Here is a 143,644-nt window from a genome sequence, read left to right as displayed (position 1 = left end):
CGTATCACTCAATCCCCCACCTACCCACCATCTCCCCGTATCCCTCAATCCCCCACCTACCCACCATCTCCCCGTATCACTCAATCCCTCACCTACCCACCATCTCTCCGTATCCCTCAATCCCCCACCTACCCACCATCTCTCCGTATCTCTCAATCCCCCACCTACCCACCATCTCTCCGTATCTCTCAATCCCCCACCTACCCACCATCTCCCCGTATCACTCAATCCCCCACCTACCCACCATCTCTCCGTATCCATCAATCCCCCACCTACCCACCATATCTCCGTATCTCTCAATCCCCACCCATCCACCTTCTCAAACCCTCCACCTAGATTCAATGTTTCTGCAATTTTAACCCATGTCACCCTGGGGGACAGGTGAGCTCTGGGTCTGCGAATTTCCAGGAAACTGGGCCTGCCTTTGGGGAGTATCCCTGTCATCCTTTCCACTTTATAAGGATGTTCCTTTTTTTTCCCCTCCCCGTAGCTCTCTCTTGCCCAGTGAACAGCCACTATGAGCTCTGCGCTGATACCTGTGAAGCGACCTGTTCTGAAATAATTGCGCCAGGAGGCTGTGATGGAACGTGCTCCGAGGGTTGTCAGTGCGATGCTGGTTATGTCTTCAGTGGCAATGTGTGTGTTCCCATGGAAACCTGTGGCTGCATCAATGAAGGAAGATATTTCCAGGTAACCCACATTGCTGAGAATTCCACTATTTGTACCCCAGTCTGCCAGTGTGGAGGGAGCTTTACTCTGTATCTAACCCCGTGCTGTACCTGTCCTGGGAGTGTTTGATCGGGACAGTGTAGAGGGAGCTTTACTCTGTATCTAACACCGTGCTGTACCTGTCCTGGGAGTGTTTGATGGGGACAGTATAGAGGGAGCTTTACTCTGTATCTAACACCGTGCTGTACCTGTCCTGGGAGTGTTTGATGGAGACAGTGTAGAGGGAGCTTTACTCTGTATCTAACCCCAGGCTGTACCTGTCCTGGGAGTGTTTGATGGGGACAGTGTAGAGGGAGCTTTACTCTGTATCTAACCCCAGGCTGTACCTGTCCTGGGAGTGTTTGATGGGGACAGTGTAGAGGGAGCTTTACTCTGTATCTAACCCCGTGCTGTACCTGTCCTGGGAGTGTTTGATGGAGACAGTGTGGAGGGAGCTTTACTCTGTATCTAACCCCGTGCTGTACCTGTCCTGGGAGTGTTTGATGGGGACAGTGTAGAGGGAGCTTTACTCTGTATCTAACCCCGTGCTGTAGCTGTCCCAGGAGTGTTTGATGGGGACAGTGTAGAGGGAGCTTTACTCTGTATCTAACCCCGTGCTGTACCTGTCCTGGGAGTGTTTGATGGAGACAGTGTAGAGGGAGCTTTACTCTGTATCTAACCCCAGGCTGTACCTGTCCTGGGAGTGTTTGATGGGGACAGTGTAGAGGGAGCTTTACTCTGTATCTAACCCCGTGCTGTACCTGACCTGGGAGTGTTTGATTGGGACAGTGTAGAGGGAGCTTTACTCTGTATCTAACCCCGTGCTGTACCTGTCCTGGGAATGTTTGATGGGGACAGTGTAGAGGGAGCTTTACTCTGTATCTAACCCCGTGCTGTACCTGTCCTGGGAGTGTTTGATGGGGACAGTGTAGAAGGAGCTTTACTCTGTATCTAACCCTGTGCTGTACCTGTCCTGGGAGTGTTTGATGGGGACAGTGTAGAGGGAGCTTTACTCTGTATCTAACCCCGTGCTGTACCTGTCCTGGGAGTGTTTGAAGGGGACAGTGTAGAAGGAGCTTTACTCTGTATCTAACCCTGTGCTGTACCTGTCCTGGGAGTGTTTGATGGGGACAGTGTAGAGGGATATTTACTCTGTATCTAACCCTGTGCTGTACCTGTCCTGGGAGCGGTAATGGGACAGTGTAGAGGGAGCTTTGCAGAGGGGAACACGGGTTGAAGAGAATCGATAAAAGAACGGGGGGGGGAGATGAGGAGAATTTTTATTTCACACACACCGAGTTGTTGTGATCTGGAAGGTGCTGTCTGAAAGGGCGGAGGAAGCAGATTCAACGGGAACTTTCAAAAGGGGCAATTGGAGAAATACTGGAAATGGGAAATTTGCAGGAATGTGGGGGTGAAGAGCAGGGGGGTGAGCGGGGACAAATTGGATAGATCTTTCAAAGAGACTGCACAGACAGGCTGGACCGAATTGGGGAGAAAATGTGGGATCACTCTGACAGGGAGTGGGGGGGGAATGTGGGCCTTGCACCAACAGGCAGTGATTGTGGTGATCATGTTGATGTATTTAAGGGGGGGAAGCTGAATAAACACATGTGGGAGAGAGGAATAGAAGAATATGATGATGGGGGCAGGGGGGTGGGGTTGAAGAAGAAGGTGGGTGTTGGCTCATATGAAACGGCGATCTATTGGATGGAATGGGCTCTTCCAGAGCTCCGATTTGATGGTATGTTACAGGCCTGTTCTCCATTGCTTTCAGGCGGGGGAGACTATCTTCACACGGAACTGTGTGGAAAAGTGTACCTGCTACCTCACTGGCGCGGTGATTTGCGAGAAGGTGACCTGCCCGGCAAGTGAGATCTGCGATCTTAGGAATGGGGTGCGAGGCTGCTACAGCAAGAGAGGTGTCTGCTCAATCATGGGGGGCCAGAAGCTGGACACCTTCAATGGCAAGGCCGCAGAGGTCCAAGCACCAGGGATATATGAGGTGGCCGCGATCTGCGACCAACACTCAGCGGAGTGGTTCCGAGCACTGGTCGAGTTCAAGGTCTGCAGCAAGCATGGGAAGCTGGGCGCCGTGGCCATCTATGTGTATTTTGAGGGTGCCTTCATCGCTGTGACTGAGGAGAAGACCATTTGGGTAAGCACCAGGTCCGGAGACTCCATGGGCTCACTCCATGTGGTCCATTGTATTTTGCAAATGTCGTACCTAATTTGTGCAAAAGATAGCTCCAGTAAAGAACCTCTAGTGACCATCCCTCTGAGGAGTCCATCTCTCCTACGAAGTGACCACCTCCCCCACCATGGTGACCATCCATTTCCTTCACCCTGAATTGACCAATCCCTTATTCCCCATCAATGAGGTGACCATCACCCCTGCCATTGCATTCCCCTGCCCCCAAGAAGTGACCATGACCCCCCCCCCCACAAGTGACCGTTGCTCAACCCCCAAAAATGACCATTCTCCCACCAGGATTACATCCCCTGCATTGGGTTGTCCTTGAGGGGGTTCATCTGACCCTAGGGCGCTTCACCGCTCTGTTGGTGTGGGCTGGAGGAGCTACACTATGTGTGTCTGGGGGTGGGGTTGGGAGTGTGTGTGTGTGTGTGTGTGTGTGTGAATAGACAGAGCAACGGAATAATAATAATAATGACGGACGGACAGCAGAACGGACAGATGATTGGATGTATAGATGGGTGGTGAATGGAGGCACAAATTGGAGAGATAGCTGGTTAATGGGTTGGTGGACAGAGGAGCACCCTGAATAGATAGATGGGTGCTTGATGGATGGAGGGTCAAATTGGATAGATTGATAGATAGGCAATGAATGGAGGGACAGATTGGATGGACAGATGGGTGATGGATGGATGGCGGGAAGGGTGCTGGGTGGATGGAGAGAGAGATTAGATGGGTGCTGGGTGGATGGAGGGATAGATTGGATGGATAGATGGGTGATGGATGGATGGCGGGAAGGGTGCTGGGTGGATGGAGAGAGAGGTTAGATGGGTGCTGGGTGGATGGAGGGATAGATTGGATGGATAGATGGGTGATGGATGGATGGTGTTATGGGCCAGGGTTTAGAGAACCCCAAAGTATATCATGGAGTTCACCTAACCCACAGCTTTTAATAGATTGTGGTATGAGGAGCACACGGCCCACTCTACAGGTATGGTACAGCAGAAATGGAAAATAATTTTTTTAAAGCAAAACAATGTTTATTCTATGAACTCAAGTTAATCTTTTTAAAACATACAGTGAACATCTTAGCAACCATTAATTCAAACACAACCCCCAAAGAATACAACACCAAGTAATCCTTTAAGTTTTCCTTTTAACATCCATAAGACTTAAAAAAAGAACTTTTAACAGAAGCACATCAGGTTAAAGTCACTACTGAGAGCAGGTATTAGTTTTAATCACCAAAGGATCGATTTACAGTTTTTAGATCACAGAGAGATTCATGCCCCTTCTGACTGTGACTGCAGCTATCCAGCTCTGAAAACAAAATTAAAACACACCCTGCAGCAAACAGCCTAAAACAAAAGTAAAAAGCTGACAGACAGCCCAGCTCCACCCACCCTCTGACATCACTGCAATAATAAACACGCATTTCTTAAAGGTACTCTCACATGACAATGGAGAGACAGATTGGGTGGAGAGATGGGTGCTGGGTGGAGGGATAAGTTGGATGGATAGATGGGTGATAGGTGGATGAATGGAGGGATAGATTGGATGACTAGGTGGGTGATGGATGGATGGAGGGATAGATTGGATGAATAGATGGGTGATCGATGGAGGGATAGATTGGATGAATAGATGGTTGATGGATGGAGGGATAAGTTGGATGGATAGATGGGTGATAGGTGGATGAATGGAGGGATAGATTGGATGGATAGATGGGTGGTGGATGTATGGAGAGATAAATTGAATGAATAGATGGGTGCTGGATAGATGGAGGGATAGATTGGATGAATAGATGGGTGATGGATGGATGGAGGGACAGACTGGATGACTAGATGGGTGATGGATGGATGGATGGAGGGACAGACTGGATGAATAGATGGGTGATGGATGGATGGAGTGACAGATTGGATGGCTAGATGGGTGATGGATGGAGGGATGAATGGATAGAGGGACAGACTGGATGAATAGATGGGTGATGGATGGATGGAGTGACAGATTGGATGGCTAGATGGGTGATGGATGGAGGGATGAATGGATGCAGGGACAGACTGGATGAATAGATGGGTGATGGATGAATGAAGGAACAGATTATATGGATAGATGTGGGATTGTTGGATGCACAGCGGGACAGGTGATTGGATTGATCGATGAATGGAGGAGTGATAGACATGGCAGATTATCCAAGTTGTGTAATGCCACCTTTTCCTGCCTCAGGTGAATGGACACCAAGTCAAACAAGACCAACTGCCATTCAAAGCCACCTCCAAAGTGACCATCAGGGTTGAACAGGGAGCAGTGATCGTGCAGCACTCTGCCAAGGTTGAGCTGATATTCCGGGGATTTGGGGATTTCACTGTGACTCTGGCTGACACATTCAGGAACCAGCTGTGTGGCGCATGTGGAAAGTTTGATGGCAGCAGCAATGGCGAGTTGAGGATGCCCGATGGGAAGGTCACTACTGACATTCAGCAGTACTTCAGGGCATGGCTGGCAAAGGAGTTCTCGAGCTGGTAAGTCTCCATACCAGGGCATTTGCCACACCACACTTCTTCCCTATGTATATGTATCTCTCTCTCTCTCCCACCCTCTCTTTCTGTCTCTCTGTATCTCTCCACCCCCTCTCCCCTTCACGGGTATGTTCCTCTCTCCTCTCTATTCCCCCTATCGCTCTCTCCCCTCATATCATTACCTCCATCTCGCTCTTCCCCTCCTGTCATCCCTCCATCACTCTCTTCCCATCTTTCTCGCCCCTCTGTGTCTGCATATCTCCCTCTCCAACTATATCTCTCTCTCTTCCCCTTTTTGCATGTGTGTGTCTCTCTCTCTCCCCTCCCATCATTCGTCCATCTCTCACTGTCTCTCCCCTTCTGTCTCTCCCCATCTCTCTCTTCCCTTCTGTATCAATTTCCCTCCTCCGTCTCTCCCTTGTTGCACAGTTTCTCTCCCTTCCTTTGTACGTGTGCGTGTGTGTGTCTCTCCCTCCCTCTCTTCCTGTCCCTGCTCTCCACTCCCTCTCTCTGCCTGAGATTAGAATTTGTTTGAAGGGGTGACAGAGTAAGCTGATCGGGGAGTGTCTGAGCTCCAGAATGAATATGATGAAGACCCTCAATAAAAAAAATATTTCCTGCAGCAGAAACTGAAGCCAAATGATTGGTCAGGTTCGGAGACTGGTTGAACTATTTTGGTAGTTTCAACTAATTAAAATAAATTAAATGCAGTGGGGGGGGGGGAGGCCACCACAAACCTGCACATCCGTGAGACTAGCCCACCTCTCCGCGAACCATGAGAAACGGAGGTGCGGATGCGGAGACTGGTTGAGCAACAGGATACAGAGTTGGGATGAAGGGCAGCTCCACTAATTGACAAGATGTGAGTCGTGGAGCTCCACAAGGCCACGTGTTGGTCCTCAGATATTCGTTAACGGCTCAGATAATGAGATCGAAAGCCAAACAGCCAGATTTGCTGACGACATAAAGATAGAGTCAGAAAGTCATCATACAGCACAAATAGAGGCCCTTCAGCCCACCCTGCCTATGCTAACCATCTAATACCAATGTGTGCTAATCCCATTTGCCAGCACTTGGTCTGCAGCCCACTACATCTTGGCGATTCAAGTGCTCGTCTGGATGCTTCTTTAATGTCGTGATAGTACCTGCCTCCTCAACCCTCTCAGGCAGTGTGTTCCACCCCCCTCAGTGCCCCTCTAAACCACTAACTCCTCACTTTAAACCTATGCCCTCTGGTTTTAGACATCTCTGCCATGAGGACAAGATGTTTACGATGTACCCTACCTATGCCTCTCATAACTCTGTGAACTCTCTATCAGATCCCCCCCCCCCCCCCCCCCCACTCCAGGGAAAACCAACTCAGCCTATCCACTCCCTCAGATAGGTGGTAATGTAAGCAGTGTAGTGAAAATAACAGGCAGCGAATGATAGATCAGGTCACAGGTCGACGTTAACGAATCGATTTCAATGTCGGAAAATGTGAGGTCACCCGTCTTGAAATTAAGAAGGGTTCAAAATGGTGCAAAGCCGAGATAGTGTGGAGGTCCAGACAGACGTTTGTGTCAGGGGTTCAAATACACAGCTACACAACTGTGCAAACAGCTGCACAGAATAATCCAGTTGATGCCATAAGTAATTGTCTGACCTCTATTTCTGGGCCTGGCCATCGTGTTCTGTACCTTGACTCAATTGAGAACCCCTTTATTAATTTTAAAAACCTTGAACAGGGTCACCCGTCAATCTCCACTTACAATTGTTTTCAATTCCAATTGAATAATTTCTACCTTATATTTTTTATTTACAGTTCAATTTAAGAAGCGTCGCCAAGTCTCAGAATGAAGCTGCTCTGAAGACGTAACGCATTCTCTGCCACTTTAAAAGCCCTGCCAATTCTATTCTGACCAATGAATATGTTCGGAGTTGAACCAGGGAATCAAGTTGAAGGAATTCCATAAATTGAAGGAGGGTGTGGGTTAATCTTACTGTACAAACGGCATCAAATAAAATGAGATTTTTGCTCTGTTTAAAATCAGGTCTCTGAGTTTTTTAAATTCGCTGGGAGATATCTCACAACATTGGGACATGCACAGCGGACACATTAAAGTGATGGGATGTTAAAGGGTGCGGGGAGTGAGGGGAAAGAATGGGATTAGACTGGGTGGGATATTAAAAAGGGTGTGGGGAGTGAGGGGGAGAGTAGGATTAGACTGGGTGGGATATTAAAGGGTGTGGGGAGTGAGGGGAAAGAATGGGATTAGACTGGGTGGGATATTAAAGGGTGTGGAGAGTGTGGGGAAAGAATGGGATTAGTCCATGTCCATAGATCCCTGAAAGTTGCCACCCAGGTTGAGAGGGTTGTTAAGAAGGCGTACGGTGTGGTAGCTTTTATTGGTAGAGGAATTGAGTTTCGGAGCCATGAGGTCATGTTGCAGTTGTACAAAACTCTGGTGCGGCCGCATTTGGAGTATTGTGTGCAGTTCTGGTCGCCACATTATAGGAAGGATGTGGAAGCATTGGAAAGGGTACAGAGGAGATTTACAAGAATGTTGCCTGGTATGGAGGGAAGATCATATGAGGAAAGGCTGAAGGACTTGAGGCTGTTTTCGTTAGAGAGAAGAAGGTTAAGAGGGGACTTAATTGAGACATACAAGATGATCAGAGGATTAGATAGGGTGGACAGTGAGAGCCTTTTTCCTCGGATGGTGATGTCTAGCGCGAGGGGACATAGCTTTAAATTGAGGGGAGATAGATATAGGACAGATGTCAGAGGTAGGTTCTTTACTCAGAGAGTAGTAAGGGCGTAGAATGCCCTGCTTGCAACAGTAGTGGACTCGCCAACACTAAACGTATTCAAATGGTCATTGGATAGGCATATGGACGATAAGAGAATAGTGTAGAGGGACTTTAGAAGGGTTTCACAGGTGGGCGCGACATCGTGGGCCGAAGGGCCTGTACTGCGCTGTAATGTTCTATGTTCTATGTAGACTGGGTGGGATATTAAAGGGTGCTGGGAGTGATGGATTGGGATTAGACTGGATGGGATATTAAAGGGTGTGGGGAGTGAGGGGAAAGAATGGGATTAGACTGGGTGGGATATTAAAGGGTGAGGGGGAGAGTGGGATGAGACTGGGTGGGATATTAAAAGGTCTGGGAAGTGAGGGGGAGAGTGGGATTAGACTGGCTGGGATATTAAAAGGTGTGGGGAGTGAGAGGTAGAGTGCGATTAGACTGGCTGGGATATTAAAAGGTGTGGGGAATGAGGGGGAGAGTGGGATTAGACTGTGTAGGATATCAAAGGGTGAGGGGAAAGAATGGGATTAGACTGGGTGGGATATTAAATGGTGTGGGGAGTGAGGGGGAAAGTGGGATTAGACTGGCTAGGATATTAGGGGTGTGGTGAGTGAGGGGGAGAGTGAGATTTGATTGGGTGGGATATTAAAGGGTGCGGGAGTGAGGGGGATTAGACTGGGTGCGATATTAACGGGTGTGGGGAGTGAGGGGGATTAGACTGGGTGGGATATTAAAGGGTGTGGGGAGAGTGGGATTAGACTGGGTGGGATATTAAAGGGTGCGGGGAGAGTGGGATTAGATTGGGTGGGATATTAAAGGGTGTGGGGAGTGAGGGGGATTAGACTGGGTGGGATATTAAAGGGTGTGGGGAGTGAGGGGGATTAGACTGGGTGGGATATTAAAGGGTGCGGGGAGTGAGGGGGATTAGACTGGGTGGGATATTAAAGGGTGCGGGAGTGAGGGGGATTAGACTGGGTGGGATATTAACGGGTGTGGGGAGTGAGGGGGATTAGACTGGGTGGGATATTAAAGGGTGTGGGGAGAGTGGGATTAAACTGGGTGGGATATTAAAGGGTGCGGGGAGAGTGGGATTAGATTGGGTGGGATATAAATGGGTGTGGGGAGTGAGGGGGATTAGATTGGGTGGGATATTAAAGGGTGTGGTGAGTGAGGGGGATTAGACTGGGTGGGATATTAAAGGGTGCGGGGAGTGAGTGGGGATTAGACTGGGTGGGATATTAAAGGGTGCGGGGAGTGAGGGGGATTAGACTGGGTGGGATATTAAAGGGTGTGGGGAGTGAGGGGGATTAGACTGGGTGGGATATTAAAGGGTGCGGGAGTGAGGGGGATCAGACTGGGTGGGATATTAAAGGGTGTGGCGAGTGTGTGGGATTAGACTGGGTGGGATATTAAAGGGTGCGGGGAGTGAGGGGGATTAGACTGGGTGGGATATTAAAGGGTGCGGGGAGTGAGGGGGATTAGACTGGGTGGGATATTAAAGGGTGCGGGGAGTGAGGGGGATTAGACTGGGTGGGATATTAAAGGGTGTTGGTAGTGAGGGGGATTAGACTGGGTGGGATATTAAAGGGTGCTGGGAGTGAGGGGGATTAGACTGGGTGGGATATTAAAGGGTGTGGCGAGTGTGTGGGATTAGACTGGGTGGGATATTAAAGGGTGCGGGGAGTGAGGGGGATTAGACTGGGTGGGATATTAAAGGGTGCGGGGAGTGAGGGGGATTAGACTGGGTGGGATATTAAAGGGTGCGGGGAGTGAGGGGGATTAGACTGGGTGGGATATTGAAGGGTGCGGGGAGTGAGGGGGATTAGACTGGGTGGGATATTGAAGGGTGTGGGGAGTGATGGGGATTAGACTGGGTGGGATATTGAAGGGTGCGGGGAGAGTGGGATTAGACTGGGTGGGATATTAAAGGGTGTGGCGAGTGAGGGTGGATTAGACTGGGTGGGATATTAAAGGGTGCGGGGAGTGAGGGGATTAGACTGGGTGGGATATTAAAGGGTGCGGGGAGTGAGGGGGATTAGACTGGGTGGGATATTAAAGGGTGTTGGTAGTGAGGGGGATTAGACTGGGTGGGATATTAAAGGGTGCTGGGAGTGAGGGGGATTAGACTGGGTGGGATATTAAAGGGTGTGGCGAGTGTGTGGGATTAGACTGGGTGGGATATTAAAGGGTGCGGGGAGTGAGGGGGATTAGACTGGGTGGGATATTAAAGGGTGCGGGGAGTGAGGGGGATTAGACTGGGTGGGATATTGAAGGGTGCGGGGAGTGATGGGGATTAGACTGGGTGGGATATTGAAGGGTGCGGGGAGTGATGGGGATTAGACTGGGTGGGATATTGAAGGGTGTGGGGAGTGATGGGGATTAGACTGGGTGGGATATTGAAGGGTGCGGGGAGAGTGGGATTAGACTGGGTGGGATATTAAAGGGTGTGGCGAGTGAGGGTGGATTAGACTGGGTGGGATATTAAAGGGTGCGGGGAGTGAGGGGATTAGACTGGGTGGGATATTAAAGGGTGCGGGGAGTGAGGGGGATTAGACTGGGTGGGATATTAAAGGGTGCGGGGAGTGAGGGGGATTAGACTGGGTGGGATATTAAAGGGTGCGGGGAGAGTGGGATTAGATTGGGTGGTATATTAAAGGGTGCGGGGAGTGAGTGGGATTAGACTGGGTGGGATATTAAAGGGTGTGGCGAGTGTGTGGGATTAGACTGGGTGGGATATTAAAGGGTGCGGGGAGTGAGGGGGATTAGACTGGGTGGGATATTAAAGGGTGTGGCGAGTGTGTGGGATTAGACTGGGTGGGATATTAAAGGGTGCGGGGAGTGAGGGGGATTAGACTGGGTGGGATATTAAAGGGTGCGGGGAGTGAGGGGGATTAGACTGGGTGGGATATTAAAGGGTGCGGGGAGTGAGGGGGATTAGACTGGGTGGGATATTAAAGGGTGCGGGGAGTGAGGGGGATTAGACTGGGTGGGATATTAAAGGGTGCGGGGAGTGAGGGGGATTAGACTGGGTAGGATATTAAAGGCTGCGGGGAGTGAGGGGGATTAGACTGGGTGGGATATTAAAGGGTGCGGGGAGTGAGGGGGATTAGACTGGGTGGGATATTAAAGGGTGCGGGGAGTGAGGGGGGTTAGACTGGGTGGGATATTAAATGGTGTGTATTATTTCATTTTGCAATCTGTACTTTAATTGATTTCAGCCTTCCCAATTTTCCAGCTATTACCAGGTTAGATAGTGAATTGACTTATTTTCATTCCGGACTCAACCAATTAAGGTAAATGTTGGAATTTTCATTAAAGGGGAAATATGCACTTCAAAACTCTGGCTGTACCTTTTACACATTCAGCCCCGTGACCTGGCCGTTGGAGATGATGCTATTCGAGACTCCATCTATGCAATGACCCCACTTGTGGAGGTGAGCACGCGGTTCTTGCTCCGTCAGCTTTCAGCGCTCACCAAACACTGAAACCTCATGGAACCCCAGCCTTTAATCCCTGGGTGACAATTATACCTCCGTCAGAGTCCTTTCCCAGTCTGATCACAGGCTCTCGCTGCTGTTGAGTTTAATTAATTGGTTCTCAACCATGGCCGCTACCTAACCTCATTATCTTAGACAGGAATGGAATGGGTGGACACTTCCCAAGACCCTCGCCAGTCTGTTTGATTGCGGGAATGGGTGAGGTTGGGGTGTGGCTGTGAGGGGGAGTGGGGTGTAGAATATGGCAGGGGGAGGCCCAGACATCATTTTCCCACAGGTATGAATTTACGGTGGGATCTTGTGAAGTCGCCCCGCGGCTTGGAAAACCCGTAAGAGGCCGGTGTGAACATTATCTGCATCTCGTTAATCAGATGCAATGAAGGCCCACCCATCAACGCCAGTTTCTCTGCCATTCCAGCAAGAAAACTCGCCTGCGCAAAACATGTCTGGACAAACATGGCGTGCCAACGTCGGGAATCACCTGAAAATGGCTCGGGTCACCTGCGGAGTATGGTATGGAGGCAGCCCGCTACCCTGGACCTCAAAACGGCACAGCAGTGGGTGGGTGAGGTGGAGCAGAGTGGGGAGCAACAACAGGGGGACACGGTGGGGCAGCACGGTAGCACAGTGGTTAGCACAGCTGCCTCACAGCTCCAGGGGCCCAGGTTCAATTCCGGCCTCGGGTGACTGTGGAGTTTGCATTATTTCCCCGTGTCTGCGTGGGTTTCCTCCGGGTGGTCCGGTTTCCTCCCACAGTCCAAAAAATGTTCAGATTAGGTGGATTGGCCATAATGGATTTGAGCCTTAGTGTCCAAAAGGCAAGGTGGGGTTACGGAGATAGGGTGGAAGTGTGGGTTTAAGTAGGCGCTCTTTCCAAGGGCCATTGCAGACTCGATGGGCCAAATGTCCTCCTTCTGCACTGTAAATTCTATGAATCAATGACATCCCACATTCAGTGTCCTAGAGGGGGTCCTACTCCGAGCCTCGGGATGTTCCCGGAGATACATCTTCATTCTCAGGAGATCCATCTTGTCCCTGCAGTGGTGGGTCAGTGATGGTGGGTGACTGTTCAACACGGTGTCCGCACACGACAGTGCACCACCGCGGAATATGACGTAAAACACCCGAGCACAGGATTAATGAGGGGTCGGGGATCTGGAAGATTTGGCATGTTTTCCATGTCCAGCCTCTGTGGCGGGAAACACTCCACTTTCCCAACCCCGCCGTGACTCTAACTCTTAATTACACAAATCACCTAATTACTGGACCCCGAGTTAAACCTTTAAACATCTCGGACAGGTCGACAGAGATATAGGGCGCGATTCTCCGCTCCTCACGCTGCGTGGGAGAATCGCGGGAGGGCCCCCCGACAGTTTTCACGCCCCCTCGTGCCCCCCGCGATTCTTCCCCCCCCCCCCCCCCCCCCCCCCCCCCGGCTCGGAAGAAGAACCGGAGCTCGCCGTTTTTTTCACGGCGACTGCCAATTCTCTGACACGGATGGGCCGAGCGGCCTGCCGTTCCGCGACCAATTCACGACGGCGGCAACCGCACCTGATCGCTGGCGTCGTGAAACGGGTGTGGAGATGCCCATTTGGGGCTTGTAGGGGGCCTAGTCACGCCGGGAGGGGAGAATAGGGGGCTAGGAGCGGCCTCCGAAGTCGTCGTGAAACTCGGCCGAGTTCACGATGGCCCTCCCGATTTTTCCCGGGAGCGGAGAATTCCGCCCAAAGCCAACGAGCAAACGAGCGCGCTCCGTAAATCTCGGCCGCGGGGGCGTCGCGCCAAGAATGACGCGGCCGGTGTGCCCAATGACGTCAGCCGCACATGCAGAGGTTAGCCAGTTCCAACTCGCGCATGCGCGGCTGATGTCATGACGCTGACGGCACGAACCCGTGCATGCGCGGTGGCCGTCTTTCCCCTCAGCCGCCCCGCAAGACGTGGCAGCTTGATCTTACGGGGTGGCGGAGAGGAAATAGTGCGTCCGATTTGGACGCCGGCCCGACAATCAGTGGGCACCAATCGCGGGCCTGTCCCCTCCCGAGCACAGTCGTGGTGCTCTTTCCTTTCTGGGCCACCTACAAGCCCCAAACGGGCTTCTCACTCCCGTTTCACGACGGCAGCGACCAGGTGTGTTTGCCGCCGTCGTGAAACGGCCGTGAACGGCAGGCCGCTCGGCCCATCCGGGTCGGAGAATCACCAGTCGCTGTGAAAAACGGCAAGTGCCGCTTCTTCCGAGCGGGGTTGGGAGAATTGCGGGGAGCGCGAGGGGGGCGTGAATTTTGTTGGTGGGCCCGCCCGCGATTCTCCCACACGGCGTGGGGAGCGGATAGTCGCGCCCAAAGTCTCTCAATTAGCAAACAACATCAGAGTTTATTAAATACAGGATGAAGCAAAGCGGCTGACTAAGAATACATTCATAAACTACAGACCACCTGGCCGGCCTTTTCCAGCATTTCACACTGACAGAAGATTCCGGTCCCATTGGTGTGATCGGAGATTTTGATGGTGCGCAGATCCCGCAGGTGGGTGACGGCGTGTTTTCAAATGGCAAGCCTGCCTGGAAGAAATGCAAAGTGATCTCAACCTTGCTCGGCAACAGGAAATATGACTGTGTGTCAGTATAAAACTGTACCGGAGTCCTCACCAACAGGAAATCTGACTGTATGTCAGTATAAAACTGTACCGGAACCCTCACCAACAGGAAATCTGACTGTGTGTCAGTATAAAACTGTACCGGAACCCTCACCAACAGGAAATCTGACTGTGTGTCAGTATAAAACTGTACCGGAGCCCTCACCAACAGGAAATCTGACTGTCAGTATAAAACTGTACCGGAGTCCTCACCAACAGGAAACTGACTGTCAGTATAAAACTGTACCGGAGTCCTCACCAATAGGAAATCTGACTGTGTGTCAGTATATCCAGCAGAGGGCAGCAGAGCAGAGCTACTGATCAGCTGTTCTGGGGAAATTTGCATACGTGCAGTGCAGTCAGCCTAATTTGAAGGTGTACCTGCGAAAGAGACCCGAGGAGTTTGAGTGAAGGCAAGCATCCAGCCGAGGGCAGCAGAGCAGAGCTACTGATCAGCTGTTCTGGGGAAATTTGCATACGTGCAGTGCGGTCAGCCTAATTTGAAGGTGGTTTGTGGAGGGGCTGTTGTCAAGTGACAGCTGATTTCATCTGTGGGAAGTGCACCCAACTCCAGCTCCTCAAAAACCGTGTTAGGGACCTGGAGCTTGAGCTGGATGAACTTCGGATCATTCGGGAGGCAGAGGAGGTCATAGATAGGAGCTTCAGGGAAGTAGTTACACCAAAGACTGGAGATAGATGGGTAACTGTAAGAGGGACTGGGAAGAAGCAGTCAGTGCAGGGACCCCCTGCGGTCATTCCCCTGAATAACAAGTATACCGTTTTGGATACTTGTGGGGGGGGACGACTTACCAGGGGTAAGCCATGGGGTACGGGCCTCTGGCACGGAGTCTGTCCCTGTTGCTCAGAAGGGAAGGGGGGAAAGGAGTAGAACATTAGTAATTGGGGACTCAATAGTCAGGGGCACAGATAGGAGATTTTGTGGGAGCGAGAGAGACTCACGTTTGGTATGTTGCCTCCAGGTGCAAGGGTACGTGATGTCTCGGATCGTGTTTTCCGGGTCCTTAAGGGGGAGGGGGAGCAGCCCCAAGTCGTAGTCCACATTGGCACTAACGACATAGGTAGGAAAGGGGACAAGGATGTCAGGCAGGCCTTTAGGGAGCTAGGATGGAAGCTCAGAGCGAGAACAGAGTTGTTATCTCTGGGTTGTTGCCCGTGCCACATGATAGTAAGACGAGGAATAGGGAGAGAGAGCAATTAAACACATGGCTACAGGGATGGTGCAGGTGGGAGGGATTCAGATTTCTGGATAACTGGGGCTCTTTCTGGGGAAGGTGGGACCTCTATAGACAGGATGGTCTACATCTGAACCTGAGGGGCACCAATATCCTGGGGGGAGATTTGTTAGTGCTCTTTGGGGGGGTTTAAACTAATTCAGCAGGGGCATGGGAACCTGGATTGTAGTTTTGGGGTACGGGAGATTGAGAGTATAGAGGTCAGGAGCACAGATTTGACTTCGCAGGAGGGTGCGAAGGTAGGTGGTTTGAAGTGTGTCTACTTCAATGCCAGGAGTATACGAAATAAGGTAGGGGAACTGGCAGCATGGGTTGGTACCTGGGACTTCGATGGTGTGGCCATTTCAGAGACATGGATAGAGCAGGGACAGGAATGGTTGTTGCAGGTTCCGGGGTTTAGGTGTTTTAGTAAGCCCAGAGAAGGGGGCAAAAGAGGGGGAGGTGTGGTGCTGCTAGTCAAGGACAGTATTACGGTGGCGGAGAGGATGCTAGATGGGGACTCTTCTTCTGAGGTAGTATGGGCTGAGGTTAGAAACAGGAAAGGAGAGGTCACCCTGTTGGGAGTTTTCTATAGGCTACCTAATAGTTCTAGGGATGTAGAGGAAAGGATGGCGAAGATGATTCTGGAAAAGAGCGAAAGTAACAGGGTAGTTGTTATGGGAGACTTTAACTTTCCAAATATTGACTGGAAAAGATATAGTTCGAGTACATTAGATGGGTCGTTCTTTGTACAATGTGTGCAGGAGGGTTTCCTGACACAATATGTTGACAGGCCAACAAGAGGCGAGGCCACATTGGATTTGGTTTTGGGTAATGAACCAGGCCAGGTGTTAGATCTGGAGGTAGGTGAGCACTTTGGAGACAGTGACCACAATTCGGTGACCTTTACATTAGTGATGGAAAGGGATAAGTATACCCCGCAGGGCAAGAGTTATAGCTGGGGGAAGGGCAATTATGATGCCATTAGACATGACTTAGGATGTGTAGGTTGGAGAAGTAGGCTGCAAGGGTTGGGCACACTGGATATGTGGAGCTTGTTCAAGGAACAGCTATTGCGTGTTCTTGATAAGTACGTACCAGTCAGGCAGGGAGGAAGGGGTAGAGCGAGGGAACCGTGGTTTACCAAAGAAGTGGAATCTCTTGTTAAGAGGAAGAAGGAGGCCTATGTGAAGATGAGGCGTGAAGTTTCAGTTGGGGCGCTTGATAGTTACAAGGAAGCGAGGAAGGATCTAAAGAGAGAGCTAAGACGAGCAAGGAGGGGACATGAAAAGTCTTTGGCAGGTAGGATCAAGGAAAACCCAAAAGCTTTCTATAGGTATGTCAGGAATAAAAGAATGACTAGGGTAAGAGTAGGGCCAGTCAAGGACAGTGGTGGGAAGTTGTGTGTGGAGGCTGAGGAGATAAGCGAGATACTAAATGAATACTTTTCGTCAGTATTCACTCAGGAAAAAGATGATGTTGTGGAGGAGAATGCTGAGACCCAGGCTATTAGAATAGATGGCATTGAGGTGCGTAGGGAAGAAGTGTTGGCAATTCTGGACAAGGTGAAAATAGATAAGTCCCCGGGGCCTGATGGGATTTATCCTAGGATTCTCTGGGAAGCCAGGGAAGAGATTGCTGAGCCTTTGGCTTTGATTTTTATGTCATCATTGGCTACAGGAATAGTGCCAGAGGACTGGAGGGTAGCAAATGTGGTCCCTTTGTTCAAGAAGGGGAGTAGAGATAACCCCGGTAACTATAGGCCGGCGAGCCTCACGTCTGTTGTGGGTAAAGTCTTGGAGAGGATTATAAGAGATAGGATTTATAATCATCTAGATAGGAATAATATGATTAGGGATAGTCAGCATGGTTTTGTGAAGGGTAGGTCATGCCTCACAAACTTTATCGAGTTCTTTGAGAAGGTGACTGAACAGGTAGACGAGGGTAGAGCAGTTGATGTGGTGTATATGGATTTCAGTAAGGCGTTTGATAAGGTTCCCCATGGTCGGCTATTGCAGAAAATATGGAAGCTGGGGATTGAGGGTGATTTAGAGATGTGGATCAGAAATTGGCTAGTTGAAAGAAGACAGAGGGTGGTGGTTGATGGCAAATCTTCAGAATGGAGTTCAGTTACGAGTGGCGTACCACAAGGATCTGTTCTGGGGCCGTTGCTGTTTGTCATTTTTATAAATGACCTAGAGGAGGGCACAGAAGGTTGGGTGAGTAAATTTTCAGACGACACTAAAGTCGGTGGAGTTGTAGACAGTGTGGAAGGATGTTGCAGATTACAGAGGGACATAGATAAGCTGCAGAGCTGGGCTGAGAGGTGGTAAATGGAGTTTAATGTAGAGAAGTGTGAGGTGATTCACTTTGGAAAGAATAACAGGAATGTGGAATATTTGGCTAATGGTAAAATTCTTGGCAGTGTGGATGAGCAGAGGGATCTCGGTGTCCATGTACATAGATCCCTGAAAGTTGCCACCCAGGTTGATAGGGTTGTGAAGAAGGCCTATGGTGTGTTGGCCTTTATTGGTAGAGGGATTGAGTTCCGGAGCCATGAGGTCATGTTGCAGCTGTACAAAACTCTGGTACAGCCGCATTTGGAGTATTGCGTACAGTTCTGGTCGCCTCATTATAGGAAGAACGTGGAAGCTTTGGAATGGGTGCAGAGGAGATTTACCAGGATGTTGCCTGGTATGGAGGGAAAATCTTATGAGGAAAGGCTGATGGACTTGAGGTTGTTTTCGTTAGAGAGAAGGTTAAGAGGTGACTTAATAGAGGCATACAAAATGATCAGAGGGTTAGATAGGGTAAGGGTGGACAGTGAGAGCCTTCTCCCACGGATGGAGGTGGCTAGCACGAGGGGACATAGCCTTAAATTGAGGGGTAATAGATATAGGACAGACGTCAGAGGTAGGTTTTTTACGCAAAGAATGGTGAGGCCGTGGAATGTCCTACCTGCAACAGTAGTGAACTCGCCAACATTGAGGGCATTTAAAAGTTTATTGGATAAGCATATGGATGATAATGGCATAGTGTAGGTTAGATGGCCTTTAGTTTTTGACTTCCCATGTCGGTGCAACATCGTGGGCCGAAGGGCCTGTACTGCGCTGTATCGTTCTATGTTCTATGTTCTAAAACTGTACCGGAGTCCTCACCAACAGGAAATCTGACTGTGTGTCAGTATAAAACTGTACCGGAGTCCTCACCAACAGGAAATCTGACTGTATTAGAAAGAAACTGTACGAGGGTGCACACCAATAGGAATTCTGATTGTGTATGTGAACGAAACTGTCCAAGGGTGGACGCCGACAGGAATTCTGACTATAACAGAATGAAACTGCCCCAAGGGTGCACGCTGACAGGAATTCTGACTGTGTATTAGAATGAAACTGACCCAGGAACCTCACCAACAGGAATTCTGACTGCGTATCAGAACAAAACTGTATCGGGGTCCACACCAACAGGGATCCTGACTGTAACAGTGGGTGCAGTGCTACCCAGTCTCGCGTCAGCAGGAATTCTACCCCTGCCCATCCCAAGAAAACACCATACGAGGACAAGATGGGTCCCGAAACCCTCCTGTATACCTAATTCTGGCATCACCACACCTCGATCCAAAGTTTTTTTTCTTTTTTTTAATAAATTTAGAGTACCCAATTATTTTTTTTTCCAATTAAGGGGCAATTTAGCGTGGCCAATCCAACTAACCTGCATATCTTTGGGCTGTGGGGGTGAAACCCACGCAGACCTGTGGAGAACGTGCAAACTCCACATGGACAGTGACCCAGAGCCGGGATTTGAACCCAGGTCCTCAGCGCTGCAGTCCTAGTGCTACCCACTGCACCACACCGATCCAAAGTTGCTGCTCATAGCCAATTGGACAACAATGTTGCAAAGGTTGACTTCAATGGATTTGTCCAATTATATATATTTTTTTAACAAATTTAGCGTACCCAATTCATTTATTCCAATGAAAGGGCAATTTAGCGTGGCCAATCCACGTAGCCTGCACATCTTTGGATTGTGGGGACGAAACCCACGCAAAAACGGGGAGAATGTGCAAACTCCACACGGACGGTGACCCAGAGCCGGGATCGAACCTGGGACCTTGGCGCCGTGAGGCAGCAGGGCTCACCCACTGCGCCACCGTGCTGCCCGGATTTGCCCAGTGATCTGCAAACATAACCTTAGACACAAAACCAGTGGAGTATTTCAATCTGGTTTCCTTGTCTGAACCCACACGATGAGGGACACAGACTGGGTTTGGTCAGACTATGTGATCATGGGGACTCTAACTGATTGTGATTGATGAATCCATAATTAATAGGCAAGTAGATAATGGGGGCTGGAATTGAACGAATACTAGCATCCTATTCATATTTCAAAGATGCTGAAAAGGTCAGTGGGAAGAGAGTATTCAAGACATTTCCTTCAGTACAATCATCTGTTGCTGTCTCGTTGCTCCTTCAAAGTGCCAGTGGTCAGAGGACAATGGGCAGTGGACCAAAACATTGCAGAGATTGGCATCAGCTGTTATCATCACAAATGGCTTCTTTTAGATTAAGGTGTGAGCACAAAATGGTGGTTTGACTTTGCTGATCATTTTGTGTGCTAGTAATATGGTTCAATTATAAACAGGCAAGCTAAATCCCATCAAAATATATTGAAAAATCTAGGTCAGTGCACGCGACATGGGGACTTACAATAATTGACAACTTAATAAGCTTTTGGTGAAAGGTTCTAAATAAGAATCTATTCTTGCTAACATGATGATTTATTGATTTATTGTAACTCAGTGATCACCAATTGTAAAATGATATGCGGTGTGACTGGTCACTGTCTTAGTCCAGCAGCTGGACTCTGGTGACCACAAAATGGATTATTTAGCTATTAACAGCTTTTCTTTTTAATTTAGAGTACCCAAATCTTTTTTCCCAATTAAGGGGCAATTTAGCGTGGCCAATCCACCTACCCTGCACATCTTTGGGTTGTGGGGGTGAAACCCACGCAGACACGGGGAGAATGTGCGAACTCCACACGGACAGTGACCCAGGTCCGGGACTCTAACCCGGGTCCTCGGCGCCGTGAGGCAGCAGTGCTAACCACCGTGTCACGGTGTCGCCCTGCCACGTAATAGCTAATTGTCAAAATGGCTTACTAAACTTTGTCAGTGATGATAGTCCATAAAATATGAAAGGGTCTAAAACTGGTCAAGTTAAATTATTATCCAAGCAGAAAGGACTACCAAGAGAGGAATGAGGAGGATTAGATTGGTGGGATATTAAAGGGTGTGAAGAGTGAGGGGAAGAATGGGATTAGACTGTGATGTAACCATCAATTCAACCAGAGACACGAGTTGGAGTAAACTGTGGCTTTAATCGGCTTACAACTGAGCCTGCCTGCGACTATGCTGAACTGAAGGCGGACTTGCAGGACCGCAGCACTTATACTTCCTGAAGGGGGCAGAGCCAAGGGCGGAGCCCTGTACATGCTCCTCATCTCCCCCTGTGGGCAGAGCCATGCAACGGCTCACAGATGGAGCACACAGGGACATGGTAATGTACAGTGTGAATTATAGTGGTTACACATTCACCACATTCACCCCCTGTTAAAAAAAATCAAGTCCGACGGGGGTGACGGGTCTACAAGTTCAGTCGGTCCGACGCCCGAATTGTGCGTAGCGACCGATGAAGTACCGGTGTTGCAGCCGTTTCGGATGGCTGTGGAAGGATGTTCGGTGCGGGTCTGGGGGTGGACTCCTGGGATGGTTCTTCCTGAGCTTCGTTCCTGTGAACCGGTGTGTAGGGCGGAAGGGAGCGCAGGAAGCAAATAGGGTTTAGACTGGGTGGGATATTAAAGGGTGTGTGGAGTGAGGGGGATTAGACTGGGTGGGATATTAAAGGGTGTGTGGAGTGAGGGGGATTAGACTGGGTAGGATATTAAAGGGTGTGCGGAGTGGGGGGAAAGTGGGTTTAGACTGGATGGGATATTAAAGGGTGTGGGGAGTGAGGGAGAGAGTGGGATAAATTCAGTTGATATCAGAGGGAGTGGGCAAGTATGTTGGTTTAGACAATGGTGGTGGATCTCCCCTCTTGCGGGAGGGTCTGACCAAGGGGAAACAGTTGAACTATGAGGGGTCTTCCTTTCATGATGGAGATGAGGAGGAATTTCTTCACTCAGACGGTGGTCAGTCTGTAGGATATTCCCTCCCCGCAGCACCCCCCCCCCCCACCCCCCCCCCCCCCACCCCCCAATGGGGGATGGGGAGTGGTCTCAATGGAGCGGTGGCTGGGGGAGGGGTCTTGATGGAGTGAGGGTTGGTGGAGGTGAAAGAGAAAATGCTGGAAAATCTAAGCAAGTCTGGCAGCATCTGTAGGGAGAGAAAAGAGCTAACGTTTTGAGTCCGATTACTCTTTGTCAAAGCTTTGTTGATGGAGGTGCCTCGATTGAATGGGGTTTGGAGGTGGGTCTCGATGGAGTGGGGAATAGGGAGAGGTCTTGATGGAGTAGGGTTGGGAGAGGGGTCTCCATGGAGTGGAAATGGGGGGGGGTCTCGATGGAGTGGGGATTGGGAGAGGGGTCTCCATGGAGTGGAAATGGGGAAGATTCGCGATGGAGTGGGGATTGGGAGAGGGGTCTCCATGGAATGGAAATGGGGAAGGTTCGCGATGGAGTGGGGATTGGGAGAGGGGTCTCCATGGAGTGGAAATGGGGAGGGTTCGCGATGGAGTGGGGATTGGGAGAGGGGTCTCCATGGAGTGGAAATGGGGAGGGTTCGCGATGGGGGGGGGATTGGGAGAGGGGTCTCCATGGAGTGGAAATGGGGAGGGTTCGCGATGGAGTGGGGATTGGGAGAGGGGTCTCCATGGAGTGGAAATGGGGAGGGTTCGCGATGGAGTGGGGATTGGGAGAGGGGTCTCCATGGAGTGGAAATGGGGAGGGTTCGCGATGGAGTGGGGATTGGGAGAGGGGTCTCCATGGAGTGGAAATGGGGAGGGTTCGCGATGGAGTGGGGATTGGGAGAGGGGTCTCCATGGAGTGGAAATGGGGAGGGTTCACGATGGATTGCGGACTGGGAGAGGGGTCTCCATGGAGTGAAAATGGGGAGGGTTCGCGATGGAGTGGGGATGGGGAGGGGCTTTTGATGGATTGGGGATAGAGGAGGGGGTCAAGATGAAGTCTTTCCCTCCAATTTCTTCACTCCATTAGAACCCCTCCACCTTACCCCAACTCCATCGAGAGGTTTGCGAACTTTGCCCGCAGATTGAGAGCAAGGAAATGGTCGGATTTTGGCTGGGGCCACAGCCCTGCACACCCGATTCTACTTGGCCTCCAGGAGAACTCCTTCAAAGCACATGGCCCCGGTTCCACTCCAGGCTATCCCAGTGGCCAGTTCCACCCACACCTGGTCACCTTTGTCGAGGGAGAGTATTGTTGTCATGGACCCTGTCTGGGCTTGTTCCCCGCCCAGGATACTGTGAATATAACTCTGCCTTGAGCCGTTTCTCATCAGGTAAACCGATGTATTGTTGGATGTTGTGCCCCCGATCAGTGAGTATGTGAAGGAGTAGGTGCCAGTCACGGGGGTACTGAAAACCCCAGTAAGGGGACAGTAAGCGGAACCTTTGTTGAGAATGACCGAGTCGTAAATGACGTATCTTTGCGGAGCCCTGGGGTTCTTGCCGTCGGACACATTTGCGTGGAAAATGATGCTCGGCACATCTACAAAGCAAGGTGACAGTGAGAGAGGTGAATGCAGGATACAGGCCGGAGAAACTTGCATTTGTATAGCACCGTCAACATCACAAACATCCAGAGGTGGGACTGGACAGTTATGAAACACATTTACAGAACTTAGCCCCCCCACCCCCACCCCAATTCCCCCCTCCTCCCCCTCCGGCAGCAAAAGGCACGGCCTCCAATGGCGGAGCGATGGGAAACGGCGGGGATGCTCAAGAGGCCAGAATTGGGGGAGCGCAGAGATCTCGGAGATTTGTCAAAACTGGAGGAGGTTACTGAGATAAGGAGGGGTTGTAGGGGCTGGAGGAGGTTACTAAGATAAGGGGGGCTGGCAGGTCTGGAGGAGGTTACTAAGATAAGGGGGGGTTGTCAGTGCTGGAGGGGGTTGCAGAGATAAGGAGGGCTGGCAGGGCTGGAGGAGGTTACAGAGATAGGGAGGGCTGTAGGGGCTGGAGGAGGTTACTGAGATAAGGGGGGTTGTAGGGGCTGGAGGAGGTTACTGAGATAAGGGGGGTTGTAGGGGCTGGAGGAGGTTACTGAGATAGGGAGGGTTGGCAGGTCTGGAGGAGGTTACTGAGATAAGGGGGGTTGGCAGGGCTGGAGGAGGTTACTGAGATAAGGGGGGTTGGCAGGGCTGGAGGAGGTTACAGAGATGGGGAGAGTTGTAGGGGCTGGAGGCTGTTATAGAGATGGGGAGGGTTGTAGGGGTTGGAGGCTGTTATATAGATGGGGAGGGTTGTAGGGGTTGGAGGCTGTTACAGAGATGGGGAGGGTTGTCAGGGCTGGAGGCTGTTACAGAGATGGGGAGGGTTGTCAGGGCTGGAGGAGATTGCAGAGATGGGGAGGGTTGTCAGGGCTGGTGGCTGTTATAGAGATGGGGAGGGTTGTAGGGGCTGGAGGCTGTTATAGAGATGGGGAGGGTTGTCAGGGTTGGAGGCTGTTATAGAGATGGGGAGGGTTGTCAGGGCTGGAGGCTGTTATAGAGATAGGGAGGGTTGTAGGGGTTGGAGGAGGTTACAGCGATAGGGAGGGTTGTCAGGGTTGGAGGCTGTTATAGAGATGGGGAGGGTTGTCAGGGCTGGAGGCTGTTATAGAGATAGGGAGGGTTGTAGGGGTTGGAGGAGGTTACAGCGATAGGGAGGGTTGTAGGGGCTAAAGGAGGTTACAGAGAGAAGGAGAGTTGTAGGGGCTGGAGAAGTTATCATAGAGTTATCATAGAATTTACAGTTCCGCAATTTGGCGCATTAGAGTCTGCGCCGGCCCTTGGAAAGAGCACCCTACTTAAACCCACACCTCCACCCTATCCCCATAACCCAGTAACCCCACCTAACCTTTTTGGATACTAAGGGCAATTTATCATGGCCAATGCACCTAACCTGCACATCTTTGGACTGTGGGAGGAAACGGAAAAACCGGAGGAAACTCACACAGACACGAGGAGAACGTGCAGACTCCGCACAGACAATGACCCAGCCGGGACTCGAACCTGGGACCCTGGAGTTGTGAAGCAACAGTGCTAACCACTGTGCTACCATGCCGCCCTAGGTTAGAGATAGGGAGGGTTGTAGGAGTTGGACGAGGCTACAGAGATAGGAAGGGTTGTAGTAGCCGGAGGAGGTAAAGTGATCGGAGAGTTGTAGGAGCTGAAGGAGGTTACAACAATAGGGAGGGTTGTAGGGTCTGGAGGAGGTTACAGAGAGGGAGGTTTGTAGGAGCTGGAGGAGGTTACAACAATAGGGAGGGTTGTAGGGGCTGGACGAGGCTACAGAGACAGGGAGGGTTGTAGTAGCCGGAGGAGGTACAGTAATCAGAGAGTTGTAGGAACTGGAGGAGGTTTCAACAATAGGGAGTGTTGTAGGGGCTGGAGGAGGTAAAGGGATCGGAGAGTTGTAGGAACTGGAGGAGGTTACAACAATATGGAGGGTTGTAGGGGCTGGAGGATATTACTGCGATGGGGTGTTTTGTAGGGGCTGAGGAGGTTATAGCAATAGGGAGGGGTGTAGCAGCTGGCGGTGATTACCATGATAGGGAGGGATGTCGGGGCCGGAGGAGGTTAGAGAGATAGGGGGTTGTAGGGGCTGGAGGAGGTTACAGCGAAAGGGAAGGCTGTCGAGGCTGGCGGAGGTTACAGCGCTAAAGAGGGTTGGAGGGTTGTAGAGGTTGGAGGGCATTACAGTGATCAGGAGGGTTGCAGGGCTAGACGAAGTAACAGTGGGGACCTAATCTGAAATGTTAACATCCTACATTCGCCACCCGGACGCTCCAGAGAGGAACCGGAGGTGGTGGCTTCGTCCCCTACAGCAAGTCCAACATGGGAACGGGATAAGCTGGGAGAGTGTTCACATCCCGGGCACGGGGTAACCCAGGATAGTGTACACCAGGGGTGGGCAAACTTTTCCGTGCAAGAGCCACATTCAGAAATTCACAATTTTAAAGGGCCACATAGTATATTAAGTAAAATAATTAATATTTAAAATAGCCAAAATAAAAGGTCTTCAAAGAAAAAAAAGCACATTTATTTGAAAAACAAAGTAACTCAGTAAGTAACAGAACAATGTCAATGAGAATGATGCATCTGACTGCAGTCATTTACCAGATTGTTGAAATCAGGTGTCAAGTTGCGTGTGCTGATCCTTAACACTGACAGAAGCACAGCCTAGCCGAGTCAACGATAAAAACGCGCGTAGTGGGGTGGATGAGTGGGGCTGCCTTATTGGTCGGTTTAGTTGGGTGTGCGACCAATAGAAGTCCAGGTTACAAACAATAATAAGGCTTATTGTTTGTAACCTGGACTCCTATTGGTCGCACACCCAACTAAACCGACCAATGAGACAGCCCCACTCATCCACCCCACTACGCGCGTTTTTATGCGGCCCGCCAATGAGGTGTCCGGAATCATAACCGGCATTTTTGAAAAAGCCGCCGGGGAAAAGCCGCTGAAGTAAATGCACTTATTGAATAAGCGCATTTACTTCAGCGGCTTCCCCCGGCGGCTTTTCAAAAATGCCGGTTATGATTCCGGGCACCTCATTGGCGGGCCGCATAAAAACCTTTGTCGGGCCGCATGCGGCTTGCGGGCCGTAGTTTGCCCACCCCTGGTGTACACACTCCAGGCATGGGGTAACCCAGAATAGTGTTCACACTCCGGGCACGGGGTAACCCGGGACAGTGTTCACACTCCGGGCACAGGGTAACCAGGGACAGTGTTCACACTCCGGGCACAGGGTAACCCGGGACAGTGTTCACACTCCGGGCACTGGGTAACCCGGGACAGTGTTCACACTCCGGGCACAGGGTAACCCGGGAGAGTGTTCACACTCCGGGCACAGGGTAACCCGGGAGAGTGTTCAGACTCCGGGCGCTGGGTAACCCGGGACAGTGTTCACACTCCAGGCACTGGGTAACCCGGGACAGTGTTCACACTCCGGGCACAGGGTAACCCGGGAGAGTGTTCACACTCCGAGCACGGGGTAACCCGGGACAGTGTTCACACTCCGGGCACGGGGTAACCCGGGAGAGTGTTCACACTCCGGGCACGGGGTAACCCGGGACAGTGTTCACACTCCGGGCACGGGGGAACCCGGGACAGTGTTCACACTCAGGGCACGGGGAAACCCGGGACAGTGTTCACACTCCAGGCATGGGGTAACCCAGAATAGTGTTCACACTCCGGGCACGGGGTAACCCGGGACAGTGTTCACACTCCGGGCACAGGGTAACCCGGGAGAGTGTTCACACTCCGGGCACGGGGTAACCCAGGACAGTGTTCACACTCCGGGCACAGGGTAACCCGGGACAGTGTTCACACTGCAGGCACGGGGTAACCCGGGACAGTGTTCACACTCCGGGCACAGGGTAACCCGGGACAGTGTTCACACTCCGGGCACAGGGTAACCCGGGACAGTGTTCACACTCCGGGCACGGGTAAACCGGGACAGTGTTCACACTCCGGGCACGGGGTAACCCGGGACAGTGTTCACACTCCGGGCACAGGGTAACCCGGGACAGAGTTCACACTCCGGGCACAGGGTAATCCGGGAGAGTGTTCACACTCTGGGCACGGGGAAACCAGGACAGTGTTCACACTCCGGGCACAGGGTAACCCGGGACAGAGTTCACACTCTGAGCATGGGGTAACCCGGGACAGTGTTCACACTCGGGCACAGGGTAACCGGGGACAGTGTTCACACTCGGGGCACGGGGGAACCCGGACAGTGTTCACACTCCGGGCACAGGGTAACCCGGGAGAGTGTTCACACTCCGGGCACAGGGTAACCCGGCACAGTGTTCACACTCCGGGCACAGGGTAACCCGGGACAGTGTTCACACTCGGGGCACGGGGGAACCCGGACAGTGTTCACACTCCGGGCACTGGGTAACCCGGGACAGTGTTCACACTCCGGGCACGGGGGAACCCGGGAGAGTGTTCACACTCCGGGCACAGGGTAACCCGGGACAGTGTTCACACTTTGGGCACGGGGAAAGCAGGACAGGGTTCACACTTTCGGCACGGGAAAACCGGGACAGTGTTCACACTCGGGGCATGGGGAAACCGGGACAGTGTTCACACTCGGGGCACGGGGAAACCGGGACAGTGTTCACACTCGGGGCACGGGGAAAGAGGGACAGTGTTCACACTTTGGGCACGGGGAAAGCAGGACAGTGTTCACACTTTGGGCACGGGGAAAGCAGGACAGTGTTCACACTTTGGGCACGGGGAAACCAGGACAGTGTTCACACTTTGGGGATGGGGAAACCGGGACAGTGTTCACACTTTGGGCACGGGGAAACCGGGACAGTGTTCACACTTTGGGGACGGGGAAACCGGGACACTGTTCACACTTTGGGCACGGGGAAACCGGGATCGTGTTCACACTCGGGGCACGGGGAAACCGGGACAGTGTTCACACAGGGGCACGGGGAAACCGGGACAGTGTTCACACTTTGGGCACGGGGAAACCGGGACGGTGTTCACACTTTGAGCATGGGGAAACCGGGACAGTATTCACACTTTGGGCACGGGGAAACCGGGACAGTGTTCGCACTTTGGGTACGGGGAAACCGGGACAGTATTCACACTTTGGGCACGGGGAAACCGGGACAGTGTTCGCACTTTGGGTACGGGGAAACCGGGACACTGTTCACACTTTGGGCACGGGGAAACCGGGACAGTGTTCACACTTTGGACATGGGGAAACCGGGACAGTGTTCACACTTTGGGTACGGGGAAACCGGGACAGTGTTCACACTTTGGGCACAGGGAAACCGGGACAGCGTTCACACTTTGGACACGGGGAAACCGGGACAGTGTTCACACTCGGGGCACGGGGAAACCAGGACAGTATTCACACTTTGGGCACGGGGAAAGCAGGACAGTGTTCACACTTTGGGCACGGGGAAACCGGGACAGTGTTCACACTTTGGGCACGGGGAAACCGGGACAGTGTTCACACTTGGGGCACGGGGAAACCGGGACAGTGTTCACACTTTGGGCACGGGGAAACCGGGACACTGTTCACACTTTGGGCACGGGGAAACCGGGACAGTGTTCACACTCGGGGCAGGGGGAAACCGGGCCAGTGTTCACACTTTGAGCATGGGGAAACCGGGACAGTGTTCGCACTTTGGGTATGGGGAAACCGGGACAGTGTTCACACTATGGTCACTGGGAAACCGGGACAGTATTCGCACTTTGGGCACGGGGAAACCAGGACAGTGTTCACACTCGGTGCATGGGGAATCCATGACAGTGTTCACACTTTGGGCACGGGGAAACCAGGACAGTATTGACACTCGGTGCATGGGGAAACCGGGACAGTGTTCACACTTTGGGCATGGGGAAACCGGGACATGTTCACACTTTGGGCACAGGGAAACCGGGATAGTGTTCACACTCGGGGCACGGGGAAACCGGGACAGTATTCACACTTTGGGCATGGGGAAACCAGTCACAGTGTTCACACTTTGGGCACGGGGACACCCGGGACAGTGTTCACACTCGGGGAAACCGGGACAGTGTTCACACTCGCGGAAACCGGGACTGTGTACACACTCGGGGCACGGGGAAAGAGGGACAGTGTTCACACTTTGGGCACGGGGAAAGCAGGACAGTGTTCACACTCGGGGCACGGGGAAACCGGGACAGTGTTCACACTCGGGGCACGGGGAAAGAGGGACAGTGTTCACACTTTGGGCACGGGGAAAGCAGGACAGTGTTCACACTTTGGGCACGGTGAAACCGGGACAGTGTTCACACTTTGGGCACGGGGAAACCGGGACAGTGTTCACACTTTGGGCACGGGGAAACCGGGTCAGTGTTCACACTTTGGGCACGGGGAAACCGGGACAGTGTTCACACTTTGGGCACGGGGAAGGCGGGACAGTGTTCACACTTTGGGCACGGGGAAACCGGGACAGTGTTCACACTTTGGGCACGGGGAAACCGGGACAGTGTTCACACTCGGGGCACGGGGAAACCGGGACAGTGTTCAAACTTTGGGCATGGGGAAACCAGGACAGTGTTCACACTCGGGGCACGGGGAAATCAGAACAGTGTTCACACTTTGGGCATGGGGAAACCAGGACAGTGTTCACACTTTGGGCACGGGGAAACCAGGACAGTGTTCACACTTTGGGCATGGGGAAACCAGGACAGTGTTCACACTTTGGGCACGGGAAAACCGGACAGTGTTCACACTTTGGGCACGGGGAAACCGGGACAGTGTTCACACTCGGGGCACGGGGAAACCGGGACAGTGTTCACACTCGGGGCACGGGGAAACCGGGACAGTGTTCACACTCGGGGCACGGGGAAAGAGGGACAGTGTTCACACTTTGGCCATGGGGAAACCGGGACACTGTTCACACTTTGGGCACGAGTAAACCGGGTCAGTGTTCACACTTGGGGCACGGGGGAACCGAGACAGTGTTCACACTCGGGGCACGGGGAAACCGGGACAGTGTTCACACTTTGGGCATGGGGAAACCAGTCACAGTGTTCACACTTTGGGCACGGGGACACCCGGGACAGTGTTCACACTCGGAGAACCGGGACAGTGTTTCACACTCGCGGAAACCGGGACTGTGTACACACTCGGGGCACGGGGAAAGAGGGACAGTGTTCACACTTGGGCACGGGGGAAAGCAGGACAGTGTTCACACTCGGGGCACGGGGAAACCGGGACAGTGTTCACACTCGGGGCACGGGGAAAGAGGGAGAGTGTTCACACTTTGGGCACGGGGAAAGCAGGACAGTGTTCACACTTTGGGCACGGGGAAACCGGGACAGTGTTCACACTTTGGGCACGGGGAAACCGGGACAGTGTTCACACTTTGGGCATGGGGAAACCGGGTCAGTGTTCACACTTTGGGCACGGGGAAACCGGGACAGTGTTCACACTTTGGGCACGGGGAAAGGCGGGACAGTATTCACACTTTGGGCACGGGGAAACCGGGACAGTGTTCACACTTTGGGGCACGGGGAAACATGGACAGTGTTTCAAACTACTTTGGGCACGGGGAAACCGGGTCAGTGTTCACGCTCGGAGCACGGGGAAACGGGACAGTGTTCACACTTTGGGCACGGGGAAACCGGGAACAGTGCTCATACTCGGGGGCACGGTACACGGGAAACCCGGTACAGTGTTCAGCACTCGGGGCACAGGGAAACCGGGACCGTGTCACACTTTGGGCACGGGGGGAAACCGGGACAGTGTTCACTACTCGGGCACGGGGAAACCGGTACGTGTTCACACTTTGGACATGGGGAAACTGGGACAGTGTTCACACTTTGGGCACGGGGAAGCCGGGACAGTGTTCACACTTTTGGGCACGGGGAAACCGGGACAGTGTTCACACTTTGGGCACGGGGAAACCGGGACAGTGTTCACACTCGGGGCACTGGGGAAACCGGGACAGTGTTCAAACTTTGGGCATGGGGAAACCAGGACAGTGTTCACACTTTGGGCACGGGGAAAGCAGGGACAGTGTTCACACTTTGGGCACGGGGAAAACCGGGTCAGTGTTCAAACTTTGGGCATGGGGAAACCAGGAAAGTGTTCACACTCGGGGCAGGGGGAAACCGGGTCAGTGTTCACACTCGGGGCACGGGGAAAGAGGGACAGTGTTCACACTTTGGGCACAGGGAAACCGGGACAGTGTTCACACTTTGGGCACGGGGAAACCGGGTCAGTGTTCACACTCGGGGCACGGGGAAACCGGGACAGTGTTCACACTTTGGGCAGAGGGAAACCGGGACAGTGTTCACACTTTGGGCACGGGGAAACCAGGACAGTGTTCACACTTTGGGCATGGGGAAAACGGGACAGTGTTCACACTTTGGGCACGGGGAAACCATGACAGTGTTCACACTCGGGGCACGGGGAAACCGGGACAGTGTTCACACTCGGGGAAACCGGGACAGTGTTCGCACTTTGGGCATGGGGAAAACGGGACAGTGTTCACACTTTGGGCACAGGGAAACCGTGACAGTGTTCACACTCGGGGAAACCGGGACAGTGTTCACATTCGGGGCACGGGGAAACCGGGACAGTGTTCGCACTCGGGGAAACCGGGACTGTGTTCACACTTTGGGCACGGGGAAACCGGGACAGTGTTCACACTCGGGGCACGGGGAAACCGGGAAAGTGTTCACACTTTGGGCACGGGGAAACAGGACAGTGTTCACACTTTGGGCATGGGGAAACCGGGACAGTGTTCACACATTGGGCACGGGGAAACCGGGACAGTGTTCACACTTTGGGCACGGGGAAACCGGGACAGTGTTCACACTTTGGACATGGGGAAACCGGGACAGTGTTCACACTTTGGACATGGGGAAACCGGGACAGTGTTCACACTTTGGGCACGGGGAAACCGGGACAGTGTTCAAACTTTGGGCACGGGAAAACCGGGTCAGTGTTCAAACTTTGGGCATGGGGAAACCAGGACAGTGTTCACACTCGGGGCAGGGGGAAACCGGGTCAGTGTTCACACTCGGGGCACGGGGAAAGAGGGACAGTGTTCACACTTTGGGCACAGGGAAACCGGGACAGTGTTCACACTTTGGGCACGGGGAAACCGGGTCAGTGTTCACACTCGGGGCACGGGGAAACCGGGACAGTGTTCACACTTTGGGCAGAGGGAAACCGGGACAGTGTTCACACTTTGGGCACGGGGAAACCAGGACAGTGTTCACACTTTGGGTATGGGGAAAACGGGACAGTGTTCACACTTTGGGCACGGGGAAACCATGACAGTGTTCACACTCGGGGCACGGGGAAACCGGGACAGTGTTCACACTCGGGGAAACCGGGACAGTGTTCGCACTTTGGGCATGGGGAAAACGGGACAGTGTTCACACTTTGGGCACAGGGAAACCGTGACAGTGTTCACACTCGGGGAAACCGGGACAGTGTTCACATTCGGGGCACGGGGAAACCGGGACAGTGTTCGCACTCGGGGAAACCGGGACTGTGTTCACACTTTGGGCACGGGGAAACCGGGACAGTGTTCACACTCGGGGCACGGGGGAAACCGGGAAAGTGTTCACACTTTGGGCACGGGGAAACAGGACAGTGTTCACACTTTGGGCATGGGGAAACCGGGACAGTGTTCACACATTGGGCACGGGGAAACCGGGACAGTGTTCACACTTTGGGCACGGGGAAACCGGGACAGTGTTCACACTTTGGACATGGGGAAACCGGGACAGTGTTCACACTTTGGACATGGGGAAACCGGGACAGTGTTCACACTTTGGGCACGGGGAAACCGGGACAGTGTTCAAACTTTGGGCACGGGAAAACCGGGTCAGTGTTCAAACTTTGGGCATGGGGAAACCAGGACAGTGTTCACACTCGGGGCAGGGGGAAACCGGGTCAGTGTTCACACTCGGGGCACGGGGAAAGAGGGACAGTGTTCACACTTTGGGCACAGGGAAACCGGGACAGTGTTCACACTTTGGGCACGGGGAAACCGGGTCAGTGTTCACACTCGGGGCACGGGGAAACCGGGACAGTGTTCACACTTTGGGCAGAGGGAAACCGGGACAGTGTTCACACTTTGGGCACGGGGAAACCAGGACAGTGTTCACACTTTGGGCATGGGGAAAACGGGACAGTGTTCACACTTTGGGCACGGGGAAACCATGACAGTGTTCACACTCGGGGCACGGGGAAACCGGGACAGTGTTCACACTCGGGGAAACCGGGACAGTGTTCACACTCGTGGCACGGGGAAACCCGGGTCAGTGTTCACACTTTGGGCACAGGGAAACCGGGACAGTGTTCGCACTTTGGGCTCGGGGAAACCGGGACAGTGTTCGCACTTTGGGCACGGGGAAACCGGGACAGTGTTCACCCTATGGTCACTCGGAAGCCGGGACAGTGTTCACACTTTGGGCACGGGGAAACCGGGACAGTGTTTACACTTTGGGCACGGGGAAACCGGGACAGTGTTCGCACTTTGGGCACGGGGAAACCGGGACAGTGTTCACACTTTGGGCACGGGGAAACCGGGACAGTGTTCACACATTGGACACGGGGAAACCGGGACAGTGTTCACACTCGGGGCACGGGGAAACCGGAACAGTGTTCACACTTTGGGCACGGGGAAAGCAGGACAGTGTTCACACTTTGGGCACGGGAAAACCGGGACAGTGTTCACACTCGGGGCACGGGGAGACCGGGACAGTGTTCACACTCGGGGCACGGGGAAACCGGGACAGTGTTCACACTCGGGGCACGGGGAAAGAGGGACAGTGTTCACACTTTGGGCACGGGGAAAGCAGGACAGTGTTCACACTTTGGGCACGGGGAAAGCAGGACAGTGTTCACACTTTGGGCACGGTGAAACCGGGACAGTGTTCACACTCGGGGCACGGGGAAAGAGGGACAGTGTTCACACTTTTGGCACGGGGAAAGCAGGACAGTGTTCACTTTTTGGGCACGGGGAAAGCAGGACAGTGTTCACACTTTGGGTACGGGGAACCCAGGACAGTGTTCACACTTTGGGGATGGGGAAACCGGGACAGTGTTCACACTTTGGGCACGGGGAAACCGGGACAGTGTTCACACTTTGGGGACGGGGAAACCGGGACACTGTTCACACTTTGGGCACGGGGAAACCGCGATCGTGTTCACACTCGGGGCACGGGGAAACCGGGACAGTGTTCACACAGGGGCACGGGGAAACCGGGACAGTGTTCACACAGGGGCACGGGGAAACCGGGACGGTGTTCACACTTTGAGCATGGGGAAACCGGGACAGTATTCACACTTTGGGCACGGGGAAACCGGGACAGTGTTCGCACTTTGGGTACGGGGAAACCGGGACAGTGTTCACACTTTGGGCACGGGGAAACCGGGACAGTGTTCGCACTTTGGGTACGGGGAAACCGGGACACTGTTCACACTTTGGGCACGGGGAAACCGGGACAGTGTTCACACTTTGGACACGGGGAAACCGTAACAGTGTTCACACTTTGGGTACGGGGAAACCGGGACAGTGTTCACACTTTGGGCACAGGGAAACCGGGACAGTGTTCACACTTTGGACACGGGGAAACCGGGACAGTGTTCACACTCGGGGCACGGGGAAACCGGGACAGTGTTCACACTTTGGGCACGGGGAAAGCAGGACAGTGTTCACACTTTGGGCACGGGGAAACCGGGACAGTGTTCACACTTTGGGCACGGGGAAACCGGGTCAGTGTTCACACTCACGGAAACCGGGACTGTGTACACACTCGGGGAAACCGGTACTGTGTTCACACTTTGGGAACGTGGAAACCAGGACTTTGTTCACACTCGGGCCACTGGGAAACAGGTACAGTGTTCACACTTTGGGCACGGGGAAACCGGGACAGTGTTCACACTTTGGGCACGGGGAAACCGGGACAGTGTTCACACTTTGGGCACGGGGAAGCCGGGACAGTGTTCACACTCGGGGCACAGGGAAACCGGGACAGTGTTCACACTTTGGGCACGGGGAAACCGGGACAGTGTTCACACTTTGGGCACGGGGAAACCGGGACAGTGTTCACACTCGGGGCACAGGGAAACCGAGACAGTGTTCACACTTTGGGCACGGGGAAACCGGGACAGTGTTCACACTCAGGGCACGGGGAATCCCGGGACAGTGTTCACACTCAGGTCACGGGGAAACCGGGACAGTGTTCACACTTTGGGCATGGGGAAACCGGGACAGTGTTCACACTCAGGGCACAGGGAAACCGGGACAGTGTTCACACTTTGGGCACGGGGAAACCGGGACAGTGTTCACACTTTGGGCACGGGGAAAGCAGGACAGTGTTCACACTTTGGGCACGGGGAAACCGGGACAGTGTTCACACTTTGGGCACGGTGAAACCGGGACAGTGTTCACACTTGGGGCACGGGGAAACCGGGACAGTGTTCACACTTTGGGCACGGGGAAACCGGGACACTGTTCACACTTTGGGCACGGGGAAAGCAGGACAGTGTTCACACTTTGGGCACGGGAAAACCGGGACAGTGTTCACACTCGGGGCACGGGGAGACCGGGACAGTGTTCACACTCGGGGCACGGGGAAACCGGGACAGTGTTCACGCTTTGGGCACGGGGAAACCGGGACAGTGTTCACACTTTGGTCACGGGGAAACCGGGACAGTGTTCACACTTTGGTCATGGGGAAACCGGGACAGTGTTCACACTTTGCACATGGGGAAACCGGGACAGTGTTCACACACGGGGCACGCGGAAACTGGGACAGTGTTCACACTCGGGGCACGGGGAAAGCAGGACAGTGTTCACACTTTGGGCAGGGGAAACCGGGACAGTGTTCACACTTTGGGCACGGGGAAACAGGGACAGTGTTCACACTTGGGGCACTGGGAAACTGGGACAGTGTTCACACTTTGGGCACGGGCAAACCGGGACACTGTTCACACTTTGGGCACGGGGAAACCGGGATAGTGTTCACACTCGGGGCACGGGGAAACCGGGACAGTGTTCACACTTTGGGCACGGGGAAACCGGGATAGTGTTCACACTCGGGGCACGGGGAAACCGGGACAGTGTTCACACTTTGGGCACGGGGAAACCAGTCACAGTGTCACACTTTGGGCACGGGGACACCCGGGACAGTGTTCACACTCGGGGAATCCGGGACAGTGTTCACACTTTGGACAGGGGGAAACCGGGACAGTGTTCACACTCGCGGAAACCGGGACTGTGTACACACTCGGGGAAACCGGTACTGTGTTCACACTTTGGGAACGTGGAAACCAGGACTTTGTTCACACTCGGGCCACTGGGAAACAGGTACAGTGTTCACACTTTGGGCACGGGGAAACCGGGACAGTGTTCACACTTTGGGCACGGGGAAACCGGGACAGTGTTCACATTTTGGGCATGGGGAAACCGGGACAGTGTTCACACTTTGGGCACGGGGAAACCGGGACAGTGTTCACACTTTGGGCACGGGGAAACCGGGACAGTGTTCACACTCGGGGCACGGGGAAACCCGGGACAGTATTCACACTTTGGGCACGGGGAAACCGGGACAGTGCTCACACTCGGGGCACAGGGAAACCGGGGCAGTGTTCACACTTTGGGCACGGGGAAACCGGGACAGTGTTCACACTCGGGGCACAGGGAAACCTGGACAGTGTTCACACTTTGGGCACGGGGAAACCAGGACAGTGTACACACTTTGGGCACGGGGAAACCGGGACAGTGTTCACACTCGGGGCAGGGGGAATTCCGGGACAGTGTTCACATTCAGGTCATGGGGAAACCGGGACAGTATTCACACTTTGGGCACGGGGAAACCGGGACAGTGTTCACACTCGGGGCAGGGGGAATCCCGGGACAGTGTTCACACTTTGGGCACGGGGAAACCGGGACAGTGTTCACACTCGGGGCACAGGGAAACCGGGACAGTGTTCACACTTTGGGCACGGGGAAACCGGGACAGTGTTCACACTTTGGGTACGTGGAAACCGGGACAGTGTTCACACTCGGGGCAGTGGGAATCCCGGGACAGTGTTCACACTCAGGTCACGGGGAAACCGGGACAGTGTTCACACTTTGGGCATGGGGAAACCGGGGCAGTGTTCACACTTTGGGCACAGGGAAACTGGGACAGTGTTCACACTTTGGGAATGTGGAAACCAGGACAGTGTTCACACTTTGGGCACGGGGAAAGCGGAACAGTGTCCACACTTTGGACACGGGGAAATCAGGACAGTGTTCACACATGTCCCTGGCCTGCGCCTTGGCCCAAACCCCATCACATTTCCCCTTCCCCCTCCCAACCCACCAAGCGTAAAGCCCGGAGATGTTGTATTTTTCCATTTACATTTCTTTAGAGCAGCCACCTCTTCCTCCAAAACAGCGATCCGTTTTGTCAAGACATCGATTCCTTTGATTTTATCCAAGGCATCCTTTATCTCCTGGAAGTTTATCTGAAACAATTAGACAAGCCGGTATTCAATCCTTCTCTTGTTGAGTGTGTTGTGATCGAAGGAAACTTCTCTCTTAGAATACAGGAATCCCTCAATACTGATCCTCCAACAATGCAGTACTTCCGCAGTACTGACCCTCTGGGAGTGCAGCACTCCCTCAGCACTGACCCTCTGACAGTTCAGCACTCCCTCAGTACTGACCCTCCGACAGTGCAGCACTCACTCAGTACTGACCCTCCGACAGTTCAGCACTCCCTCAGTACTGACCCTCCGACAGTGCAGCACTCACTCAGTACTGACCCTCCGACAGTTCAGCACTCCCTCAGTACTGACCCTCCGACAGTGCAGCACTCCCTCAGTACTGACCCTCTGGGAGTGCAGCACTCCCTCAGTACTGACCCTCTGACAGTTCAGCACTCCCTCAGTACTGACCCTCCGACAGTGCAGCACTCACTCAGTACTGACCCTCCGACAGTGCAGCGCTCCCTCAGTACTGACCCTCTGACAGTGCAGCACTCCCTCAGTACTGACCCTCTGGGAGTGCAGCACTCCCTCAGTACTGACCCTCTGACAGTTCAGCACTCCCTCAGTACTGACCCTCTGACAGTGCAGCACTCCCTCAGTACTGACCCTCTGACAGTACAGCACTCCCTCAGTACTGACCCTCTGACAGTTCAGCACTCCCTCAGTACTGACCCTCCGACAGTGCAGCACTCACTCAGTACTGACCCTCCGACAGTGCAGCGCTCCCTCAGTACTGACCCTCTGACAGTGCAGCACTCCCTCAGTACTGACCCTCTGGGAGTGCAGCACTCCCTCAGTACTGACCCTCTGACAGTTCAGCACTCCCTCAGTACTGACCCTCTGACAGTGCAGCACTCCCTCAGTACTGACCCTCTGACAGTACAGCACTCCCTCAGTACTGACCCTCTGACAGTGCAGCACTCCCTCAGTACTGACCCTCTGACAGTGCAGCACTCCCTCACTACTGACCCCTTGGCAGTGTGTGGTAGTCACCACTATTGTATATATTGCACATATGAAATTTAATACGGTTCGGCTCCTGTACTACTGGTACGGGGTAGATCCCTGCCTGCTGGCTCCGCCCAGTAGTCGGAGTATAAATGTGTCTGCGCACCGAGCTGCAGCCATTTCTGCAGCAGCTGTCGGAGGCAACACATCTCTGCGTAATAAAGCCTCGATTACTCTCTACTCTCGTCTCGTTGTAATTGATAGTGCAGCAATTTATTACGCAGAGATTTTACCGCGACGGACCTACGCATCAAGCCAGATTGCCTGCAGCTGCACCCTCAAGCAGACAACGCCACGTCGGCCTTCGACCACTGGCTAGCTTGCTTTGAAGCCTACATCGGATCAGCGACAGAACCACCCTCAGAAGCACAGAAACTCCAGATCCTGTATACACGGTTGAGCTGCGATATTTTTCCCCTTATCCGGGACGCGCCCAACTACACTGAGGCCTTGGCGCTTCTGAAAGAGAACTACACCCAGCAGACCAACAAACTCTACGCCAGGCACCTCCTGTCCACACGGCAACAACTCCCTGATGAGTCATTGGACGATTTCTGGCGTTCCCTGCTCGCCCTGGTGAGGAACTGCGATTGCCAGGCACTTTCGGCCGTTGAACATTCCGAACTCCTAATTAGGGACGCTTTTGTTACGGGCATAGGGTCGGCGTACATCCACCAGCGCCTCGTAGAAGGGGGTGCGCTCAACCTCGCGGCAATCAAGAAACTCGCGACCTCGCTAATGATAGCCTCCCATAACGTACAAGCCAACGCCCTCGACCCCACGGCGACCCCCTCCTGGACATCGTGGCGCCCACCAGCGACCGCCTCCAGCCACCCCCAAGCCAGCGCCACGCAGCAGCCAGCCAACTCCAGGGGACCCAAATGCTATTTCTGCTGGCAGACAAACCACCCCCGGCAGCGCTGCCCGGTGCGGAGCGCACTCTGCAAGGCCTGCGGGAATAAAACGACATTTCGCTGCGGTGTGCCAGGCCCGGTCGATCACTGTTGTAACCAGCCCCTTTGTTCCTGCACCCCCACGTGCGACCTGTGGGCGCAGCCATTTTCGTCCCCACAACCCACGTGCGGTCCGTGGGTGCCGCCATCTTCCCCTCATCAGACCTCATGCCGCCCGTAGGCGCCGCATTTTTTAACACCGCCCGCCACGTGCAATTTTGGACGGAGCCTCAGGACCCCTGCTCGTCAGGTACCTCATCGGCCGCTCATTGCCCGCAACCGCCGCCGACCAGCCCGGGGCCCACCAACACCAGCCGCAGCTCACCTCCATCACACTCGACCAGTCCTGGCCGCACACCTCGCAACCGCGACAACGACGGTGAAAGTCGATGGGCCTTCTTGACTCCGGGAGCACAGAGAGCTACATCCACCCCGCTACGGTAAGGCGCTGCTCCCTCGCGGTACACCCCGTTGCCCAAAGAATCTCCCTGGCCTCCGGATCCCACTCCGTGGAAATCTGGGGGCACTGCATTGTCACCCTCACCGTCCAGGGTGTAGAGTTCAGCAATTTCCGACTCTACATCCTCCCCAACCTCTGCGCTGCCTTGCTACTCGGCCTGGACTTACACTGAAATCTCCAAAGTCTAACTCTAAAATTCGGCGGGCCCCTACCACCCCTTACTGTCTGCGGCCTCACAACCCTTAAGGTCGCCCACCTTCCCTGTTTGCGAACCTCACCCCGGATTGCAAATCCGTCGCCACCAGGAGCAGACGGTACAGCGTCCAGGACAGGACCTTCATCAGGTCGGAGGTCCAGCGGCTACTGCGGGAAGGTCGCCAAGACAGTCTCCCTCCCCCCCCCCCCCCCCGCCCCCGCCCAACTGCCCCGGCGCCACCCATCCTCTCCCCAGCGCACCTCACCACAGCCCCTACTCCAGGACAATCTGTCCTCCCATTGGTTCCACCCGGGGATGAAAATGAGGACTACACGCTCGCGGAGTCACAGGCGACCAAGCCACCGCCTGCATTGCCAGCTGGACTGCGATACTCACAACGGAGAATCAAGGCACCCGACCGGCTAAATTTGTGAATTGTTCCCCGAACTGTACACTTTAAAAATGCTCGCATAGATGTAAATAGTTTCCACCACCCCCGTTGGACTCTTTTTTAACAGGGGGTGAATGTGGTAGTCACCACTGTTGTATATATTACACGTATGAGAAGTAAGACGGTAAGGCTCCTGTACTACAGGTACGGGGGTAGATCCCTGCCTGCTGGCTCCACCCAGTAGGTGGAGTATAAATATGTGTGCTCACCGAGCTGCAGCCATTTTGGAAGCAGCCATAGGAGGCAACACATCTCTGCGTTATAAAGCCTCGATTACTCTCTACTCTCGTCTCGTCGTAATTGATAGTGCATCACAGTGCATACACAGACTCACACACTCTAATGGATAAAGGCACAGGCACACTCACACAAACACACAACTCACACACAAACACAGCATAAAGCATCCACACACACACAAACACAGAGATGCACACAGAGATACTCTCTTACTCACACACAGACTCAAACAAACTTACAGAGACACACACACTTACACAGAGAGACACACACAGACACACATACATAAACAGACAACTCACTCACACACGCTCATTCACACACAACCACATGGAGTCATACACACTCACACACTCTCACACTCACAGAGACATACACTTGCACATACACTCACACATGCACTCAGACGTACACTCACACACACACGCTCAAGTACACACATACAGAGACACACTCACACAGAGACACACAGCACTCCCTCAGTACTGACCCTCTGACAGTGCAGCACTCTCTCAGTCCGACCCTCCAACAGAGCAGTCTTCCCTCAGTACTGACCCTTCGATAGCACAATTGCTTCACAGCTCCAGGGTCTCAGGTTCGATTCCCGGCTGGGTCACTGTTTGTGCGGAGTCTGCACATTCTCCCCGTGTGTGTGTGGGTTTCCTCCGGGAGCTCCGGTTTCCTCCCACAGTCCAAAGATGTGCAGGTTAGGTGGATTGACCGTGCTAAATTGCCCTTAGTGTCCAAAATTGCCCTTAGTGTTGGGTGGGGTTACTGGGTTATGGGGATAGGTTGGGGGTGTGGGCTTGGGTTGGGGGCTCTTTCCAACTGCCAGTGCAGACTCGATGGGCCAAATGGCCTCCTTCTGCACTGTAAATTCTATGATAGACGCACACACAAACATACTCACATAAACACACAACACATATATATAGGCACAGCACGCACACTCACACATGCTCAGAGACACACACGCGCACTCTTTCACACACACTCACACAGAGACACACTCACACTCACTCTCTCACACAGAGACACACTGACACAGACACACACTCACACAGAGACACACTCACACAGAGACACACACACACAGAGACACACACACACACGCTCACTCTCACTCTCTCTCACACACTCGGGCTGGATTCTCCGCAGCCACAGAGACACACACACACACGCTCACTCTCACAAACACTCTCTCTCACACACTCGGGCTGGATTCTCCGCAGCCACAGAGACACACACACACACGCTCACTCTCACACTCTCTCTCACACACTCGGGCTGGATTCTCCGCAGCCACAGAGACACACACACACACGCTCACTCTCACTCTCTCTCTCACACACTCGGGCTGGATTCTCCGCAGCCACAGAGACACACACACACACGCTCACTCTCACAAACACTCTCTCTCACACACTCACACAGAGACACACACACACAGAGACACACACACACACGCTCACTCTCACAAACACTCTCTCTCACACACTCGGGCTGGATTCTCCGCAGCCACAGTGACACACACACACACGCTCACTCTCACAAACACTCTCTCTCACACACTCGGGCTGGATTCTCCGCAGCCACAGTGACACACACACACACGCTCACTCTCACTCTCTCTCTCACACACTCGGGCTGGATTCTCCGCAGCCACAGTGACACACACACACACGCTCACTCTCACAAACACTCTCTCTCACACACTCGGGCTGGATTCTCCGCAGCCACAGAGACACACACACACACGCTCACTCTCACAAACACTCTCTCTCACACACTCGGGCTGGATTCTCCGCAGCCACAGTGACACACACACACACGCTCACTCTCACTCTCTCTCTCACACACTCGGGCTGGATTCTCCGCAGCCACAGTGACACACACACACACGCTCACTCTCACAAACACTCTCTCTCACACACTCGGGCTGGATTCTCCGCAGCCACAGTGACACACACACACACGCTCACTCTCACACTCTCTCTCACACACTCGGGCTGGATTCTCCGCAGCCACAGTGACACACACACACACGCTCACTCTCACACTCTCTCTCACACACTCGGGCTGGATTCTCCGCAGCCACAGAGACACACACACACACGCTCACTCTCACACTCTCTCTCACACACTCGGGCTGGATTCTCCGCAGCCACAGTGACACACACACACACGCTCACTCTCACAAACACTCTCTCTCACACACTCGGGCTGGATTCTCCGCAGCCACAGAGACACACACACACACGCTCACTCTCACAAACACTCGCTCTCTCACACACTCGGGCTGGATTCTCCGCAGCCACAGTGACACACACACACACGCTCACTCTCACACTCTCTCTCACACACTCGGGCTGGATTCTCCGCAGCCACAGTGACACACACACACACGCTCACTCTCACAAACACTCTCTCTCACACACTCGGGCTGGATTCTCCGCAGCCACAGTGACACACACACACACGCTCACTCTCACACTCTCTCTCACACACTCGGGCTGGATTCTCCGCAGCCACAGTGACACACACACACACGCTCACTCTCACACTCTCTCTCACACACTCGGGCTGGATTCTCCGCAGCCACAGTGACACACACACACACGCTCACTCTCACAAACACTCTCTCTCACACACTCGGGCTGGATTCTCCGCAGCCACAGAGACACACACACACACGCTCACTCTCACAAACACTCTCTCTCACACACTCGGGCTGGATTCTCCGCAGCCCCGCGCTGAAATCGTGTTCGGCGAGGGGGCAGACGATCCAATTTTGAGCTGAAATCGGGCGTGGCGCCGGTCCGGCGATCTCCGGGGCCCGAGAATCGGTGTGTTCGCGGAGTACTCCGCGCGGCTGGGGGCCCATTGTCAGAGGCCAGCTCAGCGATCCTCCGCTCCCGACCGGCCGAGTTCCCGACGGCGTGGAACTAACCACCTATCGCCGATCGGGATGCTCACGTGGCGGCTGCGGATTCAGACCACGGCTGCCCTGGTTGGGGAGGGGGGGGGGATAGTACGCCAAGGGGGGTGCCTTATAGGGTTCAGGGCGATAGATCGGCGCGGTCGGATCTTCAGCCGCACGGCCGATCGGGGGTGGGGGTCTACATTTTTAATCTGCCTCCGCGGTCCGAGTCCGCCATGATGCTCTGCACGTCCACTGGAGGCCGCCGGCGTGTGCATACGCGGACTCCAAACCGGAAGTACGGGGGCTCGTATACGCAGCTAAAGCTACGTGAATCACTCTGGGTCACTGCTAGCTCCCTGCACTCAGTGAATCAGCTCATCTTTTCTGCAGGAATCTTCAGAGTGAAACGCCCACGCTTTTACGCTGGAGTGGGGACATAGCCCCATTTTGGGAGAATCTAGCCCTCTCTCTCTCACACATACATATACTGAGAGACACACACACACACACAAACACTCACACTCACGCTCTCACACACTCCTGGACCACCTGTCTGTGACCGTAAACTCCCAAAGATAGAGTCCCATCCTTACAACAGCCATTTGACCAATGATTCAGAAAAACAATCGTTCAAAAATTAGTCCGTGGTCATCTTACAAGGTAGCTAAATCCAACCAGCAAGAATGTAAAGACAGGATTATATTTGATGGAAATGTAATTGATTTTAACAGATCCCCTCCCTATATCAGTCATTTACCTTCCCTATATCAGTCATTTACCTTCCCTATATCAGTCATTTTTGTTTCACCGATTAAGTCGTGGAGTTACGGTCTCGCCCTCTCGCTGAGTCCCGGGACACAGGCGAGTCTCAGCAGAATTTCAGCTTGCAGAACAGGCACAGAGAGGGCAGGAAACGGAAATCAGAGCAAAAACCACAGCAAAGAAGAAACTCGTGAACTCAAAATAGAAGTGGCGACAGTACAGGAAGCCATTCAGCCCCTCACCTCCATGCCAGTCCTCTGCGGGGGCAGATCTGCCAGTCAGAACAGGAAGCCATTCAGCCCCCCGCCTCCATGCCAGTCCTCTGCGGGGGCAGATCTGCCAGTCAGAACAGGAAGCCATTCAGCCCCTCGCCTCCATGCCAGTCCTCTGCAGGGGCAGATCTGCCAGTCAGAACAGGAAGCCATTCAGCCCCTCGCCTCCATGCCAGTCCTCTGCAGGGGCAGCTCTGCCAGTCAGAACAGGAAGCCATTCAGCCCCTCACCTCCATGCCAGTCCTCTGCTGGGGCAGCTCTGCCAGTCCCATTCAGCCCCTCACCTCCATGCCAGTCCTCTGCAGGGGCAGCTCTGCCAGTCCCATTCAGCCCCTCACCTCCATGCCAGTCCTCTGCGGGGGCAACTCTGCCAGTCCCACTGCCCCTTTCCGCGCAGTCCTTCAAATATTCGCGATTCTGATATCCATCCAAATCTCTTTGGAAAGGCCGTCGCGGGGCGGCTGAGGGGCATACCGGCCCGCGCATGCGCGGGTTTCACGCATATGCGTGATGACGTCATCCGCGCATACGCGGGTTCGAGTCGTCCAATCCGCGCATGCGCGGCTGACGTCATCTGACGCGTCAGCCGTCGCTAACTTTGGCTAGCGGGCTTATTTGTTAAACCCGCGATGCCGGAGTTCGGCCGCACGATGCTAGCCCCGACCGGGGAGCAGAATCGGATCCCGGTCGGGGGGGCGGAGGCTGGCGTGAAACGCGCCCGTTTTTGACGCCAGCTTCCCGATTTTTCGTAACTCGGGAGAATCGCGCCCCCTGTTTGCGAGCTAGGTGTGAACTCTCTGGGGGCGATTCTCCGCACTCACGACGGTGCGGAGAATAGCGGGGGTCGTACATTTTTACGGCCACGCTAGCCTGACGCCCTCCCGCTATTCTCTGCCCCCCACGCCCACCTCCCGACACGAATCGCTGCCCGCCGTTTTTGTACGGCGAGCAGCGATTCTCAGCTGGCCGATGGGCCGAAGTCCAAGCCCTTTACGACCGTTTTTAGGAACGTCAAACACACCTGGTCTGACCGTTCGTAAAAACGGCCGTAAAGTTGGGATCTTGGGAACCATGGCACCGATTGGCACGGCAGTACCACGGCCGTGCCAAGGGTGCCATGGGCCCGCGATCGGTGGGCACCGATCGCGGGCAGCGGGTACTTACCCCGCGCACTCTTTGTCCTTCCGCCGCACAGCTGTATCCATTCGCGGGGCGGCTGAAGGGCATCCCGGCCCGCGCATGCGCGGGGTTCGCGCAAAAGCGCGATGACGTCATCTGCACATGCGCGGGTTGGAGTCTTCCAATCCGCGCATGCGCGGCTGACGTCATGTGATGCGTCAGCCGTCGCAAACTCTGGCAAGCGGGCTTAACAAAATTCGTTAAGCCCGCGATGCCGGAGTTCACGGCCGCGGCATGCTAGCCCCGACCGGGGACCAGAATCGGTTCCCGGTCGGGGAGGGGGAGGCTGGCGTCAAACCCGCCCGTTTTTGACGCCAGCCTCACGATTTCTCCCGATTTGGGAGAATCTCGCCCTCTGTCTCTGGTTCCACTACTCCACAGGTTACAACACACTTAGATGATTTTTCTTGAGCTCACCATGTGTCAAAGCAGTGTCATTGAGGTATCGGGTTCTACAGCACAGAAAGGCCCTTCAGTCCATCCTGTCATTATGCCCTTATCTATTCTAATCCCATTTTCCAGCACTTGGTCCGTAGCCTTGAATGCTGTGGAGTTTCAGGTGCTCATCCAAGTGCTTCTTAAATTTTGTGAGGGTTCTCGCCTCAACCACTCTTTTAGGCAGCGAGTTCCAGATTCCCACCAGCTTCTGGGTGTAAAAGTCTGTCATCACATCCCCTCTAAACTTCCTGCCCCTTACTTAAATCTATGCTGCCTGGTTATTGTTCCCTCCTTCCTGTCCACCCTATCTAGTGCCCCAGCCTCTCTTTCTAGTGATCCTTACATGGGTATGTACAGAAGGGGCTTATGGGTAATGGAAAGACCACCAGGGGGCAGCACTGGCGGGTATAAAAGTGAGATGCAGACAGCCCTCCCCCCCTCTTTGGCTGATGTGACTGTGAGGGGAACAGGAACAGAAATTTAGCTCAGGGCTGCTAGTGTGGTCAGGCCTAGTTGCAGAGCATAGAAAAGTTGTAACCTCATTTACAAGTGCAGTTCTTTAAGTGAGAGCTCACGCAGTTATTTAAGTTGTGTTGCTCAATAAACCTTCTATCAAACTTCTGGACGACTTCTCGTCTCCTTCCAGAGCGTCTACTGTAACTGAGTTGAGTAGCACTCATTACCATCTCCACATCGTAACAAAACATGGGACAGGAGTGGCTTTAATGGAACAGCACTAGATAGATTAGGTTAGAGACCAGAAAGAACCAAAGCAACCAGCAAAAGCAACGGGCCGGCCGCTCGACTGTGGAAGACTTCGCAGCCTTTTGATTCCAAACAACCTACTGAAGCGATGGATCACACGCCACTTCCAGAGTTGCTGAAAACTACCGGTAATTTAAATAATAACTGGAAAATGTATAAACAGCAGCTTCAGATATACATGGCAGCTATGGACCTAAATGCAGCCACCGACGAGAGAAAGATTGAACTATTACTCTCAACAGCAGGCCGGCAGGCGGTAGACATTTATAACTTGTTTACGTATGGTGATTGTGGTGAATGAGATTCACACGGTATTATAAGTTACCAATGTCACTCTGTTCCCATTGTATATACGCACCGATATTGTAAGTGCAGTTGCACTACCTGACCACCAGGGGGAGTAGCTCTGGGAGTACTCGAGAGTTTGTACTGGGCTCCCCCCTTGGCTCCGCCCAGAACTCCTCCCCCTGGAGCTGCTGTATAAAGATCCGTGCCACAGAGCCAGCCAGGCAGTTCATCAAAAGTTCAACGGCGAACAGGCTGGCTCTGTTGTAAGTATATTAAAACCGCTATTCTAATCCTACAAGCACGTGTCCGTAGAATTGATGGTTCCATCAATTTAATATACTTACGAAACAGTTGAAGTAAATCATGGAAGCAGCCCTCAAGCCCGGACGCCTAGAACTCGACCCGCAGGGTGCAGAAGCTAAAGAAATTTTCTCCCACTGGCTGAGATGTTTTAAGGCCTACCTGGCAGAAGCCAGCACCGCTGAAACAACGGAGGAACAAAAGCTCAGCCTACTGCACGCGAGGGTAAGCCACAGAATCTCCACACAGCTAAATCCAGCCGGTTCTTACACCGCAGCGCTGGCGATATTGGACAAAATGTACGTTAGGCCCATTAACGAGGTTTATGCACGCCACGTGTTTACGACTCGCCTTCAGCGGCCTACAGAAACGCTAGCCGAGTTTGTACGTGAACTGAACAATCTCTCTAATGACTGTAATTATCAGGCCATTACCGCGGCTGAACATAGGGAGCTTGCTGTGCGGGACGTTTTCGTAGCGGGCCTTAGATCGAACTATGTGCGCCAAAGACTGCTAGAAAAGGGGGCCCAGGACTTAGATACTACTGTGGAGGCTGCTTCCACTATGGAAGTCTCCTTCCGCAGCCTCACCTCGTTTCCCGCGGACCCCGCAACCTCATCGTGGGCCCCCGACCAACAACTCCCCCAGGCCTGTGCCGCACGGCCCCCCCAGCTACCGCGCTGCCAAAGCCAGTTACTCTGCGGCCCCAGCCAGCTACTCAGTTGCCCCAGCCTGCCATTTCTGTGGACAAACCCAGCACCTGCGGCAGCACTGCCCAGCCCGATCCGCGACCTGCAGCAGCTGTGGGAAGAAAGGCCACTATGCCAGAGTGTGCCTCGCGAAAAGGGCCCCAGTTTCTAACTCCCAAGTAGAGAGAACAAATCGCTCCCAGCACCAGCGGGCCCGCAGGGCTCGAAACGCTGCGGCCTATGCCCCGACTCCGCCCCCTCCTGCCATGTGAGATCCATCTTGGCCGCCATCTTGGCAAACACCCACCATGCGGCCAACACGTGCGACTCATGAGGGCCGCCATCTTGGACACCATCTTCCTCGCCGCTCACCACGTGCGATCCACGGGCCCCATCTGCATCTCCATGCTCAGATAGCTCATCAGAAGACTACGACTTCCCCGGGCACTCATCACGCGGCCCGCAACTCAGCGCAGTGATCCTGCATCAAGCTCGCCAGAACGTACCGGCATCTACTTGACCGGACGCCCACTCGGAAGACTACGACTTCCCCGGGCACCCATCACGCGGCCCACAACTCAACCCTAGATCAATCCCGCCCCAAGCACCTACGAAGTTCGATGGCGGAGGTCCAGATCAACGGGTACAGCACGCCATGCCTCTTTGACTCCGGGAGCACCGAGAGCTTTATACACCCAGAGCTGGTAAGATGCTGTTTGCTTCCTATTTTTCCTGTGAGCCAAACTATGGCCCTCGCTTCGTGCTCCCACTCAGTCCAAATCCAAGGACGCACCGTCGCTACGCTCACAATTCGAGGCGCTAGTTATTCGAAATTTAAACTTTATGTCCTGCCCGACCTCTGCGCGCCACTCTTATTAGGCCTGGATTTCCAGTGCAACCTCAAGAGCCTCACCCTCAGCTTCGGCGGGCCCCTGCCCCCACTCACTATCTGCAGCCTCGCCACGCTGCACATCTCCCCCTCTCCTCTCTTCGCCAATCTCACTCCAGATTGCAAACCAGTAGCTACTCGCAGCAGGCGATACAGCCTACAGGATAGGGTCTTTATCCGATCGGAGGTCCGACGGCTGCTCAGTGAGGGGATCATAGAGGCCAGTAATAGTCTCTGGAGAGCTCAGGTGGTGGTCGTCAAGACCGGGGGAAAATTAGACTTCCGGTTGCGGCTATGCAGAGCTAAGCCGCACGTTCGGCAGCTCCCGCTATTTAGGGACTTTTGGGCCGTTTCGAGGGCCCCAAACGGCGCTGTTTTTACCCGGTGGGGGAAGGTGCCTGCAAGAACTTGCCCCACACTATATGGTGCTCACCCGGAGTGGGACGAAGAAAGAAGCTGCAGCAACTCCCCCAAAAAAAACGGGGGAAGGAAAACAAAATGGCGGCCTGCGCAACACCCGAGGACTGGTGGAAGTGGGCGCAGGAGCAACAGGCCTCGCTCCTACGTTGTTTTGCTGAGCTGAAGGTTGAGCTGCTGGACTCCATGAATGCAACTACGACCAAGCTGCTTGGGACCCAGGCGGCCCAGGAGGAGTCTATTCGGGAGTTGCAGCGGCAGGCCGTTGAAAGGGAGGAGGAGGCCGTGGTCCTCGTGGGGAAAGTGGAGCTGCACGAGGCACTTCACAAAAAGTGGCAGGACCGCTTGGAGGAGCTGGATGTTCGCACGAGGCGAAAGAATTTGAGGATTCTGGGCCTGGCGGAGGGGCTGGAAGGGTCGGCTCTCCCGGCGTATGTGACCACGATGCTGAGCTCGTTGATGGGAGCTGTGTTGTTACTCGTGTCTTAATAAAGCTCGTAGTCTCAAATGTGGAGAAGATGCTTTATTGTGAATTCGTTCTCTCTTCAGAGCTGTTACCTACGGCTTCCTTCAGTGCTCCTAGCTGGCGTGTGTGTGTCCTGCTCCAAGTTCTGCCCTCCGTGAAGTGTGTCCTCACTTCCTGTCCCCGTCTATTTATATGGCTCTCCCGTGCCCCCTCTAGTGTTTGCTCAGTTGTATTGCATCTAGTTAACTTGTGATCACCACATCCCCCTTTTTCTCTTTACATATTTTCTGTACATCGTTAAAGAAAATTGTACAACCTGTCCCGGTGTATTTATAGCTCTCCCTCTGGTGTTTGCTCAGTTGTTTTGTATCTAGTCAATCTACGATCACCACATCCCCCTTTTTCTCTTTACATATTTGCTGTACATCGTTAAAGAAAATTATAGAAAACAGTTACTTATGATATGCGTATCTATACAGGTGATGGTGCTATTGCATATTTTACAAAGCCAATGTATTTATATGTCCAATCTTAATAAAAACATTTATGAGTCCAAACTTGATGAATTTGTTCAGAGCTTTTTTTCTTTTTGTTGTTGATGACGTGGTGATATTGATATTGCAAGTCCGCTGTGAATGTTGTTGGTGTTCCTTGTTATTTTAAGTACCCAATGCATCATCCCGAGGTGTTTGCATGGTCACCTCACTGATGTTGACTGGCATGAACTTTTTTCTGTGCTTGTGGTATTGATTTATTGTCTCATCCGCCTTGGATGCTGGTGTGCTTGCTCGTTCTGGAGCAGACGTGAGTTTGTGCGATTCGTTGTCATCCCATGACATGTTTGTAGTCTTGTCATCGTTTTGCAGTGTGCTGTGGCATTGTCCTTCATGTGCCGAGTAGTACCATTGTGTACAAGTCGTTGTTTCATTGCTGTTGTTTCTGTCATTCCTGTTTTTGGTGTTGGCACTGTCGTTGTTCCTGACTTTGTTGTTTTCGTTGCCGTTCGTGTTGCTGTTTTTGTCGTTTCTGTCTTTGGTGTTGTCGCTATCTTTGTTCCTGACTTTGTTGTTTACGTTGCCGTTCTTGTTGTTTCTGTCTCTGTCGTTGTCGCTATCTTTGTGCCTGACTTTGTTGTTTGTCTTGTCGCGCTTCATGTTGCTTTTGTTCTTGCTGTTGTTTGTCCCGTTTCTGCTGTGCTTCTTTTGACTTTTGTTTTTCTTGTTATACTCTATTCGTGTCCCGAGTGGATAATTTGAGTCATTGAGCATTTCGTCTCGAGAGTGGTGCGAATGATCTGATGTTGCATCGGTGCAGGTGACATCAATCATGTGTGGAGAATTGGATTCCTCATCTTTGCTTTCTTGGTGCTCCTCTTCCGGAGTCAAATTCTTCTCGATTTCATTTGACGCGGTGTCTCTGGATTCTTGGCGCTCCTCTTCTGGAGTCAAAACCTCCATGATTACAATTGACGTGGTGTCTGTGGACTTCTGGCGCTCCTCTTCTGGAGTCCAAATCTGCATGATTTCAGTTGACGTGGTGTCTCCGGACTCTTGGTGCTCCGCTTCTGGAGTTGAAATCTTCATGATTTCTGTTGATGTTGTCTCACTGGACTCCAGGTGCTCCTCTTCTGGAGTCAAAATCTGCATGGTTTCTTTTGGCTTGGTCTCCCTGGACTCCAGGTGCTCCTCTTCTGGAGTCAGAATCTGCATGTTTTCTTTCGGCATCGTCTCTCTGGACTGTTGGGTGGCCCGACTCTGTGCTTCTGTACAGACAAGCTGAGAACTGTCAGTCTCACTGTGATCCTGTACGTCGAGTGTGATCACCTTGTCACTGTTTTCGCATGCAGTGGGTAGAGGTACATTGTCTTCTTCTCGTTCATGTGAGCTTGGTAGACTTTCATAGTCTGCTTGTGGTTGCTCAGATACGGCAGGTTGACCTTCATGGTCTTGTGCATGCATGGTGTCAGTGGTTAGATGTACGTTGTCTTCTTCTTGTTCCTGTGAGCTTGGTAGACTTTCATAGTCTGCTTGCGGTTGCTCAGATACAGCGGGTTTACCTGCATGGTCTTGTTCATGCATGGTGTTCGCCAGGGAGTGTTTGCTTGCATCCCTTTTGGAGTCTTTCATCACTCGCACTGTGGAGCCTGTCATCGCTCGCTCTGTGGAGTCTTCCTGTGCTCTCTGTGTGGCGTCGTCTTCGTCTAGGGTATTGCTGTCATCCAATGTATCGACGAGCTGCCATGGCATCATGGTGTTGGATTCATCTACCATGAGTAGAGTCGTGTTGAGCTTTGCAACGGTGTCGCTGATGCTGTGATCAGCATGTCCAAATAACTCCTCCATGTCTGAGTAGTATTCTTTGAAACCCATTTCATCTTCGTTGGCTTCTTCTACCACGAGTTGATTCGTGTTGAACTTTGCGACCGTGTCGCTGATGCTGTGATCAGCATATCCGACTGACTCAGCTATGTCTGAGTAGTATTCTTCGAAAACCAAATCATCCTGGTTGGATTCTTCTACCACGAGTTGATTCGTGTTGAACTTTGCGACCGTGTCGCTGATGCTGTGATAAGCATATCCGACTGACTCAGCCATGTCTGAGAGGTAATCTTCGAAAAACAAATCATCTTTTGTTGTTTCGGAATTCTTTTTGTTCTCTTCACTTTGGGTGGTGCAGACTGCTTTTTTCAGGGTGTTGTGCAAGTTGTTTTTAACTGTTGGTTTAAGTTCAGGCGTTTTTCTGTGTTCTGAGGCAAGAAAATTTGTGTTTACCACTTTAAGTGTCTTATTTTCAATTTTCGGGCATTTCCCTTTCAAGTGGGCGTGGTCGGGATGCTCAGACGTCATGCGTAGGAATGAATTGCGCATGCGCAAATCGGCTTTCCTTCCCTGTGCGGTTGTGTCCATTGCGCATGCTCGGCTTGCGCATGCGCATGACGATCCGCGACCAAGACTTTTTTTGACTGCGCATGCGCAGACGCGATTTGTAGTTCTTTGCTTACCGGAGACTGCAAAATGTGCTCCGACGCCATTTTTTCGCGGATTTCATCGATTTTTCTTTCCCACCAGGACTGGATTTCTAAAAGTTGTAAGTTACCTTCTCTTCCCGATCTGGACAGGGTTTCAGCGTTTTGGCTTTGTGAGAAATTCTTGTTATTTCTTCTTTTTGATCTGTACTTTTCATTCGCGATTTCTTGTCCTTTTCGTGATTTTTTTAGTTTTGCATCACTCAGTCTCTGTGCAGTTTGGCCTCTGAGCATGCCTTGCTGTGCAAATTCCTTACAGTACTCTTCAAATTTGTTTAGTATCGTTTGTAAGCTGTTTCTGTCTTCACCTTTTGAGTATTTAAATCCATTATAAACTTTCGTAGCTTCATGTCCTTCGATGAGAATTGCTATTTTAATGTTGTCTGAGGCTGCTGCTGCATCATATGCTATGATACCGAAATCGAACCATTGTTTAAATCTTTTCCAGACACTTCTTACATTTCCAGTCGTGTCCAGCTGAAGTGGGAATCGAAGGCACATCCTCCCATCAGCGATGTCTTCCCAAGTCGAATGTCCAGTAGGAGATTTCCATGCCATTTTGTTCTTTCTGTGTCTGCCACTGAGTTGTCCTGTAGTAAGCGTCTGAAGCCACTCCTGGGTACCATGTGTTGTTCCTCGTGTCTTAATAAAGCTCGTAGTCTCAAATGTGGAGAAGATGCTTTATTGTGAATTCGTTCTCTCTTCAGAGCTGTTACCTACGGCTTCCTTCAGTGCTCCTAGCTGGCGTGTGTGTGTCCTGCTCCAAGTTCTGCCCTCCGTGAAGTGTGTCCTCACTTCCTGTCCCCGTCTATTTATATGGCTCTCCCGTGCCCCCTCTAGTGTTTGCTCAGTTGTATTGCATCTAGTTAACTTGTGATCACCACAGGAGCGGGGTCCTTCCATTTGCCCCTGAAGCTCGAGGGAGCGCACAGAGTGACGGCCAGGAGGCCCAAGGCAGGTGAGCCCCCGAGGGCGGTGCTGGTGCAGTTCCACCGTTTCAGTGACCGGGAGTGTGTGCTGCGCTGGGCCAAGAAAGAGAGGAGCAGTAAATGGGAGAATTCGGTAGTGAGGATCTGCCAGGACTGGAGTGCGGAGGTGGCTAAGCGGCGGGCCGGGTCCAACCGGACGAAGGCGGTGCTTCATGCCAAGCAGGTCAGGTTTGGAATGCTGCAGCCTGCGCACCTGTGGGTGACATACAAGGACCGGCACCACTACTTCGAGTTCCCGGAGGAGGCGTGGGCCTTTGTACAGGCGGAGAAGCTGGACCCAAACTAGGGCCTGGGGACATACTTTTTTTTATAATAAACAATTTTATTGAGGTAGTTTTTGGCTTTCTAAACAGTTACAGACATCATCAGAAAGAAAGCAAAAAAGGCAAAAATGTGCAAACATCCATGTACTTTCAATACTTCAATCATAACATATTGCACAAGCCCGCTCCTCTCCCACCGGTACTACCCGCCATATTTCCCTCCTACTCTACTCTACCCCCCACCCCCACCCCCTGCTGACGCTCACTCTCCCGCAAAGAAGTCAATAAATGGTTGCCACCTCCGGGCGAACCCCTGCACAGATCCCCTCAAGGCGAACTTAATTTTCTCCATACCCAGGAAACACGACATGTCCGCAAGCCACCACTCAGTCTTCGGGGGCTTTGAGTCCCTCCACGCCAATAATATTCGTCGCCGGGCTATCAGGGAAGCAAAGGCCAACACATCGGCCTCTTTCTCCCCCTGGACCCCCGGGTCCTCCGAAACCCCAAAAATTGCCACCCCTGGACTCATCACCACCCTTGTTTTTAGCACCCGGGACATGACCCCCGCAAATCCCTCCCAGTACCCCCTCAGCTTTGGGCATGCCCAAAACATGTGCACGTGGTTCGCTGGTCCTCCCGCGCACCTAGCGCATTTGTCCTCTATTCCGAAGAATTTGCTCATCCGAGCCACCGTCATATGGGCCCGGTGAATGACCTCAAATTGAATCAGCCCGAGCCTAGCACATGTCGCAGTCGAATTTACCCTACTCAGGGCCTCTGCCCACAGCCCATCCTCCATTTCCCCGCCTAGCTCCTCCTCCCATTTAAGTTTCAGTTCCTCTGTCTGGGACCCTTCCTCCCTCATGAGCACCTTATATATACCCGAGACTCTACCCTCCCCTTCTTCCCTCCTAGAGACTATTCTGTCGAGGATCCCCATTGGCGGGAGGCGTGGGAAAGATGGGACCTGTCTACGAACAAAGTCCCGCAACTGTAGGTATCTAAAATCATTTCCCCTTACCATCCCAAATTTCTCCTCCAAGCTCCTCAAACTCGCAAAGCTCCCTTCCAGGAACATATCACCCACCCTTCCCGCCCCCGCCCGCCGCCATACTCGGAACCCCCCATCCATACTCCCGGGGGCAAACCGATGGTTGTCGCAGATTGGCGCCCAGACAGACGCCCCCATCTCCCCCACATGCCTCCTCCACTGGCCCCATATCCGCAGGGTCGCCACCACTACCGGGCTGGTGGTGTACTTGGCCGGCGGCAGCGGTAGAGGAGCCGTGACCAGGGCTGCCAAGCTGGAGCCCCTGCACGAAGCCGCCTCCACCCGCTCCCAAATAGACCCCGTACCCACCATCCACTTCCTTATCATAGCGATGTTTGCCGCCCAGTAATAATTGATCAGACTCGGCAAAGCCAGCCCTCCCTCGCTGCGGTTCCTCTCCAACATCGCCTTCTTCACCCGCGGGGATTTTCCCGCCCAGACAAAGCTCATGATCATCCTGTTAACTCTTTTGAAGAAGGACTGTGGGATAAAGATCGGGAGGCACTGAAAAATAAACAAAAATCAAGGGAGGATTGTCATCTTTACAGTCTGCACCCTCCCTGCCAGCGACAGCGGGAGTGCATCCCATCTCCGAAACTCTCCCTTCATTTGCTCCACCACCCTGGCCAAATTTAACTTATGCAACCTGCCCCAGTCTCGTGCCACCTGGATTCCCAAATACCGGAAATTTTCCTCAACCAGCCTAAACGGTAGCCCTCTCAATCTGTTCTCCTGGCCCCTTGCCTGGACCACAAACATTTCACTCTTGACCGTATTTAATTTGTATCCTGAGAACTGGCCGAACTTCCTCAGCATTCCCAGTATAGTTCCCATCCCGGCCACTGGGTCCGACACATACAGGAGCAGGTTGTCTGCATAAAGAGAAACCCTGTGTTCAACCCCGCCCCTCACCATCCCCTTCCAACCCTCTGCGGCTCTCAGCGCAATCGCCAGCGGCTCTATGGCCAGCGCAAACAGCAGCGGGGAGAGCGGGCAGCCCTGCCTGGTCCCTCGGTACAACCTAAAATACTCCGACACTTCTCTGTTGGTCCTGACCCTGGCCCTCGGGGCCTGATATAATAGTTTGATCCAATCCACCAATCCCTCCCCGAACCCAAACCGTCCGAGCACCTCCCATAGATAGTCCCACTCCACCCGGTCAAAGGCCTTCTCGGCGTCCATTGCCACCACTACCTCCACCTCCCTACCCGCCGGGGGCATCATTATCACATTGAGCAATCTCCTCAGATTGGCCGCCAGCTGCCTACCTTTCACGAACCCCGTTTGATCCTCCCCAATCACCTCCGGTACACAGTCCTCCATTCTACCCGCCAGTACCTTTGCCAGGAGCTTGGCATCTACATTAATCAGGGAGATTGGCCTGTAGGACCCGCACGCCTCCGGGTCTTTACCCCGCTTCAATATCAGTGATATGGTGGCTTGTGACATTGTCGGCGGCAGGGTCCCTCTGTCCCTTGTCTCATTGAAAACCCTCGCCAAGACCGGGCCCACCAGCTCAGAGAACTTCCTATAAAACTCTACTGGGTATCCATCCGGCCCCGGGGACTTCCCCGACTGCATGGCCTTTAGGCCCCCCAATACCTCCTCTACTCTAATCGGGGCCCCCAGCTCTTCCACTCGCCCCCCACCTACTGTTGGGAATGTTAACCTGTCCAGAAACCTTTTCATCCCCTCCGGTTCTTCCGGCGGCTCCGAAGTATACATCTTACGATAGAAGTCCCGGAATACCTTATTCAATTCTGCCGGGTCCTCCACTTTGCGCCCCCCCCCCCCCCCCCCCCCGTCTCTCACTCTACCTATTTCCCTGGCCGCCTCCCTCCTCCTGAGTTGCTGCGCTAACAGTCTGCTAGCCTTTTCCCCATGCTCGTACACCACTCCCCTTGCCTTCCTAAGCTGTTCCACGGCCCTGCTCGTGGATAGAGCCCCCAGTTCCGCCTGTAGTCTCTGCCTCTCCCTGAGTAAAACCTCCCCCGGGGACTCCGCGTGCTCTTCATCTATCCGACCCATTTCCCTGACCAATCTATCCATCTCTGCCCGGTCTGCCTTGGCTCTGTGGGCCCCAATTGAAATCAGCTCCCCCCGCACTACTGCCTTTAGCGCCTCCCACAGTGTCGCCGCTGAGACCTCCCCCGTGTCATTCACCTGCAGGTAATTTTGCATACATCTCCGAAGCCTCTCGCAGATCCCCTCCTCCGACAGCAGTCCCACATCTAGCCTCCATTGCGGGCGTTGATAGCTCGCTCCCCCGAACTGCAGGTCCACCCAATGCGGGGCATGGTCTGAAATGGTAATTGCTGAGTATTCCGTGTTCTTTACCTCCCCCATACAGTCCCTGCTTAGTACAAAGAAATCTATCCTGGAATATACTTTATGGACGTGCGAGTAAAACGAGTACTGGGGACATACTTTGGCCGTCGTTGTTTCCGCTGTGGCTGTTTTGTTTCAACTGTTTCAACTTTTATAACTTCGACATGTGTGTTATGTATGCTGGTTTTCTGTTTGCTCTGTTTACGGGTGGGTTTGTTTGTTGGGAATGGTTGTGGGTTAGGTGGGGAGTGTTGGGGGTTTGTGTTTTATATGTTCTCTTCTGTACGGGGCTGGGGATTGAGGTGAAACTGGATTTTGGGGAACTGCGTCAGAAGGGTGGGGTGTGGCAGTGTGAAAGCACGGGCTTTCCTCTGGTTTCCCGCGCTGCGGGGCAGGGGGGGGTGGAGCTTGCGGTGGGGGCAGGGCCTCTACAGGTCTTCTTTCCCGCGCTGCAGCAATGCCAAGGAGGTGTGGCAAGAGAGGGATGACCCCATGCCGGGAGGGGATAGGTTTTGGCGGGAGCTGCCGGGGTCAGCAGAAGTCAGCTGACTCACGGAAGTACCATGGAGGGTGCGTCGCGGCTAGGAGGGGTCCTAGCCTTGGGGGGGGGGGACCGGGTTGCTGCTGGAACGACTAGGAAGGAGCCGATGGGGGCCGGGGGGAAGAGGAGAGGCGTTATCGCCATGGGGAACGGGTCGAGCGGGGTGTGCTGGCCTGGGGCGAACATCTGCCAAGCTATGGCTAGTCGGCGGGGGAGGGGGGCGGGTTGCCCTCTGATCCGGCTGATTACCTGGAACGTGAGGGGGCTGAACAGGCCGGTTAAGAGAACCAGGGTGTTTTCCCATCTAAGGGGGTTGAAGGCGGACGTGGCCATGATCCAGGAGACCCACCTGAAGGTGGCGGACTAGGTTCGTCTGAGGAAGGGGTGGGTGGGGCAGGTTTATCATTCAGGATTGGACGCGAAGAACCGGGGGGGGGGTGGCGATTCTGGTGGGGAAGAGGGTGGCGTTTGAGACGGCGTCGCCAAGGAGGGCAGATATATTCATGGTGAAGGGTAGGCTGCAGGGAGAGAAGGTGGTGCTGGTGAACGTATATGCCCCGAATTGGGATGATGCTGGCTTCATGAGGCGATTGTTGGGCCGCATTCCGGACCTGGAGGCAGGGGGCCTGATCATGGGGGGAGACTTTAACACAGTGCTGGATCCCACACTGGACCGGTCCAGTTCAAGGACGGGTAGGAGACCGGCGGCGGCCAAAGTGCTGAGGGGATACATGGACCAGATGGGAGGGGTGGATCCCTGGAGGTTTGGGAAACCGAGAGCGTGGGAGTATTCCTTTTTCTCTCACGTCCATAGGGTTTATTCCCTGATAGACTTTTTTGTCCTGAACAGGGGATTGATTCCGAGGGTGCAGGATGCCGAGTACTCGGCCATAGCGATTTCAGACCATGCCCCGCACTGGGTTGATCTGGAGATGGGAGAGGCACGGGACCAGCGCGCGCTCTGGCGCCTGGATGTGGGGCTGCTGGTGGAGGAGGAGGTGTGTAAGAGGGTTCGGAGAAGCATTGAGGGGTATCTGGATACCAATGATACGGGGGAGGTCCAGGTGTGGATGGTCTGGGAGGCTCTGAAAGCAGTGATCCGGGGGGAGCTGATCTCCATCCGGGCCCACAGGGAAAGGAGGGAGAGGAAGGAGAGGGAGAGACTGGTGGGAGAGCTCCTGGAGGTGGACAGGAGATATGCGGAGGCACCGGAGGAAGGGTTGCTGGGAGAACGGCGCAGTGTGCAGGCCAATTTTGACTTATTGACCACCAGAAAGGCGGAGACACAGTGGAGGAGGGCGCAGGGCGCAGTATATGAGTATGGAGAGAAGGCGAGCAGGATGTTGGTGCATCAGCTCCGTAGGCGAGATGCGGCTAGGGAAATTGGTGGAGTGAAGGATGGGGGTGGAAATGTAGTGCAGAAGGGGACAGAAGTAAACGGGGTTTTTAGGGACTTTTACGAGGGATTGTACCGGTCGGAACCTCCGATGGGGAGAGGGGGGATGGAGAGCTTCATGAACAGGCTATGTTTCCCAAGGGTTCAAGAGAGGCTGGTAGAGGGGCTGGGGGCGCCGATAGAGTTGGAGGAGCTAGTCAGGGGGATCGGACAAATGCAGTCAGGTAATGCCCCGGGGCCGGACGGGTTCCCGGCGGAATTTTACAAAAAATATGCGGACCTGGTGGGTCCCCTGTTGGTGCGAATCTTCAATGAGGCATGGGAGGGGGGGGCTTTGCCCCTCGCGGGCACTGATCTCTTTGATCCTAAAACGGGATAAGGACCCCTTGCAGTGCGGATCATATAGGCCTATCTCGCTCCTTAACGTAGACGCTAAGTTGCTGGCGGAGATCCTGGCTACCAGGATAGAGGATTGTGTGCCAGAGGTAATTCACGAAGATCAGGCAGGATTTGTCAAGGGGCGGCAGCTCAACACGAATGTACGGAGACTGCTCAATGTTATCATGATTCCAGCAGTGGAGGGGGAGGCGGAGATAGTGGTGGCGCTGGACGCAGAGAAAGCGTTTGATAGAGTTGAGTGGGGGTACCTGTGCGAGGTGCTGGAGAGGTTTGGATTTGGGGAGGGATTCATCAAATGGGTGAGGCTGCTTTACGCGGCGCCGATGGCGAGTGTAGTCACAAATGGAAGGAGATCGGAGTATTTTAGGCTTTATCGTGGGACCAGGCAGGGGTGTCCCCTGTCCCCCCTGCTCTTTGCACTGGCGATTGAACCACTGGCCATGGCGTTGAGGGAGTCACTGAAATGGAGGGGTCTGGTGCGGGGGGGGGGGGGGGGGGGGGAGGAGCACCGGGTATCGCTGTATGCGGACGACCTGCTGTTATATGTGGCGGACACAGAGGGGGGAATGCCGGGGGTGATGGAGCTGTTAGCGGAATTTGGGGGCTTCTCGGGATATAAGCTAAATTTAGGAAAGAGCAAGGTATTTGTAGTGCACCCGGGAGATCAAGAGGAGGGCATTGGGAGGCTCCCTTTCAGGAGGGCAGTGAAGAGTTTCAGGTTCCTGGGGGTGCAGGTGGCCAGGAGTTGGGGGGCTCTTCATAAGCTTAACTTCACCAGACTAGTGGAACAGATGGAGGAGGAATTTAAAAGGTGGGACATGGCGCCGCTATCGCTGGCGGGCAGAGTGCAATCCGTCATAATGACGGTTCTCCCGAGGTTCTTGTTCATCTTCCAGTGCTTGCCCATCTTTATCCCTAGGGCCTTTTTTAAAAGGGTGACCAGCAGCATCATGGGATTTGTTTGGGCGCATGGCACCCCGAGGGTGAAGAGGTTCTTCTTGGAGCGGGGTAGAGATGGGGGGGGCTGGCGTTGCCCAACCTCTCGGGGTACTACTGGGCGGCCAACGTGTCGATGGTGCGTAAGTGGGTGATGGAGGGGGAGGGGGCAGCATGGAAATGGATGGAGAGAGCGTCCTGTGGGGATACAAGCCTGGGGGCCCTGGTAACGGCGCCGTGGCCGCTCCCTCCCACGAGGTATACCACGAGTCCGGTGGTGGCGGCTACCCTCAAGATTTGGGGGCAGTGGAGGCGACATGGGGGAGAAGTGGGGGGCTCGATGGAGGCTCCGTTAAGGGGGAACCATAGGTTTGTCCCGGGGAACATGGATGGGAGATTTCAGGGATGGTACAGAGCGGGCATTAGACAGCTGAGGGACCTGTTTATCGACGGAAGGTTTGCGAGCCTGGGGGAGTTGGAGGAGAAATTTGGGCTCCCTCCGGGAAACATGTTTAGATATCTGCAGGTAAAGGCATTTGCTAGACGGCAGGTGGAGGGATTCCCTGCGCTCCCCGCGAGGGGGGGTGAGTGACAGGGTGCTTTCGGGGGTCTGGGTCGGGGAGGGGAAGATATCCGATATCTACAAGCTTATGCAGGAGGTGGAAGAGGCATCAGTAGAGGAGCTGAAAACGAAGTGGGAGGGGGAACTGGGGGAACAGATCGAAGACGGGACATGGGCTGATGCCCTGGAGAGGGTAAATTCTTCCTCCTCGTGTGCGCGGCTTAGCCTCATTCAATTCAAGGTGCTGCATAGGGCCCACATGACTGGGACGAGGATGAGTAGGTTCTTTGGGGGTGAAGATAGGTGTGTCAGGTGCTCGGGGAGTCCAGCGAGCCATGCCCATATGTTCTGGGCATGCCCGGCATTGGAGGAGTTCTGAAAGGGGGTGGCGAAGACGGTGTCAAGGGTGGTGGGATCCAGGGTCTCGCGATCTTTGGGGTTGCGGTAGAGCCGGGAGTGCAGGAGGCGAAAGAGGCCAGTGTGTTGGCCTTTGCGTCCCTAGTAGCCCGGCGAAGGATTTTGCTACAATGGAAGGACGCGAGGTCCCCAAGCGTGGAGACCTGGATCAATGACATGGCGGGCTTCATTAAGCTTGAGAAGGTTAAATTCGCCCTGAGAGGATCGGTGCAAGGGTTCTTTAAGTGGTGGCAACCTTTCCTCGACTTTCTGGCTCAACGATAGGGTACTGGGACAGTAGCAGCAGCAACCCGGGGGGGTGGGGGGTGGGGGGGTGGGGGGTGGGGGGGGTGGGGGGTGGGGGGGGTGGGGGGTGGGGGGGGTGGGGGGTGGGGGGGGTGGGGGGTGGGGGGGGGTGGTGGGGTGGGGGGGTGGGGGGGTGGGTGGGGGGGTGGGTGGGGGGGGTGGGTGGGGGGGTGGGGGGGGTGGGTGGGGGTGGGTGGGGGGGGGACGATGACTATGTTTGTTTATTTTATTTAAATTTGATTTATTTAATTTTTCTTGCTGGGGGGGTGGGGGGGAGTGTGATACATGTGACGTTACGGTTTGGGGGGATTTGTGGGTGTTATGGGGTAGTTAGTTGCATATTATTACTTGTTGTTATATTTTTATATTTTCTGTAAAAAATTCCAATAAAAATTATTTTTTAAAAAAAGACCGGGGAAAAATTTTGCATGGTCGTCAACTATAGTCAGACCATAAATCGCTTTACGCTCCTAGACGCGTATCCCCTCCCCAGAATTGCAGACATGGTTAATCAGATCGCCCAATATCGGCTATTTTCCACGGTGGATCTGAAGTCTGCATACCACCATCTCCCAATCCGCCCGGAGGACCGCCACTACACGGCGTTCGAGGCCGATGGCCGCCTCTTCCATTTCCTCCGGGTCCCCTTCGGCGTCATTAACGGGGTTTCGGTGTTCCAACGAACAATGGACCGAATGGTGGATCAGTACGGGCTGCGGGCCACGTTTCCGTATCTGGACAATGTTACCATCTACGGCGATGACCAGCAGGACCACGACGCCAACCTCCACCGTTTTCTCCAAACGGCACAGAAATTAAACCTCACTTATAACAAGGAGAAATGCGTTTTCCGCACAAACAGACTGGCCATCCGCGGCTACGTCGTGGAGAACGGAGTCCTGGGCCCAGACCCGGACTCCCCCTCCCTCATTGCCCCAAGGCCCTCAAACGGTGCTTGGGGTTCTTTTCATACTACGCCCAGTGGGTCCCTCAATATGCGGACAAAGCCCGCCCACTCTTTAAGGCCACACGATTTCCCCTGTCAGCTGAGGCGCGCCAGGCCTTCAGCTGCATCAAGGAGGACATCGCCAAAGCGGCCATGCGGGCATTTCAAAAACATCGACCGGCACAATGCAAGGAGCCACTGCAGCAGCATGAGATGGCTACGTCACCGTGGGACAAAGTTGGCATAGACTTGTTTCACTCCATGGGTCGACACTATGTTCTTCTCATCGATTATTACTCCAACTTTCCGGAAGTACTGAAACTCCCGGATCTCACATCGGCATCAGTTATCAAAGCCTGCAAAGAAACCTTCTCCAGGCATGGCATCCCACAGACGGTCATGTCCGAATGGTCCTTCCTTTGCTAGCTGGGAGTGGTTGGAATTCGCACAACAGTACAACTTCAAGCATGTGACGTCGAGTCCACACTTTCCTCAATCGAATGGCAGGGAGGAGAAAGGTGTCCACATTATTAAACAACTGATCATAGAACATAGAACACTACAGCGCAGTACGGGCCCTTCGGCCCTCGATGTTGCGCCGACCTGTGAAACCATCTGAAGCCTATCTGACCTACACTTTCCATTTTCATCCATATGTCTATCCAGTGACCACTTAAATGCCCTTAAAGTTGGCGAGTCTACTACTGTTGCAGGCAGGGCGTTCCACACCCCTACTACTCTCTGAGCAAAGAAACTGCCTCTGATATCTGTCCTATATCTATCACCCCTCAATTTAAAGCTATGTCCCCTCGTGTTGGTCATCACCATCCGAGGAAAAAGACTCTCACTGTCCACCCTATCTAACCCTCTGACTATCTTATATGTCTCTATTAAGTCACCTCTCAGCCTTCTCCTCTCTAACGAAAACAACCTCAATTCCCTGAGCCTTTCCTCGTTAGACCTTCCCTCCATACCAGGCAACATCCTAGTAAATCTCCTCTGAACCCTTTCCAAAGCTTCCACATCCTTCCTATAATGTGGTGACCAGAACTGCACGCAGTACTCCAGGTGCGGCCGCAACAGAGTTATGTACAGCTGCAGCATGACCATGTGGTTCCGAAACTCAATCCCCCTGCTTATAAAGGCTAGCACACCATATGCCTTCTTAACAGCCCTATTAACCTGGCTGGCAACTTTCAGGGATTTATGTACCTGGATGCCGAGATCTCTCTGTTCATCTACACTACCAAGAATCTTGCCATTAGCCCAGTACTCTGCATTCCTGTTACTCCTTCCAAAGTGAACCACCTCACACTTTTCCGCATTAAACTCCATCTGCCACCTCTCAGCCCAGCTCTGCAGCTTATCTATGTCCCTCTGTATCCTATAACATCCTTCAGCACTATCCACAACTCCACCGATCTTCGTGTCATCTGCAAATTTACTAACCCATCCTTCTACACCCTCTTCCAGGTCATTTATAAAAATGACAAACAGCAGTGGCCCCAAAACAGATCCTTGCGGTACACCACTAGTAACTGAACTCCAGGATGAACATTTGCCATCAACCACCACCCTCTGTCTTCTTTCAGCTAGCCAATTACTGATCCAAACCGCTAAATCACCTTCAATTCCATACTTCCTTATTTTCTGCAACAGCCTACCGTGGGGAACCTTATCAAACGCCTTACTGAAATCCATATACACCACATCAACAGCTTTACCCTGATCCACCTGTTTGGTCACCTTCTCAAAAAACTCAATAAGGTTTGTGAGGCATGACCTACCCTTCACAAAACCGTGTTGACTATCGCCAATCAACTTGTTCTTTTCAAGATGATAATAAACCCTATCTCTTATAACCTTTTCCAACATTTTACCCACAACCGAAGTAAGGCTACAGGTCTATAATTACCAGGGTTGTCTCTACTCCCCTTCTTGAACAAGGGGACAACATTTGCTGTCTTCCGGCACTATTCCTGTCGACAAAGACAACATAAAGATCAAGGACAAAGGCTCTGCAATCTCCTCCCTGGCTTCCCAGAGAATCCTAGGATAAATCCCATCTGGCCAGGGGACATATCTATTTTGACTTTTTCCAAAATTGCTAACACCTCCTCCTTTTGAACCTCAATTCCATCTAGCCTGGTCGACTGAACCTGAGTGTTCTCCTCGACAACATTGTCTTTCTCCAGTGTAAACACTGACGAAAAATATCCATTTAACGCTTCCCCTATCTCCTCTGATTCCACACACAACTTTCCACTACTATCCTTGATTGGCCCTAATCTTACTCGAGTCATTCTTTTGTTCCTGATATACCTATAGAAAGCCTTAGAGTTTTCCTTGATCCTATCCACCAATGACTTTTCGTGTCCTCTCCTCGCTCTTCTTAACTCTCCCTTTAGGTCCTTCCTGGCTAACTTGTAACTCTCAAGTGCCCTAACTGAGCCTTCATGTCTCATCCTAACATAAGCCTTCTTCTTCCTCTTGACAAGTGCTTCAACTTCCTTAGTAAACCACGGTTCCCTTGCTCGACAACTTCCTCCCTGCCTGACAGGTACATACTTATCAAGGACACGCAGTAGCTGTTCCTTGAAAAAGCTCCACATTTCGATTGTACGTACCCATCCCCTGCAGTTTCCTTCCCCATCCTATACATCCTAAATCTTGCCGAATACATCATAATTGCCTTTCCCCCAGCTATAATTCTTGCCTTGCGGTATATACCTATCCCTGCCTATTGCTAAAGTAAACATAACCGAGTTGTGATCACTATCACCAAAGTGCTCACCTACATCTAAATCTAACACCTGGCCGGGTTCATTACCTAATACAAAATCCAATGTGGCCTCGCCCCTTGTTGGCCTGTCTACATACTGTGTCAGAAAACCCTCCTGCACACACTGCACAAAAACTGACCCATCTATAGTACTCGAACTATAGTATTTCCAGTCAATATTTGGAAAGTTAAAGTCCCCCATAACAACTACCCTGTTACTCTCGCTCCTGTCGAGAATCATCTTTGCAATCCTTTCCTCTACATCTCTGGAACTATTCGGAGGCCTATAGACAACTCCCAACAGGGTGACCTCTCCTCTACTGTTCCTAACCTCGGCCCATACTACCTCAGTAGACGAGTCCTCAAGCGTCCTTTCTACCGCCGTAATACTTTCCTTGGTTAACAATGCCACACCCCCCTCTTTTACCATCTTCTCTGTTCTTACAGAAACATCTAAATCCTGGAACCTGCAACAACCATTCCTGTCCCTGCTCTACCCATGTCTCCGAAATCGCCACAACATCGAGATCCCAGGTACCAACCCATGCTGCAAGCTCACCCACCTTATTCCGGATGCTCCTGGCGTTGAAGTAGACACACTTCAAACCAGCGTCCTGCTTGCCGGTGCCCTCTTTCGAACTTTTAACCCTATCCCTGACCTCACTACTCTCAACATCCTGTACACTGGGACTACAATTTAGGTTCCCATCCCCCTGCTGAATTAGTTTAAACCCCCCCGAAGAGCACTAGCAAATCTCCCCCCCAGGATATTGGTACCCCTCTGGTTCAGGTGAAGACCATCCTGTTTGTAGAGGTCCCACCTACCCCAGAATGAGCCCCAATTATCCAGGAAACCAAAACCCTCCCTCCTACACCATCCCTGTAGCCACGTGTTCAACTCCTCTCCTTATTTCTCAAGGCTGCGGACTCAAAGTCCGACATACACTTGGCCCTTTTGTCATATCGTTCATCGCCTTTGAGCTCTGGGCTGTCACCGGCTCAAATGCTCTTCAATCGTGATGTGCGGACAATGCTACCGGCATTACACTTCACCAATCCCGATCACTCGCCAGTCCTGGACGAGATGCATCACCAACATCAGGTACAAAAGCAGCACTATGACCGGCAGGTAAAAGTGCTGCATCCGTTGGCAATCAATGACACGGTGAGGTTGCGACACCCGGCTAGGGGTTGGTCTAACATGGCGACGGTCCTCCGCCATGTATCGCCACGATCTTACGTTGTGAAGTCTGATGATGGAATACTGTTTCGATGCAATCGGAGAGACCTGCTGAAGGTTCCACCTCGTCAACCTGCATTTCCAACATTAGATCTGCAGGACTCCGTGACATCCTGGAACTCCAGCAGCGGGTGCCTGAATGGACATAAAAACCTCTGGGTCTCCATGCCCACTCAGGAGGTCTACCCGAATCAGGCGTGCACCTAACCGTCTGAACTTGTGAACATGGACTGATACAATCATTGCTCTGTTCTGTATTTGTGCATGGAACTAACTGTGTTCGATTTTTGTTTTTAGTTACAGCTCTGCAACTATGAAAAAAAAGTGAGAAAGGGGGATGTGGTGATCCTTACATTGTACAGAAGAGGCTGATGGGTAATGGAAAGATCACCAGGGGGCACACTGGTGGGTATAAAAGTGAGACGCAGACAGCCCTCCCCCCCCCCCCTCTTTGGCTGATGTGACTGTGAGGAGAACAGGAACAGAAATTTCATAGAATTTTCAGTGCAGAAAGAGGCCATTCGGCCCATCGCATCTGCACTGGCTCTTGGAAAGAGCACCCCACCCAAGCCCATACCTCCACCCTATCCCCATAACCCAGAAACCCCACCTAACACTAAGGAGCAATCTGGACCCTGAGGGCAATTTAGCATGGCCAATCCACCTAACCTGCACATCTTTGAACTGTGGGAGGAAACCGGAGCACCCGGAGGAAACCCACGCACACAATTTAGCTCAGGGCTGCTAGTGTGGTCAGGCCTAGTTGCAGTACATAGAAAAGTTGTAGCCTTGTTTACTACTGCAGTTCTTTAAGTAAGAGCTCACGCAGTTATTTAAGTTGTGTTGCTCAATAAACCTTCTATCAAACTTCTGGACGACTTCTAGCCTCCTTCCAGAGCGTCTACTGTAACTGAGTTGAAAAGCACAGATTACCATCTCTACAGGTAAGAAAACACTCTTCACAGCTGAACCGTTCCAGCCCAGGCAACATCCTGGTGAATCTCCTCTGCACCCTCTCCACTCCAATCACTTCCTTCCTATAGTGTGGTGACCAGAACTGCACACAGTACTCCAGCTGGAGCTTAACCAGCGTTTTATACAACTCCATCATAACCTCCCTGTTTTTATAATCTATGCCTCGGTTAATAAAGGCAAGTGTTCCATATGCCTTCTTAACCATGTTACACCTAGCTTTCCTTCTGCCTGTATGGGTTTATGGACATGCACTCCAAGATGCTTCTGGTCCTCTGTATTTCCTATGGTCCTACCGTTCATTGTGTATTTTGTTACTCCATTAGCCTCTCCAAAATGCATCACCTCACACTTTTCAGAGTTAAATTCCATGCGCCCCTTTCCCCGTCAATATGGCCCTGTATTCTAAGGCTTTCCTCCTCACTATTTATCACACCACCAACTTTCGTGTCATCTGTGAACATACTGATTATACCCTTCACATTCACGTGTAGATCATTCATAATAGCTTCAGCTGTTAATGTCAGAATGGCCAGTCAGTCAGCAGGTTTCTTCAGTAAAAAACAGAATTATTAATCAATTATCAAACCAGACTTGTCCAGTAGAATGGCAAAGCTTATTAACAAACCCGAACACCAACACAGCCGACAAAGAAATAGTAGAAGAATTCTGCCAAAAGATTAAAAGTCAATGGTTCCTGGGAAAAGGATAGATGGTGGAGCCCTCAAAATGGTGTCCACATTATACGATTGGTCCCTCACCACCCGTCTGTGAACCAATCGATGGGCGCCATGGTGGCACAGTGGTTAGCACTGCTGCCTCACAGCAGCAGAGACCTGAGTTCAATTCCGACTTTGGGTGACTGTCTGTGCGGAGTCTGCACGTTCTCCCTGTGTCTGCGTGGGTTTCTTCCTCCGAGCACTCCAGTTTCCTCCCACAGACCAAAGATGTGCGGATTAGGTGGATTGGCTATGCTAAAATTGCCCCTTAGTGTCCAAGAGATGTGTAAATTAGGTGGGGTTACAGGGATAGGGTGCAGTGAGGGAGTGGACCTATGTAGGATTCTATTTCAGAGGGTTGGTGCAGACCTGATGGGCCAAATGGTCTCCTTCTGCACTGTAGGAATTCAATGGATTCTATATGACTTGCAGACACTCCGGGTGCGAATCATCGGCCGCGTTGTGTTCTCGCTTGAGCGGAACATGGACGGAGAATGCCGGGAGAGCCTTCCAGCGAGCCTCCCAACAGCCTCCGTGCCTTCCGGGATTCTCCGAAGTCCCACGAGATGGCGAAGTTTGAACCCACCCTAAATGGGCGGGGCTGAATTACGCTGACAGAAGTAGATCATAAATGTACTTACGACATCCCTGCACAGCATCCAACGGCCTCTCTCGATTCTCCGGCCTCCCCAGGGAGGCTGCAGCCAGGCACCGATCAGTGCTGATCCACACAGACATGGACCAGACACAATGGCACCCGGAGGGTCACCCGGACCACCAGAGACCCCAGGGTGGTCAGGGTAAGTACAGGGTGGCTCCCTGGCCTTTACCCTGGAACATGGGCGCATTGGCACTGCCCAGCTGGCACTGCCAAGGTGTCCGGATGGCACTGTCAAGCTGGCAGGAGCAGTGCCAGGGTGGAAGTACAATGGTGCCTGAGTGCCAGGGTGACACTGGCAAGGGCCAGGGGGCAAGGGGGGGCCATGCCCATTAAATTAGGGTGGAGGGGGTTTGAAGGGTGGGGGAGTACAGGACAGGTAAGTAGGGGCCTCCGGGAGGTTGGGTGGGTTATGGGTGGGGGTCCTAGAAAGGAGGGCATGCTGTAAGGAGGCTTGAGGGGGCCTGAAGAGGGGGGACCATCAAGGACCCCATGGCAGGGTGTCGTCACTTGGGGGGTGTGGAGTCGTATCCATCTGTGTGGGGCGTGAAATTGCCCATGTGGGGGGGGGGGGGGGGGGGGGGTAGTCACTTAGAGATCAGGGCACCCTTTCAAAATGGCAGCCCGATCTCTGAGTTCAGCTCCCCAGTGTTCAAGTTTATACATCCTGCATCTAATTAGAAATTGGCAGCCCTGCTCCCTCTGAACATGTTAGCCATTTTGGGTGGATCACCTGTATCCCATTGTTCCGTTCAGTAAAGAGTGTTCATCCATCTCCTGCAGACCATGTCATTGAATTTTATTTGACCTGTGTTGCAAAATGGCCAACAGCCGAAATAGTTAGGCCAGATGCAGAACTGGACAATCTAAATTGAACAGCAGCCAAGTCTGCTGGGAATTCACACAGGCCTAATAAACACAGACACTGATCAGGGACAAACAAGGGCAATGAACTTGTCCTGAAAGTCGGGACCGAAGGTGATCGACCTTGGCCAAATGAGGCCAGTGTTTTGTGCATTGGACGGTATCGGCCAGACTCGCAGGCACCTCGGGTCAAGTATCGATCAGACTCAACAGAGCCGCAACACCATCTATGGAAAGGGCTTCATACACCTGAGAATGGATCCCTTGGGGGCTCCTGGAGTCTTCCAATAATGGAATCGGCAATCCCATTGGGTGCTGCAACCCATCCCCCCCCCCCCCCCCCCCCCCCCCCCCACCGCCACCACCACCACCCCCACAACTCAATAACTTCATTGGCTGGAAGAGAGAGAACTTTCCAAAAAGGTTCAAAAGAGAGCGGGGGCGGATTAATAATAAGAGACACCTGGAATCCACGCCCAGTGAAGACTCCACCCCAAAGTGAAGACTACATCCCAGCACAGAGAAGACACGGCGACAACTGGAGAGGACGTGAGAGACCCACCATCATGAAGAAGACCCTGAATTCAAGAAGCAAGGTTATTGGAATTGGCTGAACTCAGCAAAGAGTCATACCCGGCGGGGCAGCCTGGCCAAGCTCAGCTGCACTGGTCGTATCTGAGTCTCAGATAGACCTTAGTATTGATAATTTCAATGAAGGATATAGAGTTGTTTATGAATAGAGTTTGGATAATAAGATTGATGCACTATCAATTGTAGTAAAGACTCAGATTGGTACAACAGAGGCTTTATTACAGTCAGATGCGAGTCCTCCTACAGCAGCTGGCAGAATGGCTGATCAGGAGAAGTCATGCATATTTATATGGCTCCTTGTGGGCGGAGCTAGCCGGCAGGGACTACGGGCGAACCTGTAGTATAGGTACTACCGTACATCCCCTAATACAGGTGCACACAGTTAGCACAGTGGATCACCACAAAGATTCCGTCACAAAATTGGGTTGAAGGACAAATCCACTCTTGTCCTTTGTTCATTTCATGAGTAACGGCACCTGGGTAAATGAGTTTTAATATAACTGATTGAAGTGTCTAACATTTCAGACAACACCTGCAAGTGGGGACAACAGAGAAGACATAGTAGATTTTTATATTCTGGGGCAGGTAAATTTCAAAGAAGGATAAGGACAGTGGAATTAAGATAAAAGTGAACAGAATGCTTCAGGAGAGATGAGAGAATCTGTGTGGGGGTGGCCATGTGAGACCTCCCAATGTGCTCCTGTGTGCTGGAAGAGTGTACGAGCAAGCAAAATAAGCCCCAGCAACAGGCCAGAAACCGTGTCTGTTCTTTCAGAAAGTAAGGTTTTGTTTAAAGCAACTTGAATTTCCACAGCAGAGTGGGAGTGAGGGGAGCCTTGTGACACACCTTCCCTGCAGCAACAGTGGGTTTGCCTTATTTTATTTTATTTCACAAATTAAATATCTAGAAAGGATTGTTGCCTAAAGGGGCATTTATTTCTGAGTCTAAATAGGAAATGCTTTTAAGGCAATGTTCTGTCAGACTAATTTTAACTATATAAATACGACTTCCGGTGATGTGTTGAGTGGAAGCATGAAAGGTTGCTCTCCTCCCAAGAACCCGAAATTAGACACTTTTACCCAAAATAGCTGCTGGAACAGGGAAAAAAGCATTCCCTTATCTTATCTAACAACAGCACAAGAGACGATGCTGAGCAACAATAGCTCCAGAGGTCGCAAAGAGGCCCAGAGAAATGAGCAGTTGAGACAGCGGACACACGAGGTGAAGAACTGTCGGCCACACCAGAATGAAAAGGACCAAAAAATCACACACAGGGCTCCCCCTCGCCAGAGGAGAGGGTGGATGGAGGAAGTTCCTCACCAGGGGGATAAGGGAGCTCAAGGAGAAAATCAAGACCGACATTAAAACGGCGGGTAGGGTGTCGGTCGTGGAGGCCCTGGCCACCATGCAAATGGCCCTGGACAAGGCAGAGAGACAACTGGAGGCCCAGGGATAGACCATTAAGGAATTGGAAAGAGCCTCAATGGATCAGAGCGACTGAATCGCCGCCCAAGAGACAGAGATAGCGAGGTTGGTGACGATGCAGGGAAGTCTAAAGGGGAAAATAGAGCAACAGGAGAACCGATCACGGTACTAGAACTTAAGGATAGTGAGCCTGCAGGAGGGAACCAAAGGCAGGGACCCCATGAACTATGTGGCCCAGATTCTGGAAAACCTGGTGGGAAGGGACAGAAATACACAGCGCCCACAGATCGCTCCGGCCGAAACCCACGGCCGGGGAGCAGCCGAGAGCAATAATCACAAAATTGCATCGGTACCAAGACTGGGAAAGAATCCTGCGCTTGGCCAGGCAATCAAAGACCAGCAACTGGGAAGGTCACCACATCAGGAATTATCAGGACATCGGGACAGACCTGGCCAAAAGCGGGGTGGAATTCAACAGAGTGGAGGAGGCTCTGTACAAGAGAAATATGAAATTTGGTACGCTGTACCCGGCCAAACTTTGGGTCACATTCCAGGGCTGGGAGCATTATTTCACAACCCCTGCAGCCAAATTTGTCCAGGAGAACAGGCTGGGAAACAGCAACAAAGACAGCGGTGAAAAGGTCACCCAGAGGGACCGAAATGATCTGAGAGACACTTTGTGCAGGACTTTACCACCTCACTCTGAATCTGGGAGCCAAAATGTAGGAAGGAAGGGGCGAGCGCAGAGGAACGCAAGAGAGGGTGAGGAGGAGGAAGAGGGAGGCGACATGCAGCAGACGAAGGGTAGGTTTGAAACCGACTCTAAGAGGGGGGCCACCACACTCGCAGGAAAGCTAGCAGCAGGAGGTACAAGTGAGGGGGCGCAGTGACGTATCGCCCGCTGAGGAGTGAGTGCCTGGTGACAGGGGCAGTATACAACGCCAACGGGGGATAGCTAGGGGGGTAAACGGGGGAAGGAGATTGTGGGGTGGAAAACAATAGCACGGGGGGAAGAGACAGGAGGAAGCAGAAACAAAAGGGGAAAAAGAGACAATGGGGGAGGCATTAGGCTGGCTACAACAGGCCACACGTGGTGATAAGGAATAAGATGGCACTTTGGAGGGTCCCCAAACAAAGGGAAACCCCGGAGCGCAGGGGCCCGGCCTCATGGAGAGTACGGTGACTGTGGTCATTTTGGACGGTCCCCTAACAAAGGGAAATCCTGGAGTGCAGGGCGCATTCACTAGGTAACTATGGTTGATCCCGCAGGAACGGGGAGGGGGGGAACAAGAATCCCCATTAAGATAGTCACCTGGAACGTCAAGGGACTTAACAGCCCAGTGAAAAGATCCAGAGTCGTCGCCCACCTGAAAAGTATGAAAGCCGACATAGTCTACCTGCAGGAACCACACCTGGTGGAGAAGGACCGACTACAGGTAGGAAAGGGCAGGGTGGGACAGACTTACCATTCCTGTTACGGGACGAGGGCCAGGGAGGTAGCCATACTGTTAAATAAGAGGATGATGTTCACAGCAATGAGGACAGTTACGGACTCAGTGGGGACGGTACGTCATAGTCAGCGGTGTCCTGAATGAGGCACCAGTGATCCTGGTCAACGTGTACGCTCCCCACTGGGAAGACACGGAGTTTATAAAGAAGACCAGGGCGGAAATCCCCGACATAGATAATCACCGAATAATCATGGGGGGGGACTTAAACTGTGTACAGGGCCCATGGACGGACAGATCAAACCCCAAATCGGGGAAGACATCAAACATGGCGAAAAAACTAAACCCATTTATGGAGCAGATGGGGAGAGTGGATTCATGGAGGTACATACACCCGGGGAGAAGGAGTTCTCCTTCTCCCGGATACACCAGGTACACTCGCACATCGTCGCCTTCGTAGTGGGGAAATCGGTGCTTCCAGGGATAGTAGGAGTAGAATACTCCATAATCGTAATCTCCCACCACGCTCCACATTACGTGGACGTGAGGTTGGAGATGGGCTGGGCCGTGCCCCTCCCCCCGCTTTTGCGAGAAAATATAGTAGGCCATACAGGAGTATATTATCAACAACCAGAATGGGGAGGTCTCACCCTCCACATTCTGGGAGGCGCTGAAGGCTGTGATCAGGGGTGAGATAATTGCTTATAAAGCACGCATAGACAGGCTGGAGAGGGCGGCTAGGCAACAACTGGTCAGCTCCATACAGGAGGTGGACCGGAGATACTCCGAGGCCCCGACCATAGAGCTTCTGGTGGCGAGGAAAAAGCTACAAATGACTTTGACCTGCTCTCCACCAGGAAGACAATATACCAGCTCCGCCAGACACAGGGGAACCTTCAATGAACATGGAGACAAAGCCAGCCGCCTTCTGGTTCACCAGCTGAGAAAGCAGGGAGCCACGAGGGAAGTAGCTCAGGTTAGGGACAACAATAGCAGACTAGTAGCCGAGTCTAAAACGGACAACAAAACATTCAAGGCCTTCTACCAGGGCTGTACACCTCCGAGCCCTCCCAAAGAGGTCTTGGGATGAAACAATTCCTCAATGGACTGGACATGCCAGTCATGGGTGAGGACAGAAAATGGGGGCTGGAAGCACCATTGCAACTGGGGGAAGTCAGCGAGAGCTTTAATCCATGCAGGCGGGGAAGGCGCCGGAGTGAGATGGATTCCCAGCGGACTTCTATAAAACATACACACTAGCACAGGCTCCGCTCTTGCGGGTGATGCTCACAGACTCACTAGCAAGAGCAGGGGCATGCTGCCACCAACGCTAACATAAGCCTCTCTATCACTGACACCCAAGAAAGACGAAGACCCAACTGAATGCGGGTCCTACAGGCTGTCATGAGAATGTCACTTTAAGAAATGTTTGGCTGCTCATGTTACTGCAGTGATGTCAGAGAGTGGGTGGAGCTGAGCTCTGGCTCTGCTTTTTAGTTTCACTTTCAGAAAAGTTTGGGTGTGTCTGTGTTTTTTTGGTTTCGTTTTCAGTGTTGGAGCTGAAGCCAGACAAAGCAGCTGTACTGCTGTTCTCTATGCCATGTAAAGACTATCTCTTGATTATTTGGTGAATTCAGAATTATAAATGTTCTCAGTAGTGACTTTAACCTGATGTGCTTCTGTTAAAGGTTATGTTTTTGTAAGTCTTCTGGATGTTAAAAGGACTGCGTAAGCATTACTTAGTGTTACTAAGGATTACTTAGTGTTGTAGTCTTTGGGGGTTGTATTTGAATTGATGGTTGCTAAGATGTTCACTGTACGTTTTAAAAAGGTTAACTTGAGTTCATAGAATAAACATTGTTTTGCTTTAAAAATACTTTTTCCATTTCTGCTGTACCACACCTGTAGAGTGGGCCGTGTGCTCCCCATACCACAATCTATTAAAGTTGTGGGTCAGGTGAACTTCATGACACACTTCGGGGTTCTCTAAACCTGGCCCCTAACAAGGCCCATTTCGCTGCCTAATGTCAATGCGTCACAGAGGATCAGGCGGGCTTTGTTAAGGATAGATAGCTAACATTGAACATGAGAAGCCAGCTGAACGTGATAATGACCCCATCTGGGGAGAGAACACCAGAGGTTACCATCTCTCGGGACACAGAAAAGGCCTTCGACAGAGTCGAGTGGAAGTACAGCGGTTTGGCCTCGGAGCAGGGTTCACCACATGGGTGAAACTCCTGTACATCATGGCCACGGTGAACGTGCGGACCAACACCACTACTTCTAAATACTTCCAGCTACACATTGGCAGGAATTCTGACTGTAACAGAACAAAATTGTTCCAGTGTCTGCATCAACAGGAATGTTTACTGTGTATCAGAACAAAACTGTCCCGGAGTTGTCACCAACAGCAATTCTGACTGTGTATTAGATGGAAAATGTACCAGGGTCCACACCAACAAGCATTCTGACTGTGTATTAGATGGATACTGTACTGGGGTACGCAGCGCCGGCCCTAGGGTTGCTGGCGCCCCGGGCAAGCTGAACTTCGGCGCCCTTCGGGGGGGCGGGGGCGGGGGGCTGAGGGGGGGCGGGGCCGAGGCAGGGGGGCGGGGCGGAGCCCGAGGCGGGGGGGGGGGCCCGAGGGGGGGGCCGGGCCCGAGGCGGGGGGGGGCGGGCCCGAGGCGGGGGGGGGCGGGCCCGAGGGGCGGCCACCGCGCATGCGCTGGTTGGCACCGGCCCAACTGCACATGCGCGGGACCCGAGTCTCTGGCGCCCCCTAGCACATGGCGCCCCGGGCGACTGCCCGAGTTGCCGGTGCCTTGGGCCGGCCCTGGGGGTACGGACTAACAGGAATTCTGACTGTATTAGATGGAAACTGTACCGAGGTCCACACCAACAGGAATTCTTACTGTGTGTTAGAACAAAACTATACCAAGTCCTCACCAACAGGAATTCTGACTGTGTGTCAGAACGAGACTGTCCCGGGATCCTCACCAACAGGAATTCTGACTGTGTGTCAGAACGAGACTGTCCCGGGATCCTCACCAACAGGATTCTGACTGTGACCTTGGGCACAGTGCTACGCTACCCAGTCTTGCGTCAGCAGGAATTCTATCCCTGCCCATCCTGAGAAAACAGCATACAAGGACAAGATGGTTGCTGAAACCCTCTTTTGTATCTAATTCTGGCGTCATCTCCCCTCGATCCAAAGTTGTTCCTCAGAGCCAATTGGATAACAATGTTGCAACGGTTCACTTCAATGGATTTGCCCAATGATCTGCAAACATAACCTTAGACACAAAACCAGTGGAGTATTTCAATCTGGTTTCCTTGTCTGAACCCACACGATGAGGGACACAGACTTGGCTTGGTCAGACTATGTGATCATGGGGACTCTAACTGATTGTGATTGATGAATCCATAATTAATAGGCAAGTAGATAATGGGGGCTGGAATTGAACGAATACTAGCATTCTATTCATATTTCAAAGATGCTGAGAAGGTTAGTGGGAAGAGAGTATTCGAGGCATTTCCTTCAGTACAATCATCTGTTGCTGTCTCGTTGCTCCTTCAAAGTGCCAGTGGTCAGAGGACAATGGGCAGTGGACCAAAACATTGCAGAGATTGGCATCAGCTGTTATCATCACAAATGGCTTCTTTTAGATTAAGGTGTGAGCACAAAATGGTGGTTTGACTTTGTTGATCATTTTGTGTGTTAGTAATATGGTTCAATTATAAGCAGGCAAGCTAAATCCCATCAAAATATATTGAAAAATCTAGGTCAGTTTACAAGTCTTGGAGACTTACAATAATTGACAACTTAATAAGCTTTCAGTAAAAGGTTCTTTTTTTTAAATTTAGGGTACCAAATTACTTTTGTTCCAATTAAGAGGCAATTTAGTGTGGCTAATCCATCTACCCTGCACATCTTTGGGTTGTGGGGAAGAGAGCCACGTAGACACAGGGAGAATGTGCAAATGCCACACAGACAGTGACCCAGGGCTGGGATTGAACCCGGGTCCTCAGTGCCATTGGTCAGTAAAGGATTCTAAATGAAAATCTAGTCTTGCTAATATGACAATTGATTGATTTATTGTAACTCAGTGATCACCAATTGTAAAATGATATGTGCTGTGACTGGTCACTGTCTTAGTCCAGCAGTTGGACTCTGGTTAATACAAAATTGATTATTTGGCCACATAATAGCGTTTTTTTAAACTTAAGAGTACCAATTCTTTTTTTCCAATGAAGGGGAAATTTAGCGTTGCCAATCTACCTACCCTGCACATCTTTGGGGTGCGGGGGTGAGACCCATGCAGACACAGGGAGAATGTGCAAACTCCACACGGACAGTGACCCGGGACTGGGATCGAACCTGGGTCCTCGGCGACGTGAGGCATGTTATGGGGAGCGGCGTTTTCAGAACCCCAAAATGTATCATGGAGTTCAACCAACCTCTCCATTTAATGTATTGTTGCTTTTGAAGCACACGGCTTGGTCTCCAGGTGTGGTATTACAATTATGGACACATGGGTTTTTAAACACAAAACAATGTTTATTCCATGAATTCAACTTAACCTTTTTAAATTAACATTGGATCATTTACCACCCCTTACTCCAAAGATAACCCCGAAAATAATACAACACTAAATAATCCCTCAAAATGTTCCTTCAAACCTCCAAAAGACTTAACACCTTTAACAACAGACTCACATCAGGTTAAAGACATTACTATTATGAGTTTAAATCACCCAAATGATTCAGAGATAGTCTTTCATGGCAGAGATTACCGCAGATCCAGCTCACTGCAAACACAGACACACCCCAAGCTCTTTTCCTCAAAACTGAAACAAACTCCCAAAAAACAGAAGTGATCTCAGCTCAGCTCCCCACCCTCTGACATCATTTCAGTAATATAAGCTGCTTCATTTCTTAAAGGTACATTGCTTAAACATCCATTTCTTAAAGGCACTCTCATATGACACCTCCCCCCAAGAAAAAAATAAACCATCAACTTCAAGATGGTTTCATTTTTCACTTTTGCACCATCCACTAAGAAATGTAGACAGTAAATATATTTTTCGTTTCACAAAAAAAAACACACACAAACAGGCATAATAATAAAGTCCATCTTTCCTGTTCTTCTTCCTCCAACCAAAAACCTTCTCGATTGACAGTCTCTTTGAACAAGAAAATCTCTGCACGATCCATCCATTCCTCTACTCCTCAGCATTTCTCTTTAGAATCAGATATTTTAGTTCAATCTGACCACAGACCCCCTTGCAATTCTCCAATACAGGAGCATTGGTGATCACAGCTTTCAGGCAGTCACATGCCTGTTGAAAGTCTGGGGTACATTGAAATTTTTGACGTTTCTTTAGCAAGTCCATCAGTGGAGTAATCAAGCCACAAAACCTTTGCACAAAGGTTCGATCAAATCCACCCATGTTAAGAAATCGCATTATTTCCCTTCATCTTGAGGGTATCGGAAACTCCGCAAGGAAAGTGATTCAGGCTTCTCCAAATTCACTTTCGGCTAGGTTCATCACCAAACCCGCCTCCTGAAGTCGATCATCTGGAAGTTGGAAATAAAAGCAGATTGTCCCACTTTCTCAATGCAATCCTTCAAACGTGGGAAAGAGTAAGAGTCCATTCTTATAACTGCATTCCCCTTTTTGTAGTCCACAACCAACCGTTGGGTACCGTCTGGTTTAGGTACCATCACTATGGGTGAGCTCCATTGGCTGCCATTTTTCAGCATACTCTCAATCTCTCTGTTAACCTCTGCCAATTTTAAAGGATTAAGTCTATATAGATGTTGTTTGATAGGAACAGCATTTCCCACATCTACATCATGTACAGCCATTTTAGTACTCCCAATTTATCTCTACAAACTTGCCCATGTGATATCAATAACTCTTTCAGGTCAGTTCGTTTTTCCTCTGGAAGGTAACTTAACAATTCATCCCAATTTTTAAGAACGTCCTCATTTTCCAATTTAGTTTGAGGTATGTCAAATTCAAGTCATCTGGATTTGGTTCGTCACTTTGAGATAGAATCATTAAAACTTCCATTTTCTCTCCTTCCCTTTCAAAGTACCTTTTAAGAATATTCACATGACACTCTGTGAGCCTTCCTTCTATCTGGTGTTTTTAACCACATAATTCACCTCCCTTAATTTCCTTTCAATCTGATACGGTCCACAAAATCTAGCTTTTAAAGGTTCACCTACCACTGATAACAACACTAAATCTTTATCCCCACTGACAAAACTACGAACTTTGGATTTTTTGTCCGCTACCCATTTCATCACATTTTGTGCAACTTTCAAATGTTGTCTAGCCAATTCACCTGCTCTATTTAATCGTTCCCTAGAATTTGACACGTAATTCAATAGTGTAATTTCCGATTTCTCACCCACCAATTTTTCCTTAATCAATTTAAGTGGTCCTCTTACCTCATGACCAAAAATGAGTTGAAAAGGACTAAATTTGGTAGACTCATTAGGTGCATCCCTAATTGCAAACAATACAAATGGAATTCCTTCATCCCAATCCTCTGGATAATCTTCACAATACGCCCTCAACATTGTCTTTAATGTCTGATGCCACCTTTCTAACACTCCCTGCAATTCTGGATGGTACGCAGTTGATTTAAATTGTTTTATTCCTAAGCTATCCATAACTTCTTTGAATAACTTTGAAGTAAAATTCGATCCTTGATCCAATTGAATTTCTGTGGGTAGTCCATATCTAGTAAAGAATTTAAGTAACTCCTCCGCAATCCTTTTAACTGTAATATTAAGGACTGGAATGTCCTCTGGAAACCTAGTAGACACATCCATTATAGTCAAAAGATATTGATTCCCACTTTTTGTTTTCGGAAGCAATCCTACACAATCAATTAGAACCCGTGTAAAAGGTTCCTCAAATGCTGGAATGGGTATTAAGGGCGCTGGTTTTATCACTGCTTGATGTTTCCCTATCACTTGACATGTGTGACATGATTGACAAAATTTAACTACATCTTTATGTAGTCCAGGCCAATAAAAATGTTTCTGGATTTTAGCTTGAGTTTTCCTTATTCCCAAATGACCTCCCACTGGTACCACATGTGCAACTCGCAACACCTCTTTTCTATACCCTACCGGCAATACTACTTGATGAACTTCTGCCCACTTTTCATCCACCTGCATATGTACAGGTCTCCATTTTCTCATCAAGGCATCACTTTTACGGTAATAACACTCTGGTATACTCTCAGATTCCTCTTCCGTATATGCTTTCTGATATAGCCATTTTATTTCTACATCTTTCTGTTGTAACTCCGCCAATTTTCCTGAACTAAAAATATCCACCTCATCCTCCACCTGTTCTTGTTCTTTTTCAACCATCTGATCAAAAATCGTTTCTGATAATTGCACTTCAACTTCATCTTCACTCTTTGATTTCTCCTCTTGTCTTAACCTGTGACTTTGCGACCGGGTTACTACACAATCTGGAAAAATCCCAGGATATTCGTCCTTCAACACTTCAGTTGTCTGATTTTCCACTGGCTTATCAACCACAGTAGGCATCACTCCTACCTGCGATCCAGCTATATCATTACCCAAGATAAACTGTATTCCTGGACAAGATAGTTTCTCTATTACTCCTACTACCACTTCACCACTCTTCACTGGACTTTCCAACCTTACCTTATATAATGGAATGCTACTCCTCTCACCCTGAATTCCACATATCACCACCTTTTCTGGCAACATTCTTCCCAAATTACATAATTCCTCATCTCTTACCATTAAAGATTGACTAGCCCCTGTATCTCTTAAAATTGTGACTGCTTTACCTGCTCCTCCTGGTACACATGAGTAAACTTTACCACATAAATAAATTCTTTAAAGACATCTGGCACCTTCTTAACAATTACTTCATGACCAGGCTGTACAATCTTTTGCACCTCCTTTGCTTCCCTTGGGCTTTCCTTTACCACTCTAACAAATCCAACTGTCTTATCCTGTTTTACCACATCAGCCTTTCCAGTGCTTTTCTTCAACCACCAACCCTGTGACTTTACATGGCCTAGTTTATTACAGTGAAAACATTTGAACCTTTTCATTTCTTTTCCACCCTCCTGGATTTCTTTTTTAATCTGAGGTACACTCTCCTTATTATCTCCCATCAGATCATCTTTATCTTTACCACGTGAGTATTTCTCATGCCCCCAGTTTCTATCCCTCACCGGCTGAAACTGATGTCGGAAACCAATCTTTGATTTATGAACTAATTCATAATCATCTGCCATTTCTGCTCCTAATCTCACAGTTTTAACCCTCTGTTCTTCCACAAGAGTTCACACTACATCAGGAATTGAATTTTTAAACTCCTCCAAAAGTATAATTTATCTGAGAGCTTCATACGTTTGGTCTATTTTCAAAGCCTTTATCCACCTATCAAAATTACTCTGTTTGAGCCTTTCAAACTCCATGTAAGTTTGACCAAATTCTTTCCTTACATTTCTAAACCTTTGTCTATAAGCTTCAGGCACTAGCTCATACTGCAAACACAGACACACTCAAGCTCTTTTCCTCAGAACTGAAACTAACTCCCAAAAAGCAGAAGTGAGCTCAACTCAGGTACCTCCACCCTCTGACATCACTTCAGTAATATGAGGTGCTCCATTTCCTAAAGATACATTGCTTAAACATTCATTTCTTAAAGGTACTCTCACATGACAGGCAGTAGTGCTAACCACTGCGTCATTGTAATAGCCAATTGTCAAAATGGCTTCCTTAACCTTGTCAGTGATGACAGTCAATATAAAATGAAAGAATCAAAAATTGGTCAGGTTAAATCATTATCCAACCAAAAATGGCTACCAAGAGAGGAATGAGGAGGATTTGATTGGTGGGATATTAAAGGGTGTGGGGAGTGAGGTGGATAGTGGGATTAGACTGGGTGGGATATGTGAGGGAAAGAGTGGGATTAGATTGGGTGGGATATTAAAGGACGTGGGGAATGAGGGAAAGAGTGGGATTAGATTGGGTGGGATATTAAAGGGTGTGGGGTGTGAGGGAAAGAGTGGGATAGATTGAGTGGGATATTAAAGGTTGCAAAAAAAACCTTCGACAGAGTCGAATGGAAGTACTTCATTGAGGTACTGGAGCAGTTTGGGCTTGGAGCAGGATTCGCCACATGGGTAAAACTCCTGTACAGCGCTGTCATGGCAAACGTGAGGACCAATTCCACCAGCTCTAAATACTTCCAGCTGCACAGAGGCGCAAGGCAGGGATGCCCACTGTCCCCACTCCTATTCACCCTGGCGATCGAACCATTGCCGATCGCCCACAGAAGAGTGAAAAATTGGAAGAGGATCAAGAGAGTGGACAGAGAGCACAGGGGGGTAGATTCTCTTGCCCTGCGATGCGACCATCAATTCACGCGAGACAGAGTTGAAGTGAACAGTGGCTTTAATCAATTAGAACAATGCCTGCCTGCGACTGCTCAGCAATGAGAGCCGCCTACAGGGCGGCTGCTCTTTATACCTCCCCTCAAGGGGACGGAGCCAGGGGAGGAGCCCACAAGGGCACCAACATGATACATTCCGTGTAGTACAGTACAATGGTCCATAGGTGGAGCCCACATGGGCAACAGCGTGATACAATGTAATACAGTGGTGAATGGTTGGTACAATACGTTCACCACACCCTGCCTGCCGCAAGATCGCCACAGGTGAGTCGCATTGAATGGAAAATCCATTGACCCGGGCGGGATTCTCCGGTCGCTGGGCAAATAAGGCCGGACAATTCCGTCCAGAGTCTCTATGTGGGTGACCTGCTCATCTACGTCTCGGACCCCCAAAGCAGCATGGAGGGGATCATGAAGCTCCTGAAAGAGTTTGGAACTTTCTTGGGTTACAAACGCAACCTGAGCAAAAGTGAAATCTTCCTAGTGAACCCGGAAGGGAGAGGGGCAGAGCTGGAGGGAATGCTATTTAAACAGGCCTAAAACAGATTCCAATATCTGGGGATCAATTAAGTTTAGGATTACGACGAAACAGATGCTTTTGGGTTTCCTGTCTTCAAGGGTCTAAATACTTACTGTTAATATGTCAAAGTTTGAGATTGTTCTTTGTAGTGTTTCAGTACCTTTCTTCCACTTTAATAATCATTTTTATTGTTGTTTAAGGAAAGAGAGGGTCGAGTTTTCACTGTTTCTGCAAACATTTCCCTCTACTATCCCCAAAAATACACCATACAAAACCAGTCTTTCAGGACAAAACAGTCTCGTACATAACATCAGCGAGGTTACGTCCCATAATGGATAGAGGGGAAGACCAGGGAAGAGTAGATGCAGTGACAATGGGGGTGGATGGGATGGATAGAGGGAGGAAATGCGGGGGTGGATAGAGCGAGAGGGGGGGATGAGTAGAAGGAAGAGAGAGCGGGGATGGGTAGAAGGGAGTGCGGGGATGGATAGAGGAAGACAATCTCTTTGAAGTATTGACACACTCTATCGGGACGTATCAGGGTCCCAAACTTTACGCTGCTGGAATAACATATCAGAAGCTGCTCCTCCTCACACCATCAAAGAAACTTACAGGAATTAACAAGTTAACAAGCTTTAAATGAAAAGTCCTAAATAAAAATACAATTTTATTCGTATGATTGGAGAATCATTAATTGTAGATCCGTACAATCATCTGTTTTATGACTGGTTACTATCTTAACACAATAATTTGATGAGTGTATGTAGTCAATGCAAAATCAAAATGGCTTCTTTAGCCACATGACAGTATCAAAATGGCTTCCATGTTAGTTATTAAAGTGAATACAATATAAATTGGCACACTTAAACTCTTTTGATACAGAAAATTTATTAGTGCAGATGGGGGAGACAGTGAGAGGTAGTACCAGCAGACCAGTAATCGAGAGGCACAGGCTATTTACTCCGGGGACATGGGTTCAAATTCCCCCATGGCAGCTGATGGAATTTGAACTGAGTCTATAAATCTGAAATATATTAATCTCGTCTCAGTAACGGTGACCATGAAACTATAATCGGTTGTCGGGAAACCCATCTGTTTCACGGATGGCCTTTAGTGAAGGAAATCTGCCATCCTTACCCACTCCAGCCTACATCTGATATCCAGTCTGATTCTTAACTGCCTCTCTGAAATTGCCCAACAACCACGCAGGTCACGGGCAGCTGAGGTGGGCAACAAATAGTGGCCTGTTCCAGAAAAGAACCACATCCCTCAAGACAGGGGTCCCGATGGAGGATTTGGAGTGTTGGAGGGAGGGGTCCCGATGGAGGATTTGGAGTGTTGGAGGGAGGTGTCCTGATGGAGGATTTGGAGTGTTAGAGGGAGGGGTCCCAATGGAGGATTTGGAATGTTGGAGGGAGGGGTCCCGATGGAGGATTTGGAGTGTTAGAGGGAGGGGTCCCAATGGAGGATTTGGAGTGTTGGAGGGAGGTGTCCTGATGGGAGATTTGGAATGTTGGAGGGAGGGGTCCCGATGGAGGATTTGGAGTGTTGGAGGGAGGTGTCCTGATGGAGGATTTGGAGTGTTAGAGGGAGGGGTCCCGATGGAGGATTTGGAGTGTTGGAGGGAGGGGGTCCTGATGGGAGATTTGGAGTGTTGGAGGGAGGGGTCCCGATGGAGGATTTGGAGTGTTGGAGGGAGGGGTCCCAATGGGAGATTTGGAGTGTTAGAGGGAGGGGTCCCGATGGGGGTTTGGAGTGTTGGAGGGAGGGGTCCCGATGGAGGAATTGGAGTGTTGGAGGGAGGGGACCTGATGGGAGATTTGGAGTGTTAGAGGGAGGGGTCCCGATGGAGGATTTGAAGTGTTAGAGGGAGGGGTCCCGATGGAGGATTTGGAATGTTGGAGGGAGGGGTCCCGATGGAGGTTTGGAGTGTTGGAGGGAGGGGTCCCGATGGAGGAATTGCAGTGTTGGAGGGAGGGGTCCTGATGGGAGATTTGGAGTGTTAGAGGGAGGGGTCCCGATGGAGGATTTGAAGTGTTAGAGGGAGGGGTCCCGATGGAGGATTTGGAGTGTTGGAGGGAGGGGTCCCGATGGAGGATTTGGAGTGTTGGAGGGCGGGGTCCCGATGGAGGATTTGGAGTGTTGGAGGGAGGGGTCCCGGTGGAGGATTTGGAATGTTGGAGGGAGGGGTCCCGATGGAGGATTTGGAGTGTTGGAGGGAGGGGTCCCGATGGAGGATTTGGAGTGTTGGAGGGAGGGGTCCCGATGGAGGATTTGAAGTGTTAGAGGGAGGGGTCCCAATGGAGGATTTGGTGTGTTGGAGAGAGGGGTCCTGATGGGAGATTTGGAGTGTTGGAGGGAGGGGTCCCAATGGAGGATTTGGAGTGTTGGAGGGAGAGGTCCCAATGGAGGATTTGGAGTGTTAGAGGGAGGGATCCTGATGGAGGATTTGGAATGTTGGAGGGAGGGGTCCCGATGGAGGATTTGGAGTGTTGGAGGGAGGGGTCCCGATGGAGGATTTGAAGTGTTAGAGGGAGGGGTCCCAATGGAGGATTTGGTGTGTTGGAGGGAGGGGTCCCGGTGGAGGATTTGAAGTGTTAGAGGGAGGGGTCCCAATGGAGGATTTGGTGTGTTGGAGAGAGGGGTCCTGATGGGAGATTTGGAGTGTTGGAGGGAGGGGTCCCAATGGGGGATTTGGAGTGTTGGAGGGAGGGGTCCTGATGGGGGATTTGGACTGTTGGAGGGAGGGGTCCTGATGGGAGATTTCAAGTGTTGGAGGGAGGGGTCCCGATGGGGGATTTGGAGGGAGGGGACGCAATGGAGGATTTGGTGTGTTGGAGGGAGCAGTTCTAATAGGGGATTTGGAAATAGGAGTCTCATTGTGGGTTTGGAGGGAGGGTCCGATGGGGATTTGAAGGGGGGGGGGGGGGGGGGGAGGGATGTGAGGCTCCCGTTGGGGGATTTGGAGTGTTGTAGGGAGGTGGTTCTGCTGGGGATTTGGAGGGAGGGTCCCGATGGGAGATTTGGAGTGGTGGAAGATGGGGTCCCGATGCGGGATTTGGAGCGAGATCCGATGGGGATTTGGAGTGGGGGGGGGGGGGGGGTCCTGATTGGGGATTTGGAGTGTTGTAGGGAGGTGGTTCTGCTGGGGATTTGGAGGGAGGGTCCCGATGGGGATTTGGAGTGGGGGGGGGGAGTGGTGGGGGGGTCCTGATTGGGAATTTGGAGTGTTGTAGGGAGGTGGTTCTGCTGGGGATTTGGAGGGAGGGTCCCGATGGGGATTTGGAGTGTTGGAGGGGGAGAGTGCAGATGGGAGATTTGGAGGAAGGGGTCCCAATGGAGGGTTTGGAGGGAGGGGTCCAGATGGGGGATTTGGAGGAGGGGATCCCGATGGGGGATTTGGAGTGTTGGAGGGTGGGATCCAGATGGAGGATTTGGAGTGTTGGAGTGAGGGGACCCGATGGGGATTTAGAAGGAGAGGTCCTAATGAGGCATTTTGAGTGTTGGCTGGAGGGGATTCTGGAATGAGGGTCCTGTTGGAAGGTTTCTGTCGAGCTCTCCGGATTGTTCACAAAAATTGAAACCCTCCGAAGAAGGGAATAAAATTTTCCCCCGGATTTGACAAGGTTTGATTGGAGGGAGCATAACTTCCCTCGCAAGAGAAAAGCCAGAGCATTCCCCCCCCCCCCCCCCCCCCCCCACCCACCCCGCCAGCTGTGAGCTCAGGCCTCACTGGCTTCCAAGAGGACTCCCTGAAAACTCAAGGACCCGTCTCCAGTCCATGCCTTTCCCTTTTGCAGATTGAGCCAGACCTTGTCGCCTTTGTGAAGGGGCAGTATTGTGATCATGGCCGCTGTCTGGGCCTGGCTCTGGTTCAGTACACTGTGTATGTAACTCTGTTTCTCTTGATTCCTCATCAGGGACACAACAGTGTTCTGCGCCGTTAGTAACCCAAGCAGTGAGTATGCGAACCAATAGGTGCCCGACACAGGAGCAGTGAACTTCCCGGTGGAGGGGCTGTAGGCAGATCCTTTGTTGAGAATGATTGAGTCATAAATTATGTGTTTTTTTGTCTCTGGATTCTTGTTGTTGGACACCTTTGCGTGGAAAATGACGCTCGGCACATCTAGAAACAAAGATTGCGGGAGGAGGAAGCAGACAGTGAGCAATGACTTGCATTTATATAGCAGCATTGGTAACACAAAACAACCTGAGGCATTTCACAGTCACAAATGTTGGCCCTTTAGAGGGTGATACTGCTGAGATAATAATGGGGAAGACAGAGATGGCGGAGGCACTGAACCAGGATTTTGCCTCTGCTTTCACAGTAGAGGATAATAAAAAAAATTCCAAAAACTGCAGTTAATGCAGAGGAATTTGGAGCAATAACCATCACTAGGGAGACGGCATTGAATAAACTGATGGGATTAAGGGCAGATAAGTCTCCGGGATCTGATGGTCTGCACCCTAGGGTATTAAAGGACGTGGCAGCATTGGTTATAATATTTCAGAATTCCTTGGATTCTGAAAAGGTCCTGGTGGATTGGAAACACTAATGTAACTCCCCTATTCAAAAAGGGAGATAGGCAAGAAGTAGGAAACTATCGACTGCTTAGCTTCACCTCCGTGGGGGGGAAATTGCTGGAATCAATCATTAAGGAGGAGATAACTGAACATTTGGAAAGATAAAGCTCAATCCAACATTGTCAGCATGGTTTCATGAAGGGTATGTCATGCTTGACAAACTTGCTTGAGTTCTTTGAAGATGTAACCAGCAAGGTGGATAATGGGGAACCTGTGGATACAAAGAACAAAGAACAATACAGCACAGGAACAGGCCCTTCAGCCCTCCAAGCCTGCGCCAATCACGTGTCCTATCTAGACCAACCGCTTGTATCCTTCTAAACCCCGGGATAGAACTCTAGCTTTTAATATATAAGTTTAAATGGAAGAAATGGTTCAAAATCAAAATGACTTATTAAAGTGGTTCAGGATCAAAATGGTTCATTAAAGTCACACAGTTCAAACAGACAAACAGTGAAAACGGCTGAATAGCATGAGAATGATCAGATTAAAACACAAGCAAGGACACATTCGTTAGTATGTAAATCTGGGCACTGTTCCGAGTTCAGTTTTCATGACAACGGATAAAGTTTGGTGGGAATGGGAGATCACATCACACCATACCAAAATTTGATTGACAGCCATTTCTATGGAATAAAATGAACTATAATTATAATGACCCAATCACAGACAGAAAGGGGACAGAACATTAATGATAGCAATTACCTTAAAAATAGTTGCGGATTTGAACAATTCATTCCGGAATCATAGAACATACAGTTCAGAAGGAAGCCATTCGGCCCATTGAGTCTGCACTGACCCACTTAAGCCCTCACTGCCACCCTATCCCCGTACCTCAATATCCCCTCCTAACCTCCTAACCCCAATCCACCTAACCTGCACGTCTTTGGACTGTGGGAGGAAACCGGAGCACCCGGAGGAAACCCACACAGACACGAGGAGAACGTGCAGACTCCGCACAGACAGTGACCCAGCGGGGAATCGAACCTGGGTCCCTGGCGCTGTGAAGCCACAGTGCTAATCACTTGTGCTGTCGTGCTGCCCACATCATCTTACTTCCTTTCTTTAAATATTTCCTGCACTTTGCTCTGAAAGCCGCCATTTTGTCTATTTTCAACTTCTCTGTATTGTGTATTTTGATTTGAAGAAATCATCAAGAACTGTAATTTGTATTGAATTTAACTCAGTCATCTGTACCTGCTTGGACAAAATAAACTTTTTTAAAACTCTGTATTTGCAAGCAAACTGACTTGATCAAGAAACATCTGAAAACTGACTGAATAAAACTACAATTTACTTCACGGATGAAGCTCAGTTTTAAGTTCTGACTTGATATATATTGCGGCGACACATAAGATATATTGACCAAAGTACAGATCTATCACCCGTCTGTTCATGTGTCTATTCAGATAAGCCTTAAAGGTTGCTAACATATGTGCCTCAGACAGCACGGTGGCACAGTGGTTAGCCTCACTGCGCCAAGGTCACAGGTTCGATCCTGACTCTGAGTCACTGTCCGTGTGGAGTTTTCACATTCTCCCCGTGTTTGGGTGGGTTTTACCCCCACGACCCAAAGATGTGCAGGGTAGGTGGATTGGCCATGCTAAATTGCCCCTTAATTGGAAAAATGAATTGGGTACTCTAAATTTATTTTTAAACGTATCTGCCTCAACCATCTCACTTGGCAGTGCATTCCAGGCCACTGTCGTGTTATTCCCCCTGGGGTAACAGGGACTGCAACTGGATGCAGTTGTACTTGAAAGTAGACACCAAACTTGATGTTAGTTCAATCCGTTTTATTGAACTTCCTGAGCAGTGCACACAGCTTGCTGTGGGTTGACACTCTACTAATCTAAGTGTGCTAACTATAAATATCTAGACCAGACTAGCTCTGAGCCACGTGTAGAAGGTGCTAACTGATATATACACCCTGACTGTCAGGTTGATGCTTTAGGACCATTGGTGTGGGAGGTACCTGAGACAGCAAGATCATTGGTGAAGCCTGCCTGCTGGTTCCACTCAGTAAGGCGGAGTATAAGAGCCTGTGACTCCCCAGCAGCTGCATTCTGTACCTGCGCTGCTGGGGGAAACATCTAGTCCAATACAGCCTTCAATTGTCATCCAATCTCGCATCTGGAGTCATTGATCAAGCATCAATTTATTGGACTAGATTTTAAAGAATGGAGCTCCGAATCAAGCCGGAGTGTCTGCAAACCAGCCCCCACGCGGCAAACTCAGCAGCAAGCTTCAAACACTGGCTGGCGTGCTTCAACGGGTACCTCAGGACGGCCACGACTACACCCACGGAGGACCAGAAGATGCAGGTTCTCCACTCGAGGGTAAGCCCGGAGATCTACAGCCTCAGCGAGGATGCGGACAATTTCGAGGCCGTGATGGCCCTGCTGAAAGGACACTATATTCGCCCAGTAAACCAGGCCTACGCCCGACATCTGCTAGCGACGAGACGGCAAATCCCCGGGGAATCACTGGGTGAATTCTACCGTGCGCCCCTGGTGTTAGGTAGGAACTGTTTCAGCCAACGACCACACAGAACTTTTGATCCGGGATGCATTCGTTGCAGGTATGCTGTCCTCCCAAATCCGCCAGCGGTTGCTAGAGAAAGAGACACTAGGCCTCAAGGAGGCACGGGCCTTTGCTAGCTCCTGGATGTGGCCTCCCGAAACACCCGTGTGAATGTCCCCGACCGCGCAGCAGCCCCGTGGGCAGCGTGGAACCCCCCTGCGGCCGACTCTGATGCAACTCCCATCCCCGCACAAGCTTGTGCCGCGCAGCTGCCATGCAACCCCCGGGGGGCCCCGCTGTTACACACCCAGCCATGTGCGACCAGTGGCCGCCGCCATCTTGGCTGGAGTCTCAGGACCCCGATTCAGATTACCGCACACCGCCCGAGGAAACTCAGCTTCTGCCACGACTCGCCTCGATGACCCTGGACCAGTCTCGGCCCCGAACACTCTCGACCGCGACAACGACCGTGCTCATCAACGGGCGCGAAACATCCTGCCTGATCGACTCCGGGAGCACAGAGAGCTTCATACACCCCAACACGGTAAGGCGCTGTTCTCTTCCCATCCACCCAGTTAGCCAGAAAATCTCCCTGGCCTCCGGGTCTGACTCTGTAGAGATCAAAGGGTTCTGCGTAGCGAACCTCACGGTCCAGGGAAGGGAATTAAAAATTCTCCGGCTCTACGTCCTTCCTCACCTCTGCACTGCCACGCTCCTAGGGTTAGACTTCCAATGCATTCTCCAGAGCTTAACTTTTAAATTCGGCTGCCCTATACCCCCCCTCACTGTCTGCAACCTCGCGACCCTCAAAGGTCGATCAGCCTTCCCTTTTTGCGAACCTCACCCCAGATTGCAAACCCGTCGCCACCAGGAGCAGACCATACAGTGCCCAGGACCGGACCTTCATTAGATCGGAAGTCCAGCGGTTACTGAAGGAAGGTATTATCGAGGCTAGCAACAGTCTCTGGACAGCTCAAGTAGTGGTTGTAAAGACCGGGGGGGGGAAGCTCAGGATGGTCATCGATTATAGTCAGACCATCAACAGGTATACGCAGCTCGGCGCGTACCCTCTCTCCCGCATATCTGATTTGGTCAATCAGATTGCACAATACAAGGTCTTTTCCACGGTGGATCTCAAATCCGCCTACCACCAGCTCCCCATCCGCCCTAGCGATCGCAAATACACTGCATTCGAAGCAGATGGGCGGCTCTACCACTTCCTAAGGGTTCCCTTCGGTGTCACAAATGGAGTCTTGGTCTTCCAACGGGAGATGGACCGAATGGTTGAACGGTGCGGTTTGGGGCCACTTTTCGTTCCTCAATAACGTCACCATCTGCAGCCAAGACCAGCAGGACCACGACACCAACCTCCGAAAATTCCCACATACCGCAAAAATCCTTAATCTAACCTACAACAAGGACAAATGTGTGTTCAGCCCCGACCGTCTAGCCATCCTCGGCTACGTAGTGCATGATGGAGTTTTAGGCCCAGATCCCGAATGCATACGCCCCCTCATGGAGTTTCCCATCCCCCACTGCTCCAAGGCCCAGAAACGCTGCCTGGGATTTGTTTCATATTATGCCGAGTGGATCCCCAACTACACGGACAAGGCCCGCCCACTAATTCAATCCACGGTTATCCCCCCTGTCGGCAGAGGCCCGCAAGGCCTTCAGCCGCATCAAAGCGGACATCGCAAAGGTCACGATGCACGCAATCGATGAATCCCTTCCCTTCCAAGTCGAGAGCGACGCATCCGACATAGCTCTGGCGGCCACCCTCAACCAAGCGGGCAGGCCCATGGCCTTCTCACACACCCTTCATGCTTCAGAACTCCGCCATTCATCCGTTGAAAAGGAGGCCCAGGCCATAGTAGAAGCTGTACGGCACTGGAGGTATTACCTGGCCGGCAGGAGATTCACTCTCCTCACTGACCAATGGTCGGTTGCTTTCATGTTCGATAATGCATAGCGGGGCAAGATAAAGAACGATAAGATCTTACGGTGGAGGATCGAGCTCTCCACCTACAACTATGAGATCTTGTATCGTCCTGGGAAGCGAAACGAGCCTCCTATGCCCTATCCCGCGGCACATGTGCCAACGCACAAGTAGAGCGACTCCGGGCCCTTCACGGGGACCTCTGACACCCGGGGGTCACTTGATTCTTCCATTTCATCAAGACCCACAACCTGCCCTACTCCATCGAGGAGGTCAGATCCGCCACCAGGAACTGCCAAATCTGCGCGGAGTGCAAGCCACACTTCTACCGGCCAGAGAAAGCGCACCTGATAAAGGCTTCCCATCCCTTTGAACGCCTCAGTGTGGACTTCAAAGTCCCCCCCCCCCCACCGTGCACCGACCGCAACACTTATTTCCTGAATGTGATTGACAAGTACTCCCGGTTCCCATTCGCCATCCCCTGCCCCGACATGACCGCAGCCACCGTCATAAAAGCCCTCCACAGTATCTTTACTGTTCAGTTTCCCTGCCTACACACACAGCGATAGGAGGTCCTCCTTTATGGGCGACAAACTAGGGCAGCACCGTGTCGCAGTGGTAGCACTGCAGTCTCACGGCCCCGAGGTCCCAGGTTCGATCCCGGTTCTGGGTCACTATCCGTGTGGAGTTTGCACATTCTCCCTGTGTTTGTGTGGGTTTCACCCCCACAACCCAAAGATGTGCACGGTAGGTGGATTGAACATGCTAAATTGCCCCTTAATTGGAAAAAATGAATTGGGTACTCTAAATTTATTATTTTTTTTAAATGAGCGACGAACTGCGTCAATTCCTGCTCAGCAAGGGCATTGCCTCGAGCAGGACGACCAGTTACAACCCCCGGGGAAACGGACAGGTAGAGATGGAGAACGGAACGGTCTGGGAGACCGTCCTACTGGCCCTGTGGATCAGAAATCTCCCAGTCTCCCACTGGCAGGAGGTCCTTCCTGATGCTCTCCACTCCATCCGATCACTGCTGTGTACCACGACCAACGAAACACCGCATGAACGTCTCCTTGTCTTCCCTTGGAAGTCCTCCTCCGGGACCACAGGGGCTATTTAGCACAGGGCTAAATCGCTGACTTTGAAAGCAGACCCAGGCAGGCCAGCAGCATGGTTCAATTCCCGTATCAGCCTCCCCGAACAGGCGCCAGAATGTGGCGACTAGGGGCTTTTCACAGTAACTTCATTTGAAGCCTACTCGTGACAATAAGCGATTTTCATTTTCATTTTCATTTTGCTCCCAACCTGGCTGGCAGCTCCTGGACCCATCCTGCTCCGCAAACACGTGCGGGCGCACAAGTCGGACCCATTGGTCGAGAGAGTCCACCTCCTTCACGCTAACCCTCAATGCGCCTATGTGGCGTACCCGACGGCCGACAGGATAGGGTCTCCCTATGGGACCTGGAGCCCACTGGACCCCACCAACCCCACCCTCCCTCCCACGGGCGCACCCCACAGCTGTTCCCTTCGCAGGTGGATCAATCCTCCCACTGGTCCATCTAGGGGTGATGAAGCTACCGCAGAAGCCACGCACCCGGAGCCACGGATGCCCGAGCCGGTGCCTGAATTGCCTCCGAAACTGGAATGATCGGAGAGGACGACCAGGGCCCCCGATCGAATAATTGATTCATTTTGACAAATGAATGTAAATAAATACTGTCAATAGTTGCGACATGTAGTGAGGCAAAACACTGTACTAATGTATACCGGGTACCACCATAACCTCAACCTCTACCACTGTATAACGCAAGACCACCACCTCTGCCGGACTCTTTTTTTTTAACAGGGGGTGAATGTGGTAATCGGTATTAGGGGCATTACGGTACCCAGGTTGATGCTGTAGGACCATTGGTGTGGTAGGTACATGAGACAGCAAGATCATTGGTCAAGCCTGCCTGCTGGTTCCGCCCAGTAAGGCGGAGTATAAGAGCCTGTGCCTCCCCAGCTGCTGCATTCTGTATTTGCGCTACTGGGGGAAACATTTAGTCCAATAAAGCCGTCAATTGTCTCCAATCTCGCTTCTGGAGTCATTGATCGAGCATCAGCGGGATTCTGTGATCCTGAGGTAGGATTCTGGACCAGACCCCAATGGTGGCTCGGATACTGGACAGAAACCCCAATATTTTTTTTCTATTTTGTAAGACTGTGAGGAAAGGTTACCTCGTCCCAGGAGTGATTTCATGAAGAAATAGGGATGTGGTTTGTTAAAACAAACTTTATTACTAACACCACACCAGTAGCTTCCAATTACTCCTTAAACAATGCTAATCGATGAACTTCCAGTGGCGGCCATGGTGTGAGTGGTCCCTCATTTGGCAGCTCCCGTTCGAGGTGTGGTTTTTTTGTCCTTTTACCCGGTGGCCAGGTGGATGTTTTAGAGGAAAATGATACCGAGGTGGTGGAGGAAAGCTATAGTTCAATGGTGAGGTCGGTGGATGGATCCTCGGACCAGAAGTGGGTTTAGAAGAAAGGAGTTGAAAGAGCAAGAAACTCTTTGTGCGACACTGGGGAAGATGGCGGAGGGTGGCGGGTTAGCCCTGTCTGCCCAGTGGTCAACAGAGCAATTGGTTGACTTTCTAAATGAAAAGTTCAGCCAACAAAGGCGGGAGGGTCAGGAGGACCGGGCAAAGGTGGTAGACCAGCTGAAAGAAGGGATTGATCGGGTGGAGCAGAGACTGGAGACCCAGAGCCAGGCATTCCTGAAGGTGGAGGAGGCACTGGGGGAGCATGAAGAGCAGCTTATCTCGTTGGCGGCCGAAGTTGGGGAGCTGAGGGAGACACAAAAGCAGCTCAAGGAGAAAGTGGAGGATTTGGAGAACCGCTCTCATAGACAGAATCTGAGAACACTGGGGATGCCAGAGGGCATCGAGGGAGCGGACACAGGCTCTCATGATGTTGGAGAAGCTAATGGGGGAGGGGGCCTTTGACTGGCCTCTGGAGGTCGGTCGGGCACACAGGGCGCTGATGAGGAAGCTGCAGGTGAATGATCCGCCGAGGCCGATGGTGGTGAGACTACATCGGTTTTTGGGCAAAGAGAAGATCATGCGGTGGGCCAGGCAGACGAAGTGATGTACCTGGGAAGGTAACGAGCTCTGGGTATATCAGGACCTGGGCGTGGAACTGGCCAAGAGGAGAGCTGGATTTAACTGGGTCAAGGCTGCCCTCTTTAAGAAGGGGGTAAAGTTCAGGATGCCATAATGGCTGCGAATACTATTTTGGTCCACCGGAGGAGGCAATGGAGTTTTTAAGAGAAAGTGAACTGGCAGGAGAGAGATGACATCGAACTTTTGGAGAAATGTTGGTTCTCCCTGCCCTTCTTTTGTTGTGTTGTTCTGGGTTCTTGTGTTTGGGTGATGGCCAGGGGAGAACCTTTCTTCTCTGAGGGGCTGTTTGGCGTTTTCATGGGGGGTTTTGGCTGGAAGACGGTGGAGGGTGAGTCCACCTTTTCTTTTCTTCTCTTTACATTGTTATTTGCACTATGGAAGTGTGCGAGTGGTGGGGAGGGGAATCAGTGGGGGGTAGGATGCTTGGCGCCATAGGCGGGGGCAGCCAGGCTAGCTGGATGGGCTAGTTCACAGGAGCACAGTTGGGGGGGGGGGGGGGGGGGGGAAGGATAAGGTGGTTAGAGCTTTGGAGGAGAATGGGATTGTTGTTTTGTTCAAGCGAGGGGAGGAACTGCTGACGGGGTTGGTGCAGTTGATGTGTAACAAGGAGGGAGCTGGTGCCAGTGGGCATCCAAGGGCAGGCCTGGTGGGTAGCAGGGCGTAGGCGGGGGGGGGGCTGGCCCAAGAAAGGGTATGGTTGATGGTCACAGGAGAGGGGGTGTGCCCCTCAACTCGGCTGGTCACATGGAATGTGAGGGGGCTGAATGGGCCGGTCAAACGGTTGCGTGTGTTCGCACATTTGAGGAGTTTAAAGGCTGACGTGGCATTTCTACAGTAAACGCATTTGCAGATCGGGGACCAGATTAAGCCGAGAAAGGGGTGGATTAGACAGGTTTTTCACTCGGAGACGGGGGGAGTGGCGGTGCTAATAAATAAGCGGTTAGCGTTTGAGGTTGGGGAACAAAGCAGCAGATCTGGGGGAAAGGTTTGTGATGGTGAGTGTGAAATTGGAGGGGATGACAGTGGTGAACGTTTATGCCCCAAATTGGGATGATGTCAAATTCATGAGGTGGGTGTTGGGGAAGATCTCAGACTTGGACTCTCACCGGCTGATCATGGGGGGTGGATTTTAATACGGTTATTGAGCCGGGATTGGACCGGTCGAATCCGCGACCAGGGAGGGTGACAGCGGTGGTGAAGGAACTCAGGGGTATCATGGAGCGCCCAGTGGAGGTTTGGGAGGCTAAGGGTGAAGAAATTTTCGTATTTCTCTCATGTGTACAGGGTGTGCTCGCGGATCGATTACTTTGTGGTGGATAACACTCTACTGGCGGGGGCTGTCGACTCGGGGTACTCGCCGATTGTGGTCTCTGACCACACACTGCACTGGGTGGACTTGCGGCTGGATGGGGCGCGCCCAACCCCCGTAGTGCAGATTAGATGTGGGGTTGCTAGCAGATGAGGAGGTGTGTGAGCGGGTGAGGTTTGCCATTCGGGAGTATGTGGAGCTGAATGACACGGGTGAGGTTTTGGCAGCCACATTACGAGAGGCGCTCAAGGCAATGGTTAGGGGGGGTGTTTATATCGATCCGGGTCCACAGGGACAGGACGGAGCAGGCAGAGATGGCTGGGCTGGTGTATGAGATTCTGTGGGTGGATAGGAAGTACTCGAAGGCCCCGGAGGATGGGCTGTTGAAGGAGTGGCCGAAGCTCCAGATAGAGTTCAGGCTGGGGTGAATGGGGCATTTGAGGAATTTTATTTATACGAGGTTATATGAATCATAGTCCCCGGTTTGGGGGGGGGGGGGGGGGGGGGGGAGGAGGAGAGGGAATGTAACATTTTTTAGATGGGTTGGAATTCCCCGAAGTGGAGCAGGATCTGGTAGAGGTGTTGGGGGCTCCCATTGGACTGGAGGAGGTAATGGAGGGTATGGAGATGATGGAGGCAGGGAAGGCCCCGGGCCCAGATGGGTTTCCGATGGAATTTTATAAGTTCTGGGGCCCCTACTGGTCAGGGCATACAATGAGGCGAGGGAGAACAGGGAGCTTCCCACTAAGTTATCGCAGGCTTCCATATCCTTGATTCTGATAAAGGATAGGGACACGGAGCAGTGTGGATCTTACCGCCCAATCTCGTTGCTAAATGTGGACCCCAAACTGCTGGCAAAGATCCGGGCCTCGCGGATCTAGGCCAGTAGGGTGGGTGATAGGGGAGGACCAGACGGGGTTTGTAAAGGGGAGGCATTTGTCAGCAAACGTCAGGCACGTATTAAATGTGATAATGTTCCCAGTACGTTGATAGAGGGGGGAATTCAGTGAGGGTAATGTCAAAGGGAGCTGGGCAGCTTCTTTCTTGAAGGAAATGGTCACTGGCGGTTCATTTGTGTGTTGGATATGCCAACCAAGGTCATAGTTTATTGAGCAACAATGACTCCCGCAGTTCGGAGAAGCACCACGGGGTGGGGAATGCCACCCGTAAGACAGACAACGGAATTCTGAAGCAACCACTCAACGTGGAATTCAGTCGCGGATGAAAACTCATCCAGGACATTTCCAAACGCGGGGAAGTTTCTTGAGGGACAGGCAGGATTGATGTTGAGGCTTTGGAGGGAGCTCACAAACTGCCAGACAACCCAGCCACCAAACCCATGGAGCTCCAGCTGTCCCACACATGGCACAGTCTGCAATTTCCACATGGGACTTGGCGGCCACCTCAGAACCAAACAAACTGGAAATGAAAGCAATTCAGCCTTGATCTGGAGGGACTGACTAAGAAGGAGAAATAATTGGAAAGCCCAGAGATCCAGTATTTTTCCACTTACAGTTCTTTAGAGTAGCCAGCTTTGTTTCCAAATCAGCAATCCTATTGGTCAAGACATCAATCTCTTTGACTTTAACCAAGGCGTCCTTTATCTCCTGGAAGCTTATCTGAAACAATTAGAGAAGTTGGTTTTCAGTCCTCCTCTTGTTAAGTGTGAAAGAGGTGCAGAGATGGAAGGAGGCATTTCTCTATGCTTACAGTGTTCCCTCAGTACTGACCCTCTGACAGTGCAGCACTCCCTCAGTACTGACCCTCTGACAGTGTAGTACTCCCTCAGTACTGACCCTCTGACAGTGCAGCACTCCCTCAGTACTGACTCTCTGACAGTGCAGCACTCCCTCAGTACTGACCCTCTGACTGTGCAGCACTCCCTCAGTACTGACCCTCTGACAGTGCAGCACTCCCTCAGTACTGACTCTCTGACAGTGCAGCATTCCCTCAGTACTGACCCTCTGACAGTGCAGCATTCCCTCAGTACTGACCCTCTGACAGTGCAGCACTCCCTCAGTACTGACCCTCTGACAGTGCAGCACTCCCTTAGTACTGACCCTCTGACAGTGCAGCACTCCCTCAGTACTGACCCTCTGACAGTGCAGCACTCCCTCAGTACTGACCCTCTGACAGTGCAGCACTCCCTCAGTACTGACCCTCTGACAGTGCAGCACTCCGTCAGTACTGACTCTCTGACAGTGCAGCACTCCCTCAGTACTGACCCTCTGACAGTGCAGTACTGCCTCAGTACTGACCCTCTGACAGTGCAGCACTCCCTCAGTACTGACTCTCTGACAGTGCAGCACTCCCTCAGTACTGACCCTCTGACAATGCAGCACTCCCTCAGTACTGACCCTCTGACAGTGCAGCACTCCCTCAGTACTGACCCTCTGACAATGCAGCACTCCCTCAGTACTGACCCTCTGACAGTGCAGCACTCCCTCAGTACTGACCCAAGAACAGTGCAGCACTCCCTCAGTACTGACCCTCTGACAGTGCAGCACTCCCTCAGTACTGACCCTCTGACAGTGCAGCACTCCCTCAGTACTGACCCTCTGACAGTGCAGCACTCCCTTAGTACTGACCCTCTGACAGTGCAGCACTCCCTCAGTACTGACCCTCTGACAGTGCAGCACTCCCTCAGTACTGACCCTCTGACAGTGCAGCACTCCCTCAGTACTGACCCTCTGACAGTGCAGCACTCCCTCAGTACTGACCCTCTGACAGTGCAGCTCTCCCTCAGTACTGACCCTCTGACAGTGCAGCACTCCCTCAGTAATGCCCCTCTGACAATGCAGCACTCCCTCAGTACTGACCCTCTGACAATGCAGCACTCCCTCAGTACTGACCCTCTGACAGTGCAGCACTCCCTCAGTACTGACCCTCTGACAATGCAGCACTTCCCTCAGTACTGACCCTCTGACAGTGCAGCACTCCCTCAGTACTGACCCTCTGACAGTGCAGCACTCCCTCAGTACTGACCCACTGACAGTGCAGCACTCCCTCAGTACTGACCCTCTGACAGTGCAGCACACCCTCAGTACTGACCCTCTGACAGTGCAGCATTCCCTCACTACTGACCCTCTGACAATGCAGCACTCCCTCTGTACTGACCCTCTGACAGTGCAGCACTCCCTCAGTACTGACCCTCTGACAGTGCAGCACTCCCTCAGTACTGACCCTCTGACAGTGCAGCACTCCCTCAGTACTGACCCTCTGACAGTGCAGCACTCCCTCAGTACTGACCCTCTGACAGTGCAGCACTCCCTCAGTACTGACCCTTTGACAGTGCAGCACCCCCTCAGTACTGACCCTCTGACAGTGCAGCACCCCCTCAGTACTGACCCTCTGACAGTGCAGCACTCCCTCAGTACTGACCCTTTGACAGTGCAGCACCCCCCTCAGTACTGACCCTCTGACAGTGCAGCACTCCCTCAGTACTGACCCTCTGACAGTGCAGCACTCCCTCAGTACTGACCCTTTGACAGTGCAGCACTCCCTCAGTACTGACCCTCTGACAGTGCAGCACTCCCTCAGTACTGACCCTTTGACAGTGCAGCACCCCCTCAGTACTGACCCTCTGACAGTGCAGCACTCCCTCAGTACTGACCCTCTGACAGAGCAGTGAGGCTGCAACAAATTCTTTGACGTGTAAAAAAAATCGCAGCACTGCAAATACTGGCAGGAGTGCGATTCGGACCCGCAAGCCAGTAAACTGACTTTACTAAATCTTGACCCTTTAACCCAGGGGTGGGCAAACTACAGCCCGCTGGCCGCATGCGGCCCGCCAAAGGTCTTTATGCGGCCCACCAAGATCAAGTCATAAAAAAAAAAAATTTTGTTTTAAATTTTTTTTAATTTTAAGGTTAATGGGGGGACTGTTGGGTTACTGGTATAGGGTGGATACGTTGACTTGAGTAGGGTGATCATTGCTCGGCACAACATGTGTTTCATGTGAAGTTTCTACTTTAAAATATTAATTAATAAAAATTAATTGCTTTTTTTTTCTTTAAAAATCTTTTATTTTGGTTATTTTAAATATTAATTATTTTACTTAATATACTATGCGGCCCTTTAAAATTGTGAATTTCTGAATGTGGCCCTTGCACGGAAAAGTTTGCCAACCCCTGCTTTAACCGTTCCGCCAGATGCTTCATAACCCGCGACCTCCTTGTCAATCAAAATTCTGTCTGACTCATCCTTGAATCTATTCGGTGACCCACAGCCTAAACCACTCTCTGAAGGGGAGAGAATTCCACAGATTGACCACCCTCAGATAGAAGAAATAGCTCCCTATCTCCATCGTCAAAAGGAGACCCCCTCATTCCGAAACTGTGCACCTCCTCCTCGTTTCGGACTCGCTACATCCGACAATGAGGAAACATCCGTTCAGAATCCTCCCTGTCAAAACCCCCCTCAGCAACGGACATGTTTCAATAAGATCCCTTCTCGCTGTTCGAAACTCTAACCAGTGCCCAACCCATTCAAAAGAGGTCTCCCTTTGATGATGGAGATTCAAAATTTCCTCATAAGCATTACGATCCCTGACGAGAGCCCAACAGTGGCTCAGATACCGGACAGGAACCCCAATATTTCATTGTAACTTTGTAAGACAGTGAGGAAAGGATACCTCGCTCCAGGTGTAATTTCACAAAGAAATAGGGATATGGTTTATTGAAACAAACTTTATTACAAACACAGTATTAAAATATCGTTAACATCATAAAGAGAAACAGCTTTCAATCACCCGTTGTGAACGGTGCTGAATAATGTCAATGAAACATTAATTCCTAACTACACGTTTTTCTCCACTCAAGCAAAACACATCTCAGGACAAAATCCACTTTTAAGTATAATTAGCCAATCCAGGACTATTGGCCGGAAAGCTATGCCTTGGATTAACCGCTTTGAGAGAGAGATCCTTTAGGAAACCAGCTTTCTGATTCTTGCCCGTGTCAAATTATTGTTTAACATGCCAGCATTTGTCTAAAATGCTGCTTGCCTGTTCATACCCCCAATCTGCACTGAACTGAAACACAACACCTGACTGCTCAAGCCCCTGGCTCCTCCCATTAGCTACATCATCTGACTAAAGCCAAACACAATGGGCGGAATTCTCCCGCAATCGGCTGGGCGGGCCGTACCGGTGACAAAGAGTGGCGTGAACCACTCCGGTGTCGGGCCCCCCGGAAGGTGCGGAATCCTCTGCACTTCCGGGGGCTAGGCTGGCGCTGGAGGGGTTGGCGCCACGCCAACCGGCGCCGAAGGGCCTCTGCCGGCCGGCACGAGTTGCCGCATGTGCAAGAGCGCCAGCGTGTTCTGGCTCATGCGCAGAACCGCTGGCGTGTTTTCTGCGCATGCGAAGGGGTTTAATCTCCGCGCCAACCTTACAGAGGCCGGAGCGGGGGGAAAGAGTGCACCCACAGCACAGGCCCGCCCGCAGATCGGTGGGCCCCGATCGCGGGCCAGGCCACAGTGGGCTCCCCCCCAGGGCCGGATCCCCCGGCGCCCCCCTGAGGACTCTACAAGCTCCCCTCAAAGCCAGGTCCCGCCGGTATGCACCTTGTCTAACCCACACCGGCGGGACTGGCTGAAAACGGGCGGCCGCTTGGATTCTCCGACCCGGCCCCGGGGGGGGGGGGGGGGTCAGAGAATCCCGCCCAATGTTTCTAATCATCTACTCCCCAGGGACATTATTAGTGCAAAAGAAGTTACATTAGCCCAACTTTTGTGATTTAAAAAAAAATATTATGCAACATTATAAATAATCAACACCCACTACCCCCCTGCTCCCCAACCATGCCCCCCTCCCATCCTGCCTTCTCCATTTTAATCCCTTTATCCGCACCCCCTCTCCCCTCCCTTCCCCACCCCCTCTCCCCTCCCTTCCCCACCCCCTCTCCCCTCCCCACTAACTCTCCCCTCCCTTCCCCACCCCCCTCTCCCCTCCCTTCCCCACCCCCTCTCCCCTCCCTTCCCCACCCCCTCTCCCCTCCCTTCCCCACCCCCCTCTCCCCTCCCCACCCCCTCTCCCCTCCCTTCCCACCCCCTCTCCCCTCCCTTCCCCCCCCCCTCCCCCCTCCCTTCCCCACCCCCTCTCCCCTCCCTTCCCCACCCCCTCTCCCCTCCCTTCCCCACCCCCTCTCCCCTCCCTTCCCCACCCCCTCTCCCCTCCCTTCCCCACCCCCTCTCCCCCTCCCTTCCCCACCCCCTCTCCCCTCCCCACCCCCTCTCCCCTCCCTTCCCCACCCCCTCTCCCCTCCCTTCCCCACCCCCTCTCCCCTCCCTTCCCCACCCCCTCTCCCCTCCCTTCCCCACCCCCTCTCCCCTCCCTTCCCCACCCCTCTCCCCTCCCTTCCCCACCCCCTCTCCCCTCCCTTCCCCACCCCCTCTCCCCTCCCTTCCCCACCCCCTCTCCCCTCCCTTCCCCTTTTGCTAACACCTCAATCCTCCATAAAGAAGTCGATGAACAGCTTCCATCTCCGGGCGAACCCATCAACCAACCCCCTCAGGACGCACATGAGCTTCTCCAGCCTCAGACATTCCGCCAGGTCACTCACCCACACCCCCGCTTTCGGCGGCTCCGAGTCCCTCCACCCAAGCAAAATCCGTCTCGGGGCTTTCAGGGAGGCAAAGGCCAAGATATCGGCCTCTCTCGACCCCTGGACTCCCGGGTCTTCCAACACCCCAAATATCGCTCACTCTGGACTCGGGCCACCGTTACCCCAACTCGGACATGATGTCTGCGAATCCCTGCCAGAATCACTTTAAACTTGGACACGGCCAGAACATGTGGACATGATTCTGGCACCCCCCCCCACCCCCCCCGCGCGCACCGCCCACACCTATTCTCTACTCCCTCAAATAATTTACTCATCTGCACAGCCATTGTATGTGCCCTGTGAATTACTTTAAACCTGACGTGGACCATTCACCCACCACAGGGCCTCATCCCAGGTCCCGGCCTCTACCTCCCCACCCAACTCCTCCTCCCACTTCCGCTTTATGTCCGTCACCAGGGCCCCCTCCCAATCCACCAGCTGCTTGTAGACGTCAGTCACCTTCCCCTCCCCTATCTCCCCGTTCGACAGCATCCTGTCTTGCAAACCCAAGGGCGGCAACGCGGGAAAAGACAGCACCTCTCTCCTCAGGAAATCCTGGACCTACAGGTACCTGAAACCGTTCCCCCAGGGCAGCTCATACTCTTCCTCCAGGTCCTCTAATTTCACAAAACTGCCCCTGACAAACAGGTCCCTGAATCGCTCAATCCCTGCCTGCCGCCACCCCCAAAAGACCTTGCGTCCAGCCCCCGCCCAGTGCAAACCTATGGTTGTTGCAGATCGGTGCCCACACCAGGTCCCCTCCAGTCCCAAATGCTGCCTCCACTCCATGTTCGCCGCCCAGTAGTAATTCATTATATTCGGCAATGCCAACCCTTCTCCCCCTTTGCCCCCACTTCAAAAAAGCCCTTTTAACCCACGGGGTCTTCCCCGCCCATATAAACTCAGAGATCAGCGCATTAACCTTTTTAAAGAACGACTTTGGGATGGCCACGAAGAATCCAGCACAAGTTTGTAGAACAGAAAGAAATAACTTTATTTACAATTACATATATACAACAACAGCAGCACTTCTCCCTTGCTGCTCACTCCTCTCTAGCTGGTTCCATACTGGCCAGCTCTATTTATGCAGGGACTCTGCTAATGATTGCTCCGCCCCCTCCCCTCATTGGGGAAGCTCATACTCCCTAAGGATTGTGGGATTACCATTAGTCCCCAGCCAGTGGTAAGCAGGCAGGTTATAATAGGGACAAAGATCAGGAGGTCTTGAAATATAAACAGGAACCTTGGCAGCACCGTCATGTTCACTGCCTGCACCCGGCCCGCTAGCGACAATAGCAGTACATACCACCTCTTAAAATCCCCCTTCATCTGCTCCACCAATCGAGTCAAATTTAACTTATGCACCTGCACCCAACCCCGCGTCATCTGAATGCCCAGGTATCTGAAACTCACCCCCACTACCTTAAATGGCAGCCCCCCCAAACCTCCTCTCCTGGCCTTTGGTCTCAATCAGGAGTACCTCGCTCTTTCCCCTGTTCAACTTGTACCCAGAGAGCCGGCCAAAGTCCTCCAAAATACCCATAATGCTGCCAATGCCACCCAGGTCGTCCACGTACAGCAAAACGCTGTGCATGACGCCTCCACCGCACAATGCCTTTCCAATCCCTCGAAGCTCTCAGCGCCATTGCCAATGGCTCTATAACCAAGGCAAAAAGCAATTGGGAGAGCGGGCACGCCTGCCTTGTCCCACGATGCAGCCCGAAATAGCCTGAGCTCACCCGATCCGTCCGCACACTCGTGACCAGCTCCCTATCCAGCAACCGGACCCAGTCCACAAACCCCTGCCCGAACCCAAACCGCCCCAGCAGCTCCCACCGGTCTTCCTACTCCGCCCGGTCGAAATGTCTTCTCCGCGTTCATCACCACTGCCACCTCCACTCCTGCCCCTCCGGGGCCATCATAATTACATTAAGCAGCCTCCTCACATTTGCCGACAACTGTCTCCTTTTCACAATCCCCGTTTGGTCCTCACCGATCACTCCTGGGGCGCAGTCCTCAATTCGCAAAGCCAGACATACGGCAACAACTTGGCGTCCACAGCCAGCAGCGATCTCATACGGACAATCCACACTGCTCTTGATCCTTGTCTTTTTTCAATATCAGGGAGTTGGATGCTACAATAGTGTAGTGGGGGGGGGGGGGGGGGGGGGGGGGGGGAGTCCCCCCTCTCCCTAGCCTCATTAAATGCCCTCACAAGCAACAGCCCCAGTTCCCCCCAAACATTTTGTGAAACTCCACCAGGAACCCATCTGGCCGCGGGGCCTTTCCTGCCTGCATCGCCCACATACCCTCCATCACCTCCCTCAACCCAATACGGCCCCAAATCACTGCACCAACTTCTCCTCCACGCTGGGAAACTCCAATCCATCCAGGAACCGCCACATTCCCTCCCCCACAGGCCCTGGGGGCTCCGACTCATACAACCTCCTGTAAAAAGCCTCAAATACCCCATTCTCCCCCACTGGGTCCAGCACCACCCTTCCCGTCTCGTCCTTCACCCCCACTGGGTCCAGCACCACCCTTCCCGTCTCGTCCTTCACCCCCACTGGGTCCAGCACCACCCTTCCCGTCTCGTCCTTCACCCCCACTGGGTCCAGCACCCCCTTCCCGTCTCGTCCTTCACCCCCACTGGGTCCAGCACCACTCTTTCCGTCTCGTCCTTCACCCCCACTGGGTCCAGCACCACCCTTCCCGTCTCGTCCTTCACCCCCACTGGGTCCAGCACCCCCTTCCCGTCTCGTCCTTCACCCCCACCGGGTCCTGCACCCCTTTCCCGTCTCGTCCTTCACCCCCACTGGGTCCAGCACCACCCTTCCCGTCTCGTCCTTCACCCCCACTGGGTCCAGCACCACCCTTCCCGTCTCGTCCTTCACCCCCACTGGGTCCAGCACCCCCTTCCCGTCTCGTCCTTCACCCCCACCGGGTCCTGCACCCCTTTCCCGTCTCGTCCTTCACTCTACCATCTCATTCACCGCCTCCTGCTTCCTCAGCTGGTGGGCCTGTGTCCTGCTCGCCTTCTCCCCATACAGCCCCTCTGGCCCTCCGCAACTGGCCTTCCCTGAGGACACTAATCCGAACTCCATCTGGAATCTCTGCCTCACCTTCAGGAGCCCCACCTCAGGGGCCTCTGTATACCTCTGGTTCACCCTCAGAATCCCTTCCACCAGCCTTTCCGTCTCCGCCCACTCCGCCTTCTCCCTATGCACCCAAATTGACTTAAACTCCCCCCCACTGCCTTGAGGGCCTCTCACAGAGTGGCGGCCATGACCTCCCCCGTGTCGTTCAACTCCACCCACCCCTGAATGGCGGCCTTCACCTGATTGCACATCCCCTCATCCGCCAACAATTTTACATCCAGCTTCCACCGCAGGTGCTGTCCCCCCCCCCCCCCCCCCCCCCCCCCCCCACCCCACCCCCACCGCCTTGGTCCATTTGCAAATCCACCCAGTGCAGCACATGGTCAGAGACCACAATTGGCCAATATTCCGAATCGACCACCCCCACCAACAACACCCTGCCCACCACAAAATGGTAAATCCGGGGGTACACCCAGTGCATACGGGATAAATATAAAAATTCCTTCGGCCTCCCAAACCTCCATTGGCCCACCCTCCTCATAAGCTCCATAAACCCCTTCAGCTCCCTTGCCCCAAACACTTCCCTGACCTCGGGCTCGATCGGTCTAAGCTTGGCTCCATGACCGCATTAAAGTCCTCCCCATGATCAACTGGTGCGAGTCCAGGTCAGGAATCTTCCCCAGCACCCATCTCATGAAATCTACATCATCCCAATTTGGAGCATAAACATTTACCAGGACCATCGGCATCTCCTCCAGCTTCCCACTCACCATCACAAACCTTTCCCCAGAATCGGCCACAATATTCCGCACCTCGAACGCCACCCACTTATTCACCAACACCGTCTCCTTGTCCAGTTCCGAATAAAACACCTGTCCCACCCATCCTTTCCTCAGCCTTGTCTGGTCCCCTATCTTTAGGAGCGTCTCCTGCAAAAAGGCCACGTCCGCCCTTCAGACTCCTCAGGTGCGTGAACACACGTGAACGTTTGACCGGCCCATTCAGCCCCCCTCACGTTCCACCTGACCAGCCTGGTTGGGGATTCCCGCCCCCCTCACCTGCCGATCGACCATATCCCTTTTCCGGCTCAGCCCCCTGGCCTGTGTCACGCGACCCTGCAGGCCCACCCTCGGATGTCCACCTTCATCACCCCTTTTCCAACTATATCACAACAACCACACCCTTGTCAGCAACACCCCCTCCTTCCCCCCCCCCAAACAAAACAACCCCATCCTCCTCCCCTACATCTACCCCCTGACCATCCCCCACTGCACTCCCGCTAACTAGCCCGCCCAGCTAGCATGGCAGCCCCTGCCCAAGGCCTCCTTACCCCTCCTTCAATCCCCCCCCCCCCACCTCCGTCCATGACCCTCCAAAAAAACAACGAAACAGAAAAAGGTGCACTCACCCCTGATGTTCTTCCGACGGACACCTCCAAACACCCCGTTACCAAACACAAAAGAACATTTCAAAGGGAAAAAAAGTTTCCCCAAGAACAAATAAACATCCTCAAAACTCCTCCAAAGCTCTGTGTCCTCCTGCTCCTGCCAGTCCATTGTCCCTCAAAAACTCCATTGCCTCCTCTGACGTACCAAAATAATATTCTAGGTTCTGGAAAGTCACCCAGAGGCGGGCCGGGTACAGCATTCCGAACTCTACCCCCTTTCTGAAGAGAGCAGCCTTGACCCGGTTAAACCCGACCCTCCTCTTTACCAGCTCTGCACCCAGGTCCTGGTACATCCACAGTTCATACCCTTCCCAGGTGCACTTCCTCATCTTACTCGCTCATCAAAGAATCTTCTCCTTGTTCAAGAAGCAGAGCCGAATCACCATCTTCCTTGGCGGCTCGCCTGCTAGCGGCCTCCTCCTCAGTGCCCTGTGCACTCAGTCAACCTCCAGGGGCCTGTCAAAGGCCCCCTCCCCCATCAGCTTCTCCAACATTTTGGCCACATATGGGCCAGCCTCCGCTCCTTTGATGCCTTCGGGCATCCCCACAATCCTTCTGAAGCGATTCACCAGAGCCTCCACCTTCTCCTTCAGCCTCTTCTGGGTCTCCTGCATCACCCCCATCTCGCCCATCAACGAGGCCAGCTGCTCTTCATGCTCCCCCACTGCCTCCTCCATTTTCTGGATCGCCCTGCCCTGGGACTCCAGCCTCTGTTCCACTCTCTCGATCCCTGCTTTAATCAGCTCCACCACCCTGGCCAGGTCCTCCAGGGCCTCCTTCCTCTGCTGGCTGAACTTAGTGTTTAAAAATTCCACCAGCTGCTCCGTTGACCACTGGGCGCCAGAACAGGCCCTTTGCCCTCCGCCATCTTAACCTATGGCGCACATGAAGACTCTCCTGCTCCAACAGGTCCCTTCTGTCCACTGCAGGGGACACCTGCAGTCCCCTGCGGTCATCTCCCTGCAAAACAGATATACCGCTTTGGATACTGTTGAGGGAGATGGCTCACCAGGGGAAGGCAGCAGCAGCCAGGTTCATGGCACCGTGGCTGGCTCTGCTGCACAGCAGGGCAGGAAGAAAAATGGCAGGGCTATAGTGATAGGGGACTCGATCGTAAGGGGAATAGACAGGCGGTTCTGTGGACGCAATCGAGACTCCAGGATGGTATGTTGCCTCCCTGGTGCAAGGGTCAAGGATGTCTCGGAGCGGCTGCAGGACATTCTGGGGGGGGGGGGGGGGGGGGGGGGTGAACAGCCAGCTGTCGTGGTCATAGGCACCAACGATATAGGTAAAAAAATGGGATGAGGTCCTACAAGCGGAATTCAGGGAGTTAGGAGTTAAACTAAAAAGTAGGACCTCAAAGGTAGTAATCTCAGGATTGCTACCAGTGCCACGAGCCAGTCAGAGTAGGAATGTCAGGATAGATAGGATGAATGCGTGGCTCGAGAGATGGTGCAAGAGGGAGGGATTCAAATTCCTGGGGCATTGGGACCGGTTCTGGGGGAGGTGGGACCAGTACAAACCGGACGGTCTGCACCTGGGCAGGACTGGAACCGATGTCCTAGAGTTTTCTAGAGCTGTTGGGGAGGGTTTAAACTAATGTGGCAGGGGGATGGGAACCGATGCAGGAAGTTGGAAGGTAGTAAAAAAGGGACAGAAGCAAAAGGAAGTAAGGGGAAAAGTGCAAGGCAGAGAAGACATAGTCAAAAATCTAAAAGGGCGACAGTACAAGGTACAGTGACTGAGGGGAGCTCAGTGAATAGGCCCAGTAATAACAAAAGGAATAAAACTGGAGATGTTAAGATTCAAAACAAAGGTAAAAAAACCAACATAAGTGTACTTTACCTGAATGCTCGTAGTATTCGGAATAAAGTAAATGAGTTGATGGCACAAATCATCGTAAATGACTATGATTTAGTGGCCATTACTGAAACATGGTTACAGGATGGTCACGACTGGGGGCTAAAGGTAGACAAGTCTCCTGGCCCTGATGGAATGCATCCCAGAGTGCTAAAAGAGATGGCTAAGGAAATTGCAGATGCACTAGTGATAATTTACCGAAATTCACTAGACTCTGGGGTGGTCCCGGTGGATTGGAAATTAGCAAACGTGATGCCACTGTTTAAAAAAGGAGGTAGGCAGAAAGCAGGAAATTATAGGCCAGTGAGCTTAACTTCGGTAGTAGGGAAGATGCTGGAATCTATCATCAAGGAAGAAATTGCGAGGCATCTGGATAGAAATTGTCCCATTGGGCAGACGCAGCATGGGTTCGTAAAGGGCAGGTCATGCCTAACTAATTTAGTGGAATTTTTTGAGGACATTACCAGTGCAGTAGATAACGGGGAGCCGATGGATGTGGTATATCTGGATTTCCAGAAAGCCTTTGACAAGGTGCCACACAAAAGGTTGCTGCATAAGATAAAGATGCATGGCATTAAGGGTAAAGTAGTAGCATGGATAGAGGATTGGTTAATTAATAGAAAGCAAAGAGTGGGGATTAATGGGTGTTTCTCTGGTTGGCAATCAGTAGCTAGTTGTATCCCTCATGGATCAATGTTGGGCCCACAATTGTTCACAATTTACATTGATGATTTGGAGTTGGGGACCAAGGGCAATGTGTCCAAGTTTGCAGATGACACTAAGATGAGTGATAAAGCGAAAAGTGCAGAGGATACTGGAAGTCTTCAGAGGGATTTGGATAGGTTAAGTGAATGGGCTAGGGTCTGGCAGATGGAATACAATGTTGACAAATGTGAGGTTATCCATTTTGGTAGGAATAACAGCAAACGGGATTATTATTTAAACGATAAAATATTAAAGCATGCCGCTGTTCAGAGAGACTTGGGTGTGCTAGTGCATGAGTCACAGAAGGTTGGTTTACAAGTGCAACAGGTGATTAAGAAGGCAAATGGAATTTTGTCCTTCATTGCTAGAGGGATGGAGTTTAAGACTAGGGAGGTTATGTTGCAATTGTATAAGGTGTTAGTGCGGCCACACCTGAAATGAAATGAAATGAAAATCGCTTATTGTCACGAGTAGGCTTCAATGAAGTTACTGTGAAAAGCCCCTAGTCGCCACATTACGGCGCCTGTCCGGGGAGGCTGGTACGGGAATCGAACCGTGCTGCTGGCCTGCCTTGGTCTGCTTTCAAAGCCAGCGATTTAGCTTGGTGAGCTAAACCAGCCCCTGGAGTATTGTGTTCAGTTTTGGTCTCCTTACTTGAGAAAGGACGTACTGGTGCTGGAGGGTGTGCAGAGGAGATTCACTAGGTTAATCCCAGAGCTGAAGGGGTTGGATTATGAGGAGAGGTTGAGTAGACTGGGACTGTACTCGTTGGAATTTAGAAGGATGAGGGGGGATCTTATAGAAACATTTAAAATTATGAAGAGAATAGATAGGGTAGATACGGGCAGATTGTTTCCACTGGGGGGTGAAAGCAGAACTAGGGGGCATAGCCTCAAAATAAGGGGAAGTAGATTTAGGACTGAGTTTAGGAGGAACTTCTTCACCCAAAGGGTTGTGAATCTATGGAATTCCTTGCCCAGTGAAGTAGTTGAGGCTCCTTCATTACATGTTTTTAAGGTAAAGATAGATAGTTTTTTGAAGAATAAAGGGATTAAGGGTTATGGTGTTCGGGCCGGAAAGTGGAGCTGAGTCCACAAAAGATCAGCCATGATCTCATTGAATGGCGGAGCAGGCTCGAGGGGCCAGATGGCCTACTCCTGCTCCTAGTTCTTATGTTCTTATGTTCTTCTCAACCCACTCCTTGTTCAAGGAGTTACACTTTCTCCAGGCACTCCTACACCTCTTTCCATCCAAAAACTTTGCCCCTCAGATGGGGAAATGACCAGAAAATACCACCTTGAGCAGGAGCTACCAAATGTGCGCCTTCTCACTCCATGGCTGCCACTGGAAGTCCCACTTTTATGATGTTTTAATTGTCACACAGCCTGGCTGTCTTTAAAACCAGGATTTTTAAAAACGTAACTACAGCAGTCATACACACACTTTTAAGGTGTTTAACCCTTACTGCACCAACTACTTATAATAAAATATATCCAAAATTCCTACAGTCATTACATAAGCCAAACCCGCCGAGAGAGGAGAACCGGACCAAATGGCCAGGGTAAATGCGGAAAGGAGAGGGTCAGTAGAAATCTGGGAAGTTTGACATTAATGGTGGTCCTGTCCTTGACCAAGTGGGTAGGGCCTCTCACTCACAGCACTGCGGCTAGTGGAAGGATCACAGAAGTGTCAGAGCACAGAACAAGGCCATGCAGCCCATCATGTCGGTACTACCTCTCCAAACGTGCAAACCCCGAGTGCCGTTCTCCTGTCTGCTTCCCCCTAACAGGCCCTTTGCCCTCCGCCATTTTAACCTATAGCGCACATGAAGACCCTCCTGCTCCAACAGCTCATATCCCCCAGTAAGTCCTGCCTTTTCGGTAACTGTCTAATTCCATTTTGGACAATTCGGATTGAACCCTCGGGCCCTACACATAGAGTTCTACAGTGTAGAAAAGACCCTATGGCCCATTGAGCCTGCACTGATAAAAGCTACCCCTAATCTCGCGCTGATCCCACTAACAAGCCCTTGTCCCATTTCCTTTAATGTGACGGTGTTTCAAGAGCTCATCCTAGTGATTTTTAACGGTTGTGAGGTTTCCAGTCTCCACTTCTTTCCCAGGCCGTGCATTCCAGATTCACAACGCTCTCTGACTGAATTTTGTTTTTCTCAAATCCCCTCAGAATCTCCTGCTCCTCACCCTAAAACAAAGCCCCCTTGTGATTGACCCTTCAACCATGGGGAACAACTGCTTCCTATTTACCCTGTCCAAATCCCTCATAATCTTATACACCTCAATCATATTCCCCCTCAACCTTCTCTGCTCTAAAGAAAACGATCCAGTCTCTCCCTGTAGCCCAGATGTTCCATCCCAGGCAACATCCTGGTGAATCTCCTCTGTCCCCCCTCCAGCACAATCACCTCCTTTCTATAGTGAGGTGACCAGAACCTCACACAGTACTCCAGCTGCAGCCTAACCAATGTTCTGCACAGCTCCAACGTAACCTCCTGCTCTTGTATTCTATATCACGACAAAGCAAGTGTCCCATATGCCTTCTTAATTACCCTATTCACCTGCTCTGCCTCCTTCAGGGATCTGTGAACAAGTATCCCAAGATCATCTGTTCCTCTGAGCTTCCTAGTGTCCTGCCATTCATTACATACTCCCCTGTCCTGTTTCTTCTTCAAAGTGCATCACCTCACACTTATCAGGGTTAAATACCATCTGCCGTTACTCTGCCCATCAGACCAACCCATCTATATCCAAAAGAGAAAATGCTGGAAAATCTCAGCAGGTCTGGCAGCATCTGGAAGGAGAGAAAAGAGCGAGTCCAGGTGATTCTTTGTCGCAGTTTTGACTCGAAACGTTAGCTCTTTTCTCTCCTTACAGATTGATGCGCAATCAATGGACACGAAAACGTAGGTGTAGTCCGAATCGAAGGCTTTATTCAGCAAGAAGTGTGCCCAGCAGCAGGAGTACAGAAATGACCTGGCTGCTGGGGAATACGGGTTCTTATACCCCGCCTCATAGGCGGAGCTACCTTCCTCTCGACCAATGAGAATACAGAGAACACAACGCTTGGGCCAATGGGCAGCGAGCCCTCTGCACCAATGGCAGCTCACACTGCCAGGTACCGTAATACCCCTAGTCATACTACCACACAGATGCTGCCAGACCTGCTGAGATTTTCCAGCATTTTCTCTTTGGTTTCAGATTTCAGCATCCACAGTAATTTGCTTTCAACCCATCTATATCTTCCTGTAACCTACCACCCTCTTACTCATAATTAACCGACCAATCTTGACGCCGCCTGCAAACTTACTTATCACTCCCTCCACATTCTCGTCTGTTTCATTTTTTTAAAGTTAGAGTATCCAATTCTTTTTTTTCAATTAAGGGGAAATTTAGCATGGCCAATTCACCGACCCTGCACATGGTTTTGAGATGTGGGGGTGAGACACACGTAGACACGGGGAGAACGTGCAAAATCCACACGGACAGTGACCAGGGTCCGGGATGGAACCCGGGTCCTCGGCGCCGTCAGGCAGCAGTGCTAACCACTGCACCACCGTGCCGCCCATGTCTCTCCCTAACAAACAATAAGAGACCCAGCACTGATCCCTGTGGTATGCCGCTGGACACCAGCCTCCAGTTACTCAAACCACCTCCACCATCACCGTTTGTGTCCAATTACAGAGCCAGTTTCAGATCCACCTTACCAGGTTTCCTTGAATTCCATCTGCTCAAACCTTCTCAACCAATCTGCCATGTGAGACATGTCATAGGCTTTGTTAAAATCAATATAAGCTATATCAACTGCACTTCCTTCATCCACAAAATTGGTCATTTTATCAAAAAGTTCTGTCAAATTTGTTAGGCATGTCCTCCCTCTGACTAAGCCTTGTTGACTATCCCTGATCAACCCATGCCTTTCCAAGTGGAGATTAATTCTCTCCTTCAGAATTTTCTCCAATAGTTTCCCTTCCCTTCGAGAGATCCCTGACTGCTCACTCCTGTCCTGTCTTCTCAACTAACATGTTTATACCAGGCACTTACCTCAACTAGCCCGGTACAGTCCTGATGAGTGGCGGTCTGAAAAGCGAAGTGGCAGAGAATCGAAAACAGCCAGAACACCTGATGCAAACACAGCAATAAAAAAAAACACAAGGTTAAAGCAGGCATTCACACCAACTGTTAAATCGGACACTGGCTCCTGCAGAGTCTGATCCCACGCCTCTGTGATACGTGACATCATTCAGAGGTCTGACATTGCTGATTCCAGTCTCCCTCGTTATTGACATTCCAGCAGCGTAGATAGAAACCGACTGGCCTACTTCTGCTCCGTATGGTCTTAATGGAAACAAAGGCCAGGGGAACAGACATTCCATGGTTCATTCCCCATGACATCGCTTTGACCAATCAGAGTCCACTTGCCTGGTTTGAATTTAAACAAAAACTTGCCAGTTAATTGTTCCCCGGTGTAATCTGTACGGCAAGGCAACCTGTAATAACTCCCATGAGAACGAGTCGATTGATCTCCCCATGGAAGCCCAATTGCAAGGGGTTCATTAATTCCCCGAGATGAAAGCTGGCCCAAGAGGGAGCCGGCATCTCAGGATGGTCCCTGCAGGGACTCGGAGTGTTGCTGTGTTTCCCAACTGTGAGTAGGCAACAAACTACTTCTGACTTATCTTTTCAGGGTTCCTCATTGACTACAATACTGCCATGGTCAATTTCCAACCAAAAAGTGCCCTCTTCCCTTGCGGTTCTCTGAGCGATTTTATAGTCTTGTGATTCTGTCCTGATGAGTTCAAATTGAAAAGCTTCGACAGCATGTCTCTTTTTTTTCAGCAATACTGAAGTTTGCAGATCCTGCGTTCAATTATATATTGGCAGTAGGAATCTGGGATAAAAATTCTGACAAAGACCATGAAACCACTGTCGTAAAAAACTTCATCTGGTTCACTAAGGGTAGGGAAATCTACCCCTCTATATCCAGCCTGGCCGACACATGACTCCACATCAATGTGGCTGACTCTTAACTGCCCCTCTCTGAAATGGCCGTGGGGTAAATCGCAGGCGGAACCATATGAAGGCCCATTGGCCTCAGGTGGGATTTTCAGGAAATCGGCCTCTCACCAAATAAATCAGAATATTCATAAACTGACACATGATAATTTTGGGCAGGATTCTCCGTTTGGGAGACTAAGAGTGAGATTCAGCCACCGCCTTGAGCCGGGCGCAACGTTTGAAACCCACAAGAGCCCCAAATCGGGCTTCACACTGGGCCGATCACGAGTCGCCCGGCTCTCTCTGCCCGGTGCAAGTCAGATCACGCCCTCATTGGACGTGTTCCAGATAACAAGATTCAACGCCATATTCACCCGGCACCTGGGAGTTAACGGCCACACCTGCGTGGCCTCAACTGGGCGCCATTATCACCGTTTTCCACAAGCATGGATCAAGCATGATGGTACTTTGGGGGGGGGGGGTTTGCAGGCTATTAGAGCCCCCCCGTATCCGAGGACATGGCAGGGTACTAGCCCAGCACCTGGGCACCCTGGCAGTGCCACCTTGCCACTGCTAACCTGGCATTCCCAGGTGCCCAGTTGGCACTGCCGGAGTGCCATGGGCACTGCCAGTGTGCCAGGCTGACAGTGCCAAGGTGCTCATGTGCCAGGTTGGCACTGCCATGGGTCAGGGTTGTTAAGTAATGGGTTAAGAGACATTGCAATTAGTTGTCTCGTTTATGTTAAGTGTCCAATAATTGACACTGATTATGTAAAGGGGCTTCAGGTGGCCTCTGGGTCTGGTGATGTGTAGAGTTTTGTGCAGAGTCTGTTGGAAAAAATAAAAGTGTGTTGGTGAAAAGGGAACAGAACTTTTGTCTCTTCAAACCACAGCATCGAATACGTCTAACAAGGGTCCAGGGGCCACAGGAAGGTTGGGATGGCAAAGTGGGGTCCTGAAAGCAGGGGTGGACAGTTCTGAAAGGTAGAGGTGTAGAGATCAGGGCAGCGTTTCAAAATGGCGCCTCGATCTGTGAGGAGCCAGTCCTGCTGACGAGGTCAGCTCCCCAGTGCCGGATAAATTTCGAAGTGTGACTTCGATGGGGGAGAAACTCCCCAAGGCCCAAAAAAATGGCTAAATGCCATTGAATGGTGGCGTCAATCTCGGCATTGCAGCTGTGGCGAAGCACCCCTCCAAATGCAGCCAAAACCGGCTTTGACATTTTTCGGCCATTAATGGGCCGGGACTGAATTGCCTGTAGTTTGCGTTCTCATTGGGGCCGCTATTCGGGAAGCCTGTCAGGATATGCTCGTGGCGACTTCCGGTTGCGGCTATGACTAGCTAAGCCGCACATTTGGAAGCTCCTGCAACAAAGGTGTTTTTGGGCCAATTGGAGGGCCCCAACGGCGCTGAAAAAACGAATCCCGGTGGGGGAAGGTCCCCTGAGGAGAACTAGACCGATTTTATGGTCGGTACCCGGAGCGGAGCGGCAAGAAAAACGGCAGCAGCTCCCCAAAAAAAGCGGGGGAAGAAAATCAAAATGGCGGCCGGCGGTGCACCGGAGGAGTGGAAGAAATGGGCGGAGGAGCAGCAGGCCGCTCTCCTCCGTTTTTTCACGGAGATGAAAGTGGAACTCTTAGAGTCCATGAACGCGACGGCCACCAGGTTGGTGGGAGCCCAGGCGATCCAAGAGGCGTCGATTAAAGATCTGCAGCAGGAGATGGCCGCGAGGGAGGAGGAGGCCACAGTCATCGGGGCAAAGGTGGAGGCGCACGAGGCACTCCACACGAAGTGGCAGAGCCGCTTCGAGGAGCTGGACACTCGGATGAGGAGGAAAAATTTGAGGATCCTGGGCCTGGAAGAAGGCCTGGAGGGGTCGGATCTCCCGGGATATGTGGCGGAGATGTTGAGCTCCCTGATGGGGGAAGGGGCCGGTCCGGCGCCCCTGGAATTGGAAGAGGCATACCGGGTCATGGCCAGGAGGCCTAGGGCAAACGAGCCCCCGAGGGCGGTGCTGGTGCGGTTCCAGCGGCTAAGTGATCGAGAGAAAGTCCTGAGGTGGGCTAAAAGGGAGAAAAGCAGCAAGTGGCAGAACTCGACGGTAAGGGTGTACCAGGACTGGAGTGCGGAGGTGGCAAAGCGGCGGGCCCGGTACAACCGGACAAAGGCGGTGCTACACGCGAAAAAGATCAAATTTGGAATGTTGCAACCGGCGCGCTTGTGGGTCACCTACAAGGACCAACATCATTATTTCGAGTCCCCAGAGGAGGCCTGGACCTTTGTACAAGAGGAAAAGTTGGACACGAACTAAAACCTGGGAGCACCGGCGGTCGTAGCCGCCGGGGGACTCTTGATTGTGCAAGTGGCCCTTTTCTTTTTCAGGCCAGGTCGGAACTGGGTAACAGTTTCGTGGAGTGTTTGGGGTGTTTTTTCTCGAACGGTTGACTTTTCTGAATATTTTGAAGGTTTCGAGTTGTTGGGTGTTTCTGTATATTTGTACTGTTGAAATCTCTATTGTGGGTCGTTGGCTTCTTATGGGGTGTTTTTTCCCGTTTCCAATTTCCCTTAGTTATTTACCCCTCCTACCCTTTTTCTTTGGGTGCTTGGGGGGGTTTTTGGTTCTTTTTTTTCTTTTCGGGTTATGGTTATCTGCGGTTATTTATACTGTTTGATGGAGGGTGATGGTTGGGCACGCGGTTAGTTGATAGTTAGTTAATTATTTTGTTATTTAAGTATGTAGTTAAGTATTTATGTATTTAGTTACCATTGGGTATTTGTATTTATAGCGTTAAGTTGGGGAGACGGGACGGGGGGGAGCGGGTTGATTATGCGGGTCTTTCTCGGGGGTTTTAAGGGGATCTTTCACGGGCGCAGATGGGGTGAACCGGGAGGAGTCGGAATGTGGCAGGAGCAGCCGGGTCAGCGGAGACCAGCTGACTCTCGGGAGTACGATGTGGGGTACATCGCGGCTAGGAGGGGTCCTAGCCAGGGGGGGGGGGGGGGGGGGGGGGGAAGGGGAGGGGACTGGGGGGGGACACCGGGTTGCTGCTAGAAAGACCAGGGACGAGAAGGGGAGAGCCGGGGGGGGTGGGGGGGGGGGGGGGGGGCCATCGCTATGGGAAGCGGGTCAGAAAAGAAGGGATGACCCGGGGCGAGCAAGGGACAAGACATGGCTAATCGACAGGGAGTAGGGACGGGTCGCTCTGCGACCCGATTGATCACGTGGAACGTAAGGGGGCTGAATGGGCCGGTCAAAAGATCAAGGGTCTTCTCACACCTGAAGGGACTGAAGGCTGATGTAGCAATGCTGCAGGAGACTCATTTGAGGGTAGCAGATCAGGTCCGCCTGAGAAGGGGGTGGGTGGGACAGGTGTTCCACTCAGGCTTGGATATCAAGAACCGGGGGGTGGCGATTTTGGTGGGAAAGAGAGTGTCGTTTGTGGCGGCAGAGGTGGTGGCAGACAAGGAGGGCAGGTACGTGATGGTGAGGGGTAGGCTGCAGGGAGAGAGTGTGGTACTGGTAAATGTGTATGCCCCGAACTGGGACGACGCGGGTTTTATGAGGCGCCTGCTGGGCCTCATCCCGGGACTGGAGGCAGGGGGCCTGATCATGGGAGGGGACTTTAATACGGTGTTAGACCCTGGGCTGGATAGATCGAGTTCCAGGACGAATAGGAGGCCGGCAGCGGCAGAGGTGTTAAGGGGGTTTATGGAGCAGATGGGAGGGGTAGACCCATGGAGATTTGGTAGGCCTAGGGCGAGGGAGTATTCTTTTTTCTCCCACGTCCACAGAGTGTACTCTAGGATCGATTTTTTCGTATTGAACAGGGGGCTGATACCGAGAGTGCAGGACACGGAGTACTCGGCCATTGCGATATCGGACCATGCACCACATTGGGTGGACGTGGACATGGGGGAGGCGCGGGACCAACGCCCGTTGTGGCGCCTGGATGTAGGGCTGTTGGCGGACGAAGAGGTGTGCAGAAGGGTGAGAACGGGCATTGAGAACTATCTGGGTACGAATGACACAGGTGAGGTGCAGGTGGGGACGGTCTGGGAGGCCTTGAAAGCAGTGATTAGAGGAGAGCTGATCTCCATAAGGGCACACAGAGAGAGGAAGGAGAGGCAGGAAAGGGAGAGGCTGGTGGGGGAGCTCCTAGAAGTAGATAGGAAATATGCGGCGGCGCCAGAGGAGGGGCTATTAAGGGAGCGGCGTAGCTTGCAGGCCAGGTTCGACCTACTGACCACTAGGAAGGCGGAAATGCAGTGGAGAAGGGCGCAGGGTGCGGCGTATGAGTACGGGGAAAAGGCGAGCAGGATGCTGGCACACCAGCTTCGTAAGCGAGATGCAGCCAGAGAGATTGGGGGAGTGAGAGAGAGGGGTGGGGATGTAGTGCAGAAGGGGCAAGAGGTGAATAGGGTCTTTAGGGACTTCTATAGGGAATTGTATAGGTCTGAACCGCCGAAGAGGAGAGGGGGAATGAAGAACTTTCTCGACAAATTGGGGTTCCCAAAGGTACAGGAGGAGCTGGTGGAAGGGTTGGGGGCGCCGATAGAGCTGCAGGAGCTAATTAAAGGGATAGGCCAGATGCAGGCGGGGAAGGCGCCGGGGCCGGATGGGTTCCCGGTGGAGTTTTACAGGAAATTTGTGGACTTGGTGGGTCCAGTGCTGGTGCGAGCCTTCAATGAGGCGCGCGAGGGGGGGGTTCTGCCTCCAACAATGTCGCAGGCCCTGATCTCCTTGATTTTGAAGCGGGACAAGGACCCGGTCCAGTGCGGGTCCTACAGGCCTATCTCCCTCTTAAATGTAGATGCCAAGCTGTTAGCAAAGGTCCTGGCAACCAGGATAGAGGACTGTGTGCCAGGGGTAGTCCATGAAGACCAGACGGGGTTCGTGAAGGGACGCCAACTTAACACAAATGTTCGGAGATTGTTAAATGTGATTATGATGCCAGCAGTGGAAGGGGAGGCGGAGATAGTGGTAGCGCTGGACGCGGAGAAGGCATTTGACAGGGTGGAGTGGGAATACTTGTGGGAGACGTTGGAAAGGTTTGGGTTTGGGGAGGGATTTATCAAGTGGGTAAAACTGCTCTATTCAGCTCCGATGGCAAGTGTGGTAACAAACGGGAGGAGGTCAGAATATTTTGGGCTCCATCGAGGTACCAGGCAGGGATGTCCCCTATCTCCCTTACTCTTTGCATTAGCGATTGAGCCGTTGGCGATGGCACTGAGGGGTTCAGGGGGGTGGAGAGGACTGACAAGGGGAGGGGAGGAACATCGGGTCTCGCTCTATGCGGATGATTTGTTGTTGTATGTGGCAGACCCGGAGGGGGGAATGCCGGAGGTAATGGGGATACTAGCGGAGTTCGGGGACTTTTCGGGATATAAATTAAATCTGGGGAAAAGTGAGGTCTTTGTAATACACCCGGGAGACCAAGGGGAGGGAATTGGGAGGCTCCCCTTCAAAAGAGCAGTTAAAAGTTTTAGGTATTTGGGGGTGCAGGTGGCAAAGAACTGGGGGACCCTACACAAGTTGAACTTTTCCAGACTGGTGGAGCAGATGGAGGAGGAGTTTAAGAGGTGGGACATGGTGCCGCTGTCGCTAGCAGGGAGGGTGCAGTCAGTTAAAATGACGGTCCTCCCGAGGTTCTTGTTTTTGTTCCAGTGTCTGCCCATCTTCCTCCCCAGGGCCTTTTTCAAGAAGGTAACGAGTAGTATCATGGGGTATGTGTGGGCACATGGCACCCCGAGAGTTAGAAGGGTCTTTTTGGAGCGGAGTAGGGATAGTGGAGGGCTGGCGTTACCCAACCTTTCAGGATATTACTGGGCGGCAAATACATCGATGGTACGAAAGTGGATGATGGAAGGGGAGGGGGCAGCCTGGAAGCGCATGGAGAGGGCGTCCTGCGGCAACATAAGCTTAGGGGCACTGGTAACGGCACCATGGCCGCTCCCTCCCACGAGGTATACCACGAGCCCGGTGGTGGCGGCCACCCTCAAGATCTGGGGGCAGTGGAGGCGACACAGGGGGGAAGTGGGAGGTCTGATAGGGGCACCACTAAGAGGGAACCACAGATTTGCGCCGGGAAACACAGGAGGGGGATTCCAGAGCTGGCAGAGGGCGGGTATTAGACAGCTGAGGGACTTGTTTATAGAGGGGAGGTTTGCGAGCCTGGGAGAGCTGGAGGAGAAATTTGGGCTCCCCCCGGGGAACACGTTCAGGTACCTCCAAGTGAAGGCATTTGCCAGACGACAGGTAGCGGGGTTCCCCGCGCTCCCCGACAGGGGGGTGAGTGATAGGGTGCTATCAGGGGTCTGGGTCGGGGAGGGGAAGATCTCGGACATCTATAAGATTATGCAGGAGGTGGAGGAGGTACCAGTAGAGGAGCTGAAAGATAAGTGGGAGTTAGAGCTGGGGGAACAGATAGAGGACGGGACATGGGCAGACGCCCTGGAGAGGGTTAACTCGTCGTCGTCATGTGCGCGACTAAGTCTCATTCAATTTAAGGTACTGCATAGAGCCCACATGACGGGGACAAGGATGAGTCGGTTTTTCGGGGGTGAAGACAGGTGTATTAGATGTTCGGGAAGCCCTGCGAATCATGCACATATGTTTTGGGCATGTCCGGCACTGGAGGAGTTCTGGAAGGGGGTGGCAGGGACGGTGTCGAGAGTGGTGGGGTCCAGGGTCAAGCCAGGATGGGGACTTGCGATCTTCGGGGTTGGGGTGGAACCGGGGGTACAGGAGGCGAGGGAGGCTGGAATATTAGCCTTTGCGTCCTTGGTGGCTCGGAGGAGGATCCTGATTCAGTGGAGGGACGAAAGGCCTCCGAGTGTTAACACCTGGTTAAACGACATGGCAAACTTTATCCAATTGGAAAGGATCAAATTCGCCCTGAGAGGGTCGGTGCAGGGGTTTTCCAGGCGATGGCAACCCTTCCTAGACCTCTTGGATCAGAGATAGAAACTGAGGCCATGACAGCAGCAACCCGGGAGGGGAGGGGGGGGGGGGGGGGGGGGGGGGGGGGGGGGGGGGAGGGGGGGGAAAACGACGAAGGAAGTACGGTAGCGGCGGTGGCACGGGCAAGGCCTGCCCGAGGACGCTGCTAGAAATGATAAGTTGGTCTGACTGTCGGTTCGCCGGCGGGGGGGGGGGGGGGGGGGGATGCGCGGGTAGGGGGGGGGGGGGGATTCTTTTTCTCTTTCTTGTTAAGTAGGGGGGTTTGACTTTGTGTTGTTATAATTTAAATGTAAATGTAGGGGGGGTTAAAATGTTTGTATTTTGAAAAATTCAATAAAAATTATTTTAAAAAAAAAAAAGGATATGCTCGTGGCCAATTCCCATTCCCACTGGCATAGAGTGTGATGAAATGCTGGATGCTGTGGAGGAGGGACACCCTCTTCCCCAGGGTGGGCTGGTGACTACAGTCCATAATTGTCAGCAGGGCCTGGGAAGAGGTAGCAGAGGCGGTCAGAGCTGTCAGCCTCACCACGATAACTGGGATCCAAAGCTGAAAGAAGATGAACGACCTTCTTATTTGCAGCTCAGGTGAGTCACCACCTCTGTGACCCTGGTATCACTCCTGCCCCTCACATCACCCCCTAATCCCCTCGGGGGAAACCACACCCCACCTGCCGGCACCTCACTTACATCCAACCCTCCACTAAACCCCAACACCTGTAATGTCACCTTTGGCCCGGTGCCTTGCGCTCATATGCCACCAGCTTGAGGGTGGCACGGTGGCACAGTGGTTAGCTCAACTGCCTCAGAACGCCAGTGACCCAGGGTGGGATTCTCCAGCCCCCGCCACGCCAGTCGGCCCCCCCTCCCGGCGATTCTCCGGCCCGCAATGGGCCGAAGTTCCGCTGCTTCTATGCCGGTCCCACCGGCGTAGATTGGACCAGGGCCCCTACCGGCGGGAGCTGGCGGCGTGGCGGGCTCCGGGGGGATGCCCCCACGGTGGCCTGGCCCGCGTTCGGGGCCCACCGATCCACGGGCGGGTCTGTGCCGTGGGGGCCCTCTTTTTCTACACGCAGACCATCAGCCTCCGCCATGGCCGACGTGTAGGTGACCCCCATCCCCCCCGCGCATGCGCGGGGATGACATCAGAAGCCGCTGTCGTTCCCGTGCATGCGCAGACTCCTGCCAGCCGCCGGAGTCCCTTCGGCCCCAGATAGCGTAGAGCCAAAGGCCTTCCATGCCAGCTGGCGGGGCGCCAACCACTCCGGGGTGGGCCTAGCCCCTAAAGGTGCGGGCCTAGCCCTTAAAGGTGTGGAATCCTCCGCACCTTTGGGGCGGCCCAACGCCGGAGTGGTTCACGCCACTCCATCCCGCCGAGAACCCCCGCCCCACCGGATACGGGAGAATCCGGGCTCAATTCTGGCCTTGGGTGACTGTCTGTGCGGAGTTTGAACTTTCTCCTCGTGTCGGCGTGGGTTTCCTCTGGTTGCTTTGGTTTCCTCCATAGTCCAAAGATTAAATTGGATTGGATTGGATTAGATGTGCATGTTTGGTGGATTGGCCATCATCAATTTCCCCTTAGTGTCCAAAGATGTACATGTTAGGTGGATTGGCCATGATCAATTTCCCTTAGTGTCCAAAGATGTACACGTTAGGTGGATTGGCCATGATCAATTTCCCCTTAGTGTCCAAAGATGTACGGGTTAGGTGAGGTTGTGGGGATAGGGTGGGGGAGTGGGTTTATGTAAGGTGCTCTTTCAGAGGGTCAGTGCGGACTTGATGGGCAGGATGGCCTCCTTCTGCACTGTAGCAATTTTATGATTCTGTGAATTAGCTTCAGACCGCACCCCCCCCCCCCCCCCCCCCCACTGCCGCCCGTAGAATCTGCCACCTTGTCCTTCCTGTGTCCCCTAGGACAAGGCGGCCCATAATTGGCTCGAGTGACAGGACTTGAGGGTCATCCTTTAGTTTTTCTTTTTTTTTCATAAATTTAGGGTACACAAGTATTTTATTTCCAATTAAGTGGCACTTTAGAATGGCCAATTTACTTACCCTGCACATCTTTTAGGTTTGTGAGGGTGAGACCTTTGCAGACACTGGGAGAATGTGCAAACTCCACACGGACAGGAACCCGGGGCCGGGATCGAACCTGGGACCTCAGTGCCATGAGGCAGCAGTGCTAACCATTGCGCCACCCGCCACCCTTAGGGGCATTCTTGACCTACAAGTCCAAACGCTGATGGAGGCAGTGCAGCGCCAGGTGAAAGTGGAGCCTCCGGTGCTCACTCCGGCCTCCATGGAGTAGCCAAGGGCCATCGAGCACTTTGAGGCAGGAGGATGTGACGGGGCCCATGCTGGTGCCTCCCACAGGAGAGGTACTGGAATACCTCAGAGCTTAGAACATAGAAGATAGAACATACAGTGCAGCACAGTACAGGCCCTTCAGCCCACGATGTTGTGCCAACCATTTATCCTAATCTAAGATCAACCTAACCTACACCCCTTCAATTTACTGCTGTCCATGTGCCTGTCTAAGAGTCTCTTAAATGTCCCTAATGACTCTGACTCCACCATCTCTGCTGGCAGTGCATTCCACTCACCCACCACTCTCTGTGTAAAGAACCGACCTCTGACATCTCCCCCATACCTTCCTCCAATCACCTTAAAATTATGCCCCCTCATGACAGCCATTTCCACCCTGGGGAAAAGTCTCTGGCTATCCACTCTATCCATGCCTCTCATCACCTTGTACACCTCTATCAAGTCACCTCTCTCTTCTTCACTCCAGTGAGAAAAGCCCCAGCTCCCTCAACCTTTCTTCACAAGACACGCCCTCTAGTTCAGGCAGCATCCTGGTAAATCTCCTCTGCACCCTCTCCAAAGCATCCACATCCTTCCTATAATGAGGTGACCAGAACTGGATACTGTCATAATATCCACTTATGTATATAATGAGATGCAGACAGGCAGTGATTGACACACAGGATAACCAATGAACACACACGACACAGAACAACCAATCACCAGACAGGACACCACCACTATAAAGCCCACAAGGCATTAAGACTCTCCCTCTTCTCACAGGACACATCTACCGAGATAGTTAGAGTGCACAAGGCAGTAAGCACCATCTCCATGTGACAGAGAGCCAGTCTGGTCAAGCTAGTCAGAGGTTATAAATTTAGATTAATAGAGTGTCAGCCCACAGCAGATTATGTACAGCAATCAGCAAGTTCAATTACACAGTGTTGGACCATCTCCTGTGTCGGAAGCCTGTTTCTAGTGTCACTGCATCCAGTTGCAGTCAATGTTGAACCAACTCACGTAACACATCAGACACAATATTCCAAGTGTGGTCTAATTACAGCAAAACCACGCGGCTCTTGAACTCAATCCCCCTATTAAAATCTGAATGCTTCTGAATCTTCCGCACCTGACTGGAGCATTGGATGGGCAGCGGGCAAAACAGGATGGCACCTCGTCACCTTTGACACCCGAAAGTCAGCCAGGCACATCAAGGTCTAGGCCCTCCAGAGGATGACTGCCAAAGGCATGACAGGTCAGAGGGCAAGATATGCAGCAGGCCGCCTCCATATCTGATGTGCTGTCTGGTTTAACACCTAGAAGGAGCGGTAGGTCACTTAAAATCAGGAAGTTAGACACCAGTTAAATGGGCACGGGTGCAGCCCATAGGTGATAGAGGTCAGAGCACAACAATGCATAGCGTCACCATTAAACACTTTTACTCCAACATTCGGACCAGCCTCTATCCTCTGAAGGGAGTAAGGGATGGGCTGGGCCCGGGTGTAGAGGGTGTGTCGGGTGGGGGTGTGGGAGGTGATCTTAAAGGCAGGAGTCAGACTTTGTCAAACAATAAGGAGCACCAGAGCTCATCTCACAGCGAGTCGTCATCATGGCCAACACCCTGTGGTGATGCTGGAAGGGCCCTTGGAGGAGGGAGGGGGTGCTGTGGTAGTTGGGCGGAGTGAATGGAGGAGGGACAGGGAAGGTGGAGAGAAGGGAGGAGCGACAGGGAAGGTGGAATGTGGGAGGAGGGACAGGGAAGGTGGAGTGAGGGGAGGAGGGACAGGGAAGGTTGAGAGAATAGAGGAGGGACAGGGAAGGTGGAGCGAAGGGAGGAGGGTCAGGGAAGGTGGAATGTGGGAGGAGGGACAGGAAAGGTGGAGTGAAGGGAGGAAGGACAGGGAAGGTGGAATGTGGGAGGAGGGACAGGGAAGGTTGAGAGAATGGAGGAGGGACAGGGAAGGTGGAATGTGGGAGGAGGGACAGGGAAGGTGGAATGAGGGGAGGAGGGACAGGGAAGGTGGAGTGAAGAGAGGAGGGACAGGGAAGGTGGAATGAGGGGAGGAGGGACAGGGAAGGTGGAGTGAAGGGAGGAGGGACAGGGAAGGTGGAGTGAGGGGAGGAGGGACAGGGAAGGTGGAGAGAAAGGAGGAGGGACAGGGAAGATGGAGAGAAGGGAGGAGGGACAGGGAAGGTGGAGAGAAGGGAGGAGGGACAGGGAAGGTGGAGTGAGGGGAGGAGGGACAGGGAAGGTGGAATGTGGGAGGAGGGACAGGGAAGGTGGAATGTGGGAGGAGGGACAGGGAAGGTGGAGAGAAGGGAGGAGGGACAGGGAAGGTGGAGTGAAGGGAGGAGGGACAGGGAAGGTGGAATGTGGGAGGAGGGACAGGGAAGGTGGAATGTGGGAGGAGGGACAGGGAAGGTGGAGCGAAGGGAGGATGGTCAGGGAAGGTGGAATGTGGGAGGAGGGACAGGGAAGGTGGAATGTGGGAGGAGGGACAGGGAAGGTGAAGAGAAGGGAGGAGGGACAGGGAAGGTGAAGAGAAGGGAGGAGGGACAGGGAAGATGGAGAGAAGGGAGGAGGGACAGGGAGGGTGGAGTGAAGGGAGGAGGGACAGGGATGTTGGAATGAGGGGAGGAGGGACAGGGAAGGTTGAGAGAATGGAGGAGGGACAGGGAAGGTGGAGTGAAGGGAGGAGGGACAGGGAAGGTGGAATGTGGAAGGAGGGACAGGGAAGGTGGAATGTGGGAGGAGGGACAGTTAAGGTGGAGAGAAGGGACGAGGGACAGGGAAGATGGAGTGAAGGGAGGAGGGACAGGGAAGGTGGAGCGAAGGGAGGAGGGACGGGGAAGGTGGAGCGAAGGGAGGAGGGACAGGGAAAGTGGAGTGAAGGGAGGAGGGACAGGGAAAGTGGAGTGAAGGGAGGAGGGACAGGGAAGGTGGAGTGAAGGGAGGAGGGACAGGGAAGGTGGAGAGAAGGGAGGAGGGACAGGGAAGGTGGAGAGAAGGGAGGAGGGACAGGAAGGTGAAGAGAAGGGAGGAGGGACAGGGAAGGTGGAGAGAAGGGAGGAAGGACAGGGAAGGTGGAGCGAAGGGAGGAGGGACAGGGAAGGTGGAGTGAAGGGAGGAGGGACAGGGAAGGTGGAGTGGAGGGAGGAGGGACAGGGAAGGTGGAGAGAAGGGAGGAGGGACAGGGAAGGTGGAGTGGAGGGGAGGAGGGACAGGGAAGGTGGAGTGAAGGGAGGAGGGACAGGGGAGGTGGAGTGAAGGGAGGAGGACAGGGAAGGTGGAGTGAAGGGAGGAGGACAGGGAAGGTGGAGTGAAGGGAGGAGAGACAGGGAAGGTGGAGAGAAGGGAGGAGGGACAGGGAAGGTGGAGTGAAGGGAGGAGGGACAGGGAAGTTGGAGTGGAGGGAGGAGGGACAGGGAAGCTGGAGTGGAGGGGAGGAAGGACAGGGAAGGTGGGAGAGAAGGGAGGAGGGACAGGGAAGGGGGAGTGAAGGGAGGAGGGACAGGGAAGATGCAGTGAGGGGAGGAGGACAGGGAAGGTGGAGAGAAGGGAGGAGGGACAGGGAAGGTGGAGCGAAAGGAAGGAGGGACAGGGAAGGTGGAGGGAAGGGAGGAGGGACAGGGAAGGTGGATGAGTGAAGGGAGGAGCGGAGCAGGGAAGGTGGAGTGAAGGGAGGAGGGACAGGGAAGATGCAGTGAGGGGAGGAGTTACAGGGAAGGTGGAGAGAAGGGAGGAGGGACAGGGAAGGTGGAGAGAAGGGAGGAGGGACAGGGAAGGTGGAGGGAAGGGAGGAGGGACAGGGAAGGTGGAGGGAAGGGAGGAGGGACAGGGAAGGTGGAGTGGAGGGAGGAGGGACAGGGAAGGTGGAGTGAAGGGAGGAGGGACAGGGAAGATGGAATGTGGGAGGAGGGACAGGGAAGGTGGAGAGAAGGGAGGAGGGACAGGGAAGGTGGAGTGAAGGAAGGAGGGACAGGGAAGGTGGGAGCGAAGGGAGGAGCGACAGGGAAGGTGGAGTGAAGGAAGGAGGGACAGGGAAGGTGGAGTGAAGGGAGGAGCGACAGGGAAGGTGGAGTGAAGGAAGGAGGGACAGGGAAGGTGGAGTGAAGGAAGGAGCGACAGGGAAGGTGGAGTGAAGGAAGGAGGGACAGGGAAGGTGGAGTGAAGGGAGGAGCGACAGGGAAGATGGAGAGAAGGGAGGAGGGACAGGGAAGGTGGAATGTGGGAGGAGGGACAGGGAAGGTGGAGTGAAGGGAGGAGGGACAGGGAAGGTGGAGTGAAGGGAGGAGGGACAGGGAAGGTGGAGAGAAGGGAGGAGGGACAGGGAAGGTGGAGTGAAGGGAGGAGGGACAGGGAAGGTGGAGTGAAGGGAGGAGGGACAGGGGAGGTGCAGTGAAGGGAGGAGGGACAGGGAAGGTGGAGTGGGGGGAGGAGGGACAGGGAAGGTGGAGTGAGGGGAGGAGGGACAGGGAAGGTGGAGCAAAGGGAGGAGGGACAGGGAAGGTGGAGTGAAGGGAGGAGGGACAGGGAAGGTGGAGGGAAGGGAGGAGGGACAGGGAAGGTGGAGAGAAGGGAGGAGGGACAGGGAAGGTGAAGAGAAGGGAGGAGGGACAGGGAAGGTGGAGAGAAGGGAGGAAGGACAGGGAAGGTGGAGCGAAGGGAGGAGGGACAGGGAAGGTGGAGTGAAGGGAGGAGGGACAGGGAAGGTGGAGTGGAGGGAGGAGGGACAGGGAAGGTGGAGCGTAGGGAGGAGGGACAGGAAAGGTGGAGTGGAGGGGAGGAGGGACAGGGAAGGTGGAGTGAAGGGAGGAGGGACAGGGGAGGTGGAGTGAAGGGAGGAGGACAGGGAAGGTGGAGTGAAGGGAGGAGGACAGGGAAGGTGGAGTGAGGGGAGGAGGGACAGGGAAGGTGGAGTGGAGGGAGGAGGGACAGGGAAGGTGGAGTGAAGGGAGGAGGGACAGGGAAGGTGGAGAGAAGGGAGGAGGGACAGGGAAGGTGGAGAGAAGGGAGGAGGGACAGGGAAGGTGAAGAGAAGGGAGGAGGGACAGGGAAGGTGGAGAGAAGGGAGGAAGGACAGGGAAGGTGGAGCGAAGGGAGGAGGGACAGGGAAGGTGGAGTGAAGGGAGGAGGGACAGGGAAGGTGGAGTGGAGGGAGGAGGGACAGGGAAGGTGGAGCGTAGGGAGGAGGGACAGGAAAGGTGGAGTGGAGGGGAGGAGGGACAGGGAAGGTGGAGTGAAGGGAGGAGGGACAGGGAGGTGGAGTGAAGGGAGGAGGACAGGGAAGGTGGAGTGAAGGGAGGAGGACAGGGAAGGTGGAGTGAAGGGAGGAGAGACAGGGAAGGTGGAGAGAAGGGAGGAGGGACAGGGAAGGTGGAGTGAAGGGAGGGCGGACAGGGAAGGTGGAGTGGAGGGAGGAGGGACAGGGAAGCTGGAGTGGAGGGGAGGAAGGACAGGGAAGGTGGAGAGAAGGGAGGAGGGACAGGGAAGGTGGAGTGAAGGGAGGAGGGACAGGGAAGATGCAGTGAGGGGAGGAGGGACAGGGAAGGTGGAGAGAAGGGAGGAGGGACAGGGAAGGTGGAGCGAAGGAAGGAGGGACAGGGAAGGTGGAGGGAAGGGAGGAGGGACAGGGAAGGTGGAGTGAAGGGAGGAGCGACAGGGAAGGTGGAGTGAAGGGAGGAGGGACAGGGAAGATGCAGTGAGGGGAGGAGTTACAGGGAAGGTGGAGAGAAGGGAGGAGGGACAGGGAAGGTGGAGAGAAGGGAGGAGGGACAGGGAAGGTGGAGGGAAGGGAGGAGGGACAGGGAAGGTGGAGGGAAGGGAGGAGGGACAGGGAAGGTGGAGTGAGGGAAGGAGGGACAGGGAAGGTGGAGAGAAGGGAGGAGGGACAGGGAAGGTGGAGTGAAGGGAGGAGGGACAGGGAAGGTGGAGGGAAGGGAGGAGGGACAGGGAAGGTGGAGAGAAGGGAGGAGGGACAGGGAAGGTGGAGTGAAGGGAGGAGGGACAGGGAAGGTGGAGAGAAGGGAGGAGGGACAGGGAAGGTGGAGAGAAGGGAGGAGGGACAGGGAAGGTGGAGTGAGGGAGGAGGGGACAGGGAAGGTGGAGGGAAGGGAGGAGGGACAGGGAAGGTGGAGAGAAGGGAGGAGGATCAGGGAAGGTGGAGTGAAGGGAGGAGGGACAGGGAAGGTGGAGAGAAGGGAGGAGGGACCGGGAAGGTGGAGCAGATGGAGGAGGGACAGGGAAGGTGGAGTGAAGGGAGGAGGGACAGGGAAGGTGGAGTGAAGGGAGGAGGGACAGGGTAGGTGGAGTGAAGGGAGGAGGGACAGGGAAGGTGGAGTGGAGGGAGGAGGGACAGGGAAGGTGGAGTGAAGGGAGGAGGGACAGGGAAGGTGGAGTGGAGGGAGGAGGGACAGGGAAGGTGGAGAACAGGGGGGAGGGACAGGGAAGGTGGAGTGGAGGGAGGAGGGACAGGGAAGGTGGAGTGGAGGGAGGAGGGACAGGGAAGGTGGAGTGGAGGGAGGAGGGACAGGGAAGGTGGAGTGGAGGGAGGAGGGACAGGGAAGGTGGAGTGGAGGGAGGAGGGACAGGGAAGGTGGAGTGGAGGGAGGAGGGACAGGGAAGGTGGAGTGAAGGGAGGAGGGACAGGGAAGGTGGATTGGAGGGAGGAGGGACAGGGAAGGTGGAATGTGGGAGGAGGGACAGGGAAGGTGGAGTGAAGGGTGGAGGGACAGGGAAGGTGGAGTGGAGGGAGGAGGGACAGGGAAGGTGGAGTGAAGGGAGGAGGGACAGGGAAGGTGGAATGTGGGAGGAGGGACAGGGAAGGTGGAGTGGAGGGATGAGGGACAGGGAAGGTGGAATGTGGGAGGAGGGACAGGGAAGGTGGAGTGAAGGGAGGAGGGACAGGGAAGGTGGAGTGGAGGGAGGAGGGACAGGGAAGGTGTAGTGAAGGGAGGAGGGACAGGGAAGGTGGAGTGAAGGGAGGAGGGACAGGGAAGGTGGAGTGGAGGGAGGAGGGACAGGGAAGGTGGAGTGGAGGGACCAGGGAAGGTGGAGTGAAGGGAGGAGGGACAGGGAAGGTGGAATGTGGAAGGAGGGACAGGGAAGGTGGAATGTGGGAGGAGGGACAGTTAAGGTGGAGAGAAGGGACGAGGGACAGGGAAGATGGAGTGAAGGGAGGAGGGACAGGGAAGGTGGAGCGAAGGGAGGAGGGACGGGGAAGGTGGAGCGAAGGGAGGAGGGACAGGGAAAGTGGAGTGAAGGGAGGAGGGACAGGGAAGGTGGAGTGAAGGGAGGAGGGACAGGGGAGGTGCAGTGAAGAGAGGAGGGACAGGGAAGGTGGAGTGGAGGGAGGAGGGACAGGGAAGGTGGAGAGAAGGGAGGAGGGACAGGGTAGGTGGAGTGAAGGGAGGACGGACAGGGAAGGTGGAGTGAGGGGAGGAGGGACAGGGAAGGTGGAGTGGAGGGAGGAGGGACAGGGAAGGTGGAGTGAAGGGAGGAGGGACAGGGAAGGTGGAGAGAAGGGAGGAGGGACAGGGAAGGTGGAGAGAAGGGAGGAGGGACAGGGAAGGTGAAGAGAAGGGAGGAGGGACAGGGAAGGTGGAGAGAAGGGAGGAAGGACAGGGAAGGTGGAGCGAAGGGAGGAGGGACAGGGAAGGTGGAGTGAAGGGAGGAGGGACAGGGAAGGTGGAGTGGAGGGAGGAGGGACAGGGAAGGTGGAGAGAAGGGAGGAGGGACAGGAAAGGTGGAGTGGAGGGGAGGAGGGACAGGGAAGGTGGAGTGAAGGGAGGAGGGACAGGGGAGGTGGAGTGAAGGGAGGAGGACAGGGAAGGTGGAGTGAAGGGAGGAGGACAGGGAAGGTGGAGTGAAGGGAGGAGAGACAGGGACGGTGGAGAGAAGGGAGGAGGGACAGGGAAGGTGGAGTGAAGGGAGGAGGGACAGGGAAGGTGGAGTGGAGGGAGGAGGGACAGGGAAGCTGGAGTGGAGGGGAGGAAGGACAGGGAAGGTGGAGAGAAGGGAGGAGGGACAGGGAAGGTGGAGTGAAGGGAGGAGGGACAGGGAAGATGCAGTGAGGGGAGGAGGGACAGGGAAGGTGGAGAGAAGGGAGGAGGGACAGGGAAGGTGGAGCGAAGGAAGGAGGGACAGGGAAGGTGGAGGGAAGGGAGGAGGGACAGGGAAGGTGGAGTGAAGGGAGGAGCGACAGGGAAGGTGGAGTGAAGGGAGGAGGGACAGGGAAGATGCAGTGAGGGGAGGAGTTACAGGGAAGGTGGAGAGAAGGGAGGAGGGACAGGGAAGGTGGAGAGAAGGGAGGAGGGACAGGGAAGGTGGAGGGAAGGGAGGAGGGACAGGGAAGGTGGAGGGAAAGGAGGAGGGACAGGGAAGGTGGAGTGGAGGGAGGAGGGACAGGGAAGGTGGAGTGAAGGGAGGAGGGACAGGGAAGATGGAATGTGGGAGGAGGGACAGGGAAGGTGGAGAGAAGGGAGGAGGGACAGGGAAGGTGGAGTGAAGGAAGGAGGGACAGGGAAGGTGGAGCGAAGGGAGGAGCGACAGGGAAGGTAAAGTGAAGGAAGGAGGGACAGGGAAGGTGGAGTGAAGGGAGGAGCGACAGGGAAGGTGGAGTGAAGGAAGGAGGGACAGGGAAGGTGGAGTGAAGGAAGGAGCGACAGGGAAGGTGGAGTGAAGGAAGGAGGGACAGGGAAGGTGGAGTGAAGGGAGGAGCGACAGGGAAGATGGAATGTGGGAGGAGGGACAGGGAAGGTGGAGTGAAGGGAGGAGGGACAGGGAAGGTGGAGTGAAGGGAGGAGGGACAGGGAAGGTGGAGAGAAGGGAGGAGGGACAGGGAAGGTGGAGTGAAGGGAGGAGGGACAGGGAAGGTGGAGTGAAGGGAGGAGGGACAGGGGAGGTGCAGTGAAGGGAGGAGGGACAGGGAAGGTGGAGTGGGGGGAGGAGGGACAGGGAAGGTGGAGTGAGGGGAGGAGGGACAGGGAAGGTGGAGCAAAGGGAGGAGGGACAGGGAAGGTGGAGTGAAGGGAGGAGGGACAGGGAAGGTGGAGTGAAGGAAGGAGGGACAGGGAAGGTGGAGTGAAGGAAGGAGCGACAGGGAAGGTGGAGTGAAGGAAGGAGGGACAGGGAAGGTGGAGTGAAGGGAGGAGCGACAGGGAAGATGGAGAGAAGGGAGGGGGACAGGGAAGGTGGAATGTGGGAGGAGGGACAGGGAAGGTGGAGTGAAGGGAGGAGGGACAGGGAAGGTGGAGTGAAGGGAGGAGGGACAGGGAAGGTGGAGAGAAGGGAGGAGGGACAGGGAAGGTGGAGTGAAGGGAGGAGGGACAGGGAAGGTGGAGTGAAGGGAGGAGGGACAGGGGAGGTGCAGTGAAGGGAGGAGGGACAGGGAAGGTGGAGTGGGGGGAGGAGGGACAGGGAAGGTGGAGTGAGGGGAGGAGGGACAGGGAAGGTGGAGCAAAGGGAGGAGGGACAGGGAAGGTGGAGTGAAGGGAGGAGGGACAGGGAAGGTGGAGGGAAGGGAGGAGGGACAGGGAAGGTGGAGTGGAGGGAGGAGGGACAGGGAAGGTGGAGTGAGGGGAGGAGGGACAGGGAAGGTGGAGTGGAGGGAGGAGGGACAGGGAAGGTGGAGTGAAGGGAGGAGGGACAGGGAAGGTGGAGAGAAGGGAGGAGGGACAGGGAAGGTGGAGAGAAGGGAGGAGGGACAGGGAAGGTGAAGAGAAGGGAGGAGGGACAGGGAAGGTGGAGAGAAGGGAGGAAGGACAGGGAAGGTGGAGCGAAGGGAGGAGGGACAGGGAAGGTGGAGTGAAGGGAGGAGGGACAGGGAAGGTGGAGTGGAGGGAGGAGGGACAGGGAAGGTGGAGCGTAGGGAGGAGGGACAGGAAAGGTGGAGTGGAGGGGAGGAGGGACAGGGAAGGTGGAGTGAAGGGAGGAGGGACAGGGGAGGTGGAGTGAAGGGAGGAGGACAGGGAAGGTGGAGTGAAGGGAGGAGGACAGGGAAGGTGGAGTGAAGGGAGGAGAGACAGGGAAGGTGGAGAGAAGGGAGGAGGGACAGGGAAGGTGGAGTGAAGGGAGGGCGGACAGGGAAGGTGGAGTGGAGGGAGGAGGGACAGGGAAGCTGGAGTGGAGGGGAGGAAGGACAGGGAAGGTGGAGAGAAGGGAGGAGGGACAGGGAAGGTGGAGTGAAGGGAGGAGGGACAGGGAAGATGCAGTGAGGGGAGGAGGGACAGGGAAGGTGGAGAGAAGGGAGGAGGGACAGGGAAGGTGGAGCGAAGGAAGGAGGGACAGGGAAGGTGGAGGGAAGGGAGGAGGGACAGGAAGGTGGAGTGAAGGGAGGAGCGACAGGGAAGGTGGAGTGAAGGGAGGAGGGACAGGGAAGATGCAGTGAGGGGAGGAGTTACAGGGAAGGTGGAGAGAAGGGAGGAGGGACAGGGAAGGTGGAGAGAAGGGAGGAGGGACAGGGAAGGTGGAGGGAAGGGAGGAGGGACAGGGAAGGTGGAGGGAAGGGAGGAAGGACAGGGAAGGTGGAGTGAGGGAAGGAGGGACAGGGAAGGTGGAGAGAAGGGAGGAGGGACAGGGAAGGTGGAGTGAAGGGAGGAGGGACAGGGAAGGTGGAGGGAAGGGAGGAGGGACAGGGAAGGTGGAGAGAAGGGAGGAGGGTCAGGGAAGGTGGAGTGAAGGGAGGAGGGACAGGGAAGGTGGAGAGAAGGGAGGAGGGACAGGGAAGGTGGAGAGAAGGGAGGAGGGACAGGGAAGGTGGAGTGAAGGGAGGAGGGACAGGGAAGGTGGAGGGAAGGGAGGAGGGACAGGGAAGGTGGAGAGAAGGGAGGAGGGTCAGGGAAGGTGGAGTGAAGGGCGGAGGGACAGGGAAGGTGGAGAGAAGGGAGGAGGGACCGGGAAGGTGGAGCAGACGGAGGAGGGACAGGGAAGGTGGAGTGAAGGGAGGAGGGACAGGGAAGGTGGAGTGAAGGGAGGAGGGACAGGGTAGGTGGAGTGAAGGGAGGAGGGACAGGGAAGGTGGAGTGGAGGGAGGAGGGACAGGGAAGGTGGAGTGAAGGGAGGAGGGACAGGGAAGGTGGAGTGGAGGGAGGAGGGACAGGGAAGGTGGAGAAAAGGGGGGAGGGACAGGGAAGGTGGAGTGGAGGGAGGAGGGACAGGGAAGGTGGAGTGGAGGGAGGAGGGACAGGGAAGGTGGAGTGGAGGGAGGAGGGACAGGGAAGGTGGAGTGGAGGGAGGAGGGACAGGGAAGGTGGAGTGGAGGGAGGAGGGACAGGGAAGGTGGAGTGGAGGGAGGAGGGACAGGGAAGGTGGAGTGAAGGGAGGAGGGACAGGGAAGGTGGATTGGAGGGAGGAGGGACAGGGAAGGTGGAATGTGGGAGGAGGGACAGGGAAGGTGGAGTGAAGGGTGGAGGGACAGGGAAGGTGGAGTGAAGGGAGGAGGGACAGGGAAGGTGGAGTGAAGGGAGGAGGGACAGGGAAGGTGGAATGTGGGAGGAGGGACAGGGAAGGTGGAGTGGAGGGATGAGGGACAGGGAAGGTGGAATGTGGGAGGAGGGACAGGGAAGGTGGAGTGAAGGGAGGAGGGACAGGGAAGGTGGAGTGGAGGGAGGAGGGACAGGGAAGGTGTAGTGAAGGGAGGAGGGACAGGGAAGGTGGAGTGAAGGGAGGAGGGACAGGGAAGGTGGAGTGGAGGGAGGAGGGACAGGGAAGGTGGAGTGGAGGGACCAGGAAGGTGGAGTGAAGGGAGGAGGGACCGGGAAGGTGGAGTGGAGGGACCAGGGAAGGTGGAGTGAAGGGAGGAGGGACCGGGAAGGTGGAGTGGAGGGACCAGGGAAGGTGGAGTGAAGGGAGGAGGGACCGGGAAGGTGGAGTGGAGGGACCAGGGAAGGTGGAGTGAAGGGAGGAGGGACAGGGAAGGTGGAGTGAAGAGAGGAGGGACAGGGAAGGTGGAGTGAAGGGAGGAGGGACAGGGAAGGTGGAGTGGAGGGGCCAGGGCAGGTGGAGTGAAGGGAGGAGGGACAGGGAAGGTGGAGTGAAGGGATGAAGGACAGGGAAGGTGGAGTGAAGGGAGGAGGGACAGGGAAGGTGGAGAGAAGGGAGCAGGGACAGGGAAGGTGGAATGGAGGGGCCATGGCAGGTGGAGTGAAGGGAGGAGGGACAGGGAAAGTGGAGAGAAGGGAGGAGGGACAGGGAAGGTGTGTGCTGCCTGGCGTTCTTCCTCCTCCTCCAGCATGTCGCCCTTCTGCTGTGCATTGTTGCAGGAAGCAGCAGGTTAGCACGATACTCGAGACCTCCGGCACTATATTGGAGAGCCGCACCGGAACAGCCCAGGCATCGGAAGCACATCTTGAAGATGCTGATGCACGGCTCAATTACGCTCCTGGTTGCTGCATGGGTGTTGTGATAATGGGTGTCTGCATTGGTCATTAGCCAAAACCTGAGCGGGTAACCCCTGTCACCAAGAACCAATCCCTCACCCGAGGGAGTGCCTCAAATGAGCCGGTAACCAACCAGTGTGCCAGGATGTATGTGTTGTGCACGCTGCCTGGGTTTCAGGCATGATGTGTAGCTGGTGGTCACACACCAACTGCACATTCAGAGAGTGGAAGGCCTTCTGATTGATGAAGGCCACCTCCTGATGAACTGGTTCGCTGAGGGTGATACGTATGCCTTCGATCACCCTCTGGACCTGGGGCATGCCAGAGATGGCGGCAACTCTTACTGCCGGGTATCCTGGTGTGCCTGGTCCAGATTGAAGGTTATACAGTCCGCTGTCCAGGTGCATAATATATCAGTGATAATGCGGATGCACCTGTGTTGCTTATGTTTGTGAGATCCCAAACAGGTCTCCCACTTGACCCCTGGAAAGACGCAGAGACATAAACGTTCAGGGTGACCGTTTCCTCCTCAAAACATCCGTGGTGCCAGGTGCACCATCATCTGGCACAGGTGGCACATGGTCTTCCTGATTCGCCAAAATCTTTGGCAGCACAGGTGGTCCGGCTACTCCTCGAAGGACAGGCGCCGATGGTATAAACGTGCTCTGATGTGGCATCTCCTTCACACCTCCTCCTCGGCCTGTTGGACATTCAAGCCTCATGTGCTGGCCCCTGCTCTTGTGGGGCAGGCTGCTCTTGTGCAGGGTCCTCCCCGAGCAGGCCCTGTGCCTCCAGCCTCTGTGCATTCAAAATGGGAGCTACGACCAGGTAGATAGCGAGCATTGCTGGCTGTACTCCGAAATTCATTCTCGGCGGTGGGGATGGGCGCGGGGGGGGGGGGGGGGGGGGGGGGGGGGGAAGAGAAGACATGGTTACCAAGATGAGTATTTCCTAGCCCATCCAACGCCAACACATTACATAGTCACCTTGAGTTATACTGCATCGCAACCCTCAACATGTCCCCACCAACTCCACCCCACTTCCACCCCTCAGCCAATCTCCCCGATATCTTGCCGTCCGCACTGCACCCCTGGCCTGTGATGTTTGGAGCCTCTGACCTCACCACCCGCCCCTTTCAACAGGTGTATGGTAGCTGCCAGAACCGGTGTCAGCAATGTGCTCATTGGCCCCTATCCTGTCTCTCCAGTGAGGTCCACTGGAGTCTCCTCACTGGGTGGACCATGTGTTATCCCACCAGCAGAGTGGCACCTGGTTTTGCGGCACAAAGGGTCATCGTGTGCCACCAATCACCTTCATGCTTAGAGGCTTGTGTGTGGGCAGGTCCTACAGATGGGGGTGAGCAAGGGAATGGGCAGCAGAGTGGCACAATGGTTAGCACTGCTGTTCACAGTGCCAGGGACCCGGGTTCAATTCTAGCCTTAGGTGACTGTGTGGAATTTGTATGTTCTCCACATGTCTCTGTGGGTTTCCTCCGGGTGCTCCGGTTTCCTCCCACAGTCCAATGATGTGCGGGTTAGGTGCATTGCCCATGATAGCTTGCCCCTTAGTGTCCAGGGATTTGCAGGTTAGGTTGGATTGTGGGATAGGGCAGGGGAGTTGGGTGCTCTTTCAGAGGGTCGGTGCAGACTTGATGGGCCGGGTGGCCTCCTTCTGTACGGTAGGGATTCTATGGTTCCTGAGTGGGTGTCTGCTGGGAGCGTTTCTGCAAAGTAATGTGGGTTCTTGGTGCGACACACAGGTTGTTACAACCTGTCCGGGGGCACTGGTGAGACCTCTGCCCTGAAAGGGGCAATGTGCCAGGGAGGGTGCTAAAGGCCACGGTACAAGTGTCCTTTGTTCGGGCTGAGCTCTGCTATTCCCCTGCTTCCCCTGCAGTGGGACTGGGTTTCTGAGGAGTGGCAACGTCAGGTGGGCCACTGATTGAGCTTGGCCACACCCATCCCGTTGATGGGTCAGCTGGGGTCTGGGGGTCTCCAGAGGGACGGCCCGGGTGGGGTTCATGACCAGAGGCTCTCTGAACATTTCCAGGACACAGTGAGCGGTCAGCAGAGTGAACAGCCAGGGGCCTGTGAGTAACACCAAAGGGGTGTGTTTAAAACACAGACTGCAGCAATGGGGGTCTGAAGCAGGTCACCCCGATTCCCAGGGAGACACTCCCATGTCCGCGGACTTGGCACCAAGTTGCTCCCCGTTCCCGGCTCGGACAGCCGCCCCCCCAGCATGCCCAATAATTTTGAAGACTTTTTAAGAGTTTTCTTACCTTCTCAGCAGCCCCTCAGCAGCCATGGTACTCAGGCCACTATTTTGTGCTTATGTGACTTCTGTCTATGAGAGGCGGAGCATCGCAGCGGGGTGCAGCATACTGTGTCTCAATCCATGCAAATTACATGTTTGCCTGGGCCGGCCGGTACAGGGCGCAAACTTCGATATGACCACCAGTGACGGACCAGATCATGGAATCGGAGCTGGGCGCCTATCTCAATTTTTCAATTTCTATTTTATTCACATTTAGGGTGCCCAATTCTTTTTTTTTCCCAATTAAGGAGCAATTTAGCGTGGCCAATCCACCTCCCTCCACATGGACAGCGACCCGGGGCTGGGATCAAATCCGGGTCCTCGGCGCCATGAGGCAGCAGTGCTAACCACTGCACCATTGTGCCGCCCCATTCTCCAGCCGATCGCAATTCGCATTTCCAGCGTTGCAAAGCGGAGAATTCAGCCCCTTATAAAGAAAACCAAATCCAACATAAACATAGGATTACATTTCATGAGAACATAACTGATTTTAACGAGCATTTACCTTCCCCATATCAGTCATTCTTACTCCAGATACTCTTCTGGTTCTGTGTCTGAGTTACTGTCTCTCACTCCCTCTGTCTCTCCGTATGTAGGGCGTTGTCTCTGAACCGCTGTTTAAACGGTGGAAATTGAGAAATAGGAACAGGAAATTGGAGCAACATTCACAAGAGAAATGAAACCAGTGACCCAGGACAACTCAAATAGAATCAGAGGGAGACCATTGAGCCCATCGTCTCCATGTTAGCTCTCTGTGCGGGCAACTCAGCTAACCCATCTCCCTCTCCTGCGATATATTCTCTTCCGATAATGATCCAATCCCCTTTTGAAATCCTCAAATCCTCCCTCCCCCTCCTCACCCCCCCCCCCCCCCCCCCCCCCCCCCCCCCCCCCCACCCCTCCTCACCTCAAACACCTGGATCAAATCTCATCACATTCTCTTCTCTAAAGAGAGAAGTCCCAGCGTCCCTAGGAATTGAAGTGTCTCAGCCCTGGAACCATTCTCGTAAATCTTTTCTGCACCTTTCTCTCCAATACCTTCACCAGAATGGGACACAATCCTCCAGGACCGTTTGAAGGGATTGGAGGAGGGAGCCTCTGGGGATTCTCTGCCTTCAGAGCTGTTCCGACCTGAGTGAGAAGGAGTTGGTAGGATTCGTTGATAAGTAGTTTTTTTAAAAAATATATTTTTATTCTCCTTTTTCACAATTTTTCTCCTAAATTTACACCCACCAACAACAAACAATAATCAACAACAAATATATCAAACCCCATAACAATAACAACGATCTCATCCTCCCACCAACCCCCAAACATCAGCCTGCATGTTAACATAAACAAATGACAAAAAAGGAATCAGGGATTACCCATAGCCATCTTTGACATACATACATAAGGAGGTAGTTGTCAAGGGATTGTCAGGCGCTCCCTCAGAGATAGAGATAGAGAAATACAGCACAGAACAGGCCCTTCGGCCCACGATGTTGTGCCGAACTTTTATCCTAGGTTAATCATAGAATTTTGGACACTAAGGGCAATTTATCATGGCCAATCCACCCAACCTGCATATCTTTGGACTGTGGGAGGAAACCGGAGTACCCGGAAGAAACCGACGCACACACGGGGAGGATGTGCAGACTCCACACAGACAGTGACCCAAGTCGAAATCGAACCTGGGACCCTGGAGCTGTGAAGCAATTGTGCTATCCACAATGCTACCGTGCTGCCCTTAAGAAGAAATTAATCTACACTCCATTATTCTACCCTAATCCATCTACCTATCCAATAGCCGCTTGAAGGTCCCTATCGTTTCCAACTCAACTACTTCCACAGGCAGTGTATTCCATGCCCCCACTACTCTCTGGGTAAAGAACCTACCTCTGACATCCCCCCCTATATCTTCCACCATTTACCTTAAATTTATGTCCCCTTGTAATGGTTTGTTCCACCCGGGGAAAAAGTCTCTGACTGTCTACTCTATCTATTCCCCTGATCATCTTATAAACCTCTATCAAGTCGCCCCTCATCCTTCTACGTTCTAATGAGAAAAGGCCTAGCACCCTCAACCTTTCCTCGTAAGACCTACTCTCCATTCCAGGCAACATCCTGGTAAATCTCCTTTGCACCTTTTCCAAAGCTTCCACATCCTTCCTAAAATGAGGTGACCAGAACTGCACATAGTACTCCAAATGTGGCCTGACCAAGGTTTTGTACAGCTGCATCATCACCTTACGGTTCGTAAATTCAATCCCTCTGCTAATGAATGCTAGCATACCATAGCCCTTCTTCACAGCTCTATCCACTTGAGTGGCAATTTTCAAAGATCTATGAACATAGACCCCAAGATCTCTCTGCTGCTCTACATTGTCAAGAACCCTACCGTTAACCCTGTATTCCGCATTCATATTTGTCCTTCCAAAATGGACAACCTCACACTTGTCAGGGTTAAACTCCATCTGCCACTTCTCAGCCCAGCTCTGCATCCTATCTATGCCTCTTTGAAGCCGACAACAGCCCTCCTCACTATCCACAACTCCACCAATCTTCGTATCATCTGCAAATTTACTGACCCACACTTCAACTCCCTCATCCAAGTCGTTAATGATAATCACAAACAGCAGAGGACCAGGGAACTGATCCCTGCGGTACGCCACTGATAACTGGGCTCCAGGCTGAATATTTGCCATCCACCACCACTCTCTGACTTCTATCGGTTAGCCAGTTCGTTATCCAACTGGCCAAATTTCCTACTACCCCATGCCTCCTTACTTTCTGCATAAGCCTACCATGGGGAACCTTATCAAATGCCTTACTAAAATCCATGTACACTACATCCACTGCTTTACCTTCATCCACATGCTTAGTCACCTCCTCAAAGAAGTCAATAAGACTTGTAAGGCAAGACCTACCCCTCACAAATCAGTGCTGACTATCCCTAATCAAGCAGTGTCTTTCCAGATGCTCAGAAATCCTATCACTCAGTACCCTTTCCATTACTTTGCCTACCACCGAAGTAACACTAACTGGCCTGTAATTCCCAGGGTTATCCCTATTCCCTTTTTTGAACAGGGGCATGACATTCGCCACTTTCCAATCCTCTGGTACCACCCCTGTTGACAGCGAGGACAAAAAGATC

At 52.9% G+C, this 143,644-nt stretch overlaps 3 protein-coding genes across 4 annotated transcripts in view; 1 reads left to right on the top strand and 2 right to left on the bottom strand.

The window, feature by feature from the left end:
- Positions 1-7,447, top strand: part of LOC119974248 (IgGFc-binding protein-like) — a 92,657-nt gene extending 85,210 nt beyond the window's left edge. The window contains exons 15-18 of the mRNA XM_038813016.1: positions 491-690; positions 2,486-2,866; positions 5,126-5,421; positions 7,223-7,447. Coding sequence (XP_038668944.1) covers positions 491-690; positions 2,486-2,866; positions 5,126-5,421; positions 7,223-7,232 — 887 coding nt within the window. The 3' untranslated portion in view covers positions 7,233-7,447. The remainder of the gene's footprint in view (positions 1-490; positions 691-2,485; positions 2,867-5,125; positions 5,422-7,222) is intronic.
- A 14,392-nt stretch (positions 7,448-21,839) lies between these two features.
- LOC119975280 (complement C1q tumor necrosis factor-related protein 3-like) lies at positions 21,840-44,924 on the bottom strand. The gene is made up of 3 exons (XM_038814994.1): positions 44,793-44,924; positions 37,653-37,758; positions 21,840-23,293 (listed from the first exon to the last, which is right to left on the bottom strand). Exons 1-3 carry the CDS (start codon positions 44,808-44,810, stop codon positions 22,893-22,895), a joined length of 525 nt encoding a protein of 174 aa, XP_038670922.1. The 5' UTR covers positions 44,811-44,924; the 3' UTR covers positions 21,840-22,892.
- Positions 44,925-79,814: 34,890 nt separating this feature from the next.
- Positions 79,815-141,111, bottom strand: LOC119975108 (complement C1q tumor necrosis factor-related protein 3-like). Of its 2 annotated transcripts, none has more exons than XM_038814647.1 (4): positions 141,014-141,111; positions 115,596-115,673; positions 99,336-99,441; positions 79,815-79,897 (listed from the first exon to the last, which is right to left on the bottom strand). In XM_038814647.1, exons 1-4 carry the CDS (start codon positions 141,029-141,031, stop codon positions 79,833-79,835), a joined length of 267 nt encoding a protein of 88 aa, XP_038670575.1. In that variant the 5' UTR covers positions 141,032-141,111; the 3' UTR covers positions 79,815-79,832. The 2 variants fall into 2 exon arrangements, with proteins under 2 accessions (XP_038670575.1, XP_038670574.1); XM_038814646.1 differs by lacking the exon at positions 79,815-79,897 and adding an exon at positions 88,024-88,432.
- Between the last annotated feature and the right edge of the window lie 2,533 nt (positions 141,112-143,644).

This window comes from Scyliorhinus canicula, chromosome 12, assembly GCF_902713615.1.
Source record: "Scyliorhinus canicula chromosome 12, sScyCan1.1, whole genome shotgun sequence".
NCBI classification, from domain to species: Eukaryota; Metazoa; Chordata; class Chondrichthyes; order Carcharhiniformes; family Scyliorhinidae; genus Scyliorhinus; species Scyliorhinus canicula.
This window is presented reverse-complemented; position numbering and strand designations above follow the sequence as displayed.

What these genes read in the sequence shown, in the direction of transcription:
- LOC119975280 (XM_038814994.1), bottom strand. An exon ending in GGTGGCTGCTCTAAAGAAAT is followed by an intron (nt 23,294 to 37,652) that starts GTAAATGGAAAA and finishes CTTGCTTTGTAG; the next exon opens with ATGTGCCGAGCATCATTTTC.
- LOC119975108 (XM_038814646.1), bottom strand. An exon ending in ACTGTACCGGGCTAGTTGAG is followed by an intron (nt 99,442 to 115,595) that starts GTAAGTGCCTGG and finishes TAATTGTTTCAG; the next exon opens with ATAAGCTTCCAGGAGATAAA. An exon ending in GCTGGCTACTCTAAAGAACT is followed by an intron (nt 88,433 to 99,335) that starts GTAAGTGGAAAA and finishes CTTTGTTTCTAG; the next exon opens with ATGTGCCGAGCGTCATTTTC.